Below are 144,179 nucleotides of genomic sequence, written 5' to 3' on the forward strand. Positions count from 1 at the left end.
AATGGAGACATCGCAAAGAAGTTTCTCAGAATGCTTCCGTGTAATTTTTATGTGAAGATATTTCTTTTTACACAATAGGCCTCAAATCGCTCCAAATATTCACTTGCAGATTCTACAAAAAGAGTGTTTCAAAACTGCTCAATCAAAAGAAAGCTTCAAATCTGTGAGTTGAATGCACACATCAAAAAGAAGTTTCTCAGAATACTTCTGTGTAGTTTTTATGTGAAGATATTTGCTTTTCCACAGTAGGCCTCAAAGGGCTCCAAATATCCACTTGCAGATTCTACAAAAACAGTGTTTCAAAACTGCCCAGTCAAAAGAAAGGATCAACTCTGTGAGAAGAATGCATACATCACAAAGAGGTTTCTAGGAATGCTTCTGTGTAGTTTTTTACGAAGATATTTCTTTTTCCACAATAGGCCTCAAAGCGCTCCAAATATCCACTTCCAGAAGATTCAAAAAGAGTGTTTCCAAACTGCTCAATCAAAAGAAAGTTTCAACTCTGTGAGATGAATGCACACATTACAAAGAAGTTTCTCAGAATTCTTCTATCTAGTTTTTATGTGAAGATATTTCCTTTTACAGAGTAGGCCTCAAATCGCTCCAAATTTCCACTTGCAGATTCTACACAAAGAGTGTTTCCAAGCTGCTCAAAAGAAAGATACACCTCTGTGAGATGAATGGACACATCACAAGGAAGTTTCTCAGAATGTTTCTGTGTAGTTTTTATGTGAAGATATTTACTTTTCCACAGCAGGCTCAAAGCGCTCCAAATATCCACTTGCAGATTCCACAAAAAAAGTGTTTCAAAACTGCTCAATCAAAAGAAAGGATCAACTCTGTGAGATGAATGCACACATCCCAAAGAGGTTTCTACGAATTCTTCTGTGTAGTTATTATATGAAGATATTTTCTTTTCCACAATGCACCACAAAGCACTCCAAATATCCACTTCCAGATTCTACAAAAAGAATGTTTCAAAACGACTCAATCATAAGACAGTAACAACCCTGTGAGTTGAATGCACACATCACAAAGAAGTTTCTCAGAATGCTTCTGTGTAGTTTTTATTTGAAGATATTTCCTTTTCAACCATAGGCTGCAAAGGGCTCCAAATATCCACTTGCAGATTCTACAAAAAGAAAGATTTAAAACTGCTCAATCAAAACATAGGTTCATCTCTGTGAGTTGAATGCACATCAGGAAGAAGTTTCACAGAACGCTTCTGTGTAGTTTTAATGTGAAGATATTTCCTTTTCCAAAATAGGCCTCAAAGCCCTGCAAATATCCACTTCCAGATTCTACAGAAAGAGTGTTTCAAAACTGCTCAGTCAAAAGAAAGATTCACCTCTCCGTGTTGAATGCACTCATCATGAAGAAGTTTCTCTGCATGCTTCTGTGTAGTTTTTATTTGAAGATATTTCCTTTTCCACCATAGGTCGCAAAAGTCTCCAAATATCCACCTGTAGATTCTACAAAAAGAGAGATTCTAAACTGCTCAATCAAAAGATACGTTCAACTCTGTGAGTTGAATGCACACGTCACAAAGTAGTTTCTCAGAATGCTTCTCTGTAGTATTTAGGTGAAGATATTTCCTTTTCCACAATAGGCCTCAAAGCGCTCCAATTATCCACTAGCAGACACTACTGAAAGATTGTTTCAATACTGCTCAATTATGAAATAGGTTCATCACCGTGAGATGAATGCACACATCACAAAGAAGTTTCTCAGAATGCTTCTGTGTAGTTTTTATGTGAAGATATTTCCTTTTCCACAATAGCACTCAAATCGCTCCAAATATCCACTTACAGATTCAACAAAAAGTTTTTCAAAACTGATCAATCAAAAGAAAGGTTCAAGTCTGTGAGATGAATGCACACATCACAAAGAAGTTTCTCAGAATGTTTCTGTGTGGTTTTTTGAAGATATTTGCTTTTCCACAGTAGGCTTCAAAGAGCTCCAAATATCCACTTGAAGATTCCACAAAAACAGTTTTTCAAAACTGCACAACCAAAAGAAAGGATTAACTTTGTGAGATGAATTCACACATCACAAAGAAATTTCTCAGAATGCTTCTGTGTAGTTTTCATGTGAAGATATTTCTTTTTACACAATAGGCCTGAAAGAGCTCCGAATATTGACTTGCAGATCCTACAAAAAGAGAGATTCAGAACTGCTTAATCAAAAGATAAGTTCAATTCTGTGAGTTGAATGCACACATCACAAAGAAGATTCTCAGAATGCTTCTGTGTAGTTTTTATGCGAATATATTTCCTTTTCCAAAATATGGCCCAAAACCCTCCAAATATCAACTTCCAGATTGTAAAAAATGAGGTTTTCAAGACTGCTCAGTCAAAAGAAAGATTCAACTCTGTGTGATGACTGCACTCATCACAAAGTAGTTACTCTGCATGCTTCTGTGTAGTTTTTATTTGAGGATATTTCCTTTTACAGCATAGGTCACAAAGGCTCCAAATATGCACTTGTAGATTCTACAAAAGTAGAGATTCAAAACTGCTCAATCAAAAGATAGGTTAAACTCTGTGAGTTGAATGCACACATCACAAAGTGGTTTCTCAAAATGCTCTGTGCAGTTTTTATGTGAAGATATTTCTTTTCCACCATAGGCCTCAAATCCCTCCAAATATCCACTTGCAGATTCTACTAAAAGAATGTTTGCAAACTGCTGAATGAAAAGAAAGGTTCAACTTTGTGAGATGAATGCACACATCACAAAGAAGTTTCTCAGAATGCTTCTCTATAGTTTTTAAGTGAAGATATTTGCTATTCCAAAGTAGGACTCAAAGCGCTCAAAATATACACTTGCATATTCTTCAAAAACAGTGCTCAAAACTGCTCTACCAAAAGAAAGGAACAACCCTGTGTGATGAATGAACACATCACAAAGAAGTTTCTCAGAATGCTTCTGTGTAGTTTTCAGGTGAAGATATTTCCTTTTCTACAATAGGACTCAAAGCACTCCAAATACCCACGAGCAGATGCTACAAAAAGAGTGTTTCAAAACTGGTCTATCATAAGATAGGTTCAACCTTGTGAGATGAATGCACATATCCCAAAGAAGTTTCTCAGAATACTTCTGTGTAGTTTTCATTTGAAGATATTTCCATTTCCACCTTAGGCCGCAAAGGGCCCCAAATATCCACTTGCAGATTCTACAAAAAGAGAGATTCTAAACTGCTCAATCAAAAGATACGTTCAACTCCGTGAGTTGAATGCACACGTCACAAAGTAGTTTCTCAGAATGCTTCTCTGTAGTATTTAGGTGAAGATATTTCCTTTTCCACAATAGGCCTCAAAGCACTCCAAATATCCACTAGCAGATGCTACAAAAAGATTGTTTCAAAACTGCTCAATCAAAAGAAAGGTTAAACCCTGTGTGATGAATGCACTAATCACAGAGAAGTATCTCAGTATGCTTCCATATAGTTTTTATGTGAAGATATTTCCTTTTCCATGATAGGCCTCATATCGCTCCAAATATCAGCTTGCAGATTCTACAAAAGTAGTGTTTCAAAACAGCTCAATCAAAAGAAAGGTTCAGGCGTGTGAGATGAATGCACACATCACAAAAATGTTTCTCAGAATGCTTCTGTGTAGTTTTTATGTGAAAATATTTGCTTTTCCACAGAAGGCCTCGAAGCTCTCCAAATATCCACTTGCAGATCCCACAAACAGTGCTTGAAAACAGCTCAATCAAAAGAAGGGATCAACTCTGTGAGATGAATGCACACATCACAAAGAAGTTTCTCAGAATGATTCTGTGTAGTTTTTCAGTGAAGGCATTTCCTTTTCCACAATAGCTCTCAAAGCATTCCAAATACCCACTTGCAGATCCTAGAAAAAGAGTGTTTCAAAACTTCTCAATCAAAAGAAAGGTTCAACTCTGTGTGATGAATGCACTCATCACAAAGATGCTTCTCTGAATGCTTCTCGGTAATTTTTATTTGAAGATATTTCCTTTTCCACAACAGGGCACAAAGGGCTACAAATATCCAATTGCAGATTCTGCAAAATAGAAATTCAAAATGGCTCAATGAAAAGATATGTTTGACTACTGAGTTAAATGCACACCTCACAAAGAAGTTTCTCAGAATGCTTCTGTGTTGTTTTTATGTGAAGATATTTGCTTTTCCACAGTAGGCCTCAAAGCGCTCCAAATATCCCCTTGTAGATTCTGAAAAAAAAAGAGATTCAAAACTGCTCAATCAAAAGATAGATTCAAATCTGTGAGTTGAATGCATACATAACAAAGAAGTTTCTCTGAATACTTCTGTGTAGTTTTTATGTGAAGACAGTTCCTTTTCCAATGTTGCCCTCAAAGCCCTCCAAATATCCCCTTCCAGTTTCTACAAAAAGAGTGCTTCAAAACTACTCAATCTAAAGAAAGTTTCAACTCTGTGTGGTGAATGCACTCATCACAAATAAGTTTCTCAGTATGCTTCCATGGGATTTTTATGTGAAGATATTTCCGTTTCCACAATGGGCCTCAAATCGCTCCAAATATCCACTTGTACATTCTACAAAAATAGCATATCAAAACTGCTTAATCAAAAGAAAGCTTCGACTGTGTGAGATGAATGCACACATCATGAAGGCGTTTCTCAGAATGCTTCTGTGTGGTTTTTATGTGAAAATATTTGCTTTTCCACAGTAGACCTCGAAGCTCTCCAAATATCCACTTGCAGATCCTACAAAAACAGTGGTTCAAAACAGCTCAACCAAAAGAAGGGATAAACTCCGTGAGATGAATGCACTCATGAAAAAGAAATTTCTCAGAATGTTTCTCTGTAGTGTTTATCTGAAGATATTTGGTTTTCCACGGTAGGCCTCAAAGCGCTCCAAATATCCACTTGCAGAATCTACAAAAATAGTGTTTCAGAACTGCTCAACCATAAGATAGGTTCAACTCTGTGTGATGAATGCACTCATCAAAAAGTTGCTTCTCTGAAAGGTTCTCCGTAGTTTTTATTTGAAGATATTTCCTTTTCCACCACAGGGCGCAAAGGACTCCAAATATCCACTTGAGGATTCACCAAAAAGAGAGATTAAAAACGGCTCAATCAAAAGATAGGTTCAACTCTGTGAGTTGAATGCATACATCACAAAGAAGTTTCTCTGAATGCTTCTGTTTAGTTTTTATTTGAAGATATCTCCTTTTCCACCATAGGGCACAAAGAGCTCCAAATATCCACATGCAGATTCTACAAAAAGAGAGATTCAAAACAGCACAATGAGAAGATAAGTTCAACTCTGTGAGTTGAATGCACACCTGACAAAGAAGTTTCTCAGAATGCTTCTGTGTAGTTTTTATGTGAAGATAATTCCTTTTCCACGTTAGTCCTCAAAGGTTTCCAATTATCCACTTGCAGATTTGACAAAAAGAGGGTTTCAAAACTGCTCAATCAAAAGAAAGGTTCAACTCTGTGAGATGAATGCACAAATCACAAAGAAGTTTCTCAGAATACTTCTGTGTAGTTTTTATCTGAAGATATTTCCTTTTCCACAATAGGCCTCAAAGGGTTCCAAATATTCACTTGCAGATTCTACAAAAAGAGTGTTTCAAACCTGCTCAATCAAAAGAAAGTTTCAAAGCTGTAACATGAATGCACACATCACAAAGAAGTTTCTGAGAATGCTTCTGTGTAGTTTTTATGTGAAGATATTTCCTTTCCCGCAATAGTACTCAAAGGGCTCCAAATATCCACTTGCATTTCTACAAAAAGAGTGTTTCAAAACTGAACAATCAAAAGAAAGGTTCAACTCTGTGAGATGAATGCATACATCACAAAGAAGTTTCTCAGAATGTTTCTGTGGAGTTTTTATGGGAAGATATTTGCTTTTCCATAGTGGGCCTCAAAGGGCTCAAAATATCCACCTGCAGATTCTGCAAAAAGGGAGATTCAAAACTCCTCAATCAACAGATAGGCTGAACTCCATGAGTTGAATGAATACATCAAAAAGAAGTTTCTCTGAATGCTTCTATATAGTTTTTATTTGAAGATATTTCCTTTTCCACCATAAGATGCAAAGGGCTCCAAATATCCACTTGCAGAATCTACAAAAAGAGAGATTCAAAACTGCTCAATGAGAAAATAAGTTCAACATGGTGAGTTGAATGCACACCTCACAAAGAAGTTTCTCAGAATGCTTCTGAGTAGTTTTTATGTGAAGATATTTCCTTTTCAACAATAGGCCTGAAATGACTCCAATTATCCACTTGCAGATACTGCAAAAAGAGTGTTTCAAAACTGCTCAATCAAAAGAAAGTTTCAGCTCTGTGAGATGAATGAACACATCACAAAGAAGTTTCTCAGAATGCTTCTCTGTAGTTTTATCTGAAGATAATTCCTTTTCCACAGTAGGTCTCAAAGGGCTCCATATATCCACTTGCAGATTCTACAAAAAGAGTGTTGTTTCAAACCTGTCCAATCAAAAGAAATGTTCAACCATGTCAGGTGAATGCACATATCACAAAGATGTTTCTGAGAATGTGTCTGTGTAGTTTTTATGTGAAGATATTTCCTTTCCTGAAATAAGCCTCAAAGGTCTCCAAATATCCACTTGCATATTCTACAAAAAGTGTGTTTCAAAACTTTCCAATCAAAAGAAAGGTTCAACTCTGTAAGATGAATGCACACATCACAAAGAAGTTTCTCAGAATGCTTCTGAGCAGTTTTTATGTGAAGATATTTCCTTTTCCACAATAGGCCTCAAATCGCTCCAAATATCCACTTGCAGATTCCACAAAAATAGTGTGTCGGACTTGCTCAATCATAAGATAGGATATTTCCTATTCCACCACAGGCTGCAAAGGACTCCAAATATCTACAAGCACATTCTGCAAAAAAGAGAGACCCAAAATGCTCAATCAAAAGGTAACAACTACATTGTGATTTGAATGCACACATCACAACAAGTTTCTCACAATGTATCTGTGTAGTATTTATGTGAAGATATTTCCTTTTCCACAGTAGGCCTCAAAGAGCTCCAAATATCCACCTGCAGATTCTGCAAAAAGAATAAAAACTGCTCCATCAAAAGAATGGTTCAAATCTGTGTGATGAATGCACACATCACAAAGAAGTTTCTCAGAATGCTTCTGTGTACTTTTTATCTGAAGATATTTCCTTTTCCACAATGGGCCTCAAAGGGCTCAAAATATCCACTTGCAGATTCTACAAAAAGGGTGTTTCAAACCTGTTCAATCAAAAGAAAGATTCAACTATGTGAAATGAATTCACACATCACAAAGAAGTTTCTGAGAATGCTTCTTTGTACTTTTTATGTGAAGATATTTCCATTCCCGCAATAGGCCTCAAAGGGCTGCAAATATCCACTTGCAGATTCTACAAAATGTGTTTCAAAACTGCTCAATCAAAAGAAAGGTTCAACTCTTTGAGATGAATGCACACTTCACAAAGAAGTTTCTCAGAATTCTTCTGTGTAGTTTTTACTTGAAGATATTTCCTTTTCCACAACAGGCCTCAAGGGGCTCCAAATATCCACTTGCAGATTCTACAAAAAGAGTGTTTCAAAACTGCTCAATCAAAAGAAAGGTTCAACTCTTTGAGATGAATGCACACTTCACTAAGAAGTTTCTCAGAATGCTTCTGTGTAGTTTTTATCTGAAGATATTTGCTTTTCAATGGTAGGCCTCAAAGCGCTCTAAATATCCACTTGCAGATTCCACAAAAAGAGTGTTTTGAAACTGCTAAATCATAAGATAGGTTCAACCCTGTGAGATGAATGCACACATCACAAAGAACTTTCTCATAATGTTTCTGTGTAGTTTTTATTTGAAGATATTTCCTTTTCCACCGCAGGCCTCAAATCCCTCCAAATATCCACTTGCAGATTCTAGAAAAAGTGTGTTTAAAAACTGCTCAATCAAAAAAAAAAGATTCAACTCTGTGAGTTGAATGCACATATCCCAAAGAAGTTTCTGAGAATTCTCTGTAGTTTTTTTTGTGAAGGTATTTCCCTTTCCACATTAGGCTTCAAAGGGCTCCAAATATCCAACTGCACATCCTGCCAAAAAAGAGATTCAAAACTGCTGAATCAAAAGATAGGTTCAACTCTGTGAGTTGAATGCCTACATCACCAAGAAGTTTCTCTGAATGCTTCTGTGTAGTTTTTATTTGAAGATATTTCCTTTTCCACCCTTGGGTGAAAAGGGCTCCAATATCCACTTGCAGATTCTACAAAAAGGGAAATTCAAAACTGCTCAATGAGAAAATAATTGAACTCTGTGAGTTGAATGCACACATCCCAGAGTAGTTTCTCAGAATGCTTCTGTGTACTTTTTATCTGAAGGTATTTGCTTTTCTACAGTAGGCCTCAAAGGGCTCCAAATATCCACCTGGAGATTCTGCAAAAAGAGAGATTCAAAACTGCTCAATCAAAGGAAAGCTTCAACTCTTTGAGTTGAATACATACATCAAAAAGGAGTTTCTCTGAATACTTCTGTGTAGTTTTTATTTGAAGATATGTCCTTTTCCACCATAGGGCACAAAGGGCTCCAACGATCCACTTGCAGATTATAAAAAAGGAGGGATTCAAAACTGCTCAGTGAGTAGATAAGTTCAACTCTATGAGTTGAATGCACACCTCACAAAGAAGTTTCTCAGAATGCTTCTGTATAGTTTTTATGTGAAGATATTTCCTTTTCCACAATAGACCTCAATGCTCTCCAAACATCCACTTGCAGATTCTGCAAAAAGAGAGATTCAAAACTGCTCAATCAAAATATAGGTTCAACTCTGTGAGTTGAATGCACACATCACAAAAGAGTTTCTCAGAGTGCTTCTGTGTAGTTTTTATGTGAACGTATTTGATTTTCCACAGAAGTCCTCACAGCGCTCCAAATATCCACTTGCAGATTCCACAAAAAGAGAGATTCTAAACTCCTCAATCAAAAGATAGCTTTAAACCTGTGAGTTGAATGCATTCATCACAAAGAAGTTTCTCTGACTGCTTCTGTGTACTTTTTATTTGAAGATATTTCCTTTTCTACCGGATGGCGCAAGGGGCTCCAAATAACCACTTGCAGATTCTACAAAAATAGAGATTCAAAACTGCTCAATGAGAAGATTACTTCAATTCTGTGAGTTGAATGCACACCTCACCAAGAAGTTTCTCAGAATGCTTCTGTGTAGTTTTTATGTGAAGATATTTCCTTTTCCACAATAGGCCTCAATGCTCTTCAAATATCCACTTGCAGATTCTGCAAAAAGAGAGATTCAACACTGCTCAATCAAAAGATAGGTTCAACTCCGTGAGTCGAATGCACACATCACAAAGATGTTTCTCAGAATGCTTCTGTATTTTTTTATGTAAACATATTTAATTTCCCACAGTATGACTCACAACGCTCCAAATATCCACCAGCAGATTCTACAAAAAGAGAGATTCAAAACTGTTCAATCAAAAGACAGGGTCAACTCTCTGAGTTCAATGCACACATCACGAAGTAGTTTCTGAGGATGCTTCTATGTGGTTTGTGTTTGAAGATATTTCCTTTTCCACCATAGGGCGCAAATTACTCCAAATATCCACTTGCATATTCTGCAAAAAGAGAGATTAAAGTCTGCTCAATCAAAAGATAGTTTTGACTCTGTGAGTTCAATGCACACCTCACAAAGAAGTGTCTCAGAATGCTTCCGTATAGTTTTTATGTGAAGATACTTGCTTTTCCACAAAACACCTCCAAGAGCTCCAACTATCCAACTGCAGATTCTACAAACGGAGTGATTCAAAACTGCTCAATCAAAAGATAGGTGCAACTCTGTGATTTGAAAGCACACATCACAAAGTAGTTACTCAGAATGCTTCTGTGTAGTTTTTATGTGAAGATATTTCCTTTTCCACAATAGGCCTCAAAGCTCTCCAAATATCCTATTGCTAATTCTGCAAAGAGAGAGATTCAAAACTGTTCTATATAAAGATAGGTTGGAGTCTTTGAGTTGAATGCACACCTCACAAAACAGTTTCTCATAATGCTTCTGTGTAGTTTTTATGTGAAGATATTTGCTTTTCCACAGTAGGCCTCAAAGCACTCCAAACATACATTTGCAGATTGTGCAAAAAGAGAGATTCAAAACTGCTCAATCAAAAGAAAGATTCAAATCTCTGAGATGAATGCACACATCACAAAGAAGTTTCTCAGAATTCTTCTGTGTAGTTTTCATGTGATGATATTTCCTTTTCCACAATAGGCCTCAATCGGCTGTAAATATACACTTGCAGGTTCTACAAAAAAAAGAGTGTTCCAAAACTGCTCAGTCCAAAGAAAGATTCAACTCTGTAACATGAATGCACACATCACAAAGAAATTTCTCAGAATGCTTTTGTGTAGTTTTCATCTGAAGATAATTGCTTTTCCATGGTAGGCCTCAAAGTGCACCAAATATCCACTTGCAGATTCTATGAAAACAGTGTTTCAAAACTGTTCAATCATAAGATAGGCTCAACCATTTAAGATGAATACACACATGAGAAAGAAGTTTCACAGAATACTTCTGCATGGTTTGTATTTGAAGATATTTCCTTTTCCACCATAGACCGCAAAGGACTCCAAATATCCACTTGCAGATTCTACAAAAAGAGAGATTCAAAACTACTCAATCAAAAGATAGGTTCAACTCTGAGAGTTGAATGCACGCATCACAAAGAAGTTTCTCACAATATTTCTTTGTAGTTTTTATGTTGAGATATTTCCTTTTCCAAAATACACCTCAAAGACCTCCAAATATACACCTCCAGATTCCACAAAAAGAGTGTTTCAAAACTGCTCAACCAAAAGAAAGGTTCAACTCTGTGAGATGAAGGCACACATCACAAAGAAGTTTCTCAGAATGCTTCTGTGTAGTTTTTATTTGAAGATATTTCCTTTTCCAAAATAGGCCACAAAGGGCTCCAAATATCCACTTGCAGATTCTACAAAAAGAGAGATTCAAAGCAGCTCAATCAAAAGATAGATTCAATTCTGTGGGTTGAATGCACACATCAGAAAGTAGTTTCTCATAATGTTTCTGTGTAGTTTTTATGGGAAGATATTTGATTTCCCATAATAGGCCTCAAAGCCCTCCAAATATCCACTTTCAAATTCTGCAAAAAGAGAGATTCAAAACTGCTGAACCAAAAGAAAGGTTCAACGATGTGATTTGAATGCACACCTCACAAATATGTTTCTCAGAATGATTCTGTGTAGTTTTTATGTGAAGATGTCTCCTTCTCCAAAGTAGGCCTCAAAGCCCTCCAAATATCCACTTCCAGATTCTACGAAAAGAGTGTTTCAAAACTTCTCCATCAAAAGAAAGGTTCAACTCTATGAGATGAATGCACTCATCACAAAGTAGTTTCTCTGAATGCTTCTGTGTAGTTTCTATTTGAAGATATATCCTTTTCCACCACAGGGCACAAAGGGCTTGAAATACCCACTTGCAGATTCTACAAAAAGAGAGATTCTAAACTGCTCAATCAAAAAATAGGTTCAACTCTGTGAGTTGAAAAAACACATCACAAAGATGTTTCTCCTTATGCTTCTGTGTAGTTTTTATGTGAAGATATATTCTTTTCCACAGTAGGCCTCAAAGGGCTCCAATTATCCAATTGCAGATTCTTCAAAAAGCGTGTTTCAAAACTGCTCAATCAAAAGAAAAGTTCAACTCTGTGATATGAATGCACACATCACAAAGAAATTTCTCAGAATGCTTCTGTGTAGTTTTTATGTGAAGATATTTTATTTTCCACAGTAGGCCTCACAGCACTCCAAAAATCCATTTGCAGATTCTACAAAAGAATGACTCAAAACTACTCAATCAAAAAATAGATTCAACTCTGTCAGTTGAATGCACACATCATGAAGAAGTTTCTGAGAATGTTTCTGTGTCGTTTTTATTTGAAGATATTTCCTTTTCCACCATAGTGTGCAAAGGGCTCCAAATATCCACTTGCAGATTCTACAAAGAGAGAAATTCAAACCTTCTCAATCAAAAGATAAGTTCAACTCTGTGAGTTGAATGCACACATCACAAAGAAGCTTCTCAGAAAGCTTCTGAGTAGCTTTTAAGTGAAGATATTTTCTTTTCCAAAATAGGAATATATGGGCTCCTATTATCCACTTCCAGATTCTACAAAAAGAGAGTTTCAAAACTGCTCAATGAAAAGGAAGTTTCAAATCTGCGAATTGAATGTACACATCACAAAGAAGTTTCTCAGAATGCTTCTGTGTAGTTTCTATGTGAAGATATTTCTTTTACACAATAGGCCACAAAGGGCTCAAAATATCCACTTGCAGATTCTACAAAAAGGGTGTTTCTAAACTGCTCAATCAAAATAAAGGTTCAACTCTGTGAGATGAATGCACATATCACAAAGAAGTTTCTGAGAATGCTTCTATGTAGTTTTTATGTGAAGATATTTCTTTTCCACAATAGACCTCAAAGGGCTTCAAATAACCACTTGCAGATTCTACAACAAGTGTGTTTCAAAACTGCTCAATCAAAAGAAAGTTCAACTCTGAGAGATGAATGCACACATCTCAAAAAAATTTCTCAGAATGCTTTTGTGAAGTTTTTATGTGAAGATATTTCCTTATCCACAATAGGCCTCAAAAGGCTCCAAATATCCACTTGCAGATTCTACAAAAAGAGTGTTTCAACACTGCTCAATCAAAAGAAAGGTTCAACTCTGTGAGATGAATGCACATATCACAAAGTATTTTCTCAGAGTGCCTCTGTGTTGTTTTGAAGTGAAGATATTTTCTTTTCCACAGTTGGCCTCAATGGGCTGAAAATATATACCTGCAGATTCTGCAAAAAGAGAGATTGAAAACTGCTTTATCAAAAGATAGCGTCAACTCTGTGAGTTGAATGCATACATCCAAAGAAGTTTCTCTGATTACTTCTGTGTAGTTTTCATTTGAAGATATTTCTTTTTCCACCATAGGGCCAAAGGGCTTCAAATATCCACTTGCAGATTCTACAAAAAGAGGGATTGAAAACTGCTCAATGAGAAGATAAGTTCAACTCTGTGAGTTGAATGCACACCTCACAAAGAAGTTTCTCAGAATGCTTCTGTGTACTTTTTATGTGAAGATATTTTCTTCTCCACAATTGGCCTCAAAGATCTCCAAACCTCCACCTGCATATTCTGCAAAGGGAGAGATTCAAAACTGCTCAATCAAAAGGTAGGTTCACCTCTGTGAGTTGCATGCACAAATCACAAAGAAGTTTCTCAGGATGTTTCTTTGTAGTTTTTATGTGAACATATTTGATTTTCCACATTAGGTCTCAAAGTGCTCCAAATATCCACTTGCAGATTCCACAAAGAGAGATTCAAATCTGCTCAATCAAAAGTTAGGTTCAATTCTGTGAGTTGAATGCACACATTACGATGAAGTTTCTGAGAATGCTTCTGTGTAGTTTTTATATGAAGATATTTCCTTTTCCTCCTTAGGGTGCAAGGGCTCCAAATATCCACTTGCAGATCCTACAAAAAGACAGATTCTAAACTGCTAAATCAAAAGATAGGTTCAACACTGCGAGTACAATGCACACATCACTAAGAAGTTGCTCAGAATGCTTCTGTGTAGATTTTATGTGAAGATATTTGCTTTTCCACGGTAGGCTTCAAAGCGCTCCAAATATCCCCTTGCAGACTCTACAAAAAGAGTGTTTCAAAACTGCTCAATCATAAGATAGGCTCAACCCTGTGAGATGAATGCATACACCACAAAGAAGTTTCTCAGAATGTTTCTGTGAAGTTTTTATTTGAAGATATTTCCTTTACCACCATCGGCCGCAAAGGGCTTCAAATATCCACTTGCAGATTCTGCAAAAAGAGAGATTCAAAACCTCTCAATCAGAAGAAAGGTTCAAACCAGTGAGTTGAATTCACACATTCCAAAGAATTTTCCCAGAATGCTTCTGTGTAGTTTTTAAGTGAAGATATTTGCTTTTCCACAGAAGGCCTTAAAGGGCTCCAAATATCATCTTGCAGATTCTGCAGAAAGAGAGATTCATAACTGCTCCATCAAAAGATAGGTTCAACTCTGTGAATTGAAAGCGTACATCACAAAGAAGTTTCTGTGAATGCTTCTGTGTAGTTTTTATTTGAAGATATTTCCTTTTCCACCATTGGGAGCAAAGGGTTCCAAATATCCACTTGCAGATTCTACAAAAAGTGTGTTTCAAAACTGCTCAATCAAAAGAAAGTGTCAGCTCTGTGAGTTGAATGCACACCTCACAAAGAAGTTTCTCAGAGTGCTTCTGGGTAGTTTTTATGTGAAGATATTTCCTTTTCCAGAATAGGCGTCAAAGGGCTGCATATATTCACTTGAAAATTCTACAAAAAGAGTGCTTCAAAACTGCTCAATCAAAAGAAATGTTCAACTCTGTGAGATAAATGCGCACATCACAAATAAGTTTCTCAGAATGCTTCTGTGCCGTTTTTAACTGTAGGTAACTTCTTTTCCACGGTAGGCCTCAAAGTTATCAAAATATACACTTGCAGATTCTACAAAAAGAGTGTTTCATAACTACTCAATCATAAGATAGCCTCAAACCTTTGAGATGAATGCACACATCACAAAGAAGTTTCTGAGAATGTTTCTCTGTAGTTTTTAGTTGAAGATATTTCCTTTTCTACCATAGGCCACAAAGGGCTCCAAATATCCACTTGCAGATTCTGCAAAAAGATTCAAAACTGCTCAACCAGAAGATAGGTTCAACCCTGTGAATTGACATCACTCATCACAAAGAAGTTTCTCAGAATGCTTCCGTGTAGGTTTTATGTGAAGATATTTTCTTTTCCACAATAGGCCTCAAGGGGCTCCAAATGTCTACTTGCAGATTGTACAAAAAGAATGTTTCCAAACTGCTCAATCAAAAGAAAAATTCAACTCTGTGAGATGAATGCACAAATCACAAAGAAGTTTCTCAGAATGCTTCTGTGTAGTTTTTATCTGAAGTTATTTACTTTTCCACAGTAGGCCTCAAAGCTCTACAAATATCCACATGCAGATTATGCAAAAAGAGAGATTCAGAACTGCTCAATGAAAAGAAAAGTTTAACACTGTGAGATGAAAGCACACATCACAAAGAAATTTCTGAGAATGCTTCTGTGTAGTTTTTATCTAAAGATATTTGCTTTTCCACGGTAGGCCTCAAAGCGCTCCAAATATCCACTTGCAGATAATACAAAAAGAGGGTTTCAAAACTGCTCAATCAAAAGAAAGTTTCAACTCTGTGAGATGAATGCACACATCATGAAGAAATTTCTGAGAATTTTCCTGTGTAGTTTTTATTTAAATATATTTCCTTTTCCTCCATAGGGCATAAAGGCCTCCAAATATCCACTTGCAGATTCTACAAAAAGAGAGATTCTAAACTGCTCAAAAGATAATTTCACCTCTGTGAGTTGAATGCACACGTCACAAAGAAGTTTCTAAGAATGCTTCTGATTACTTTTTATTTGAAGATATTTCCTTTTCCACAATAGGCCTCAAAGGACTCCAATTTTCCACTTGCAGATTCTGCAGAAAGAGTGTTTCAAAACTGCTCAATCAAAAGAAAGGTTCAACCCTATGAGATAAATGTACACATCACAAGAAGTTTCTCAGAATGCTTCTGTGTAGTTTTTATGTGAAGATATTTCCCTTTCCACAATAGGCCTCAAAGGGCTCCAAATACCCACTTGAAGATTCTACAAAAAGAGTGTTTCAAAACTGCTCAATCAAAAGAAAGGTTGAACTCTGTGAGATGAATGCAAACATCACAAACAAGTTTCTCAGAATGTTTCTGTGCCGTTTTTATGTGAACATATTTCATTTTCCACAGTAGGCCTCACAGCGCTCCAAGTATCCACTTGCAGATCTACAAAATAGAGATTCAAAACTGCTCAATCAAAAGACAGTTTCAACTCTGTGAGTTGAATGCACACATCATGAAGAAGTTTCTGAGAATGCTTCTGTGTAGTTTTTATTTGAAGATATTTCCTTTTCCAAGATAGAGTGCAAAGGGCTCCAAATATCCACTTGCAGATTCTACAGAAAGAGTGTTTCAAAACTGTTCAATCAAAAGAAAGGTTCGACTCTGTGAGTTGAATGCACTCATCACAAAGAAGTTTCTCAGAATTCTTCTGTGTAGTTTTTATGTGAAGATATTTCTTTTACACAGTAGGCCTCAAAGGTCTCCAAATATCCACTTACAGATTCTACAATAAGTGTGTTTCAAAACTGCTCAATCAAAAGAAGGTTTCAACTATGTGAGTTGAATGCACACATCACAAAGAAGTTTCTCAGAATGCTTCTCTGTTTTATTTATCTGAAGATATTTGCTATTCCACAGTAGGCCTCAAAGCACTCCAAATATCCACATGCAGATTCTACAAAAAGAGTGTTTCAAAACCGCTGAATCATAAGATAGGCTCAACCCTGTGAGATGAATGCACACATCACAAAGTAGTTTCTCAGAATGTTTCTGTGTAGTTTTTATTTGAAGATATTTCCTTTTCCAACGTAGGCCACAAAGGGCTCCAATCATCCACTTGCAGATTCTGCAAAAAGACAGATTCAAAACTGCTCAATCAAAAGATAGGTTCAACCCTGTGAGTAGAATTCACACATCCCAAAGGATTTTCTCAGAATGCTTCTGTGTAGTCTTTAAGTGAGATATTTGCTTTTACACAGTATGCCTCAAAGGCTTCAAATATAAACCTGCTGATCCTGTAAAAAGAGAGATTCAAAACTGCTCAATCAAAAGATATGTTCAACTCTGTGAGGTGAATGCATACCTCACAAAGAATTTTCTATGAATGCTTCTGTGTAGTTTTTATTTTAGGATATTTGCTTTTCCACCGTGGGGTGCAAAGGGCTCCAAATATCAACTAGCAGATTCTACAAAAAGAGAGATTCAAAACTGCTCAATCAGAAGATATATTCAACTCTGTGAGTTAATGCACACCTCACAAAGAAGTTTGTAAGAATACTTCTGTATAGTTTTTATGTGAAGATATTTTCTTTTCCACAATAGGCCTCAAAGCTCTCCAAATATCCACTTGCAGATTCTGCAAAAGGAGAGATTCAAAATTGCTCAATCAAAAGAAAGGTTCAACTGTGAGATAAATGCACCAATCACAAAGAAGTTTCTCAGAATGTTCCTGTGTAGTTTTTATGTAAACATATTTGATTTTCAACAATAGGACTCACAGCACTCCAAATATCCACTAGCAGATTCTGCAAGAGAGAGATTCAAAACTGCTCAATCCAAAGATAGGTTCAGCTCTGTGAGTTGAATGCACACATCACGAGGTAGTTTCTGAGAATTCTTCTGTGAATTTTTTGTTTGAAGATATTTCCTTTTCCACCTTAGTGTGAAAAGGGTTCCAAATATCCACTTACAAATTCTACAAAAAGAGAGATTTTAAACTATTTAATCAAAGGGTAGGTTCAACTCTGTGAGTTCCATGCACACATCACAAAGAAGTTTCTCAGAATGCTTCTGAGTAGTTTTTATGTGAAGATATTTGCTTTTCTACAATAGGCCTCAAAGGGCTCCAATTATCCACTTGCAGGTTCTACCAAAGAGTGTTTCAAAACTGCTCAATCAAAAGAAAAGTTCAACTCTGTGAGATGAATTCACATATCCCAAAGGATTTTCTCAGAATGCTTCTGTGTAGTCTTTAAGTGAAGATATTTGCTTTCACATTGTAGACCTCAAAAGCTCCAAATATAAACCTGCCGATTCTGCAAAGAGACAAATTCAAACCTGCTCAATCAAAAGAAAGGTTCAACTCTGTGAGAAGAATGCACACACCACAAAGAAGTTTCTCATAATGCTTCTGTGTAGTTTCTATCTGAAGATATTTGCTTTTCCACGGTAGGCCTCAAAATGCTCCAAATATCCACTTGCAGATTCTACAAAAAGAGAGATTCAAAACTGCTCAGTCAAAAATAGTTCAGTGTTGGGAGTTGAATGCACACATCACAAAGAAGTTTCTCAGAATGCTTCTGTGTTGTTTTTATGTGAACATATTTGATTTTCCACAGTAGGCCTCACAGGGCTGCAAATATCCACTTGCAGATTCTACAGAAAGAGAGATTCAAAACTGCTCAATCAAAATATAGGTTCAACTCTGTGAGTTTAATGCACACATCACATAGAACTTTCTCAGAATTCTTCTGTGCGGTTTTTATTTGAAGATACGTCCTTTACCACCATAGGGCCCAAAAGGCTCCAAATAGCCACTTGCAGATTCTACAAAGAGAGAGATTCTAAACTGCATAATCAAAAGATAGGTTCAACTCTGTGAGTTGAATGCACACATCACAAAGAAGTTTCTCAGGGTGCTTCTGAGTAGTTTTTATGTGAAGATATTTCTTTTTCCACAATACGCCATGAAGGGCTCCAATTAACCACTTGCAGATTCTACAAAAGGAGTGTTTCAAAACTGCTCAATAAAATGAAATGTTCAACTCTGTGAGATGAATGCACACATCACAAAGAAGTTTCTCAGAAAGCTTCTGTGTAGTTTTTATGAGAAGATATTTCCTTTTCCTCAATAGGCCTCTAGGGGCTCCAAATATCCCCTGCAGATCCTACAAAAAGAGTGTTTCAAAACTGCTCAATGAAAAGAAAGGTTTAACTCTGTGAGATGAAGGCACACATCAGAGAGAAGTTTCTCAGAATGCTTCTGTGTAGTTTTTATGTGAAGATATTTGCTTTTCCACGTTAGACCTGAAAGCACCCCAATTATCCACTTGCAGATACTGCAAAAAGAGAGATTCAAAACTGCTCAATTAAAAGATAGGTTCAACTCTGTGAGTTCAATGCATGCATCACAAAGAAGTTTCAAATATCCGCTTGCAGATTCTACAAAAAGAAAGATTCAAAACTGCTCAATCAAAAGACAGGTTCAACTCTGTTAGTTGAATGCACACATCACGAAGTAGTATCTGAGAATGCTTCTGTGTAGTTTGTATTTGAAGATATTTCCCTTTTTACCACAGGGCACAAAGGGCTCAAAATATCCACTTTCACATTCTACAAAAAGAGAGATTCTAAACTGGTCCATCAAAAGATAGTTTCATCTCTTTGAATTGAATGTACACATCACAAAGAAGTTTCTCAGAATGTTTCTGAGTAGTTTTTATGTGAAGATATTTCTTTTTCCACAACAGGCCTCAAAGGGCTCCAATTATCCACTTGTAGATTCTACAAAAAGAGTGTTTCAAAACTGCTCAATCAAAAGAAAGGTTCGATTCTGTGAGATGAATGCACACATCACATAGAAGTTACTCAGAATGCTTCCGTGTAGTTTTTATGTGAAGATATTTCCTTTTCCACAATAGGCCTCAAAGGTCTCCAAATATCCAGTTGAAGATTCTACAAAAAGTGTATCAAAACTGCTGAATCAAAAGAAAGGTTCAACTCTCTGAGATGAATGCACACATCACAAAGAAGTTTCTCAGGATCCTTCTGTGTAGTTTTTATTTGAGGATATTTCCTTTTCCACCTTAGGGTGCAAAGGCTTCCGAATATCCACTTGCAGATTCTGCAAAAAGAGAGATTCAAAACTGCTCAATCAAAAGATAGGTTCAGCTCTGTGATTTGAATGCACGTATCCCAAAGTAGTTTCTTAGAATGTTTCTGTATAGTTTTAATGTGAAGATATTTGCTTTTCCACAGTAAGCCTTCAAGGGTCCAAATATCTACCTGTGGATTCTGCAAATGGAGTGATTCAAAACAGCTCAATCAAAGATAGGTTCAGCTCTGTGAGTTGAATGCATACATCACAAAGAAGTTTCTCTGAATGCTTCTGTGTAGTTTTTACGTGAAGATATTTGCTTTTCTACGGTCGGCCTCAAAGTGCTCCAATTTTGCACTTGCAGATTCTACAAAAAGAGTGTTTCTAAACTGCTCAATCATAAGATAGGTTCAACCCTGTGAGATGAATGCACACATCACAACGAAGTTTCTCAGAATATTTGTGTGTAGTATTTATTTGAAGATATTTCCTTTTCCACCATAGGCCCCAAAGGGCTCCAAATATCCAATTGCAGATTCTACAAAAAGAGAGATTCAAACTGCTGGATCAAAAAATAGGTTCAACTCTGTGAGTTGAATACACACATTCCAAAGAAGTTTCTCAGAGTGCTTCTGTGTAGTTTTTATGTGAAGTTATTTGCTTTTCCACAGTAGGCCTCAAAGGGCTCCAAATATCCACCGGCAGATTCTGCAAAAAGAGAGATTCAAAACTGCTCAATCAAAAAAATGTTCAACTCTGTGAGGTGAATGCACACATCACAAAGATGTTTCTCAGAATGCTTCTGTGTAGTTTTTATGTGAAGATATTTCCTTTTCCATAGTAGGCCTTAAAGGGCTGCAAATATCGACTTGCAGATTCTGCAAAAAGAGAGATTCAAAACTGCTCAATCAAAAGATAGGTTCAACTCTGTGATTTGAATGCACGTATCCCAAAGTAGTTTCTTAGAATGTTTCTGTATAGTTTTAATGTGAAGATATTTGCTTTTCCACAGTAAGCCTTCAAGGGTCCAAATATCTACCTGTGGATTCTGCAAATGGAGTGATTCAAAACAGCTCAAAGATAGGTTCAGCTCTGTGAGTTGAATGCATACATCACAAAGAAGTTTCTCTGAATGCTTCTGTGTAGTTTTTATGTGAAGATATTTGCTTTTCTATGGTCGGCCTCAAAGTGCTCCAATTTTGCACTTGCAGATTCTACAAAAAGAGTGTTTCTAAACTGCTCAATCATAAGATAGGTTCAACCCTGTGAGATGAATGCACACATCACAACGAAGTTTCTCAGAATATTTGTGTGTAGTTTTTATTTGAAGATATTTCCTTTTCCACCATAGGCCCCAAAGGGCTCCAAATATCCAATTGCAGATTCTACAAAAAGAGAGATTCAAACTGCTGAATCAAAAAATAGGTTCAACTCTGTGAGTTGAATACACACATCCCAAAGAAGTTTCTCAGAGTGCTTCTGTGTAGTTTTTATGTGAAGTTATTTGCTTTTCCACAGTAGGCCTCAAAGGGCTCCAAATATCCACCGGCAGATTCTGCAAAAAGAGAGATTCAAAACTGCTCAATCAAAAAAATGTTCAACTCTGTGAGATGAATGCACACATCACAAAGATGTTTCTCAGAATGCTTCTGTGTAGTTTTTATGTGAAGATATTTCCTTTTCCATAGTAGCCCTTAAAGGGCTGCAAATATCGACTTGCAGATTCTACAAAAAGAGTGTTTCAAAGCAGCTCAATGAAACGAAAGTTTCACCTCCGTGAAATGAATGCACACATCACAAAATAGTTTTTCAGAATGCTTCTTTGTAGTTTTTATGTGAAGATATTTGCTTTGTCATAATAGCCTCAAAGCGCTCCAAATATCCACTTGCAGATTCCACAAATAGAGTGTTTCAAAACTGCTCAATCAGAAGAACATGTGAACTCTGTGAGATGAAGGCTCACATCACAAAGAAGTTCCTCATAATGCTTCGGTGTAGTTTTTATGTGAAGAAATTTCCTTTTCCACAATAAGCCTCAAATCACTCCAAATATGCACTTACAGATTCTACAAAAACAGTGTTTTAAAACTGCTCAATCAAAAGGAATGTTCAACTCTGTGAGATGAATGCATACATCACAAACAAGGTTCTCCGGATGATGTCTGAATAGGAACAGCTCCAGTCTACAGCTCCCAGCGTGAGCGAGGCAGAAGACGGGTGATTTCTGCATTTCCTTCTGAGGTTCTGTGTTCATCTCACTAGGGCATGCCAGACAGTGGGCCCAGGACAAATCTCTGCATCCTGGAAAGTTTGACCATGTTGACTGTTTGTTTCCTGACCTCTGTGGGGACCCAGAAACTTCCAGGAATTCATGGAAGACCAGCATCGTGTCGGTGCTCTCCTTTCCAGTTTTCAAACAGGCTGTATTGCAGACTCCCCATTTTTGAGGAAACAGGAATCCTTCATCAGAACGTGATGCATGGGACGTTTCTTTTCTCTGTGGTTTCGCTCTCCTTGTCTACTTGAAAATAAACGAGATCCACACACCTGCGTGTGTGAGACTATTATGGCAACTGTGACACCCATGCGCTGGCTAAGAGTTGGCAGCCTGATCCCGGCACAAAGATTCTGACGGAACTCCAGACACACCCCACCACAGTCACTAGCAAACCCACTCCCAAACACACAAACACGGGCGCATGCGTGGAAACACAAGCACACACACAGACACACACAGACACAGACAGCTTGAAGAAGAACAAGGGACAGAGAGATGGAGAGATGGAAACGGAAGGAGAGTGAGAAACAGTGATCGAGAGAAAGACAGAGAAAAACCGGGGGAGATTGGCAGAGAGAGCATGCAAGGTGGAGAGGGAAGCAGAGAAAGGGAGAGGGTGAGGGAGCTAGAGAGGGGGAGCAACAGAGCCTTGGAGAGGGAGGCTCTGTTCTGGTAGACAGGGGCCCCTTTGGCGAGGGTAGGGTCGAGGGTGCCTGGGCCGGGCTGGAACAGGGGGGCAGGGCTGCCCGCACGGGAAAACCAACGGAGCCCTGAGACGTGTTTTTACTTGGATTGGTTGGTTGCTTTGGGTGTGCGTTTCCTAGCGTCATTCCTTTGTTGGCTCCTCCCTGTCCTCTTGGTGCTGTGGGTGCTGAAAGTTGTAGAGTGCTCCTGCCCTGTGGCAGAAGCAGTGGAGCCGAGCCTGCTCACAGGACGCGGCTTGGGTCTGTCTTAGATTTGTCTTTGTGAGGCGATTTTCTAGATCCTCCCCTGCCTCTTTCTCTACATCTTCTTTAAAACCAATAACTCTTAGATCTGTCTTTGTGAGGTTATTTTCTAGATCCTGTAGGCATGATTTGCTGTTTTTATTCTTTTTATTTTGTCTCTTCTATGTATTTCAAAGAGCCTGTCTTCTCTGCTTGATCCATTCTGCTATTACATGGCTCTAATGCATTCTTCAGCATGCCAACTGCATTTTTCAGCTCCAGAATTTCTGCTTAATTCACTGTAACTATTTCAATCTCTTTGTTGAGTTTAGCTGATAAAATTTGGAATTTCTTTACTTTGTTATCTTAAATTTCTTTCAGTTTTTTTTTAATACAGTTATTTTGAATTCTCTGTCTGAAAGGTCACACATCTCTTTTTCTCCAGGATTTGACCCTGGTACCTTATTTATTTCACTTGGTGAGGTCATGTTTTCCTGGATGGTGTTGATGCTAGTAGATGTTCTTCAGTGTCTGGATATTAAAATCTTGGGCATGTAGCACCATACGGGAGGTTTAAAAAATAAAATTTAAAAAGAGTATAGGTGTGTATTTATTGTAGTCTTTACTGTCTGTGCTTATTTGTAGCTGTCTTTCTTGGGAAGGCTTTTCACATATTTGAAAAGACTTGGGTGTTGTGATCTAAGCCATATCTTCTTTATGGGGCACCTTATACCCAATAATGTGGTAATTCTTCCAGACTCAGAGAAGTATCACCTTGACAGCCTTCAACAAGATCCAGGAGAATTTTCTGGATTACTAGCCAGAGACTTTTTCCCTACCCTTATTTTCTCTCAAAGATACAGAGTCTTTCTCTCTATTCTAAGCCACCTAAAGCTGGGAGAAGAAAGACACAAGCACCCCTGGCCACCACCACTATGACTGCCCTGGATCAGACCTGAAGCTAGCACAGCACCGGGTCTTGCTCAAGTTCTGCTGCATGCACTTTCTGACGACTGCCTATGTTCACTCAAGGCCTTTGGTCTCTTCAATTAGCAGGTGGCAAAGCCAGACAGTCCTGTGTTCTTTCCTTTAGGGCAGTGAGATCCCTCAGTCCCTGTCTGGGTCCAGAAGTGCCATTCAGAAGTCAGGGCTTTGGCCTCTTTTTAATAGGGTTTTTTGTTTTTCTCTTGTAAATTTAAGTTCCTTATATTGAATATTAGATCTTTGTCAGATACATAGTATGTAAATATTTTTTCTCCTTCTATATGTTGTCTGTTCACTCTGTTGATAATTTCTTTTGCTGAACGGAAGCTTTTAAGTTTAATTAGATCCCGCTTGTCAATAGTTGCATTTGTTGTTTTTGGTGTCTTTATCATGAAATCTTTGCCTGTTTCTATGTCCAGGATGGTATTGCCTAGGTTGCCTTCCAGGGCTTTTATAATTTTGGGTTTTACATTTAAGTATTTAACCCATCTTGGATTGATTTCTGCACATGGTATAAGGAAGAAGTCCAACTTCAATCTTCTGCCTATGACTAGCCAGTTATTCCAGCATCATTTATTGAATAGGGAATCTTTTCCCCATTGCTTGTTTTTGCCAGCTTTGTCAAAGATTAGATAGTTGTAGGTATGTGGTCTTATTTCTAACTTCTCTATTCTGTTCCATTGGTGTATGTGTCTGTTTTTGTACTAGTACCATGCTGTTTTGGTTACTATAGTGCTATAGTATAGTTTGAAGTCAGGTAATATGATGCCTCAAGCTTTGTTCTTTTTGCTTAGGATTGCCTTGGCTACTTAGATTTTTCTTGGTTCTATATGAATTTCTAAATAGCTTTTTTCTACTTCCATGAATCATGTCATTGATAGTTTAATAGGAATAGCTTTGGGCAGTATGACCATTTAAATTATATTAAATCTTTCTCTCCATTAACATGGAATGATTTTTCATTTGTTTGTGTCTTCTCTGACTTCTTTGAGCAGTGTTTTGTAATTTTCATTGTAGAGAATTTTCACCTCCCTGGTTAGCTGTATTGGTACAGGTTTTATTCTTTTTGTGAAAATTGTGAATAAAATTGCTTCTCTGATTTGGCTCTTAGTTTGACTCTTCTTGGTATATAGGAATGCTAGCAAATTTTGTATATTGATTTTGTGTCCTGAAACTTTGTGGAAGTTGTTTATCAGCTTAAAGAGCTTTTGGGTCACAACTATAGGGTTTAGATAGAGAATTATGTTGTCTGCAAACAGAGATAGTTGGACTTCCCTTTCTATTTAAATACGCTTTATTTCTTTCTCTTGTCAGATTGCTCCAGAAAGGACTTCTAATACTATGTTGAATAGGAGCGGCGAGAGAGGGCATCCTTGTCTTGTGTGGGTTTCAAGAAGAATGCGTCCAGATTTTGCCCATTTAGTATAATGTTGGGTGAGTTTTTCATAGGTGGCCTTTATTAAATTGAGGTATGTTCCTTAGATACTTCATTTATTGAGAATTTTTAACATGAAGCTTTGTTGAATTTTACTGAAAGCCTTTTCTGCATCTGTTGAGACAATCACGTGGTTCTTATCTTTAGTTTTATTTATGTTATGAATCACATTTTATTGATTTGCCCATGATGGACCAACCTCTCATTCCAGGGAAGAAGCTTAGTTCACTATGGTGAATTAGCTTTTTGATGTGTTGCTAAATTCGGTTTGCAAGTATTTTTTTGTAGATTATTGAATGGACTTTCATCAAGGATACTGGCCTGAAGTTTTCTTTTTTTGTTGTGTCACTGCCAGGCTTTGGTATCAGGATGATTCTGGTCTCATAGAACAAGTTGGGGAAGAGTCCCTCCTCCTCTATTTCTTGAAATAGTTTCAGTAGGACTGGTACTGGCTCTTCTTTGTACATCTGTTAAAATTTGTTAATCTATCAGGTCCTGGGCTCTTTGGGGGGGGGGGGGGTTGGTAGGCTATTTATTATGGATTAAATTTTTGGAGCTCATAATTGGTCTGTTCAGAGACTAAATTTCTTCCTGGTTCAGTCTTGAGAGGGTATATGTATGTGTCCAGGAATTTATTCATCTCTTCTGGGGTTCCTAGTTTGTGTGTGTAGAGGTGTTCATAGTAGTTGCTGGTTGTTATTTTTATTTCCCTGGGGTCAGTGGTAACATTCCCTTCATCATTTCTAATTTTGTTTATTTGAATCTTTTCTCTTTTCTTCTTTGTCTAGCTAGTGCCCTATTTTGAACAGTTTTTCTTGTCTCAATTTCTTTCAGTTCAGCTCTGATTGCAGTTATTTCTTGTCTTCTATAAGCTTTGTGGTTGAGTTCTTCTTGCTTCTCTAATTCTTTCAGTTGTGATGTTAGGTTGTTAATTTGAGATCTTTCTAACATTTTGATATGGGTATTACTTCTTATGCCCTGCTCTAACTTTTCTCCTTCTCCTAGAAAACTCAGAACTATGCTTTCTAAAACAATAGAAACTTTCTCACCGAATCAACCTGGTCCCCCTGAGGCAAAGTTAGCAATTTTCCATTACACATGATTCTCTTTCTCTGTAAGAATATCTAATGCAACAATGCAAGTGTTTCTTTCCCTCCTGGTAATGCGGGGAACTCCTTTTGGCTGAGACCAAGACTTAAAACCTTGTTCTCTCAACATTATGAAGATCTATTTAGAAAGCCTCCATTTTTACAGAAAAGATATATAAACACCAATGAAAATAAATATAAAATTATATGACATACAATTATAGTGTGGAAAGACTGAATAAATAAGTGAACTAAGCTCTAAGAAAAAAAAATGATGATATAAAATGATATAGAAGTAAAACCCTTGGCTAATATAGCATAATTAATGTATCAGTAAAGTATGTACATTGTAGAAGTGGCAGGAAAACAGCATAGAGAGTGAGACCTGACCAGAAGTTTTAAGTAAAGTTCTATACCCTTAAACAAGATTAAAGTGGACTCAGGAAAACATGGTCCACATGAGGAGAAGGACACATATTCCAGACGGGCCAAATCTCAGAGCATCTCTACCTTCTCCAGGAGGAAAAGGGAGGCAAAGCAGCAGACAGAAGACAGCACGGCCAGGTCAGCACAGGGCACGCAGGCCAAGCCAGGTGGGTTCCATCGTACAGGTAGTGAGGAGCCACTGCCAGGTGGGCTTTATTCATTAGTTTGTTTTGTTTTCTTTAGTAACTAAGACACATAATCAAAGTTGATCTTTGTAAGTATTGCTGCAGTTGAACATAATAAGATGGATAAAACCAGTGTTTTAAAAATTATGTTGTATAGAGCACTAGCCCCAGAGAGATATTAGTGGAACACAGAGGTGCACACACACACACACACACGCGCACACACACTCACACTGAGCCCAGATTATTCTGGCAAATGCTGGGTTAAGCAAACTGAAAGAACCATCTTTAGTGCTGGACTTCTCAGAACCTGGAATGTGGCTATATGACTCATAAAATAACAAGGTTAAGACAGAAAATGTCATTTTTTCCCCAGAAATGTTGAAACACTTTCTTTCCCTTGGCTTCAGTGTCACCTTCTTTCTCGTGGTTCTCCATCCACCTCTTTGGCTGCTCCTACTTGATTTCCTTTTTGACAATCTGCTGCTGCTCAGCCATTCTCTTTTCATTCCACATGGATTTCTCAAGTGTGTTTATATTCCTGCAGATTAAATTTTCCTCGTTTTTCCTGACAACTCTCCTTGTCTGACCCTCCCACTTCTAAGGCAGGTGTTCCATCTGTGTGCACTTTTGGCATCCTGGGATGCTCCCAGCATGTTCCCTGCCACACTCCATCAGGTTTTCTCTGCAGACTCTGCGAGGGCAGCAGCCTTGTCTCCACCATCCCTTCAATGATCAGCACATAACACAGAAGCTGACTCCATAACATTTAGTTGGCCAACTGAGACTAAATGTATGTTCCTCTAGATCTTAAAAAGTTACAGAAACATAGCACAATAGACAAAAAAATTCTCTTTAGTCAGGAGTTCTCCATATATATACAAGAATTTGAAGTCATTATTAAACAACGTGAAACAGAAACTGTCACAGAATTCCCTCAATTATTTTGCTTTAATCTTCAATTCATCATGTGAGATAATCAAGACCATGTGTTATTGTAAATATTTCTAGCTTACGACATAACAACCTGATTTTATTGTTTGAAATAACCGTAATATAAATCAGTTAATTAAAAATGGCATAAATAATCCTTTCAAATAAAATTCTGCCAAATTTTACATTACTCATATGTTCAAATGAAAATGAGCTCATAGGCTTTTCCAATACCTCAGTCAAAACATTATACTGATTCCAGCTGTGGGAATAGTATCGGAAAGTTATTTTACAGATGGGGAAAATGTACCTATGTGACATTGGCCTTTGCACTACTGTGCCCTTTTGGGTCAGGAAAAAGCTGTTCCCTTAAAATCCTAAAATCTCCTCTGTCAGGTCTAAAGGGTGGATAGGAAACATAGTTTTTAAAAGTTTAGCCACAGATGTTTTATTACTTGCTTAAAGCAGTGACTAGATAAAAGCCACTAGAAGAGTCTCCAATGTTTCTTTAGAAGCGTGTGCCTGAGAACATCTTCCTGAAACACTCCCTTGTCTCTGCCCAAAATCACCTTAGGTAGGAAAGTTAAAACTCAGCAGGCTGAGGAGATCCAAGAGGATCACTGAGCTCTGAGGCTTATGAGAGAAGAGAGAGAGGTCTAAGACTTTTTTTGTAAAAGTTTATAGGTTCCAAGTGCAATTTTGCTGTAAGCACGGATGGCATAGTGGTGAAGTCAGGGCTTTTAGGTATCCATCACCGGAATAATGCACATTGTACCCATTAAGTAATTTCTCACTCTTCACCCCTTCCATCCCCTCACCCTGCTGAGTCTCCTTTATCATTCCACTCTCTACATCAATACCCTCACATCTTTTAGCACCCGCTTATGAGTGATAAAATACGATGTTTACTCTGTGTCTGGCTTGCTTCACTTACAACAATGGCCTCCAGTTCCATCCATGTGTCTACAAAAATTATGATTCTATTGTTTTTTACGCCTGAATACTATTTCATTGTGTATATTTTCTACATTTTCTTTTTCCAATCATTTGTTGATGGACATTTAGGTTGATTTTATATCTGTGCTACTGTTAATAGTGTTGCAACAAACATAAAAGTACAGTTATCTTTCTGATACATTGATTTTTTTCCTTTGCATAAATACTCAGCGGTGGGATTGCTGAATCAGGCAGAGCCAATAGATGATCAGTAATGGTGGCCAATCATCAGCTAGAAACAAAGTACTTAGCAGGGCTTGAAAACACCAAAACTCTAAGACCAATGACCTTCAAAAACTTCAACAGCCCTGAGTGAAAAGTCCAAACACATTTATCTACCATTCAAAGGCCCTTTATTGTCTGTCCTCTGCACATCTCAGTAGTCTCTTTTTACCACACCGTCTATATACTGCATGAGCCATTTATATGAAACTATCTGACACTCCAAGGCATCTTATACTATGTATTCAATCATGTATCCCTAGTAATTATCACAGTCCTGGCATATAGTTTGCTACTAAACTTTTGCAGAATGAAGGAATTATCTTGTATCCAGGTTCCAAGTTTTAAGGTGATTCTTCACTAAAAAAAGTATTACAGCTCACAAATAATCTACTTCCTTTTTTACAAGTGGGATCGATTTTAATCTTATCCCCTGATAACATTACTTTCATTTACTCCCATCTAAATATACTGTCCTAAGAGACCAATAAGAAAGAGAGTTGAAGCTGGAGCTTGAAGAATTGTACATGGTCCTGTGATACCCTACCTTGTTTTAACCTGAGTGACTCTCTCCTAGAGGAGAGAGAGCCGGACAGACTCCATTTTAGTTTCTTCACGTGCAGCCCCCTTTACCTCCCTTCCTTAAGGGCATAACTAGTGTAAACTCACTCAAAGCACGTCCAGGAATGCACTTACTATTAAGATATTGAGGCAAGCTGCACCAGCAGCTCCTGGGGACGTGCTCGGTGAATGGCACCCAAAACCACTGTATTTCTCTCTTTGTGATAGTTTAAGCCCCTGCACCTGGAATGGTTTATTTATTTAATTTTTTGTAACTGCTTTTGTAACCAATTAATTTTTTTAACAGTTTGCTAGATCTAGCTCTGCTTCTGTAAAAATTGCTTCAGCTAAACTCCCCCATCCCCTATTTAGACCACGGTATAAAAACAAAACCAGCCCCTTCCTCGGAGCCAAGAGAATTTTGAGCGTTAGCTGCCTCTCGGTCGCTGGCTAATAAAGGACTCCTTAATTTGTCTCAAAGGGTGGCTTTCCTCTATAACCCTCTTGCTTACAACAGTCCACACTGTGGCCTGAGGTGCATCGCCCACCTGAGCTTCATCTGTTAGTTATGTCAGGGAAGATAAGCAGGGCGAGAGTGGCCTCATCAGAGGACCCCAGATCTCTGGCTTACCCATATGGCAAGTGCACCTCTGTGAACAAAGACTTCAGAGCCAGATGACAAGAACGGCCCAAGCAGTCCACCAGGGAAACCTGGGCCCAGTGTACATCAATGCAGAGCATCAAGCACGGTGTAACAGGTGCACAGTTGCCTATTCCTGTTCAGAGATGACTGCATCCCACACACTATAAAATGAGGAAATGCAGAGAAGCAGATGTAACTGAAGAAGACAGCAGGAGCAACAAGGAGGGACAACCACGACCTAGGAGGGCACGATGCCAGAGATGCCTGGACCCCACGCTGGGCTCAGTGCTTGTTATACTCTTGGGACCCAGTGCTTTCCCTCTCCATCATGTGGCATACTTGGCATTATTTCTTGTTTAAAATATTGTCCTTAGTTTTCACCTTTCCTAGGAGCCACAGGCAGACACTGTGACACTACAGTGTCTGGCACACAATAGGTGCATCACAAACATCTGCCAAGTTCACAAACTCTTGCCTTCTCAAACCTTCTTGTCAAGTCTTCAGTGAAAAGGAATTGCTGATTGAGCAAGAATTAAACTTCTAGAGACTCCTGGATCCACTGAAGTTTGGACAAGGTGAGACTTGTTTACTGTCATATTCGTAGATCATAGCATACTGTATTCAATTAAAAAATGTTCATTGAATAAGTGAGTGAATTGATTCATACGTCATACTTAGCTATATATTTTCTGAATAAAATTGATAAATTTAATAGTTTACTTCTAGTATAATTTTACTTTACTTATTCAACGAACTTGAGAATTCAACTAGGTGCCAGGCACACCGCTGCTGAACAAAAGGAGGTATAAGATACAATTTCTGTCTACAAGAAAGCCACGGTCTAAAGAGTAGAAACATATGAACAAATCATAACAATAAACAGGCTGAATTCAAAATCAGAGGAGTTTGTTTCTATTTTAAACAGCTCTAGTCAGGAAGTGTTAGAAAGTTCTAAACAGGAAATGTTCCAACACACCATCCAAGCATGAAGCAGAAGACACCTATAATTGAGTTTGCTGCCACCAACCCCAACAGCAAGAATTCCAGTCCTGCTGCTGCAAAGTAAGTGTCACTCTGATTTTATTACTGCTGTGTAATGCAGTTTTAGACACTTTGGTTGTCACTTAATGTTCTAAAAAGTTATTAAAGAGAAAATATTATTATGGTGATGAGCCCATCCACTGCAGCCATCTCAACATCATACCAATTATAAGCCCTATCATTTAAAAAGAAAACTGTTAGTTTAACTTATTTATCCAAATATCAGTATTAGATAAACATGTTTGTCATCAGACTTTGGATTTATGGGTTAAATAGCATAAAAATATGAGTAGAGCCTTAAAGTTTACACTTCTCTGGTTTGCTCAATTTTTTTTCAAAGTAGCATATGCCTTTCTAAGAAATTGTTAGTATATTTTTTTAAATGAACATTAAAATATATATTTTCCAAAAACAAAATACAGCTCCCATTGGCAAATGGTGATGTTGAGATACAACAGACAATTTCTCTTGGGAACCATTTAATCAGTGCTCACTTTTGCACTCTTTCCAGAAATGTCAATGCCTTTAAAATGTAGAAATATATTATACAACTAAACTTACACTTATTCAGTATTGTGCAATATTTAGTACTTGTTCTAGCTATCTCTTGCTGAATAGTAAGCCATTCCAAAACTTAAGGAATTATTTATAATTTAATATTGTTTATTGTTATTGTTTAGTGATTATAAATAATGTTATTTCTCATGGTTTTGTGGGTTGATGGGCACTACAAAAGTTCTCTTTTGGAGTCTTTCTTGCAGCTGCAGTTGGTTGGCTGCTGCTGAACTCACCTGAAATCTCAACTAAGCTAAAGAGCCTAGACGGGTCACTCATATGGCTGGCAGTGCATATTGGCTGCTGGGTGTGATGCCTATCTGACCTCTCCATGTTATCTGGAGTGCTCACAACTTGGTAGTTGGTCCCAAGGCACACAGGCAAATACCACAAAGCTTCTTATGACGTAGCCTTGGAGGTCCTAGAATACAACTTCTGCTCCATCCTATTGGTAAAGCAAGTCATTGTGACCAGCACAGATTCAAGAAATGGGAGATTCGACTCTAACTGTCAATGTAAAGAGCAGCATGAGCATGCAGGGAGGAAAGAAATTGAGGGCATCATCTTGAAGACTATCATATCACACCATTATTCCAACTAATGAACATTATGTTTTAGATGGGTAGTAGTACTAGCTACTCATCTCTCCCCCAGAAACCCAACTAAGCATGGACATATTGAAGAGAATGTCAGCACCATTAAAAAAACTCTAGAAAAATCACATGTGATGATTGAGGTTAATTCAGTCTGTCAATTATATCAATATGATTTCCTTCTTGTAACCCTAAATATGGTGAAGCAGAATTGAATTCTACAAAAGTCTTTCATCTGTTTTCCTGTCTAATAATTAACAAACCCAATGAATGTATAAATAACATGAAGTCCGATTTATTTTAGATTTTTACCTCTTAATTTCGAAGCTTATAGAAATCCATAGAACTAATCATCATAATCCACAATGCCTGGACCAGAAGTCCTTGTTCTAAGAGTATCTTGTGGCATGCTAAAAACTTATTACTAACTAGGAAATTTAAAACTTTTTGTTAGTGATTTTAAGAGAGCTGACTAGCTCATCACCACAGTTCACACAGAGTAAGAATGGAGATTACTCTGCAGAGTGGATTGATAGTGATCAGAAAAAAATCACAAAAGAAGAAAGGAGATAGAGAAGGGGAAACATACTGTCAATCCCTACAATTAAAGTGATTTTTCGAATGGTTTGATTTTTTATTTGCAAAGGAAAGGCAGCTTATTGTGATAGAATAAGAATCCCACTTCTATATCTTTTTTTTTTTTTTTTTTTTTTTTTTTTTTTTTTTAAGACAGAGTCTCACTCTGTCGCACAGGCTGGAGTGCAGTGGTGCGATCTTGGTTCACTGCAAGCTCTGCCTCCCGGGTTCACGCCATTCTCCTGCCTCAGCCTCCCGAGTAGCTGGGACTACAGGCGCCCACGACCACGCCTGGCTATTTTTTTGTATTTTTTGTAGAAACAGGGTTTCACCGTGTTAGCCAGGATGGTCTCGATCTCCTGACCTTGTGATCTGCCCACCCCAGCCTCCCAAAGTGCTGGGATTACAGGTCTGAGCCACTGTGCCCGGCTCGTCTTCTTTTAAGAAGTGTCCGCTTATGTCCCTTGTCAATGTTTTAATGGGGTTGTTTTCTTAATGTTCAACATCACTAATCATCAGAGAAATGCAAGTCAATGTGAGATACCATCTCATATTAGTCAGAATAGCTACTATTAAAAAGTAAAAAAATAAATTCTTGTTAGACTTCAGAGAAAATTAAATGCTTATACACAGTTGGCAAGAATGTAAATTAGTTCAGCCACTGTGAAAAGCAGTTTGGAGATTTTTCAAAGAATTTAAAACAGAAGTACCATTCAACCAGCAATTCCATTACTGAGTATATGTCCAAAATAAAATTAAAAATTCTACAAAAAGAAACCCCACATGCACTTGTATATGCATCATATTGCTATTCACAATAGGGAAGGCATGGAATTAACTTATGTGTTAATAAATTGGATAGAAATATGTGCCACATATACACCATAAAATACTATGCACACATTAAAAAGAATACAGTCATGTCCTGTGCAGTAACATGCATACGTCTGGAGGCCATTATCCTAGGGAAATTAATACAGGAACAGAAAACAAAATACCACATGTTCTTGCCTATAAGTAGGATCTAAACTTGGGGTACTCATGAATATAAAGATGACAACAATAGACACTGAGAACTACTAGACAAAGGAGGGAAGGAGGAGGGCAGGGGGTGAGAAACTATGAGTGCTATGCTTACTGCCTAGGTGATGGGATCAAATATATCCCACAATATATGCTCACTACCTTGGTGATGGGATCAATAATATCCCACATTGCTCAGCATCACACAATATATCCATGTAATAAACCTGCAAATATACTCCGTGAATCTAAAAAATTTAAGGCAGAGACAGAATAAGAGGGCAGAATAGAAGCCTACATTCTCATCCACCACACAAAAACACCAAATTTTCACAACTCACTACATTCAAAAAGCACTGTCAAAGGGAACTCAGCACTACCCTGTCACAGTGAAAAGCAGAACAAGACTGTACTCAGCTGACATCTGCCAATGGGGGGAGCACTTGTTTTGGCTTTACAAAGAGGAAAACCTCCCATCCCAGTATTGCGAGCTTCAGTTTTTGCAAGTCTTGCCATCATGAGTTGACGTGCTATTGGACTCTAAGAGAACTTAAGGGGCAGTCTAGGCCACAAGGACTTCAATTATTAGGCAAGTCATATTCCGAGCTGGGCTCAGAGCCAGTGGAACGTGGAGGGTGGGGAGAATGGAGTCTACTGAGACAGCAGCCAGAGAAGCTAAGGGAGTGCTCACAACACCACTCCCCCACTCCCACCTAGCAGCAGCCACACAACACAGAGAAACCTGTGAATGTGGGAGAGGGAGAGCACAGTGACTGGAGGACTTTGCATTAAACTCAGTGCTGCCATGCCAGTAAAGATCTGGCAGAATTCATCACCTGCTGACTAAAGAACCCCTGTACCCAGAATAAAAAACAGTGACAACCAGGTAATACACCCTGGGCATTGGGCTCTGAGAAGCGCCAACTTCAGGTGTGACCCAGTACATTTCCAGCTGTGGGAGCTATGGTGAAAGACTTCTGTTTGAGAAAAGCAGGGGGGAAAGTAAAGGGACCTCTGTGTTGCACCTGATATGCCAGCTCAACCACAGTGGGGTAGAGCACCAAGCAGATTCTTAGATCCCCGAGTCCAGGCCTAAGTTCTTCTTGGTCAGCATTTCTGCGCTTGCCCTGGGCCAAAGTCGAGTCCCAGACATTGCAGAATTTATCACAAGCTAATTAAAGAGTGCTTGGGCTTTAAGTGAGAAAGTGATGATGATTTGGTGGAAACCCCCCATGGGCCAGTAGTGTTGGCAGTCATAGAAGAGGCTCTTCTGCCTGCAGACAGGGGAAGGAAGAGTAGAAAATACTTTGTCTTATTCCCTAAGTGCCAGGTTAGTTACAGTAAAATAGAAGAGCAGATAAATTTTGAAGATTCTATGCTTTAATCTCTGGCTCCCAGGTAGCATCTGTGGACCCACTCATGGCTAGGGGAACTTGCCACCCTATAGGCAGAGAAACAAACCTGGCTGGCTTTGCCACATATTAATCACAGAGTCCTAGGGCTTTGAATAAACATATGGTAGCCAAGTAGTGTTGCAGTGGGTCTTGCGTGAGACCAAGTTCTGTGCCTACTTCAGAGAAAGGAGAACTGGCCTGGCTTCTGCCCCGGCCCAGTGTTTCGCGGCCCAGTGTTCCGCCAACCCGACTGAAGAACGCGGGGAAAAAAGGGATGAGAGCTCCGCCTGGGCTAGTTAGAAATCCTAGGCTGCTGCCAGGAAACCCGCGCATGCGCAGTAGACAGCCCACTTCCGGGTACCTGGACCGGCCCTGGGATCCCCGGGATGCTCAGGAATTCTTTCTTGTCATTCTTGACAGCCCTCCTCTGTGTGGAGTCTATCGCTGGACCTGGAACTCAGGGATCCTAGGCAGGTCAGCTGGAAGGGAAGACACGCCTCTCCATACCAAGCCTGAGGTTCACCGCGAAAGAGAGGCCGCCGCTCTGCCCCCACCCCACCCCAACCCCGCCCTAACCTACTCCTCCAGCAGAGCCCAGTGTTCCTCCTGGCTGAGGAGTGGTTCCAGCAAAGCAGGCTCTTCGACGTCCTTCAGCTCCCCCAGTGGCGCTGGATCTAGGAAATGTTGTGCCTTTTGCTGAAACTCTGGGGTTGACAGAAGCTCATCTAACAGGCTGGAGGTGAGTGCAGATGAGCTCCCCGGCTCCTGGAGCGGTTGGGAGGCGCCTGGATGGCTGGCATCTGTGCTTGACGCGGAGGCCTCCCGGGTCGCGAGCTCCGGAGGTGGAGGTGCCCCGTCTCCGAGTTCCCACGCCGCCCTGGCGACCTGGGGCTCCAGCCCCACCACGGACTCCGGTGGGACGTGGGTGGCGCAAGCACACCTTGCCCCTGTGACTCAGCTTGAGGGGGCCCAAGCTGTCCCACTGAGCACGCGCCCATCAGGCCGTCACGCTGCGGGTTCTGGTTTTCCTGTCATTTGTTGGGGTGCGGAGGCCACCAGGGAGTCTGAGGATGGGAGAGCCCCAGTTCCGGAGGAGCCAGGGCAGGGAACACAAAGCCCCACATGCCCGGGCAGGTTGGGAGAGTCCTGCTTGCGCAGCCTGTCTGGGCTGGAGCAGGGGGATGGCCCTTGCTGCCTGGCTCACGAAAGCCCCCTGTGGGAGAACCCCAGGCGCTCAGGGCATGTGGGGTGTGGGAAGCGCAATTACCCACGCCCTGTTGTGGGTGAACTGGATAGAGGAGGGAGGAGGGTGACACCCACCGGGGGTGCCAATTAGTAACCACAGTGGCCTCAAAGAACTCAAATGAAAGGAAGACTTGCACGTCTCTCACTTGAAGTCCAGAGCTAGAAATGATCAAGCTTAGTGAAGATGTAGAATTTTCATAGCTAGAGAGAAGTCCACGCTTGCCTTCAAAACTTCAAAGGATGGGCTGACTCTCTTTGAGGACCACTGCAGCTGGTGACTTTAAGTTACAGCCAGTGCTCATTGACCACTCTGAAAATCTGAGGGCCCTTAAGAATTATGCAAAATCTATTCTTTCTGTGCTCTGGAAATGGAATATCACTGTCTGGGTGACAGCACATCTGTTAATAGCATGGTTTACTGAATATTTTAATCCCACTATTGAGACCTACTGCAGAAAAAAAAAAACGATTCATTTAAAAAGATTGTTGCTTGGCCAGGCATAGTGGCTCACACCTGTAATCCCTGCACTTTGGGAGGCGGAGGATCACCTGAGGTCAGGAGTTCAAGACCAGCCTGGCCAAAATGATGAAACCCCATCTCTAATAAAAATACAAAAAAATTAGTGGGGCATGGTGGTAATACCTGTAATTTCAGCTACTCAGGAGGCTGAGGCAGAAGAATGACTTGAACCCTGGAGGCAGAGGTTGCAGTGAGCCGAGACCCCACCACTGCACTCCAGCCTGGGCAACAAGAGCGAAACTACGTCAAAAAAAAAAAAAAAAAAAAAAAAAAAAAAAAAAAAAAAAAAAAAAAAAAAAAAAGAAAAAAAAAAAAAGGAAAGAAAAGGAAAAAGGAAAAAAAATTGCTGTTTATTGACAATTCACTTAGCTACCTAGAAGCTTAGATGGAGATGTACTTGGAAATTAATGTTATTTTCATGGCTGCTAATAAAATATTTACCTTCAGCCTGTGGATCAAGGAGTGTTTTTGACTTTCAAGTGTTTTTATTAATTAATAAATGCATTTTGTAAAGGTATAGCTATCATAGATAGTGATTTCTTTGATGAATCTGGATAAACTGAATTGAAAACCTTTTGGAAAGGCTTCACCATTAATCCTTTCATGATATTTGAACCTCCTCCCGTGAATCACAAATGTCCTTAATAGCAATCCTTAAATGCCATTAAGGACATTTGTGATTGATAGGAGGAGGTTGAAATATTAACATTAACAGGAGTTTGGAAGAAGTTGATTCTAGCCCTCATGGATGACTTTGAGGGCTCAGGATGTCAGTGGAGGAAGTCCCTGCAGATGTGGTAGAAATCGCAAGACAACTAGAATTAGAATTAGGGCCTTAAGGTGAGATGAAATTGCGGTAAACTCATGATGAAACTTGAACAAATAGGAAGTTGCTTCTTATGGACGAGCAAAGAAAATATTTTCTTGAGATGGAATCTAATCCAGGTGGAGATGCTATAAACATTGTTGAAATGACAACAAAGGATTTAAAATATTCCATAAACCTAGTTGATAAAGCAGCAGCAGGGTTTGAGAGGTTTTACTCCAATTTTGAAAGAAGTTCTGCTGTTGATAAAATGCTGTCAAACAGCATCACATGCTACAAGGAAATCTTTTGTGAAAGGAACAAACTTCATTGTTTTAAGAAATTGACACAGGCACCCAACCTTCAGCAGCCCCCACACTGATTAGCCTGCAGTCATCAATATAGAGGCAAGACCCTCACCAGCAAAATGATTATGACTTGGTGAGGCTCAGATATTCATTAGCATTTTTTAGCAGTGACGTATTTTAACTTAAGGTACAGTTTTTTAGACATGCTATTAATTACTAATTAATAATTATTAAATACTCATTAGACTACAATATAGTTTAAGCATAACTTTTATAAGCACTGGGAAACAAAATGTTTATGCAACTAACTTGATTGTAACATTTGCCTTATTGTGCTTTATTGCAGTGGTCTGGAACCAAACCCACAATATCTCTGAGGTGTGCTTGTAGGTTTTTGGTTGTAACATTTGCCTTATTGCAGTGGTCTGGAACCAAACCCACACTATCTCTGAGGTGTGCTTGTAGGTTTTTGGTTGTAACATTTGCCTTATTGCAGTTGTCTGGAACAAAACCCACAATATCTCTGAGTATGCTTGTAGGTTTTTGGTTGTTCTTTGTTTGGAGATGGGGTTTCGCTCTGTCGTGCAGGCCAGAGTGCAGTGGCATGATGATAGCTCACTGCAGCCTCAAACTTCTGGGTCAAGTGATTTTTCTACCACAGCCTCCTGAGTGGCTGGGACTACAGGCATGCAGCACTATGCCTGGCTATTTTTTTTAATACTTTTTTTGTAGAGACGGGATCTCACTATGTAGCCCAGCTGGTCTTGAACTCTGGGGCTGAAGCAATCCAGCCACTTCAGCCTCCAAAAGTGCAGCCATTACAGGCTTGAGCCACTGCACTCAGCTTCTCTGCAGTTCTTAAAACAAAAACGGCCAGGTGCGGTATCTGACACCTGTAATCCCAGCACTTTGGGAGGCCAAGCTAGGTGGATCACAAGGTCAGGAGTTCGAGACCATCCTGGCCAAGATGGTGAACCCAGTCTCTACTAAAAATACAAAAATTAGCCAGGTGCAGTGGTGGGCACCTGTAGTCCCAGCTACTCGGGAGGCTGAGGCAGGAGAATCGCTTGAACCTGGGAGGCGGAGGTTGCAGTAAGCCGAGATCGTGCCACTGCACTCCCGCCTTGCGACAGAGCAAGATTCCATCAAAAAAAAAGAACAAACGTAATTTAAAAGATTAAAAGTTAAGATAGATTTTTACAAATGTATATATCTACCATTACAGTATCATACAGAATGGTTTTACTGCCGTGAAGATTCTCTGTGCTCTGTGTATCCATCTCTTCCTTCCCCTTGGTCCATGGCAACCACTGATCTTTCTACTGTTCCCATAGTTTCACCGTTTCCAGAACGTCATATAATTGGAATCGAACAGTACGTAGACTTTTCGGATTGGCTTCTTCTTTTAGCAATATGCATTTAAGTTTCCTCCATGTATCTTTTTGTGGCTTGATAGATCATCTCCAGTTAGCGGTGAATAATATCCCATTGCCATTATACTTTTGTCAAGACTCAGAAAGTACAATGTGAAGAGTAAATAAATATGAATGTGCACTGTAAGCTTTGAGTGATACTGAAGGGTCAAGGTAGGTTCCCGGTTGTCACAGGTGTGCTCCTGTGAGGCAGGAAGCTGTAGTGGGGAGGCTGTGTGTGGGGAAAGGGACATATGAGAAGTCTGTAATCTCTGCTCCGTTTAGCTGTGAACCTGAACTTCTCTAAAAAATAAAATTAGTTAAAATTAACAGCAAAAAATTAGAAAAATTAAAACTTTACAATGTGTCATATAGTTTTCAAATCACAAGACGGAAAAAGACATAATAAAAGAAACTGTAGAAAACAACAAGGATAGGAATAAAAAACATCAGTGATAGAAGGCAGAAGACAGAAACGTGGAGCCAAACACATTAATTTATTTTAATCATTAGTTATACTCATTTATACTAATTTATATTGATTTAACATATTAATTTTGACTAAATGGAATTAAAGGAGGTTTGAGGAATTTGCATGTCACAGTCTAGATGAGAGGACTCAATAATATTAACTCTTTAGTTTGCTGTAAATTATTTAAAAATATGCTCAAATTCCAATAAAAATTCCAAGAAAAATATTTTCGAAGAAGAAAATGTGATTTGAAATCCACATATTGAACACACACATGAGAGCCAATTTTATAAAATTTACTATAAGATATTTAAGATTGTTAATACTATTCAAAATTAAACAAATTTAAAATGGCACAAAAATAAACACATTAATGAAAGAGAATCAAAAACACAGAAATTGAGTGTAATTTTATCTAGTAACAGGGTAATATTCTAAACCCACAAAACAGAGCGATTTTTCCATTTATGATGTTAAAATATTGGGTAATGATTTCAGAATATAAAATGATAGAATTGAATCCTGGTCCCACACCTTACATAAAAGTTAATTCCAGTATTAAATGTAAAAAAAAAAAAAAAAAAAAAAAAAAAAGAGAGAAAAGAAAATTAGATGTACCTGTGTTTTATGACCTTGAGAATGAATGAATGTCTTCTAAAATCAAAATTACAAACATAAACTATATAAAAAGGAATAAACCTAACGTACCTAAAACGTAAATTCTTACACATTTCAATACCAAGTAAATAGCACAAAACAAACTGGGGACATTTTTACAACAATTATATTAGATGAAAGTTAAAATCCTTATGACATATACAATGTACAAAACACACGCCGGCACCAGTCTCTCAGTTCCCTTAGTATTTACTGATCATTATCGGGCATTTCTCAGAGAGGGGGATGTGGCAGGACAATAGGGTAATAGTGGAGAGAAGGTCAGCAGGAAAACATATGAACAAATGTCTCTGCATCATAAACAAGGTAAAGAAAAAAGTGCTGTGCTTTTGATGTTCATATACATAAACCTCTCAATGCCTTAAAGAGCAGTATTGTTGCCAGCATGTCTCACCTCCAGCCCTAAGGCATTTTTCTCCTATCCCAGTAGATGGAATATACAACTGGGCTTTACACCGAGACATTCCATTGCCCAGGGACTAGCAGGAGACAGATGCCTTCCTCTTATCTCAACTGCAAAGAGGCCTTCCCCTTTTACTAATCCTCCCCAGCACAGACCCTTTATCAGTGTCAGGCTGGGGGATGGTCAGATCCTTCCCTTCCCATAAGGCCATATTTCAGACTATCACATGGGGAGAAACCTTGGACAATACCTGGCTTTCCTAAGCAGAGGTCCCTGTGGCCTTCCACGGTGTTTTGTGTCCCTGGGTACTTGAGAGTAGGGAGTGGTGATGACTCTTAACAAGCATGCTGCCTTCAAGCATTTGTTTAACAACACACATCCTGCACAGCCCCTAATCCATTTAACTTTGACTTGACACAGCACATGTCTCAGAGAGCACAGGGTTGGGGGTACGGTTACAGATTAACAGCCTCTCAAGCCAGAAGAATTTTTCTTAGTACAGAACAAAATGGAGTCTCTTATGTCTACTTCTTTCTACATAGACACAGTAACAGTCTGATCTCTTTCTTTTCCCCACACACAGGCATACACACCCCACACACAGACACCGCACACACTACACACACACCCCAGACACCACACCCCCTGCACACACACCATGTGCACACACACAACCCAGACACCATACACACTGCACATACCTCATGAGCACATGCGCACACATCACACAGACACCACACACTGCAAACACACCATGTGCACACACACCACACACACAATGCACACACACCATGTGCACGCACACACCCCACACTGCACACACACACCATGTGCACATGCACACACCCCAGACACCACACACCGCACACACACCATGTGCACACACACCACACACAGACACCACACACTGCACACACATCCCACCACACTGCACATGCCACACCATGTGTACATGCACACACCACACACACACCACACACACCGTGTACACAAGCACACATGCACCACACATACACCACACAGACACCACGCACACTGCACACAGCACACCATGCATACACGCACACACACCCCCACACACCACACATACTGCACACACCATGTACACATGCACACACACCCCAGACATCACACACTGCACACACACCATGTATACATGCACACACACCCCCACACATCACACACACCACACACCACGTGCACATGTACACACATCACAGACACCACACATTGCACACACACCATGTGCACACACACACACCCCACCACACCCACATACGCTGCACACAGACCAGGTGCACACACACACACCCCTGATACACCACACACACACCATGTGCACACACACACCCCAGACACCACACACACTGCACACACACCATGTGCACACGCACACACATCCCCACACCACACACTGCACAATGTGCACGCATGCATACCCCCCACACTGCACACACTACACCACACACACGAATCTACTACACACACAACATACACACACAGCAACACACACAACCCATACTCCCCACACACATCAAACACACGCCCCACACATACTCCCCACACACTGCACACGTATATATAGCACCACACACAGAGCACACATATCACATACACACACCACACGTACTGTGCACACACACACACCACACATTCTACACTCATCACACATCAAACACTACACACAGTACACACACACCCAGCACCATACACAAACACATCACATAAACCACAAATTGCACACACATATATCACACGCACCACACCACACGTAGTACACACACACCACACCCACATACATCACAAACACAACACATATACACACCATGCACCACCCACAAACTACACACAGTATACACACATAACACCCACAATACACACTACACATACATCTACATACCCCATGAACCTACTACACACACAGACCACATACACACACCATACATACACATCACACACGTACACCTGCGCACACCTCACAGCATACATACAATCCTCACTTTTAGAAATTAATTTGGCTTTTAAGGGGCCTGGATAGTAAAGTATTTTATTGGCATTTGAATGAACCAAGAAAATGCATATAAATACATATGCGTAACTATAAGGGCAAAAATAGTACTTTCGAAATCACAACATTAGATTAAACCATATAATTTTTTATTGTTTTTAAAAAATCGAGTCTTTCTCATCTTACGATAAATTATTTACCAGAGTAAATAAGCTTCTTACTGAGGTCAAAAGACTTTCTGGAAAAACTTCTCCTTGATGAAATTGCACTTAAAACATCACTTCCTTCGTGAAGTATTTAAGATGGTGTTGGTCCTTTTCCTGTTATGTGGAATCGTCAGTTCAAATTTTAAAAGTGACTTTGAGATGTTTTTCATCTATTATCTAAAAATGTTGAAGGCGTTTTCAATTCTGCCTTCAACAGAGATCAACATACCTCTGATTATGATGTAAAACTGAACACGTTACTCTGACAGGCTTTCTTTTCTCCAGTGCAGCTACCATCATTATTAATAAGGATTGAATGCTTTTACTCCATGCACAATCTGTATTCCCTGCTTTATAAAGAATAGAAATCTAATTCTCACTATGAAGGCAGATAAAAGTAATCCTTTCAACCTATAGATGAATCATTTACCAAAACACTCAGACTTTAAATAGCATTTATCAAATATGTCTATATTTCTACGCAGATTCATAGAAAGAACATGTAGTTTAAATCATTGCACATTTTATGCTTTTAATGAGTTGTGATGGTCATTAGTATTTTTATCACATTTCCCCAAAGGTAGGCTAATTACTGTTATTATTTTCAGCTAGAAATATAAAATGAATTTTCTATTTTTGAAGACTTTGAAACATAATCCTTGGAATATAATATCTGTGTATAATATCTGTGGAAAGCATGAAAGTAACATTCAAACAGTATGCATTTTTTCCAGAATGAAAATTTCCTCTACAATAACATTCATCATTTTTTCCTGATGGGCACATAAAAGTCAACATTTCTAACATTGCTGGACGTTATTTACATTAAACTTGCCTCAGATTCAGGTGTTGCAGAAAGTGGACAAGAGGCAACAAGGTACACAATACACACACACACACACACAAAACTTGTATTATTATACTTACCTAAGTGTTTAAAGAGGTGGATAAATATATTAGATTGCTCCAGAACAAGGATTTTTATGGGGCCTATTGGAAAGTATGACTGTAGTTTGAGTGAGATGCCTGTAAGAGATTCAATTTTGCCACTAATAGAGTATCCAATTTTAAAAATACTGACAGAAGGGTCATGAGATAGACATTTTCACCTAGATCTATTGGAAATATGCTACTAGATTCTGTAGTGAAAAGACTGGTGCGGTAATTGTAAAACACATCTGATATCTAAACCTTTGTTTTTTACCTGAAATCCTTATGGGGGTGATTGTGTATGTCAATTTGAATCTTCCCATCAACAAGATAAATAAATACATAAATAAACAGCCAGTCTGCCTGTATAAATTAGTTCACCTTTTCTATATTTTAAGGGCAGTGCTTCTCCTCCTTTGACAGCCACAAGATTCACCCGGGGATCCCTTAAAATGCAAAACCATAGACCACACTTTGACTAGCTTGGATAAGGGGCCAGAGCATTGAAATGAGTGTGTAGGTGACTGTGCTAAGATTCTCCTGCTCATTTGGGCACTGGCTCACCATATAAACAAAGCTTAGGACCTCTAGTCCTTGCTGGAAAAGAAATACACATACATAGGATGTGACTGTGCATATGGAATATCTGTTGTGTTCTGGACATTGTGCTAGACAACAGAGATAAGAAGTCAAATAATCCCTTGTCTCTATATGAAAAGAGCTTCCTACACACTGGCTTCTGAGGTCTTTGAAACTAGATTCACTTTCAGATTTGATTATTATATTTATGATTTGATATTTTCATTGAACCCCATGATATGATAAAGTTTTCTGGAACCTGCTAGAATAATTGACTTTCCTCTCAGCATTATGAAGCCACTGGGGCACATAAGTAGTTCATTTATGTTTCTATTTAACCAGACAGGAACAACTTGAGCTACTTTTCTAGACACTTTTGTTTAGAGCTGTTTTTGTTTGTTATTTTTGTTTGTTTTTGAGATGGGTCTCACTCTGTCACCTAGGCTGAAATGCAGTGGTGTGATCAGAGCTCACTGCAGCCTCTACCTTCTGGGCTCAAGCAGTCCTCTCACCTCAGCCTCATGAAAAGCTGGGACCCACAGGCTCATACCACCATACCCTCCTAATTAAAAATATTTTTTTTTTGTAGAGACGGTTTTTCCATGTTTCTTAGACTTGTCTCCAACACTTGAACTTAAGCAATCTGCTTGCCTCAGCCTCCTAAAGTGTAGAGCTGTGTTTTCAGTCTTTTTTTGAGCTGTTTTACAATCCAGTTTTGAATTGGTAAGTTTGGATTCATTCTGACATTTACAGATTTTACATCCTACTTCACAAGATGGTCATAGCCTTAATCCATTACAGCCGCTGCCTCATCCATCTCTGCTCATAGCCTAAAATAATAGAAGCCAGAGGGAAGAAATGGAAGCCAATGTGAGATCAGAACACACATTTTATAAGAGTGTAAGAAATTTAAATATAGAAAAGTATATCATGAAGTTTGTAAAAGATATGCATGGCTAAAATTTATTCTTAATCAATATATTCTATAAATTGGGAGAAAATATTAAACACATGAAAAATAAGGAACTTGGGCTGGGTGCGGTGGCTCATGCCTGTAATCCCAGCACTTTGGGAGGCCGAGGCTTGTGGATCACAAGGTCAGGAGATCAAGACCATCATGGATAACATGGTGAAACCCTGTCTCTACTAAAAATACAAAAAAATTAGCCAGGGTTGGTGGTGGGTGCCTGTAGTCCCAGCTACTTGGAAGGCTGAGGTGGGAGAATGGCATGAACCCGGGAGGCAGAGCTTGCAGGGAACCAAGATCGCGCCACTGCACTCCAGCCTGGGGACAGAGCGAGACTCCGTCGCAAAAAAATAAGAAAGAAAAGTAAGGAACTTTCATCATTCATATATAACTAATATGACAAGAATGTGGTTTATGTTTTTATCTTTGCAAGATTTAGGAACATTTAGTGGAAGGAGGAATAATTTATAATCATGGGGAGCCTGTATGATACTGAAGGGAGGCTTCTGACAAGGGGGAAATGGCATCAAGAGGTATGCTATGGTCATAGCTATGTGGGAGCGCAGCTAGCTATGATCTCCCCCATCAAACCCACTGGGCAGTGTTCAGTTACCAACATTGAGATAGAGCTCACCTACCCAGGACAGAAGAGAAAATATACACTGCAGTCAGAAGCCACTGTGTAGGAAGCTCCTTTCAGAAAGAGGCAAGGGATATTTGACTTTTTATCTCTAGTGTCTAGTACAATGTCGAGAACACAACAGACATTCCATATGCACAGTCATATCCTATGTATCTGTATTTCTTTTCCAGCAGGGACTGGAGGTCCTAAGCTTCGTTAATATGGTGAGCCAGTGCCCACATGAACAGTAGGATCTTAGCATTGTCACCTGGACATCCATTTAAATGGTCTTGTCTTAGCTAGTCAAAGTGTGGTCTATGAGTTTGCATTTTAATAAGATTCCAGGGTGAATCTTGTGCATGTTACAGGGAAGCACTGTCCTACATCATATGTGACAGGTTCTCATAGTCATCATCATCACGGGAATCTTGTGCATGTTACAGGGAAGCACAGTCCTACATCACATGTGACAGGCTCTCATAGTCACCATCATCACAGGAATCTTGTGCATGTTACAGGGAAGCACTGTCCTACATCGTATCAGACAGGCTCTCATAGTCACAATCCTGTCGGGAATCTTGTGCGTGTTACACAGGAAGCACTGTCCTACATCATATGTGACAGGCCATCATAGTCACCATCATCACGGGAATCTTGTGCATATTAAAGGGAAGCACTGTCCTACATAGCATCTGACAGGTTCTCAAAGTCACCATCATCACGGGAATCCTGTGCATGTTACAGGGAAGCATTGTCCTACATCATATGTGGCAGGCTCTCATAGTCACCATCATCATGGGAATCTTGTGCATGTTACAAGGAAGCACTGTCCTACATCATATGTGACAGGCTCACATAGTAACCATCATCACGGGAATCTTGTACATGTTACAGGAAAGCACTGTCCCACATCATATGTGACAGGCTGTCATAGTCACCATCATCACGGGAATCTTGCACACGTTACAGGGAAGCACTGTCCTACATAGTATCTGACAGGCTCTCATAGTCACCATCATCACGAGAATCTTGCACACGTTACAGGGAAGCACTGTCCTACATAGTATCTGACAGGCTCTCATAGTCACCATCATCACGGGAATCTTGTGCATGTTACAGGGAAGCACTGTTCTACATAGTATCTGACAGACTCTCATAGTCAACATCATCACGGGAATCTTGGGCATGTTACAGGGAAGCACTGTCCTACATCATATGTGACAGGCTCTCATAGTCACCATCATCACGGGAATCTTGCACACGTTACAGGGAAGCACTGTCCTACATCATAAGTGACAGGCTGTCATAGTCACCAACATCACGGGAATCTTGCACACGTTACAGGGAAGCACTGTCGTACATCATATGTGACAGGCTCAAATAGTCACCATCATCACGGGAATCTTGTGCATGTTACAGGGAAACACTGTCCTACATCATATGTGACAGGCTCAAATAGTCACCATCATCACGGGAATCTTGTGCATATTAAAGGGAAGCACTGTCCTACATCGTATGTGACAGGCTGTCATAGTCACCATCATCACGGGAATCTTGTGCATGTTACAGGGAAGCACTGTTCTACATAGTATCTGACAGGGTCTCATAGTCACCATCATCACGGGAATCTTGCACACATTACAGGGAAGCACTGTCCCACATCATGTGACAGGCTCTCATAGTCACCATCACCAGGGGAAGCTGCATTTAGAGCATTTAACTATATGGGCTCTGAAATCAGATGACTTAGGTTTAGACTTACTTCTACTTCTTACTAAGCAGAGAACTCTGGGGTGAAAACTTTACGAGACCCAGTTTTATCATGTCCAAATTGGAGCCATGGTGAAATTATAGCATTTTGCATAGAATATTGTTTTAAGTTAAAAATGAAATAGTACATAGTAAACTTCTGCCATACACTGACTGCACAATAAATAGTAGTTAATAGTAACTCATTTAATCCTAAGGTCTATAAATTTGTGCACAATAATTTTTTGTGACTACCCAAATTTTCATAATTAGTCTAGATTTAAAATCAAGGAATGTTCTTACGTGTAGTTGGCAATCAATATGACATGCCAAAATTATATGTAAGTATTTTATTGATGGTGGGGATATAATAAATTTACCATCAAAAAAGAGACGATAATCTATGTTTGCAGACTCCAGAAAGCTGTCTCTCACATAAGAATTTGCAATTTCTGGGGGAAAAGAAAAAGTTGATTGTGTAAATAAACATTACCATGGAGTCTTCTCTATGGCAACATCAAAAATGAAAGCTGATTCTCATCTTCCTAACAATCTGCAAAGATGAGAGAAACACAACCTACTGAGCATCAAGTTAAAGAAGGAGAGAATTTGAGTGGCACAAGAGGAAATCATGTCACCGCTAGCGAAATCAATATGACCAGTGCTCCTCTGCCCTCCTCCGAGGCTAAGGATGGGTTAAATATCAGTGGCTGACCTCAGGTAATGGAATGAGCAAAAAAGCTATAAAAATGCATGCATTACATAATTAAGAGGGTGGGAAGGGATCTTTTTAAAAAGGCAATTCCTACTTGGGTTCCTTCCTGTTCACCCCATTGGCGAAGAAGCTAGTCTTGTCCTAGAATTCTAGGAATGGCTGCAGACAAAACAAACACTGAGCAGACGAAATTCCCAGTAATTTACTCGTCACACATACTCAGCCAGGGGGACGGCACTGCATTTATGCAGGTCTACCCAGGCTTGCACTCTGGAACAGAGGGTGTGGGAGGCAGGCTTGGTAGAAATCAGAGGGTGGGGTAACCCCTGGTCCCTTCAGGGATGTGCTTGACTAATTCAGAGTTTTGCAGTCTGGTTGGGGCATGAAAGCCATTAGGCTGAGAACATGGTGGGGTGCTGCATGAAATTTTAGGTGTCACAATACAATTGACCCCTGATGCTTTAATATCAGACATTTATTTTCATGATGACTAATATTTTGATAGGCTGAGAGAAAGCTGCTGAGACATTGTAATAAGTGCTTAGGGACATGAGAAATTAGGAAGGCCACAGTTATTAGTAATGTAATGTGGAAACCGATGCAAATCTACTGCCCCCATTTATTTAGCAGGAGGCAGGAAAAGTGATCTGGGGTCTCTGGCAGCACAAGCCTGTTCGTAAATATTTGGGTGACGTCATGCATTCCCCATGCATTGGTTTAGAGATCTGGGCTCTCTGGCAGCACAAGCGTGTTCATAAATATTTGGGTGATGTCATGCATCCCCCATGCATTGGTTTTCATGTCTCCAGTGAGTTGTTGGGCAAGTCTGATATTACTGATCCACACGCAGCAGGCAGCTTCCTATACGGAGCTACCTCCACCCCTTGGACAGTCCAGGACTGAATGGTTGTCAAAAATGTGAACTCCTTGATGTCCAGTAAAGGCAACTGAGGGAACTGTGTAGCACTGGTGTAAAAAGTGCACTTTCCTAAGAAGCATGATCTTAAGAGTAATCAAAGCCTGTGGCAACAGTGGAACCCAGCAGGGCATCCACTCGCTGCTTTGTAACTTAAATAGGAATTCTTTGAGGAGCTCAGTCTATCTCTCAACTAAAGCAGCTGCCTGCAGGCTATAGGGACAGTAGAAGCCCTACTGGACACTTTCACAAGCCTAGCACTGTGTTTTCTGATGAAATGTTGCCTTGGTCACCATCAGTAGTGTCTGGAACTCTCTGCAGGGGATAAGGAGTGTCCCTGTGAGATCCGTACTGTGTCCTTGGTTAAAAAAAAGGCATCTGTTACCTTGACTGTATTCTGAGTATCCATGAGGCAAGAAGTTTCTTTAATTCAATGGGGAGGGAAGGTGGAGAATTCTTGGCAATTGCCAAAAATTTGTAAAAATGTACAAATGGGGCTAATTGTTGGCCCAGCATCAGTGCTGAGATGACCACCTCAAGTTTGGCCAGTTGTGCTGACGCTTTGGTGTCATCCTTTATCAGGGACATCCTAGCTAAGCGAGGGAAGGCAGCAGCATCCCACTGAGCTCCATCACGTCAGATGATGGCATCCATTCAGAAGGTGGATGAACTTCACTGCTGGTCACTCAGTCGATCCCAAGGGGCCTCGGAGACGTCTGACTTCCAGCAACACAGACTGAGGATGAAGGAGGCCAGTGTTTCCTGCAGATGAGAATGGCAGGGGGTCCAGGTTTGACTCCATCCTGACGCAAGGAGGTCTCTGCAGCTGTGCCAAGGCTGTGGGGTGCTGCTTCCCAAGGCCTGATGGCCAGATGGGCATGAAGGCTCGTGGACATGGATGCAGAGCCCTCTGTTTCCAGAGGGTCCAGCATGTGGTCGGCAATCACTGCCCTGATGCTGTACAGAACAGGGTCAAAAGGGGCAGGTTTGTTTTTTACATCAGAAGCCCATGGACTACTTATGGCCACCATATGCAACCCAGATACTTCAGGAGGCATAGGAAGAGGTTGCTAAAGCATCCACAGTGTGTTCTCTGAGGGAATTCATAGGAGCACCTGTTAATTTAAATTCGGAGAGATTCCAGACTTGTTGGAGGAGGCTTCATTCAAGGTGGGTCAGTTTGCCAATGACAGCATCAGTGAGATTAAGTAAGATTTGTAAATAAGAAATATATTGTCACCTGAACCCCAAGTAAAGAATTAAAGGGCTGGGCACAGTGGCTCACACCTGTGATCCCAGAACTTTGGGAGGCTGAGGCAAGAGGATCGCTTCACCACAGGAGTTTGAGACCAGCCTGGGTAACATAGTGAGACCTTTTCTCTACAAAAATATAAACAAAATTAGCTGAGTGTCATGGCACACACCTGAAGTCCTAGCTACTTGGAAGGCTGAGATGGGAGAATTGCTTGATCTCAGGAGGTCGAGGCTGCAGTGAGCTGAAACCGTACCACTTCATACCAGCCTGGGTGACAGAGCAAGACTGTGCCTCCAAAAAACAAAACACAAATTAAAGAATATTAGGCTTGTATTAACATTTTGGACGCTGAGAGGATGAATAACTATTTTTTGAAAGTCTCAGGAATAGGGCAGCCCCATATTTACCAAGGAATTTTCAGGAATTGAAGCAAAGTGGCAGGGCCTTGCACTATTGTGTTGGGAAAGGTCCATTCCCTTTGTGTAAGCCTCCTTGTATCTGTGTGTCCTTAGTTTGTAAAATGAATTTTCTCTGAGAATGATGTCATCAGTATAATGTCACACCTGTGCTCCTGTAGAAAGGTGGTTGCAGTGAGATCTTGTCTGTGAAGATTGCATGCAATGACAAGGCTGCCAAGGCACTCCGTGGGTCGCCTGGTCCCTTCAGAGATGAAGGCAGGCTATGACTGAGACTCTGTTAAAATAGGCACAAAAATAACATGGTAGCCAAATCTGTAACAACAAAATGTTTTATCAGTTGCATGAATATATATAGGTTTATTGTAAGGAATTGGCTCATGTGGTTATGGAGGCTAAGAAGTCCCAGGACCTGCAGTCAGCAAGCTGGAGAACCAGGACTGCCAATGTTGGAGTTCCAGTACAAGCCTAACGTCCGAGAATCAGGAAAGCTGATGGCATAAGTTACAGTCCACGTCTGACTTCAAAGGCGAGAGAAGATCTACATCTCAGCTCTGAAATCATCAAAGAGAGTGAATTCTCTCTTCCTCCACCCTTGTGTTTTATTTGGGATTTAATGGATTGGATGAGGCCCACTCACACTGGGGAGGGTAACTACTTTACTAAGTCTACATATTCAAATGTTCGTCTCATCAAGGAACACCCTCACAGACACATCCAGAGTGTTTAACCAAATATCTAGGCAACCCAACTTGGCAAATAAAATTAACCATCATAAGGTGAAAGAGGTACACGATCTGAAGAGAAACCAGGGATGCAGGATGGTTAAATATCTGCAAGTCAATAAATGTGATACACCGTATAAGCAGAATTAAAAACAAAAATCACATGATCCTCTCAATACATGCAGAAAAAGGATTTGACAAAATCCATCACCCCTTTATGCCTAAAACCCTCAGCAAAATTGACGTAGAAAAAACATTTGACAAAATCCAGAATCCCTTTATGATTAAAACCCTCAGCAAAATCAACATCGAAGGGACATACCTTAAGGTAATAAAAGCCATATATGACAAACACACAGCCAACATTATGTGGAATGGGGAAAGGTTGAAAGCATTCCCCCTGAGAACTGCAACAAGACAATGATGCCAACTTTCACCACTTCTATTCAACATAGTACTAGAAGTCCTCGCCAGAGCAATCAGATAAGAGAAATAAAGGGCATCCAAATAGGTAAAGAGGAAGTCGAACTGTCACTCTTTGCTGATGACATGATCGTATACCTAGAAAACCCTAAAGACTCATCCCAAAAGCTACTAGAACTGGTAAATGATTTCAGCAAAGTTTCAGGATAAAAAATTAATGTACACAAGTCAGTGGCTCTGCTATACAGTAATAGTGAACAAGCTGAGAATTAAAAAACTCACCCCCTTTTATAATAGCTGCAATAAAACCCTTAGGAATATTATAATTCCTATAATTATAATAGTATATTCCTATAATTGTCAATTGCAGGCAATCTTTGCAGACAAAATCTTAATTATATCCAGAATACTTAACCAAAGAGACAAAAGACCTCTACAAGGAAAACTACAAAACACTGCTGATAAAAAACATAGATACAAACAAATGGAAACAAATCCCATGCTCACGGATGGGTAACATCAATATTGTGAAAATACCATACTGCCAAAAGCAATCTACAAACTCAATGCAATCCCCATTAAAGTACCAACATCAGTCTTCACAGAACTACAAAAATTCACACAGAACTAAAAAAGACATAGAAGGGACATACCTTAAGGTAGTAAAAGCCTAGAACCAATAAAGAGTCTGTATAGCCAAAGCAAGACTAAGCAAAAATAACAAATCTAGAAGCCGACTTCAAACTACACTAGAAGGCCATAGTCACCAAAACAGCATGGTACTGGTATAAAAATAGCCATAAAGATCAATGGAACATAATAGAGAACACAGAAATAAAGCCAAATACTTACAGTCATCTAATCTTCAACAAAACAAACAAAAACATAAAGCAGAGAAAGAACACCCTATTCAACAAATGGTGCTGAGATAAATGGCAAGCCACACATAGAAGAGTGAAAGTGGATGCTCATTTCTCACCCTATTCGAAAATCAACTCAAGATGGATCAAGGACTTAAATCTAATACCTGAAACCATAAAAATTCTAGAAGACGACATTGGAAAAAACCTTCTAGACATTGGCTTAGGGAAAGACTTCATGACCAATAATCCAAAAAGCAAATGCAACTAAAACAAAGATAAATAGATGAGACTTAATTAAACTAAAAGGCTTCTGCTCAGTAAGAGAAATAATCAGCAGAGTAAACAGATAACCTACAGAGTGGGAGAAAATCTTGGCAATCTGTACTTCTGATTAAAGGACTAATACCCAGAATCTGCAGGAACTGAAACAAACCAGCAAGAAAAACATCCCATCAAAAAGTGGGCTATGGACATGAACAGACAATTCTCAAAAGAAGATAAGCAACTGACCAACAAACACATGAAAAAATGCTCAGCATAACTAATTATCAGGGAAATGCAAATCAAAACCACAATACAATATGACATCCCTTCACTCCTGCAAGAATGGTCATAATCAAAAAATCAAAAACTAATAGATGTTGACATGGATGTGGTAAAAAGGGAACACTTTTACACTTTTTGTTGGGAATGTAAACTAGTACAACAGCTATGGAAAACAGTGAGGAGATTTCCAAAGAAGTAAAAGCAGATCTATCATTTGATCCAGTAATTCCACTCCTGGGTATCTACTCAGAGGAAAATAAGTCATTATATGAAAAAGATACTTGCACACACATGTTTATAGCAGCACAATATGCAATTAGAAGAATTTGAAACCAGCCTAAATGCCCATCAATCAGTAAGTGGATAAAGAAAATGTGGTATAAATATTTACCACATGAAATACTACTCAGCCATAAGATGGAATGAAATAATGCATTCACTGAAACCTGGATGAAACTGGACATCATTATTCTAAGTGAAGCAACTTAGGAATGCAAAACCAAACATTGTATGTTCTCATTCATAAGTGAGAGCTAAGCTATGAGGATGCAAAGGCATAAGAATGATACAATGGTCTTCGGGGACTCAGGGAAAGGCTGGGAGTGGTGGGGTGGGTGCGGTGAGGGATAAAACACTACACAATGGGTACAGTGTACACTGCTTGGGTGATGCGTGCACCACAAATCTCAGAAATCGCCACTAACAACTTATTCCTGTAACCAAAAACCACCTGTTTCCCAAAAACCTATTGAAATAAAAAGAAAACCAACATATTCCCCAAAAACCTATTGAAATAAAAAAAAATTAACCATAATATTAGGCATTGGGTATGAGGGCCTGAATGGATGGGAGCACTGCAGTCACATTACAGTAATCCACTGTGAAACACTATTTATTATTTGCAGGTTTAAGAACAGGCCAAATTCTACTGCTAAACGTTGAAGCAATGAGGATTATCACCCCTTCACTAATTACTTAGGTATTATATAATAAGTTTTATTTATTTGAAGTCATGTTGTAATTTATGTTGGATCATATTTGATAATTTATCAAGATGGGGAGGCTAGGCACGATGGCTCACACCTGTAATCCCAGAACTTTGGGAGGCCGAGGCAGGAGGATTGCTTGAGGCCAGAAGTTAGAGACCAGCCTAGGCAACATAGCAAGACTCCACTTCTATAATTTTTTTTAACTGGCTGTGCTGGTGCATGCCTGTAATCCCAGCTACTTGGAAGGCTAAAATGGGAGGATTGCTTGAGCCCAGGAGTTCAAGGCAGCAGTGAGCTATGATTGTGCCACCACACTTCATTCAGCCTGGGTAATGGAGCAAGACCCAATCTCTAAAAAAAATGAAAAATTAAAAATAAATCAAATAAAAAAAAACAGGAGAGGGAGTTCTGTAAGGTTACATTTGGTGAAGTCAATGTGTAAGCTCAAATGATTTAATATCAATTTGTTACTCATTAGGTCAGAGCATCCAGGTCCCCTATGGACAAAGGCTTCTATGACTACGGGAAATTTAGTCAAGGTAACAAATGTGAGGCATAACTATGTGTCCTCTATTCTAGATGCAGTTACTCTGCTAGGATTAGGGGATGCAATGTTTAAATTTAGTGAAATCTCAGGTATAACAAAGTTTGAGCTCCGGTATTGATTAAGTTTGTGAAGGTATGCCTATTGGTAGATTTCAGCAGATGTTAAAATTGATTCGAATATATGCTGGAGAGTTACAAATACCAATCAGCACCCTTTTACCTTTGGACTGTATAAGTTATTTTAGAAAATAGTACATTTCCAATTAGGTCAGATGATAGACTTCCGTTTTAATTTAAATTTTGTTTTTCTGCATATCCAAGTTCCTTCCCTTCCTTCCTTCCTTCCCTCCTTCCTTCCTTCCATCTTTTCTTCCTTCCTTCCCTCTTTCCTTCCTTCATTCCTACCCTCTTTTCTTCCTTCCTTCCCTCTTTCCTTCCTTCATTCCTTCCCTCTTTCCTTCCTTTTCTTCCTTCCCTCCTTTCTTCCCTCTCTCCTTCCTCCCTTCCCTCCCTCCCTCCCTTCTTCCTTTCCTCTCTCCTTCCTTCTTTCCTTCCTTCCTTCCTGCCCTCCTTCCTTCATTCCTTCCTTCCCTCTCCTTCCTTCCTTCCTTCCATCCCTACCTCCCTCCTTCCCTTCCTTCCTTCCCTCTCTCCTTCCTTCCCTCCTTTCTTCCCTCTCTCCTTCCTTCCCTCCTTCCTTCCTTCCCTCTCTCTCATTTTTTTGCCACTGGATATGGGGAAGGTTGTTCTCTTTCCCACTCATATTTATAATTTCTTTCTTTGAAGCAGCCCCAAATCAGTATCTTCAGAGTTAAGGTCCTCCTTGTGAGCAGATTGTGTGGCTTAAGAACCCTAGACTTAAGTCAGGTTTGGATTTCTCCCTTCTCTCTGCCTCAGGGGTACCACAGGTGTCTTTTCCTATAACCCTGGGAATCAGATCTTTGTTGTGGCAGAATCATAAGTCACAGAGCGATGCAGCACAAGCAGCCCACAATTCAGGGGTCAGTGGATTGAAATCACCTTCTGCTACGGCTCCATCTGGTTCTTCCAGGACTTCCCTCCCCACTTTTTTTTTTCCTTTTGGGGTGTTGAAACTTTAGTGGTATATACATTGCCTCATAATTAGTAAAAACTCCCCTTATCCCACATCATGGATTAAAGAGAACATTGCCAGGAGCCCTTCACTCTTCTAGAAGGACTTTATTTGATAGGTAATTTTTCCATGGTTTAGAATAAAAGAGGTAATAACTAGAAATATCTCCCACATAATAGGCTTTACAGCAAATTCTATTTTAAAGGCTGTTGTTCACGTCTTTAACTGTGGCTGCCCTTAATGTTTTTGTCATCCACAGACAATTGTCTCGTTTTGGTCCTCTTTAAATAATGGTTTTATAATCAGCTATAAAATTTAACAGACGCCCTTAAATGCAGGATTCTGATTAATAACCCTGGAGATTGTGACATTAGAATAGAGGGAAAACTTTCAAATAGAAGAGTGAATGATGTTTGGGCTACTTTGGACTGTATTTTTATAAATGTTATTAATATGTGTTCCAAAATTATTGGAAACTTCTATAGAAATGTAATCTCCAGTGTCGGAGATGGGGCCTGCTGGGAGGTGGCTGGTCCATGGGAGCAGTTTCCAGTGGTTCCCAGTGTTGGAGACAGGGCCTGCTGGAAGGTGGCTGGTCCACGGGAGCAGCCTCCAGTGGTTCCCACTTTCGGAGATGGGGCCTGCTGCTAAGTGGCTGGTCCATGGGAGCAGTTTCTAATGGATAAGCATAATTCCCCTAGCGCTGCTCTTGTGATAGAGTTCTCATGAGATCTTGTTGTTCAAAGTGTGTAGGACCTTCCCCCTCTCTCTCTTCCTCCTGCTCTTGCTTTCCCTTCCACCATGATTATGAAGTCTCCTGAGGCCTCCGCAGAAGCTGAGCAGATGTCAGCATCATGCTTGCTGTACAGGCTGTGGAACTGTGAGCCAATTTTCAGTACTCTTGTTTTCTTTTTATTTTTTAAAATTTTATTTTAAGTTCCAGGATACATGTGCAGGACATGCAGGTTTGTTACGTAGGTAAACGGGCACTATGATGATTTGCTGTACCTATCAACCCACAGCCTAGGTGCCTAGGTATTAAGCCCCACATGCGTTAGCTATTTATCCTGATGCTCTTCTTCCCCATCCCCAATGACAGGCCCCAGTGTGTGTTGTTCCCCTCCCTGTGTCCAGGTGTTCTCATTATTCAGCTCCCACTTATGAGTGAGAACATGTGGTGTTTGGTCTTCTGTTCCTGTATTAGTTTGCTGAAGATGATGGTTTCCAGATTCATTCATGTCCCTGCAAAAGACATGATCTCATTCCTTTTTATGGCTGCATAGTACTCTATGGTGTGTATGTACCACATTTTCTTTATCCAGTCTATCACTGATGGGCATTTGGATTGATTCCTTGTTTTTGCTAATGGGAATAGTGCTGTTATAAACATATGCGTGCATGCATCTTTATAATAAAATGATTTATAGTCCTTTGGATATATACCCAGTAATGGGATTTCTGGGTCAAATGGTATTTCTGGTTCTAGATCTTTGCAGAATTGCCAAACTGTCTTCCACAATGATTGAAGAAATTAACATTCCTACCAACAGTGCGAAAGTGTTTATTTCTCCACAGCCTTGCCAGCATCTGTTGTTTCTTGACTTTTTTTTTTTTATTACACTTTAAGTTTTAGGGTACATGTGCACAATGTGCAGGTTTGTTACATATGTATACATGTGCCATGCTGGTGTCCTGCACCCATTAACTCGTCATTTAGCATTAGGTATATCACCTAATGCAATCCCTCCCCACTCACCCCACCCTACAACAGTCCCCAGTGTGTGATGTTCCCCTTCCTGTGTCCATGTGTTCTCATTGTTCAATTCCCACCTCTGAGTGAGAACATGCGGTGTTTGGTTTTTTGTCCTTGCGATTGTTTGCTGAGAATGATGGTTTCCAGTTTCATCCATGTCCCTACAAAGGACATGAACTCTTCATTTTTTTCTCCTGCATAGTATTCCATGGTGTATATGTGCCACATTTTCTTAATCCAGTCTATCATTGTTGGACATTTGGGTTGGTTCCAAGTCTTTGCTATTGTGAATAGTGCTGCAATAAACATACGTGTGCATGTGTCTTTATAGCAGCATGATTTATAGTCCTTTGGGTATATACCCAGTAATGGGATGGCTGCGTCAAATGGTATTTCTAGTTCTAAATCCCTGACGAATCGCCACACTGATTTCCACAATGGTTGAACTAGTTTACAGTCCCACCAATAGTGTAAAAATTCTATTTCTCCACATCCTCTCCAGCACCTGTTGTTTCCTGACTTTTTAATGATCGCCATTTTAAACGATGTGAGATGATATCTCATTGTGGTTTTGATTTGCATTTCTCTGATGGCCAGTGATGGTGAGCATTTTTTCATGTGTTTTTTGGCTGCATAAATGTCTTCTTTTGAGAAGTGTCTGTTCATATCCTTTGCCTACTTTTTGATGGGGTTGTTTATCTTTTTTTTTTTTGTCAATTTGTTTGAGTTCATTGTAGATTCTGGATATTAGCCCTTTGTCAGATGAGTAGGTTGAGAAAATTCTATCCCATTCTGCAGGTTGCCTGTTCACTCTCATGGTAGTTTCTTTTGCTGTGCAGAAGCTCTTTAGTTTAATTAGATCCCATTTGTCAATTTTGGCTTTTGTTGCCATTGCTTTTGGTGTTTTCGACATGAAGTCCTTGCCCATGCCTATGTCCTGAATGGTATTGCCTAGGTTTTCTTCTAGGGTTTTTATGGTTTTAGGTCTAACATGTAAGTTTTTAATCCATCTTGAATTAATTTTTGTATAAGGTGTAAGGAAGGGATCCAGTTTCAGCTTTCTACATATGGCTAGCCAGTTTTCCCAGCACCATTTATTAAATAGGGAATCCTTTCCCCATTGCTTGTTTTTCTCAGGTTTGTCAAAGATCAGATAGTTGTAGGTAAGTGGCGTTATTTCTGAGGGCTCTGCTCTGTTCCATTGATCTATATCTCTGTTTTGGTACCAGTACCATGCTGTTTTGGTTACTGTAGCCTTGTAGTATAGTTTGAAGTCAGGTAGTGTGATGCCTCCAGCTTTGTTCTTTTGGCTTAGGATTGACTTGGCGATGCGGGCTCTTTTTTGGTTCCATATGAACTTTAAAGTAGTTTTTTCCAATTCTGTGAAGAAAGTCATTGGTAGCTTGATGGGGATGGCATTGAATCTGTAAATTACCTTGGGCAGTATGGCCATTTTCACGATATTGATTCTTCTTACCCATGAGCATGGAATGCTCTTCCATTTGTTTGTATCCTCTTTTATTTCCTTGAGCAGTGGTTTGTAGTTCTCCTTGAAGAGGTCCTTCACATCCCTTGTAAGTTGGATTCCTAGGTATTTTATTCTCTTGGAAGCAATTGTGAATGGGAGTTCCCTCATGATTTGGCTCTCTGTTTGTCTGTTGTTGGTGTATAGGAATGCTTGTGATTTTTGTACATTGATTTTGTATCCTGAGACTTTGCTGAAGTTGCTTATCAGCTTAAGGAGATTTTGGGCTGAGACGATGGGGTTTTCTAGATAAACAATCATGTCGTCTGCAAACAGGGACAATTTGACTTCCTCTTTTTCCTAATTGAATACCCTTTATTTCCTTCTCCTGCCTGATTGCCCTGGCCAGAAATTCCAACACTATGTTGAATAGGAGTTGTGAGAGAGGGCATCCCTGTCTTGTGCCAGTTTTCAAAGGGAATGCTTCCAGTTTTAGTCCATTCAGCATGATATTGGCTGTGGGTTTGTCATAGATAGCTCTTATTATTATGAGGCGTGTCCCATCAATACCTTATTGAGAGTTTTTAGCATGAAGTTTTGTTGAATTTTGCCAAAGGCCTTTTCTGCATCTATTGAGATAATCATGTGGTTTTTGTCTTTGGTTCTGTTTATATGCTGGATTACATTTATTGATTTGCATATGTTGAACCAGCCTTGCATCTCAGGGATGAAGCCCACTTGATCATGGTGGATAAGCTTTTTGATGTCCTGCTGGATTCGGTTTGCCAGTATTTTATTGAGGATTTTTGCATCAATGTTCATCAAGGATATTGGTCTAAAATTGTCTTTTTTGGTTGTGTCTCTGCCAGGCTTTGGAATCAGGATGATGCTGGCCTCATAAAATGAGTTAGGGAGGATTCTCTCTTTTTCTATTGATTGGAATAGTTTCAGAAGAAATGGTACCATCTCCTCCTTGTACCTGTGGTAGAATTCGGCTGTGAATCCATCTGATCTTGAACTTTTTTTGGATGGTAAGCTATTGATTACTGCCACAATTTCAGAGCCGGTTACTGGTCTATTCAGAGATTCAACTTCTTTCTGGTTTAGTCTTGGGAGGATGTATGTGTCAAGGAATTTATCCGTTTCTTCTAGATTTTCTAGTTTATTTGCATAGAGGTGTTTGTAGTATTCCCTGACGGTAGCTTGTATTTCTGTGGGATCGGTGATGATATCCCCTTTATCATTTTTTATTGCGCCTATTTGATTCTTTTCTCTTTTCTTCTTTATTAGTCTTGCCAGTGGTCTATCGATTTTGTTGATCTTTCCAAAAAACCAGCTCCTGGATTCCTTAATTTTTTGAAGGGTTTTTTATGTCTGTATTTCCTTCAGTTCTTCCCTGATTTTCGTTATTTCTTGCCTTCTGCTAGCTTTTGAATGTGTTTGCTCTTGCTTTTCTAGTTCTTCTAATTGTGATGTTAGGGTGTCAGTTTTGGATCTTTCTTGCTTTCTCTTGTGGGCCTTCAGTGCTATAAGTTTCCCTCTACACACTGCTTTGAATGTGTCCCAGAGATTCTGTTATGTTGTGTATTTATTTGTTTAAGGCGGAGTCTTGCTCTGTCGCTCAGGCTGGAGTACAGTGGATCGATCTCAGTTCACTGCAACCTCCACTTCCCAGGTTCAAGCGATTCTCCTGCCTCAGCCTCCTGATTGGCTGGGATTACAGGCGCCTGCCACCACACCCAGCTAATTTTTGTATTTTTAGTAGAGATGAGGTTTCACCATGTTGGCCAGGCTTGTCTCATACTCCTGACCTCAAGTGATCCACCCGCCTCAGCATCCCAAAGTGCTGGGATTACAGGTGTGAGCCACCGTGCCCGGCCTCTTTCTTGTATTTGATGATGAAAATCTGTTATTGACAGTAAGAGCATGGGGGCTTACGTTAACAACAAGGTGTGAGAAAAGCAGCAGTGAAATTTTGGTTCTCAAAACATTTGATGTCTTTTTCCTTTTTTTGAACATGGGTAATGCTAAAAAAGGCCAGCCATTTTGAAACTTGATTTTATTGTCATGTTCTCATTTTGAAATTCATCTTATTGTTTGTACGAATTGGCAGCCGTATGTGGGAAATTTCAGTTTTGCATATTTTCAGATTATTTTCATTTTTACATCAGAGATTTTGAACAGATGCTATACAAAAGTATTCATTTATTTATTCAACAAAATTTAGTGCTGGTTATGTTGCAAGCACTTAGTGAACTTCATGCTGTACATGCCTCAGATACTTTTGTGAATGTAATGGCAACATCAAAAACTTTGCCCTTATGCACCTTATAAACCTTTAATTGCAAGGCATGTTGATAAGTGAGCATCTGCTATAACATACTTTCATTGTCATTTAATTAACCATTATTTGGGTATACCTTATATTAAAGCTGATTATTAAAAACTGGAAAATATTTAACACATCTTCATCTTGCCTTTTTCCTTAACATATGTAGATCAAGGGAGTCACTGAGAGTCAATTTTAGGGATAGTTATAAAAATCTTAACTTTGCAACTATAACTTTGTCCTCAATGTAATAACTGGAAAAAATAATTTACGTTTCAAAGGCTTTAATCTTTGTATTTTTTTTGAAAAGGAGCCTTCACCGAGATTCTTTAAAAATTCTTGCTCTGTCCTACAGTAGAAACCGATAGACTCATGGATATGGTCCTCTAATGGATCGGTACCACCTCAGCTCTCTGATTGTCGCCCTCCTGTGGTGAAAATTAAAGCTTATTTTCATTTCATGTCTAGGACGTAGTATGTTCTTGTTTGGAAAAAATGATGTTTCTTGAGAAATAAGTGCCTTCAGTATCACTGTGTGTCACTTAATAAATATGACCAATATCTACTTCTACCAATTGCTGCAATTTGATCCTTAAACAGCCATCTTTAAATTATACTTTTTCTTTGGTTAAAGAAAAGTAATTATAATAGACATTAATTATTTTTACATAATTTTCTTATGTGGACACCCATTCTTAGGACTAAAACTTTCAGATGTTTATATTACAAGTACAATTATTGTTTATTATTATTAATGTCAGTAGGCAAATGTAATCAACTCTCTTCCTTTTACTTCCTTTTTTGAATCAAAATATTACACTTATACAAGCAAGAGCAACAGCACCATATCTGGATCACTGCAGTGCCTAGAAGATACAACAGCACAATTTACAAATCCAAATTTCCAGGAAGTCTCTGCACATACCTCTAGTACAAAAGATGCTTCAGAGACTAGAGGGTCAGAGGGCAAAGAGAGGAAATATTCAACTCCCAGTTCAGGTCAAAAGGGAAGAAAGCCTGGTGTTGAAAGAAATCCAAGAATGACTGTGTCTGCAACTCACTCCTTTCTGTAAAGTATTCATGGTGTTTTACTTAAAATATTTGCTCCTATGATGGTCAATAATATTAATAGTTATGCTTTGTAAAAGAATTTATTCTTTACTTATAATTAATGGATCATTCTAAGTTATTATATGTTTAGTTGGTATAGTCAGATGATGTGAAAGATTTGTTGCCTGTTAAATGTTTCTGGGATCTTTGCTTTATTTTTATATTATGATCTGTGCTTCCAAAGTTGAGCTGTAATTTTACTGTTTATACAAATGTAGAATAAACCTTAAGTTCGGGGAGAAAAATAAAAGCTAGAGTTTTCCTTTCAGCTACAGAACAGTCATTTATTTCTATAAATGTTCTTTATGTAGCTTTCCTATTTCCACATTTAAAAAGATAAATACGGGGATCTACACAGGTCTCAGTAAATAATAATTCTTGATTAATAATGCATTTATTATAAAGCTTGAAGTTTAAAATAGAATTTTGCTCAGCTCATATCTTTTATGGTCAGGCTGCTATAATTATGTAATACCCAGTTAAATTTCAATTTCAGATAAACAAGGAATAATATTTTAGTATACGCATGTCCCAAATATTGCATGGGATATACTTACACTGAAAAAAGTATTTGTTTATCTGAAATTTCAAATTAACTGGGCATGCTATATTTTCTGTGGCAATCTGCTTTATAGTGAACAGAGTAAGTCAGCTGAATTTTAGAATACTTAACCCTAACCTGGTGTTCCAGGTCTTTCCTTTTTGTAATTATTATTATTATTTGGAGTCAGGGTCATGCTCCATCACTCAGGCTGGAGTGCAGTGGCACAATCACAGTGCTCTGCAGCCTTGAGCTTCTGGGCTGAAGTGATTCTGGCACCTCTGCCTTTGCCTCCCAAGTATCTAGTACCACAGGTACGTGGGCCCAGCTAATTTTTTTTTTTTTCTCTTAGAGACAGGGTCTCAGGCTGGTCTGGAAATCCTGGGCTCAAGCAATCCTCCCACCTCTGCCTTCACTTCCCAAATAGCTGAGACCACAGGCACAAGCCACCACCATACCCAGCTTATTTTTTTTTTATCAGTTTGGTGCAAGAGTAATTGTGGGTTTTGCTATTGAAAGTAATGGCAAAACCCATAATTACTTTTTGCACCGCCCTAATAATTTTTTGTGGAGACAGGGTCTTGCCCTGTTGTCTAGGCTGGTTTCCAACTCCTGGGCTTGAGTGACCCTCCTGCCTTGGCCTCTAAAAGTTCTGGGATTACAGATGGGAGCCACTGCACCAAGTTACTTTGTATAATTTTTAACATAAACATAAATATTTTGAGAAATAGAAATGTTAAAACCATTAGAGGAAAATATATTGTAAAGTATACAATAGAAAAAAATCAAACAAAATACAACAAATACAACAAAAAAAATCAAAATTTTCAGAGGAACAAAACAAAATCTAGTTTTACAATCTTCAGAATTCAATCCCATTATATCAAACATATAAAGAAACACATTCAAAGAAAAAGGCAATCAAAAGAGACTGACCTCGAGATGACCCAGATGTTGGAATTAGTGTGGATTTTTAAAGTAGTTATTGTAATTCTTACTAAAATCAAAACCCCAAAAACCCTTAAAATAAATGGATAGGAAATCACAGCAGAGAAGAAGAAACTACAATAATAACAAAGGCTCAAGTGGAAATTCTAGAAGTGAGAAAGTTTTCAAAATTAAAAAATAACAATCAGTTGTGTTCAGGAGCAGCTTGGAGGTGGTAAAGAGTCAATGAACCTTAAAATACAACTGAAATGATTCAATCTGAAAAATGTGAGCAGTCATAGGTTGGGGTGAGGGAGCTTTTCCTTTGGTTAGTGCTTTTAGGTAGTCTTGGTTTTGATAAGATTACTAGACTGATCCATCAGGGGCATGCTAAGCCTGAGTTTATCTTGGTTTCAGTAGTGCTTTAAGCAAAACTCATGATATTCTTGTGTACAAGATGGAAGAAGAGTGGACCAGATGACAATATTTAGATGCAGTCATTCTTAACCTTTGTTGCTCTCCCAGTGGTCTAGCTGGGGTTTGTATAAAGTGGAATGGGAGGAATGGGGAAGGAGCCCCCACCTACCCTCTCCCCTTGTCCACTTGTCCTGGGAACAGGCAAGTTATTTTAAATCTGTATCTTCTGTTGTCAAGATCTGTAATCAGTTCTGCTCGCTGGACTGGGGACAGGAACCAAGGGAACATGAGGGTGAAAGGGTTGACATGGAGTCCAGGAACACACTGTGCCTACATGCAGAATGTTTGTGCCACGAAAGCCAGTCAGCAGGCAGATGGTCTCAGATAGCAAGCTAGTGTTGGGAAGCAAGATTCAGTCTCTTGAAGGCGGTGTTCCTCGTTCTGTGGTTTGTATCACTTGCTTCAGAATGACCTAGAGTACTTGTTAAAATGCAAATTTTGAGCCCAATCCTAGACCTCCTAAGCCTGCATCTCTACGGATGGGTCTCAGTAGTCGATATTGGAAACGTGCAGGTCCCTAGGAGATGCTTATGCATATAGATTTGAACTGTTGTGTTTAAGGGTTAGGGAGCTGGCAAAAGCAATAAATAGGCCAAGCCCTTGGGTGGGAAGGCTCCATAACCTTGGCACTGTTAGCATTCTGGGCGGAACAGGATTCTGCCACGTGCTTCGCAGCAACCCTAGCCTCTACTCTCTAACCCCGTATTCCAGTTGGGAAAACCAAAAATGTCTCCTGGGAGGCAAAATAGTCACCAGTTGGGAACTGGAACCACTGCTTTGTGGGATCAGTGTGGTTACTTTGTTCCCAATCCAAGGATCAGAACACACGATGAGAGAAAGTCCAGCTATTGGAACTGGAGTGCCAAGTTGGAGCTAGACCTACAACAAAAGCTCCAAAAGCTCCTTTAAAGGGCTGATCCCATGCCTCAGCTACCTAGCTTGTACAGATGCCATGTGACTTCAGATTTGGTGACAGAAGGAATTTAAAGGCTAGAACTAGATAGGGTCTTTCAAGTTAGGCCAGCACACAACGTGGACTTTTGATATCATCCAGATGCTTGAACCAATCTCAGTCGTGAGGCAGAATTTCCCGTGGCATCTGATACACAGCCTGGATTTGGAGCACTCACTGGGATTAGATGCCACGGAAATATTGTGTTTAGGAACTCTGAAAGAGAGAGGCTTCAACAAAGCAGACCTAAGCAACATATAGCGTCTGAACTTCTTTATCAGCTTGCATTCCAGCCCACGAGGACAAAAGCATCACATACATATCCACTGTGGCAAACCTGTCCTCATTAGGGAGTTTTCCCAGAACTACTCTCCCCTCTGTTCTGAGACTATTTGCTCCTTTGTAATGTTTCTACTTTCTGTCTCACTCCCTAATAGATGATTTGTCCTCTCTGCCCGGGCCCCTAGTTCTGATATTTGGATTGTCTGCAATCTGGATACTACTTAGGAGGTAGAATCAAAGCCTTGTTGATGGGATTGGGAGTTTCTAACTTCCTATTAAAGGCACTGATTAAGCATCTATTGTATAAAGTAAGTAACATTATGATCCAGTAAGAAAGATTCCACAAGTAGCGCAGGAAGAATTGGTTTCTACTACATTTCATGCTTCAGGACAGGAAATCCAGAAAAAAATCCTGTGGTATGTTAAGTGTGTACTGTAAGTTTAATTTCCATGTGAAAAACTTTAGTTAGCTAAAAAGTACATCCATGAAAAATCCTGATTAAACTTGTTTAATCCTGGTTAAACTAATTACTAGCTAAATAATAATTTCACAACAACTCAAGAACTCTGTAAAATCATTTCCTCTGAATATCTTATTCAGAAAAAAAACACAAAAAGATAAGGCAGAACCAAAAATCCCAGTCATTTGCAGTATCTGTCAGCTTTCAATTTGGTTCTCTTGTTTAAACAAAGAAAAATAATAAAATTAATCTAAGTAAAACATGCCATATATATTCAACTGCTACTAAATATAAAAAGCTTTAAAACTGTGTGTTCAATTTTGGTTACTGTATTACCACAACACTTATATTAAAATATGTATACTTTCAAATTTGGTTTCTATAAAAAATGGATTCTAATCTTATTAAAGTTATTTCCTAATATTCGATAAATGTTGCCTAAGGGCTTTTTCAATCCAAATAGCAATTTTAATTATTCTGGAATTTAAGGGTGTTTTAAATTTCCATTTAATAGGGTGAGAATGCTGTATTATTATGAGTGATAAAAGTTACAGGACATAGAGGTTATTCCGTTTTAGAGTCCACATCCTGATTATATTTTATATCCTCTTCTTGATTTCTTACAACTAGATACATACTCATTTGCTCAGCTGGAAAAAATTCTTAACATTTACTAACTTTAGGTATGAACTCTACCAGCTAGTTAATAGGAAATATGTAATTAAACATTGCCTTTATCAAGTAATGTAAGAAAAGCATAAGAGCAACTTTGCAACATAGGACTTGAATGAGCGGCTGGTGATTATCAAAATCTGGCACTTAATTGATTTATACTTGTACACTCACAGCTAAACGTCTCTACCTGTTTTTCTATGTTGTAAATATAGGACATTACTTATCTACATAGGAAGAGTAATAAATATTAATAATGTGCTATGATAAACATCCTGCACTCTTTCAAACCTTACAATAAAACTGCTTCAATTTCACTTGTTTAGCTTTTATACTTAGTTTTTTAGTTGATCTATGCTTATTTTAAGGAACCTGAACTACTCTAACAGAATCCACAGAATTTTTATATTAGTCAAACTGCTTCTTTCTAACTCTGGTTCTAATAGTTATAAAAGGATAATGATAAATTTATGAAGTAGATGCAGTCAAACCTGAATTTCTTAGAATATATACTTAGAATCGGTTATAATTTTTAGATATTCTTTCTTGACAGTCTTTTCCCAAACTCATGATGTCCTCTCTAGGTAATATTGCCACACTCATAAATTAGGAATAAGGACAAAAATGTGAAAACTACAGTAATTTAAGAGAATATAGGTTTTCTACATGCCATTTCTATTGGCTACTGAAAATAGTGAAAATAAGTAAATAAATAGCTACCTGTCCAGAAGCGTCTCATGCAAAAATCCATCTTTCTGAGCCTTTTTAAGAATTTTGAGGAGCCAAGATGGCCGAATAGGAGCAGCTCCGGTCTACAGCTCCCAGCGTGAGCGACGCAGAAGAGGGGTGATTTCTGCATTTCCATCTGAGGTACCGGGTTCATCTCACTAGGGAGTGCCAGACAGTGGGTGCAGGCCAGTGGGTGCGCGCACCGTGAGCGAGCCGAAGCAGGGCGAGGCATTGCCTCACCTGGGAAGCGCAAGGGGTCAGGGAGTTCCCTTTCTGAGTCAAAGAAAGGGGTGACGGACGCACCTGGAAAATCGGGTCACTCCCACCCGAATATTGCGCTTTTCAGACCGGCTTAAAAAACGGCGCACCACGAGAATATATCCCACACCTGGCTCGGAGGGGCCTATGCCCACGGAATCTCGCTGATTGCTAGCACAGCAGTCTGAGATCAAACTGCAAGGCGGCAGCGAGGCTGGGGGAGGGGCGCCCGCCATTGCCCAGGCTTGATTAGGTAAACAAAGCAGCTGGGAAGCTCGAACTGGGTAGAGCCCACCACAGCTCAAGGAGGCCTGCCTGCCTCTGTAGGCTCCACCTCTGGGGGCAGGGCACAGACAAACAAAAAGACAGCAGTAACCTCTGCAAACTTAAATGTCCCTGTCTGACAGCTTTGAAGAGAGCAGTGGTTCTCCCAGCACACAGCTGGAGATCTGAGAACGGGCAGACTGCCTCCTCAAGTGGGTCACTGACCCCTGACCCCCGAGCAGCCTAACTGGGAGGCACCCCCCAGCAGGGGCACACTGACACCTCACACGGCAGGGTATTCCAACAGACCTGCAGCTGAGGGTCCTGTCTGTTAGAAAGAAAACTAACAAACAGAAAGGACATCCACACCGAAAACCCATCTGTACATCACCATCATCAAAGACCAAAAGTAGATAAAACCACAAAGATGGGGAAAAAACAGAACAGAAAAACTGGAAACTCTAAAACGCAGAGCACCTCTCCTCCTCCAAAGGAATGCAGTTCCTCACCAGCAACGGAACAAAGCTGGATGGAGAATGATTTTGACGAGCTGAGAGAAGAAGGCTTCAGACGATCAAATTACTCTGAGCTACGGGAGGATATTCAAACCAAAGGCAAAGAAGTTGAAAACTATGAAAAAAATTTAGACGAATGTATAACTAGAATAACCAATACAGAGAAGTGCTTAAAGGAGCTGATGGAGCTGAAAACCAAGGCTCGAGAACTACGTGAAGAATGCAGAAGCCTCAGGAGCCGATGCGATCAACTGAAAGAAAGGGTATCAGCAATGGAAGATGAAATGAATGAAATGAAGCGAGAAGGGAAGTTTAGAGAAAAAAGAATAAAAAGAAACGAACAAAGCCTCCAAGAAATATGGGACTATGTGAAAAGACCAAATCTACGTCTGATTGGTGTACCTGAAAGTGATGCGGAGAATGGAACAAAGTTGGAAAACACTCTGCAGGATATTATCCAGGAGAACTTCCCCAATCTAGCAAGGCAGGCCAACGTTCAGATTCAGGAAATACAGAGAACGCCACAAAAATACTCCTCGAGAAGAGCAACTCCAAGACACATAATTGTCAGATTCACCAAAGTTGAAATGAAGGAAAAAATGTTAAGGGCAGCCAGAGAGAAAGGTCGGGTTACCCTCAAAGGGAAGCCCATCAGACTAACAGCGGATCTCTCGGCAGAAACCCTACAAGCCAGAAGAGAGTGGGGGCCAATATTCAACATTCTTAAAGAAAAGAATTTCAACCCAGAATTTCATATCCAGCCAAACTAAGCTTCATAAGTGAAGGAGAAATGAAATACTTTACAGACAAGCAAATGCTGACCGATTTTGTCACCACCAGGCCTGCCCTAAAAGAGCTCCTGAAGGAAGCACTAAACATGGAAAGGAATAACCGGTACCAGCCGCTGCTAAATCATGCCAAAATGTAAAGACCATCAAGACTAGGAAGAAACTGCATCAACTAACGAGCAAAATCACCAGCTAACATCATAATGACAGGATCAAATTCACACATAACAATATTAACTTTAAATGTAAATGGACTAAATGCTCCAATTAAAAGACACAGACTGGCAAGTTGGATAAAGTGTCAAGACCCATCAGTGTGCTGTATTCAGGAAACCCATCTCACGTGCAGAGACACACATAGGCTCAAAATAAAAGGATGGAGGAAGATCTACCAAGCAAATGGAAAACAAAAAAAGGCAGGGGTTGCAATCCTAGTCTCTGATAAAAAAGACTTTAAACCAACAAAGATCAAAAGAGACAAAGAAGGCCATTACATAATGGTAAAGGGATCAATTCAACAAGAGGAGCTAACTATCCTAAATATATATGCACCCAATACAGGAGCACCCAGATTCATAAAGCAAGTCCTGAGTGACCTACAAAGAGACTTAGACTCCCACACATTAATAATGGGAGACTTTAACACCCCACTGTCAACATTAGACAGATCAATGAGACAGAAAGTCAACAAGGATACCCAGGAATTGAACTCAGCTCTGCACCAAGTGGACCTAATAGATATCTACAGAACTCTCCACCCCAAATCAACAGAATATACATTTTTTTTCAGCACCACACCACACCTATTCCAAAATTGACCACATACATGGAAGTAAAGCTCTCCTCAGCAAATGTAAAAGAACAGAAATTATAACAAACTATCTCTCAGACCACAGTGCAATCAAACTAGAACTCAGGATTAAGAATCTCACTCAAAGCCGCTCAACTACATGGAAACTGAACAACCTGCTCCTGAATGACTACTGGGTACATAACGAAATGAAGGCAGAAATAAAGGTGTTCTTTGAAACCAACGAGAACAAAGACACAACATACCAGAATCTCTGGGACGCATTCAAAGCAGTGTGTAAAGGGAAATTTATAGCACTAAATGCCCACAAGAGAAAGCAGGAAAGATCCAAAATTGACACCCTAACATCACAATTAAAAGAACTAGAAAAGCAAGAGCAAACATATTCAAAAGCTAGCAGAAGGCAAGAAATAACTAAAATCCGAGCAGAACTGAAGGAAATAGAGACACAAAAAACCCTTCAAAAAATCAATGAATCCAGGAGCTGGTTTTTTGAAAGGATCAACAAAATTGATAGACCACTAGCAAGACTAATAAAGAAAAAAAGAGAGAAGAATCAAATAGACGCAATAAAAAATGATAAAGGGGATATCACCACCGAACCCACAGAAATACAAACTACCATCAGAGAATACTACAAACACCTCTACACAAATAAACTAGAAAATCTAGAAGAAATGGATACATTCCTCGACACATACACTCTCCCAAGACTAAACCAGGAAGAAGTTGAATCTCTGAATAGACCAATAACAGGAGCTGAAATTGTGGCAATAATCAATAGTTTACCGACGAAAAAGAGTCCAGGACCAGATGGATTCACAGCCGAATTCTACCAGAGGTACAAGGAGGAACTGGTGCCATTCCTTCTGAAACTATTCCAATCAATAGAAAAAGAGGGAATCCTCCCTAACTCATTTTATGAGGCCAGCATCATTCTGATACCAAAGCCTGGCAGAGACACAACCAAAAAAGACAATTTTAGACCAATATCCTTGATGAACATTGATGCAAAAATCCTCAATAAAATACTGGCAAACCGAATCCAGCAGCACATCAAAAAGCTTATCCACCATGATCAAGTGGGCTTCATCCCTGGGATGCAAGGCTTGTTCAATATACGCAAATCAATAAATGTAATCCAGCATATAAACAGAGCCAAAGACAAAAACCACATGATTATCTCAATAGATGCAGAAAAAGCCTTTGACAAAATTCAACAACCCTTCATGCTAAAAACTCTCAATAAATTAGGTATTGATGGGACGTATTTCAAAATAATAAGAGCTATCTATGACAGACCCACAGCCAATATCATACAGAATGGGCAAAAACTGGAAGCATTCCCTTTGAAAACTGGCACAAGACAGGGATGCCCTCCCTCACCGCTCCTATTCAACATAGTGTTGGAAGTTCTGGCCAGGGCAATCAGGCAGGAGAAGGAAATAAAGGGTATTCAATTAGGAAAAGAGGAAGTCAAATTGTCCCTGTTTGCAGATGACATGATTGTTTATCTAGAAAACCCCATCGTCTCAGCCCAAAATCTCCTTAAGCTGATAAGCAACTTCAGCAAAGTCTCAGGATACAAAATCAATGTACAAAAATCACAAGCATTCCTATACACCAAAAACAGACAAACAGAGAGCCAAATCATGAGGGAACTCCCATTCACAATTGCTTCCAAGAGAATAAAATACCTAGGAATCCAACTTACAAGGGATGTGAAGGACCTCTTCAAGGAGAACTACAAACCACTGCTCAAGGAAATAAAAGAGGATATAAACAAATGGAAGAACATTCCATGCTCATGGGTAGGAAGAATCAATATCGTGAAAATGGCCATACTGCCCAAGGTAATTTACAGATTCAATGCCATCCCCATCAAGCTACCAATGACTTTCTTCACAGAATTGGAAAAAACTACTTTAAAGTTCATATGGAACCAAAAAAGAGCCCGCATCGCCAAGTCAATCCTAAGCCAAAAGAACAAAGCTGGAGGCATCACACTACCTGACTTCAAACTATACTACAAGGCTACAGTAACCAAAACAGCATGGTACTGGTACGAAAACAGAGATATAGATCAATGGAACAGAGCAGAGCCCTCAGAAATAACGCCACTTACCTACAACTATCTGATCTTTGACAAACCTGAGAAAAACAAGCAATGGGGAAAGGATTCCCTATTTAATAAATGGTGCTGGGAAAACTGGCTAGCCATATGTAGAAAGCTGAAACTGGATCCCTTCCTTACACCTTATACAAAAATCAATTCAAGATGGATTAAAGATTTAAACGTTAGACCTAAAACCATAAAAACCCTAGAAGAAAACCTAGGCATTACCATTCAGGACATAGGCATGGGCAAGGACTTCATGTCCAAAACACCAAAAGCAATGGCAACAAAAGCCAAAATTGACAAATGGGATCTAATTAAACTAAGGAGCTTCTGCACAGCAAAAGAAACTACCATCAGAGTGAACAGGCAACCTACAACATGGGAGAAAATTTTCACAACCTACTCATCTGACAAAGGGCTAATATCCAGCATCTACAATGAACTCAAACAAATTTACAAGAAAAAAACAAACAACCCCATCAAAAAGTGGGCGAAGGACATGAACAGACACTTCTCAAAAGAAGACATTTATGCAGCCAAAAAACACATGAAAAAATGCTCACCATCACTGGCCATCAGAGAAATGCAAATCAAAACCACTATGAGATATCATCTCACACCAGTTAGAATGGCAATCATTAAAAAGTCAGGAAACAACAGGTGCTGGAGAGGATATGGAGAAATAGGAACACTTTTACACTGTTGGTGGGACTGTAAACTAGTTCAACCATTGTGGAAGTCAGTGTGGCGATTCCTCAGGGATCTAGAACTAGAAACACCATTTGACCCAGCCATCCCATTACTGGGTATATACCCAAATGACTATAAATCATGCTGCTATAAAGACACATGCACACGTATGTTTATTGCGGCATTATTCACAATAGCAAAGACTTGGAACCAACCCAAATGTCCAACAATGATAGACTGGATTAAGAAAATGTGGCACATATACACCATGGAATACTATGCAGCCATAAAAAATGATGAGTTCATGTCCTTTGTAGGGACATGGATGAAACTGGAAACCATCATTCTCAGTAAACTATCGCCAGAACAAAAAACCAAACACCGCATATTCTCACTCATAGGTGGGAATTGAACAATGAGATCACATGGACACAGGAAGGGGAATATCACACTCTGGGGACTGTGGTGGGGAGGGGGGAGGGGGAGGGACAGCATTGGGAGATATACCTAATGCTAGATGACGAGTTAGTGGGTGCAGCGCACCAGCATGGCACATGTATACATATGTAACTAACCTGCACAGTGTGCACATGTACCCTAAAACTTAAAGTATAATAATAAAAAAAAAAAAGACTAAAAAAAAAAAAAAAAGAATTTTACTGTCTTCTTTACTTATTTTAAGTTTGTGGTCTTGGAAGCTCTGAAATTTCTTTCTGCAAAGAAAATGTCTACATTGAAAAATACCTCAAACTCTGATGTACATATTTTCTATTAAATTTGTAAATACTGTTAATTTCCTTTTCACTTATTAAAAAGGTCTAATTGTAGGCCAGGCACAGTGGCTCATGCCAGCAATCCCAGCACATTGGGAGGCCAAGGCAGGCAGATCACTCGAGGTCAGGGGTTCGAGAGCAGCCTGGCCAACATGGTGAAACCCCATCTCTACTAAAAATACAAAAATTAGCTGAGTGCAGTGGTGCGCGCCTGTAGTCCCAGCTACTCAGGAGGCTGAGGCAGGAGAATCACATGAGCCTGGGAGGCGGAGGTTGCGATGAGCCGAGATCACGGCACTGCACTCCAGTCTGGGGGACAGAGCGAGACTGTCTTGGGGGAGAAAAAAAAAATCTAATTGTATTTTTTTTAATAAGCTGGAGCTTTTGAACAAAAAAGATGACCTTCATAACCTCTCAAGAGGAGGGCCACTCATCGACTGGGTAGCAGAAGACACCACTTCTATTAAGGCATGCTGGCTGGGGTCCCCTGTGTCCTGGCCATAGCACAGCCTTTGACTGGCATCATGCCCATTCTATGAATGAATAGAGAGATTGACTAACCCGAGTGACTAGCTTTGGGAGCTGGTAGGATGATTAGGAAAACTGAACCCTCAAGAAGTGAAAAGCATTTAGCTCAGTGCTCTGTCCTAGAGGCTACATTGTGTTGCCTCTTTTGTCCATCAGTTTTCATTTTTTCAGACAGGGTCTTGCTCTGTCACCCAGGCTGGAATGCAGTGGTGATCAGAGCTCACTGTAGCCTTGAACTCCTGGGCTCAAACAATCCTCCTGTCTCAGCCTCCCGAGTAGCTGGGCCTACAAGCATGCACCACCATCCCCAGCTAATTAGGTAATTTATTTTGAAAGCACTTTGAGAAGCACTTCACTGTCAAATCTGTAGGTCTAGAAGGAAAAGCATACATACACATAATTGATTTCACATTGTTTTACATTTCCTTTGTCTTCTTCTGGAATGTCATCTTTTTTCTTGGTTTCTCTTTCAGCACAGGGTCTAATCTAGATATTGGAAAAGAGAATCCAATGGGTTATATATTTATCTTCCATCTTCCCCACTTTACACATCACCTAAGAACATTCGAGATGATTTCTTATGCAGAAGAAAAAATTAACTGAGCAACTATATTCAGAAAAAGACAGGTTCTGGCTATGTGTTTTTACTTCATATATATAATCTATATGAGTAAGTGCTATCACATGCTTTCTCCACAGCCCTTGTGTCAGAAACACTACAGACAAAATTATTTCAGAAACATTTTACACATCAGATCCTGTTAGGCAATAAAGAAATCATTAATTTAATTTTGTCCTCCAAGTGAATACACCAGCATCAAATTATCCCTAGTAGACAAGTGTTCATTTGATCAGATTGAAAGCTTAATAGCTATTTTATATTGCACAGACTATTACCAAAGTATTAAAACTTTTAACATTACACAACTTGATTTTAATTAATTGGAACCCACCTCTTTTACTAGCTTCTTATATCCTCCTAAGTTTGGATAGATGTTTACTATCACATGTCATCAGTTAATTAATCTGCATTCAACAATTAGGATTGCCCACAGAACAGGCAATTGGCAATGGTAAGGACTCATGTCTCCTAAGGGACCTCTGTGGCCAGAGTCCAATTCCAGGGCTGCTTAGAAAGTGATGACAAATAACGTGTTTGTGCCAATGACATCTCTGTGACAGTTTTGATTAGAGGGGTCCCAGACCTGAAAACATTCCCTGCTAGGGCCTGTAGCACAATGCTACCTTTAGTAAGAGGGGTCTGTGTTCTGGTAGACAAGGCAAGGTCATAAAGGTGAAGGGCTGACAGAGATTAGGAGAGCCTGCAATTAAATGGTACAAAAAGAGTCCTAAATAATCACTGTTCAGAGCTTCCAAGTACTTGACTAACCAAAGAGACACAGAAAACTTTGTATTTCATCTGAAAATTGCTTTAAATAGTGAAAAATGCAATCTTTGTGTAAGTATCTTTGTATCTTTGTATAAGTGCAAAGCACTACACATATATTTGCAATTGTTGCCTTCAGTAACACTTTTGTGATGATATCCAGATGAAAAATAATTTAAACATGATACAATAAAATATAAATAAATAAAATTAAATGTAAGTCACAAACCCATCTGCATTTCCTCAATGACCTGCTTCCTGAGAAGCAATGTGCTATGAAATACTGAGAGTGGCCTCTGGAGTCAGCTGGGCCTGGGTACACATCCTGTCTTACCAGACCTTGAAATCACTGTGATTTCCATGAACTGACTGACAAAAACCACGAGGACGTCAGGAGGGTCAGAGGCTGCCTTCCTGTCTGTAAGGCTGAGCTCACATCCACCTCACAGGAGCATTATGGAAATTCAAGACTACAACGCATGTGCCGGATGCATGCAACAAAAAAATATAACATTTCACTTCTCTAACTGTAAGAAAATACCTACATTTTAGATTGAAATTGTTTGAGCTTTAGATTTGAAATTATCTGAAATCAAGACTATTCTAAAAAGAAAATCAAACATATGACTGGAAATCTAACATGAATCATGTACAGAGAATTGATAGATGCTTTTAAATTACACTGGTAGTAGATAAAAATGTAACATAAATTTTTATGCTCTAATTAAAAGAACGAAGGGCATTTTAGAAAAGGCATTTGCCCCCTCTCTTAGAGCCTTCCACTCTGGCCCCCACAATGCCTTACAGAGCAAATCTGGGTCACACTGGATGCAACCTGTGATTCCCAACAGAGACAAACAAAGTAAGGTTCTGGATGCTCAGTACTGGGATGGAATGCCAAGACACAGAAAAGCCATGTGTCAAGAAGAGGGGAGTTATTCTTTAGACACATCCTGGTATATATTTATCATTAAAGATCAGTGCCTTTGCTCAGTACTGCGATGGAATGCCAAGACACAGAAAAACCATGTGTCAAGAAGGGGGGAGTTATTCTTTAGACACATCCTGGTATATGTATATCATTAAAGATCAGTGGCTTTTGTGAGTCTAAAAAATTAATCCTTAAATGTTTTCATCAAGTTCCAGTTAACTACCTTAATTTTCTAGGTTATATTAACAGTATTATTTGGAATTTCACCTTGATATGAAGATGTCTGTGTAACTTTTACAATGATGTAAAACAAAGAGTAGGATTAGGGAGGGCACAGGCCACTGGTGCAATGGATAACACATCTGACTATGGATGAGGGAATTTAGCCTGGAATAAGGAACTTTTATTTCCAGGTTAGTGATGCACACAAATTTTAAAAATAAAATAAAAATCATGTTTTACGTGATTCATGTTTCTCCTAATGCAAAGAAGACAGGTACTATTAATAAAAATATTTTTAAAATGTAAGGGCTAAGGCCCCAGAAGTTCTGCTATGATTTTTTATGTTTCATAGAGTGATTATCATCACAGAAGCTCAAGCATTATGTAAATACAAACACGTATACCCCGACCTGGTAATTCTGCTCCTGGAAATTTATCTTCAGGTCCACCCGCACATCTACAAATTGATGCATATTCAATGTTATGTACTGCAGCACTGTTTATAAGAGCAAAAGACTGGAAACAGCCTAAATTTCCATCTACAAAAGACTAAATAAATTAAGGTACATCCCTAAAATGGAATATTACGTGGCTGTTAATAAAGAGAGAGAGAGAAAGAGAGGAAAAGCAAGACAAAGAGAAACCTTTCTACATTCAAACTAATAGTAGAAAACTCTCCAAGATACAATTTTAAGGAAAAAAAAATCAAAGTCGAGAAGACTATAGAGGAGGTTGCCTTTAGTGTAAAACAGTTGAAAATTATAAATATATTCATATGTTTATAAAGAAACTTTAGGAGGCTATAAAAAAACAAAACAAAGGGAAAGAGGAACAGGAGCTGGGACACAGGTGCGTAAGATGCATGGCAGGCATATATCTTCATCTTTATATGCTTTTATTTAAAAATGTTGGACCACATGTACATGTTATCTATTTAAAAAATCAGATTTTAAAATACAAGCAAGAAAACAGGAAAATGAAAGCTTAAAAAGAGCATGTGGAACTACCAGAAAAAGATACTAATCCATGGAGATAATGGCAAGGTAGCTCCTAGATGCACTGATTTCTCTACCACATTGTATAAACAAGCCATCAACTATGGGATTTATAATTAAAAATGAGTCTATTTGAAACATCACATTATAAAAGCTATTAACTAAATCTTTAAAGTGACAGTAAATGATGACTTAACATTTTAAAGAGATAGTCACATCGCATGTGTGAATGCAGTCATCTGTATAAAATGTCATCGTTATCTTGATCATTTATTCTTCTCCTGCTGTTTTACCTTTTGCTTCTATGTCCCCTGTTTCATTACATCTAATAAAGCAGCTATTTGCGGCCAACAAAGCCATTTTACCCTAAGTGAAACAAAATAACAATATAGCCATGAGGATACTTCTTGTAGAAGAAACATTAAGTGTTTAGACTGAATTAATTTTTCCTCCCTGATTTAAAAATCACAGAAAAGAACTTAGAGAAAAACCTGAAAAATATAATACAAGAACATATAGAAAAGGAAACCAAAATCAACTTTCATTTTACTATTCAAAGATTACCACAATAAACATTTGTAATGTATCTTCCTAGTAGGACTAAATTCTAATTAGATGAGGTAGGATTGCTTCCTTTATAAAAGATCTACTGAAGATAAAACTGATTTAGTTCTGTTTGGAAAATTAACTTTAAAGAAAAGAACATAATTATGAATGCATACTTTATTCAAATATTAACATTTTAAGTAAAATTTATTTTCTTCACAATTAGAAAACATGAAAATGTATATACAATGCCTTCAGTGTTTGGAATTTAAGAATCAATGTCTGAGGGACTTTGTGTGTGAAAATAAATATTCATATACATTTTTAATTGTTTAATATTAGATGTATTACATTGGTTTCTATTAAACAAAACTTTAAAAACTGATTGTCTTGTGTAGCTAAATCTGGGTTATAAATTTGGTTAGCTTAACTCCCGTAACAAATATAACATTTATTTATAACTTGTATTTGGTCGATTCTTTTGGAAAACTTGGAATACCATAATATTTAGACAAAATATTTATAAATACAATGATTACAAAATATGTTAACCTTATAACACATCCAGTTAAAAACGTGCTGATAACATGGATTTAATTTCTTAGTCAAGTCACAAGGGCTGGGTGGTCTCTCATCTGGATAGCTACTGGTGAGCTCTGGAACATGGTGGTGTGGTCCAAGGCGATTTAAACCTGTGCCACAGATTATTCAGCTGAGTCCTTTTTGCAATACAGTTTTAAGACCCTCTTTCATTTAAATTTAAATTTTTGAAACTTAGTGTCCTTCCTAAAAATAAAATGAAATGAACTTTCCTAAAGTGTTGTATTATTAGTACTATCTAAGTCATCATCCTGGCCTTATGAAATATTGGCATTTTCTACTGGTGTAACTTTTATTAGAAGCATCTCATCATAATAAGTAGGATCATCTCAAAGGGGTTGCAACACATTAGCAGGTAATGAAATCAATGTAGTGTTTCCTGAAGGGTATTGGGTGGGTGGGGGCAAAAAGGAATACACACAGACACACAGAGGAAGGGGTAAAAGAGAATAAGAAATATCAAGGTGCATAACACATGGATAAGTAACTATTGTTAAGTACAACTCTTTCTTCAGTTATACATATGTGTGTGCTGGGCTGCAATGTAAAAATGCATTTGTCAATGGATTGGGTCAAAATAGTTTTCAAGTCACCGACTTAAGATTTTATCCTAGGGGATGAGGAAATTAGTCTAAGTGATTACCTCTTTCTGGTGGGATGTTTGTTTAATCTGTCATCTTAGAAAACACTGCTGAGTACCTATTTTCAGTTCATTATTGTATACTACCAAAGCTGCTACTCAAAGGCTGAGATTATCTTCTATTTGCTTGTTCTGCGTGGTGCCCAATGGTCCATACTGTTTTTGATATAGTTATCTACTTTTTAAAGACAGTTTAGCACTCATATATTTTTGTTCAATCTTTACTTCTCACACAAACAGAAAAAGGAAATTATGTATTCTGTATCAACAAAGATTTAACAAAACATCCATATACTACAACTGTTTACTTACTAAAATTAAGAATTAGTATATTATCTTTTTTCTTCTTATATTAAAACTATCTTTTCATACACTATTTTAAGCTTATGAACTGAAAGTCTTTTAGAGATAATTTACTTCAATGAACTATTATTTTTTATATTTTATACGCAAATTGTCACAACTTGGTCTTAGCTAGCTCCACTGTTCACTTACAGTCTGTAATGTTTCTGAAATCATCCATGTTTTCTGCTACAAAGAAGATACTTAGGAACTATTCTGTTTTCCTACTCTGTGACCTAAAATTGACTGGTTCTTCAGTGGAAATGAGATCCATACCTAGGCACTAAGGGTATAGAGAAATAATTGTGGGCAAAAGTACTAATGCTATTTTTGTTGCACTACATTTTGAAATCTCTTTAAGGCTCTATGTTCTTAGTGGTTTATTCCAATTTAATGTATTATACTATTGCATCCTACTTTTTCTTTTTAAATATATTATGATTGACTGTTACAGACTTTGTGTTAAACTGACAGGAAGTTTTTATAAACAAAAACAGCACTTACATTTTGAAAGACTGGTTCCCATTGTTCTCTTGGTCCAGTTGCATCTGAATGCCCAACAACAAGTTCATCTGAATTTATACCAATATATTTTCCATAGCCAGATTTCAGGGTGATTCTGTACATTAATAAGATAGATGAAAGTTAAAAACTGAGAGAAAATTAATTATAGGACATCAAAACAGGACATGCGTATGTGTGTGGGTGTGTACATATCTAAAGTTTCAGACTGGACATATTCCAAGAGTTCAAATGATGCATGTGGCTGAGTGGTGACTCATTCCTGTAATCTCTGTGCTTTGGAAAGGCAATGGGAGAATTGCTTGAGGCAAGAAGTTCAAGATCAGCCTGGACAACATAGTGAGACCCCATCTTTACAAAAAATTTAAAAAGTTAGCTGGGCATGGTGGTGTGCACATGTAATACTGGCTACTTAAGAGGCTGATGCAGGAGGAGTGCTTGAGCCCAGAAATTTGAGGTTATATTGAGCTATGATCACACAACTGCCCTCCAGCCTGGGTGACAGATTGAGACCCTGTGTCTTCAAAAAAAAAAAAAAAAAAAAACTATATGTGACTAGTTGTTGCCATATTGGATGGTACAGTTTTAAATTTAGTTTTATATTTTGCTTTTTTAATAAAAACATTGTACCTTGTATATTACATAACAAATATTTTCAAAATTCATCATTCTTCAATTATACCTCTTTAGTTATAAACGTCAATAATAAATTACTAAAACTTTATGTCATCAAACTGTTTTCCAGAAAATGCTGCTTCCATTTACATTCTTACCTCAAATTAGCAGAGTATGGTTTGTATCATGGATTTTTTTTTAAACATTATGACTCTAAAAAAATACTTGAAAACCTAATATGGAAAAAAACAGTATCCTAATTTGCATTTTAGTAGTTAACTAGAATAACAATTGTTTTTCTTTTCCTTTCCTTTTTAGTTTTTCGATTATCTAATAATGTCCCTTGTCCATTTTTCTATTCATATTTGACTTCACAATTTTTCTACTGGAGTCTTCAGTGCTATGAATTCAATACAAGATACGTATGAAGATTAAGAACTCACTGCCTATTAAGATTGTTGCAAATATTTTCTCATTTGTCAGTTAATTTTCTTTATAATCCTTTTTTGTTTATAATTGTAAAGCAGTTTAAAACTATTGAATCTTTCTTCCTCTGCTTTTACTCTTTCACCCTACTTATCAGACTTTCAAAGGAAGTATAGAAATAATCATCTTAATGTGATTTTTTAAAATTATGATTTCTTTTACCTTACGAAGAATCTCCTCGGATGCCAGAATTGACTTTTACTCCTTTATACGTTAATGATTATATAACAGAAATCATTACCATGTTGATGTAACCAATTACTAAAATATGTAAATTCACTTTCAGTATCTTTTACCCAAAGAATCATTCTATACTTCTGCACAAGGTGAGAATAAAAAAGGTTACTTTATAAAATGACTGTAAAAATAGTGAGTAAAAATATTCTTTTGGTCGTTATGATGCTGTAACATTCTCTGCTGGTTTTAACAATATTCCTTTTTTTTAGTCTTCCTGTTTGTCTTTAGACTTCCAAACAGTGAGTTTAAATATCATAGCAACAGTGAACCACGTTTTGTACAAATTTATTTATTTATTTATTTATTTATTTATTTTATTTATTTATTTTTTTTTTTGAGACGGAGTCTCGCTCTGTCGCCCAGGCTGGAGTGCAGTGGCGCGATCTCGGCTCACTGCAAGCTCCGCCTCCCGGGTTCACGCCATTCTCCTGCCTCAGCCTCCCGAGTAGCTGGGACTACAGGCGCCCGCTACCACGCCCAGCTAATTTTTTGTATTTTTAGTAGAGACGGGGTTTCACCGTGTTAGCCAGGATGGTCTCGATCTCCTGACCTCGTGATCCGCCCGCCTCGGCCTCCCAAAGTGCTGGGATTACAGGCTTGAGCCACCGCGCCCGGCCTGATTTATTTTTTAATTTATCTTATTTGGTGTGTGAAATTATTAATCTTCATTTTTTAACTTACATATCTTTTTTCCAGCCTAGCATTATATATTGATAAGAAATCCACTAAAAGTAGATCACAAAATCTACTTTTCAAAAAAGCTATTTCGTTTTATATATCAAAATTACCATGGACTTAAGATAGATACTAAAATTTTTAATGAATACAATTAAATTTTTAAAATAACTGGTTACTAATTATATTACAATATAAGTTCACCTGGAATCAGATAATTTGACAGCCATAAACTGCTCTGGAGGACTAGGGCCCTCATCAACTATTGGAGAAAAAACATTTGAAAATAAATTTGACATTTGCTATAAATATAAAGATATTATTTTGCTTTAAAAAATGTGGCTATTTTCTTCTACAATTAAATGTAAGACTATTCAGATATACTGATGTCACTGTAATACTGTATCTTTGGAATCAAGATCTATTTTACCTTCTTGTAACTACAGTGTTAATTTTATACACTGAGTAAGACAGGGTGATATAATGCTTATTTAATAACTTTTGAGATAGCTTCTCTTTATGTTTTAAAATACAGTCATAAATAAGCACTTATTTAAAAAAGCTAAATGCTTTCATTTATTCAATGGATGGCCTTGCTGATGAAATGATACTGCTTTTTATCTTCTAATTACTTCGTATCTCATTAGTGCTTCCTCTAATGGGCTAAAGAAAATGAAGAAACTTCAAATTGTTAAATGCACCCAGGTTAGTTTTGGTAATAGGTCTGAATAAAAAAGAAATTCAAATATGTTTGAATCAAATAGGTTTTCTTTTTTCTTTCCACTTACTATTTTAATTATTCATATTGTTTTGATTTCCAAAGATACTCTTCTGGAACCATACGGAATGTTTTCAAATGCTTATATTAGAAAGAGGGACTTGACAATCGCTGGTAAATATTAAAGAATTAAAAAAAATGGAAGAGTCAAATGCAATGGTTCCATTCCTTTGGAAAATATTTGAGACTAGTTAGAGTTTGGCCTAAGTGAATGAATGTCCTAAAATCTACACTTGTGGCAGGATCTTCCCTTCCAGACACAAAACTTCTTTGTGTGGAGCTCCCAGGGTAAAAAGACCATTGTCGATTGCATGTATATAGGTTCCCTCATCCATTTCAATGGCTATGGTTCCTGAAATTTCACCAAAGTTTGTTACTGTTCACCAGATTCCTAAAAAATAAAAATGATATTTCAATTTTATATTTTAGTTTTGACACAGAGTTCTTTGTTATTATAACTTAGTTTTAAAAACCTTTTATTTTGCAGTCATAAGAAATACTATGAAGATCTCACATATCCTTTACTCGCTTTGTCTCAATGATAACATACTGCATAAGTATCATACATTGTTAGAATCAGGAAACTGACATTGATATAATCCATGAAGCTTATTCAGATTTCACCAGTTTTACATGTACTTGTTTGCATGTATGTGCACAGATTCCTGCAACTACCAGCACAGTCAGGATTAGGTTTTTAAAATACACAATAGCAACATACAGTCAGGCATGGGGGTGCATGCCTGTAATCCCAGCTACTCGGGGAGGTGTGAAAGAGGATCACTTGAGCCCAGGAGTTCAAGGTTATAGAGAGCTATGATAATGCCACTGTGCTCTAGCCTGAGTGACAGAGTAAGGTCCTATCTCAAAAAAAGACCAAAACAAAACAAAAGGCAACATGTGAAGGTACAAAGTGATATATGGAGAACAGTCTCTCTCATGATAGACCCCAGCCATCTATTCATGCCTGCTTTCCAGAGGCAATGCCTATCATAATGTTTCTTAAAAATGCGTCTACAGGAAGACTTTCTAGCATAGTATTTTCTTTTTTTTTTTTTTGAGATGGAGTCTCGCTCTGTCGCCCAGGCTGGAGTGCAGTGACGCAATCTTGGCTCACTGCAACCTCCACCTCCTGGGTTCAAACAATTCTCTGCCTAGCTTCCCGAGTAGCTGGGGTTACAAGAGCCTGCCACCATGCCCGAATAATTTTTTTTGTATTTTTAGTAGAGACGGGGTTTCACCACATTTGCCAGGCTGGTCTTGAACTCCTGACCTCGTGATCCACCCGCCTCTGCCTCCGAAAGTGCTGGGATTACAGGTGTGAGCCACCACACCCAGCCAGTAATCTTAACTATGATTTTAGATTGAAAGCAAAATGAGCAGAATCTATGTCTATGTATACTAATGTCCAATTTGCCAATAGAAATGTTAGAGTCTAGCAACCATTATTTTAGCAGTTGTTATAAAAGTTTATATCTTAATGTTAAAAAAATCCTCAAAACTCCTCCTAAATTGTACTTTAACTAGAGTAGAAATGAGTCAATCATTAACTGGATATGACATATTAAGGAATTCTTGTTAATTTTACAAGGTCTGATAATGACATAGTATAATGTATAAAAGTAAAGAACAAAACAGGTGATGAGAGAAAGACATACCACGTTAAGAAATGTACATTTATGTACTTATGGGTAAAATGATGTAATATCTGTGATTTTACTTAAAATTTTCTAGGAAAAACGTGTGTGGGGGTATGTATGTAAACGAAACGAGATTGGCAAAATATTGATATTTAATGGTGGGGCCTGGGCACATGGGGGACTCATTATATTCTTCTATGTATGGATTAGTTTGGATATTTCCACAATAAAAAGGTTTTAAAGATTCAGTTAATTCCACTGCACAAAATTTTCTATTCAACTAAAAATTTCATGCTTTTCATAATCAATTTTAAAATACATAAAATTTTAGCTAAAATGAAGTTGGATCCTTATCTAACACCAAATACAAAAAGTAACTTAAAATAGACAAAAGACCTAAATGTAAGAGCTAAAGATAGAAAACTTTTAGAAGAAAATGGGAAAAGCTTCACGACAATGAATTTGGCAATGATTCCTTATATAGAACATCAAAGGCACTGGCAACAAAAGAAAACGTAGACAAACTGGACTTCATCAGAATTAAAAACTTTTGTGCATCAAGAACCACTGTCAACAGAGTAAAAGGCAACCCAGAGAATGGAGAAAATATTTGTAAACTACATACATTATAAGGAATTAATATCCACACTATATAGAGAACTCCAGAAAGACAAATACCACATTTCAAAACTGGGCAAAGGATATATACGGACATTGCTCCAATGATGATATACAAATATACAAAATAAGCTCAACATCACTAGTCACTAGGGAAACATAAATAAAAAACATAATGCAATACCACTTCACACCCATTAGAATGCTATTATCAAAACAAACAAAAAACAGAAACCAAGAAAACCAGAAAAACAAATGTTGGGCAGGATGTGGGAAATTGAAACCCTGTGCAATGCTGGTTGGAAGGTAAAATGGTGCATGTATTCAAATGCCACTGAAGTGTACACGTAAAAATAGAAAAACTGGCAAATTCAATATTCTGTATATTTTACCTCCACACACACACAAAACCAATGGAGAAAAAGAAAATTAATCAAAATTAAAATTTCAGCTAAAGACGATTAGAAAGAAATAAAACTAATGACAATTTAGATGACTGAGTTATAGCTGCAATTGTTTTCAGTAAAATAAATAATGCTTTATTCAGAATCATTATGAACAGTGTTATGATTAGCAAGTCTTTCCTATAAATATAAGTTAATAATTTTAAATTAGTTTTATTTTGTATGTTCTATGCCACGTTCACCAAGTACACTTAATATTAAATAAAATCATTTAAATATAATATCTCATTAATGTTTTGCAAATGAAGAAGAAATTTCTGGCAGACAAGCTCCTCAAAATTTTCACCCTCTGTCCAAGTAGGGAAATGATACTACAACATTACTTATAATATTGTCAACTGAAAAAGAAATTACTTTGAGCAGATGCCAGTATTTTTTCTCAATGGGATTTCAAAGAATAAGAAAGCTAAACACAGTATCATCAAGAATTAAATGTGAGCATTCTGCCTACTTTCTGCAAGTGGCCTACATTCAACCTTTGGAGGTATGCTTATATGTTTAACGACTAAAGTAACATAACATGATACTTAACGATGCCACTAGGGGGTTTTAGCTGTGAAAAAGCAGTGGATCCTAAGAACAGTGGGCACTGAAGTTGCCTGTCTCTATGTCAGGTGACAGCTCCAGCTGTGTATATGCTGCAGACACACAAGCTGAATTTAAGAGAATCTGCTCTAAAACATTACTTGCTATTTAGACATATGCTTAAAGTTATTTCCTTTTAAACCTTAGGCAGATGGTGAAATGTTCCCGCTGGGTTGTCTCACAATGCATAACAAAGCTTTTCACATATTTTCACATAGATGAGAATGTTTAAATATGTCTGGCATGCTTGTAATCCAGCACTTTGAGAGGTGGAAGAAGGAGAATCACTTAAGCCCAGGAATTCAAAATCAGCCTAGGCAACAAAAGGAGACCCCCATCTCTACAAAAAAATTAAGAAATTAGCTGGGTATGGTGGTACAAGGCTGTGGTCCCAGCTACTCGGGAGTCCAAGGTGAGAGGACTGCTTGAGCCTACGAGGTCGAGGGTGCACTGAGCCATGATCATGTCACTGCACTCCAGCCTGAGCAACAAAGCAACAGCCTGTCTCAAAAAAAAAAAAAAAAAAAAAAACTGGCCCGATGCACCAGTGTCATGGCTGATAAGATACTATCAGGGCACCCTCATTCTAGCATCAAGCCTGTGTGACAGCTCACCTCACATTCTGACAAACCCAGTGCTTCTGTGCTAAGGACCCCCTTAAATCTCTGCCTTCATTATGTGCTTGGCACAAAGGAATGATATATCTTAGATTTGGAAATTGAATTTTCTTTCCCAATCTTACTGAAGTCTAAGTACCTTTCACAGACCTTCTATTAACCCATAGCTGACTTAGCTTTAGTTCCTGGGTAAATCAAATCTGTGTTTTGCAAACTACGATGTTGTAAGTTCAATTGCTTCTGAATCTAGCAGAGCTCAGTGAAAATCCTTGCTTACAGACATGCTCATTTTTATTAATGTCACACATGGTACTCTCCATGTGAAAGACAGAATTTCTTTCATCCTATTTACCAATCCCTTCAGATCCTTGTGAGGAACCAACAGAACAGCTTTAAAAAATTAAAAGGTTTTTTTCTTTCCCTTCACAAATAGGCACATGCTTACTTATACGGCAAGTTGAGAAAATCCACAATACAAAAGAAGGTGGAAGGACAAAGAGAAAAAGACGCAGAAGGACTTACTCTTCCAGCCAAGATGGACTTGCCCTCCCACGATGACCAACGAGAAAACTGAAACTGGATAGAATATTTGAGAAAACTGTTTTCGGGGATTGGAACACAGGCAGAACAGGACTGTGATATTTGAGAACAAGAAAACACAGGAGGCAAATCTCACACACAATTCTGTTTTCTGCCCAATGGCAGTTTCTTGACCACGCAGAGAGGTGGAGACCTCCAAAAATGAGGCAATGTCACTGTCACTAAGCTGAGAGTCTTGCAGTGCTAACATGTTTGGAGTTTATAGAATAAGGTACTGGAGAAGAGGGAACTACATACAGGTGAGGTCTCAAAAGAGTATGCAAAAGTTCTCGGCAGGTCTGGGGCCAAGGGCTGGGGGGAGTGCATAGAGCAGGCAGGCTCCACAAGGCCTCGGCAGAGTGGCTGGCACTTCTGAGGGCTGATTGGAGATGCCAGAGATCACACAAATTTGGGACATAGCAGAGTGGAGAGAACTCACAAAGTATACCTAGAACATGTGGCTGAGGCCCATGAGGATGAATCTTTCCTAGAGTAAGAGTCACTGTAAGTCTACAGGCAAAAACCTAATAAATAAGCACAAACTAACAAAGGCCCAGGCTTGACAGGAGCAAAAGGGTGGTCAAATAATTTAACTAGGCATCAAGATATTTAACAGAAATAAAGGTTAAAATGTTATGAAAATGAAAGACTGAATTTATAAGGAAGACTTAACAATCCTAAATGTGTACACATGACAGCTTCAAAATACTTTAAGCAAAAACTGCTCAAGTAGACAGATCTAGAATTACAGCTGGAGATTTTAACATAACTCTCAATACATTGTAGGATGAGTAAAAAATCAGTAAGGACACAGAAGATGTGCATAGTCACAAGCTCCACCAGTTTATCTAATTGACCTCTGAAGAACACTGAACCACCGGGCGCCACTGCTCACACCCTTAATCCCAGCACTTTGGGAGGCCGAGACGGGCGGATTGCCTGAGGTCAGGAGTTTGAGACCAGCTTGGCCAACGTGGTGAAACCCAGCCTCTATTAAAAATATTTTAAAAATTAGCCAGGCGTGGTGGCAGGTGCCTGTATTTCCAGCTCCTCTGGAGGCTGAGGCAGGAGAATCACTTGAACCTGGGAGGCGGAAGCTGCACTGAGTCGAGATCGTGCCACTGCACTCCAGCCTGCTGGGCAACAGAGCGTGACTTCATCTCCAAAAAAAAAAAAAAAAAAAACCAAAACAAAAAAGCCTTGAACCAACATCTGCAGAATACACATTCTTTTGAAGTGTACATGGAAATTCACTAAGAAAGTATGTTCTCCAACTATACTATAAATGAATTAGAAATCAGCAACAATAACATACCTATAATATCTCTATGTAGTAGAAATTAGAAACAATACACTTTTAAATAACTCAAGTGTCCATGGAAAGAAAAATCACAAGGAAAACTAGATGATATTTTGAATGGAATGAAAATGAAAGCAAAATGTGTTGACTATAACTAAAACTAACGTGGAATGAAGATATCTAACTGCTTTCTTAAGAAGCAATAAAACAAGAGCAAAGTAAACTGAAAAGTTAAAGGGAGGAAAAAAAAGACTGAAAATAAATGAAATAAAAAATAAAAAAAGACAAAATAAGTAATACTGAAACAGGCTTGTCCAACCTGAGGGCTGCATGTGGCCCAGGCCAGCTTTGAATGCAGCCCAATACTAATTCATAAACTTTCTTGAAACATTATGAGATTTTTTTTCCTTTTTTTTTGGCTCATCAGCTTATCATTAGTGTATTCTATGTGTGGCCCAAGACAATTCTTCTCCTTCCATTGTGACCCAGGGAAGCTAAAAGATTGAATACTCCTGTATTAAAAGATCATTAATGATCTAAAATAAGTGATCTTATAAAGAATTGATAAACCTCCAGCTAGACTGACTGATCCAGGAAAAAATAGAAAAAACACAAATTACCAATATGAAGAGACTGCAATACAGATTAGATTCTAAGACATTAAAAGGATATTAAAGGAATATTCTGAACAATTTTATGCCAATAAATCCAACAACTTGGATGAAATGAAATTTTCCTAAAAGACACAAATTACCAAAACTGACAACAGAAAAATCTGAAAATATCTCTTAAAAAAATCTTAATTCTCCCACAAAAAACTAAAACCAAAACAAATAAAACCCTCTAGGTTCAGATGACTTCGCTGGTAAATCCTGTCAAACATGTAAAGAAGAAATCATACCGATCTTACACAGCTATTTCCAAAAACAGGGAAGCAGACAGTACTTCCCATCTAATTTTATGACACCAAATATCACCTTGACACCAAAATCAAATAAAAACATTACAAGAAAAGGATACAAAAGTCCAATAACTCCCATCAACACCAATATAGAAATCTTAAAAACAAACAAACAAACAAACACCTAGAAATCAACTCTAGCAATATCCCTAAGGACAACGCACCACAACCAAGTGGGGTTTATCTGAGGGATGTAAAATTAGTTTAAAAGTTGAAAATGAAACCAATGTAATTCATTGGTAGAATGAAGAAAGTTGTATAATCATCTCAACAGATACAGAAAGAGGCATTTGACAGCATTAAACATCGTTATGATAAAAACTCCCAAGAAACAAAGTTTAAAAGGAATGTCCTCATTTTGATAAAGGTTTTCTCTGCAGATCCTACAGATATCATACCATACGGTGGACTACTGAAAGCTTTCTGCCTAAGCTTGGGAACAATGCAATTATGCCCATTCTCGTGACTTCTGTTCAACACTATGGAAGTCCTGGACAGTATAATAAACCAATAAAAAGCAAGACAAGACATAAGGATTAGAAAGTAAGAAGTAAAAGGATAGTCACAGGAAACGTAATTGCAAATTTCTTAGTTTTCTATATAAACAAACCACTAGAAGTAATAAGTGAAACAGACTTATCAGACTACAAAGTCACTATACAAAAATCAATTGTATATCTACATACTGACAGCAAACAACTGGAAAATCAAATTCAAAAGTTCTACTGACAGTAGTGTAAAATTATAAAATACTTAAGAATAAATTTTTAAACAGGCATGCAAGACGGCTACATTGAAAATTATGAAATATTGAGGCTGAATATTAAGATGTTGATTCTCCCTCAAATAATCTGGACTCAATATAATTCTCCGAGAAAATCCAACAGGCTTCACTGTAGAAATTAATAAACTAATAGTTAGTAAGTACAAAGTTGGAGGACACACATTATCTGATCTCAACACTTCATGAAATTATAGCAATCAAGATAAATATACCAATAGAAAAAAAGACCATCGATAGAACAGAGTCCAGAAATAGACCAATACATAGAAATTTAATTGATTTTTTATGAAGATACGAAAATGGATTAATGCAAAAAGGAAACACCAGTGGTGCTGGCACAAATGGCTATCAAGATGTTAAAAAAAAAAAAAAGTAAATCTTGAAACCAAACTCACACCATGTGAAAAATTAATTTGAGATTAATGACAGATTTCATGTAAAAACTTAAACTATGAGACCTCTAAAAGACAATGTAGAATATTTTCCTGACTTTGGGGTAAGCAAAGATTTCTTAGATCAAAGAGATAAGGCAGTAACCATAAAATAAAAAAATAAACTAAGCTTTATAAAAATTAAAAGCTTCTGACCATCCTGGCTAACATGGTGAAACCCTGACACTACTAAAAACACAAAAAATTAGCTGGGCGTGGTGGCGGGTGCCTGTAGTCCCAGTTACTTGGAGGGCTGAGGCAGGAGAATGGCATGAACCTGGGAGGTGGAGCTTGCAGTGAACCGAGATCGTGCCACTGCTCTCCAGCCTGGGCGACAGAGAGAGACTCCATCTCAGGAAAAAAAAAAAAAAAAAAAAAAGCTGTCCATCCAAAAACCACCATTAAGAAACTGAAAAGGTAAAACTCAGACTGGGAGAACAGACTGATAACTTCATCGACTCTTGGCAACGATGTAACTGGAGAACTAATTCATTGTTGGTGGGAGGGTAAAATGGCACAACCACTTTAGAAAACTTTTGGCAGTTTCTTATATAGTTAAACATTCACCTATCCTTTGACACAGCAATTCCACATCTACATATCTACCCTAGATATTTACGCTAATTTTAGAATTATTGATTTGCCATTTCAAAAGTAATGATTATTCCAGAATATTAGCTTTATACCATTCCATATTTTATATATTTTTTAAGCTACCATAAATTATGAAGATTCAAAATGCAATTTGCCAAGTTTTAAAAGAGAAAAAAAGTACGGAAACAACTAAGTGGAAAACAGTCTGGTTAAGTGTGTTTGGGTCAGTTTATTTCTAGTATCATTTACAGGCTACCCTGATATTGTATTTAAAATTTTCATTCATTTCAGAGTTCACAAAATGATGATTTTTCCTGTGAAGATACTTCGTTTACGAGACAACTGACTTCTACAACTAAAATGTATACATGTTCAAAGAAAATAACTTGTAAAATATATTTGGTTGAATAACATTTACATTAAGCCTTTAAAATTATGTATCAGAATCTCTGGCTATTAAGCAGTCTAATGGTGCCTACTAAGTCAGAGAGTTGTAATTCTTCTCTCCTGTGCTCTGTTCTGATAATGAAGTAAAGGGATCAGTAGCATCTACTGTGCTAAAGAATAAATGGAATTTACAACTGTAGATAATATTTAAGCACTTTAAGACAAATATGAATACATCATAAATCTCTAACTAGGAAAATATTTTCAATGAGATCTCAAGAAATGTTAACTTTTTTCAGAATAAACCACTGAAAACTGACTCACCAACATATCAAACTGGGTTTCTTCATCTTCTTCTCTTCTTATCTTTCCTCTTTTTCTTCTTACTACAGGACACTATTTATACAGATGAGTTTAGGTATATTGATTTGTGTGATAAATAAATATCGTAAGATTGAAACTTGGAAGTCTTTTAAGCTGTTTCATTTATAAATTATTGATTTAGGAAGACTTACATTGCTATGCCCTCTTAAATACAGTACTGAGAAGTTGCTTCAGGCTTTGTACATATTATGTTAAAGTTCAAAGCAGATTGTAGAGCCGCACTGCCAGATTTTAAATCCTGATTCTGTCACTTCTTAGCTCTGTGATTTTTGGAAAAGGTACTGAATCTCTCTGGGAGTCAGTTTCCCCACTTAAAAAATTAGGATAATAACTTAACTCTTAAGGCTATTGTGAGGATTAAGAGGTAATATGTATCTTCACGCATTGCTGGTGGAAATGTAAAGTGGTGCAGCATCTACAGGAAACAGTTTGGGGTTCCTCAAAAAGTTAAAGAGTTACCATATGACCCAGCAATTTTACTCCTAAGTATGTATACCCAAGGGAAATGAAAACATACACCCACAAAAATACTTACATAAGAATATTCACACTAGCATTAGTCACAATAGTCAAAAAGGGGAAACAACCTAAATGTTCATCAACTGATGAATGGATGAACAAAATGTTACATCCATACAATGGAATACTACACAGCCATAAAAAGGAACAAGTGCTACAACAATGATGGACCTCAAGAATGTTATAAGTGAAAGAAGCCAGATACAAAAGGTCACACGTTGCATGATTTCTTAGGAAATATTCAGAATAGGCAATTTCACATAGATAGCAGACTAGTGGTTGCCAAGGACTAGGAGAGAGGGAGGATGGGTTGTGACTGCTTTAATGGGTAGGAAGAGATTTCCTTCTGAGATGATGAAAATGCTGAGCAACTAGACAGTGGTGAACCTCTTGAATATGTACTAAAAACCACTGACTGTACAAAAGGGTGAATTTTATAATTATGAATTACATCGCTATAAAAAAATAAAAACCCAAGAGCGATTTGAAAAAAGTTAATGTGCAAAGTGCCTACAACAATTTCTTGGCGCATTGAAAGTGCTATATAAACATTAATTATGATTATTAGGATAATCTTAAGACACTCTTCTCTGCATTTTCATCATAAAGTTTTCAGAAGATAACTCACCACTCCTCACAGGAAATTCACAGAGTAAAAATCTCACATTCATTCAGGATATACCTGCCATTTATTCCGGCATCTTCATGAGGCCAGACTCCTCGAGAGGGTTCTCAAGGGCAGTGGCTTCAGCTCACTCCTTGATACTTTCTTTCCATCTCGCCTAACAATATCAAAACCTCTGTTTATCACGGAGACCAGGAGGAAATGCTCAATATTTGTATGTACAGTCAACCTCAGGCAAATCTGCCAGTTAAAAAAGAAGCGGGGATATGAATGCACAGGTATTTTTCTCCTGAAGAGCTAATAAATTACCACTACGACCTCCTCCTCACATTTGGCTCAATTTATTTACTGCATATACGTTCTCTAATTTAATCCTCACAGTCTTCTAAAGGTATAAAAAATGGTCTGAAAGTATAAATGTGTAAACGGAGGTTTAAAGATACTTGATCTCTTAATGAGTAAATGGAAGTTCAGACATATTAACCAATTTGCCACAAATTACAAAATTAGTAAATAACAGAGTGCAGGTTCCAGCCCATATCCCTATCAAAGCCTATATACACCTCAACCACTGTGTGATTCATCCTGGTTTCACTCTACATACTAGCTTAGAAAAAAATAATCAATACTTTTTCCAGGAAGAGACAATGGAGAAAAGAATAATCCCTAGTAAAGGAAGTTATTATCATGAACTACAAGATCAGACTAACGCAGACCCACCAGGCAGAGGCTGGGAGAGATGCCTCAGCGGACCCAAACTCATGGGTACGGGGCTACGGGTCACCCGCCCATCTATCCTGTTTCCAGTGTCGTCCGCGCGGGAGGCTGCCCCTCTCTGCACAGGCGCCACGAACCGCGGTCCGGCCTCCGTCCAGCCCAGACAGGGTCAGGGCGAAACCTGGGAGGCCACGAAGCCGGCTCTCCGCACCACGGCTTCCACCGGATTCGCGGGCGTGGAGTGCATCCGAAAAGAACTGAGGAGGCTCCCGCCGGAGCTGCAGGACCCAGCTCTTCGCCTTGGTTCCCTTGAGCACAAGCTTGGTAGACTTCACAAAAGAGTACTCGGCCATGGCTCCAGGAGACTTCTACGTGGAGAGGCTGAAGCCAGCTCAGGATGAGTATGTGCCCTGGAGCGGCACCAGGGCGGGGAGGAAAAGAAGTGGAGGCAAAGTAAACACTCCCTGACAGTGTCCGTCTATCCAGAACCCGCCTTCGTCTTCACCCAAACGCTGAAAGGCTGAGATTTCCACTTCCGGGTTTCTGCCAAGGAGCTACAGCGGCCGCAGAGGGCCGAAAGGTGTCCGCACGCATCTGCTCCCTGGCTCCCTCTCAAGGAGCCCCTGAGGATTTGTGCATCCCAGAGGTGGGGAAAGCCCGCCCGAGGCACTGGTGCTGACAGTGGCGGGACTGCCGGGCTCGCTGTGGAACCGCCTCCCGCTAGAGCTGCGGGCTGGCGACGGTCCCCGCGGGGTCGGGAAGCTTCTCAGGCTGCCCTTGCCAGCCTGTTGCGGCGAGTCTGAAAGCGCGGGCCACTCGTGCGCGGGTCACTCGGGTCTGTGCCTCGCGCGACTGTGTGTGCAGGAAACAAGCAGGAAATACCCTAAAATAGAATGAAGCGCCATGTTTAGGGCCGCGGACGTCGCGAGTGCTGTGGGAATGTGGGCTAAGGTGGAGAGTTATGGTGGCGCTTGTTACAGGCTCAGGGGTCAGGAAGAAGCCTAATCGTGGAGGCGGCATCTGAGGAGGGTCTTGAACGCTGGGCAGGCTTTTGCCCGACAGAGATGGAGGAAGCTAGTCCTGTCTGCTGGAGGAAACAGGGCAGAGGCGAGAAGTGAGACGTGCAGCGCTGGTGTGAGGAGCCGCGAGCAGGCCAGGCCTGTAAAGCAGAGTGATGGGAACCAGGATAGAGAAGGCAAATCGGGGTCCTGTGGTCGCTGAAGAATTTGAATGAAATCAGTAAACAGGTGACAGGGATCCATCGCAAGAGCATGGGATGAAACGAGGAGTAGTCCACGGTGATTCCTCTGCAGCGGTGGGTATTAATAATCGCGTATGTGACACCAAAACGGTGGGTATTATTGATAGCGTATGTGACACCAAAACCACCCCACTCAAGTTGTGGCTCTTTCCCTAAAGTAGAAAACAGAAACCAGTTGGGTTCCAAGCATCCACGAAGATCTTACTAAATTCATGATCCCTGGTGGCACCATGGAGTCAGGATTGGTTCATCTCAAACCTGACTCAGAAACAAAACCATCTCAATGTGCAGAGATGAGCGTCCTTACCTGCTATCATATTTTCTGGTGTTTTCACAGTGCTGCGCTTCCTAATCCCCATTCCACCGCAATCCACATGCCATGATGCCCAGAGGCATTAACAAAGGAGACACACAGGGGCTCCTCACGTTGGCTTTCCATGGTTTTGATGAAAAACTCAGTTTCCTCATCTCATACAATGTGGTTAGTAATAGTATCATTTAGGGTTGAAGAATTAAATGGTACGAATTATATAGGGTGCTTATTATAACCTACATGGAAAATGCCTAGGATATGTTAGCTATGCTCATCACCAACATCGTTATATGGTGGTAATAATCAGATAGTTAGGAAGCGCGAAGCGAAGAAAATGGATACATCCTCTTGGGAATGAACGTAGAGAGATCAGAAGGTCAAGAACAAAGCCGTACAACATGTCTGCAGTAAACGGATAGAGAAAAGAAAGGCTATAAAAGAAGGAATGAAACAAAGTTAGAGTAAAATTATAAAATCAAAGCTAAGGACAATTTCCAGAAAGAGTAATATCATTTAATATCATAGAAGTTTAGGAGCACAAGATGGAAAAATGGCCTGTGGGTAACCGACATAGAGGTAGTCTTTAGGGAAGCTCCATTTCCGATAGAGAAGTAGACAGAAAGTCAGCTTGAAGCAGGGACTAGGTGAAGAAGCTGTTGGCTGGTCTCATGGGGAAATAAATAAGGGATCGCATATGCCATATTTCTGGGTTTCTTTCTTTCTTGCCCAGCCTCTATATATGCCTAGAGTTTGGCGAAAACTTACAAAAAATAAAAATGAAACCAATTTAGTTTGTAGACTCAAATACAATGCTTTGTGTTAGAATCAAGATAAATTAATGCCTCTTCCTTCTATTGTCACCATCAGTTTTGAAATTAAACATCAGCTTTTCTTCTTCATTAAAATCATTTTCAACTCCTTCCAGGTGTTGGTGGTTTGGGGGAGTTACATAAGCAGTCAGGTCTTGATGAGTAGAGGAGGAGGGAACAAACACTTTCAACAAAGGGAGAATTCTGAAATTCTGCTCATATTTTTCTCCAGTAACTTTCCTATGTTTGTGAGGATATTCAGTCATAAGGATCCTAGTGAAATTTTTTTCAAGCTTGACTAATCCTAATCACTGTGGACGTTTGTTTAAAATGTGTATTCCCAGGCCTCTCACCTGCTGATTCTGATACAGGAGATCACGGATGGGACTCAGAATACATGTGTTTGAGAAGTACCACAAGTGGTTCTTATGGTCAGGCAAATTTGGGAATCTAACCAGGAATTTATGTTTTTATGACTGGCAGCTAGAAAAGATTCCTAGAGTCTTTGCTTTTTGAAAATGAAATATTTCTTTTTTAAAAGGAAAATTGTATGACTAGATACAACATTTATACATGTGGCACATGTACTATACTGTGTGCTTTTGTCATATTTACAGTTAAAGATGTGTAAGAACACTCTGAGAAAAATTATATATTAAATGCAAAGAGGGGTAAGTCAGGGTGGGGGAGAAATGGGAATGGTGTGCATATTGTTGCTAAAAGGTAGAAAAGCCAGAATGATAGCCATCTAAGGTTGCAAATAGCACATTGTAAGTTGAGGGAGCTTCACAATCATGTCTGAAACCTTCTTTGATATACTGAGTTGTAAACAGTGGCTTTGGACAAGATTTGAGGGAGAAACCAATCATGCTTTAAAGTGTTCATTTAAAAGGCTTTAATTAAAGGAAAGTCTTTGTATTTACTTGAGCTAATTTAACTTCAGGACTTTAACAAATTACTAGCCCTTAACCTCTTAAAAATTGTCTTTCATTTCAAATGAAAGTTTAATATGGCCTTTATGTTGGATTGGTATACTTGTGCGAAGACTTAACAGCAAGGTACTGTACATTTCTAAATGTTTACTTCTTAATTTTGCTGGAAGAAATATACTACTCAATTGATTATTTTTAAAGCAAAGTAAAACAATTTATTTTGACAAGCGACACTGTATTTTCCCAGTTTTCAGGTGGCAGAGATTAGGCTTAACATCACTAATCATGAGAGAAATGCAAATCAAAACCAAAACGAGATAGTATCCTATACCAGTCAGAATAGCTACTATTAAAAAATCGAAAAACAACAGATCTTGGGAGGCTGTGGAGAAAAGGGAATATTTACACATTATTGGTGCGAACGTAAATTAGTTCAGCCACTGTTTAAAGCAGTTTGGAAATTTCTCAAAGAATTGAAAATAGAATTACCTTTCAAGCCAACAATTCCATTACTGGTATATGACCCAAAGAAAGTCAGTTATTCTACCAAAAAGACATATGCACTTGCATGTTCATCGCAGCACTATTCACAATAGCAAAGACATGGAGTCAGCCTAGGTGCCCATCAACAGTGGATTGGATCAATAAAATGTGGTACATCCACACAGTATTATTAGGCCATTCTTGCATTGCTATGAAGAAATACCTGAGACAGGGTAACTTATAAGGAAAAGAGATTTAATTGGCTCATAGCCCTGTAGGCTGTACAGGAAGCATGGTGACGGCATCTGATGGCACCTGTGGAGTCTCCAGGGAGCTTTTACTCATGATGGAAGGTGAAGAGGGAGTAGGCTCATCACATGGCCAGAGCAGGAGCAAGAGAGAATGGGAGTGGGAGTAAGTACCACACACCCTTACACAACCAGATCTTGAAAGAATTCGCTATCAAAAGGATGGTATCAGGTCATGAGAGATCCACCCCCATGACCCAAACACCTCCTACCAGGCCCCACCTCCAACCCTGAGGATTACATTTCACCATGAGATTTATAGGGGCCACCTTCCAAACCATTTCACACACCATGGAATACTATGCAGCCACAAAAATAAAAAAAAAATCATGTCCTTTGAAGCAACATGGATGCAGCGGAAGGCCATTATCCTAAGTAAATTAATGCAGGAATACAAAACGAAATACCACATGATCTCACTTATAAGTGGGAGCTAAACACTGGGTACTTATGGACATAAAGATGGACAGAATAAACACCAGGACTACTAGAGGGGAGAAGGAGGAAGGCAAGGTTTGACAAACTAACTATTGGGTACTATGCTCATGTATTAATCTGTTCTCACACTGCTATATAGAACTACCTGAGACTGGGTAATTTATAAAGAAAAGAGGTTTAACTGACTCACAATTCCACAGGCTGTACAGGAAGCATGGCTGGGAGGCTTCAGGAAACTTACAATCATGGCAGAAGGTGAAGGGGGAAGCAAGGCGTGTTCTACCATGGCAGCAGGAGAGCAAGTGAGCCAGGGGGGATGTGCCATATGTTTAAAGCATCAGATCTCATGAGAACTCACTTACCATGTAAGAACTGAAAGGGGGAAGTCTGCTCTCATGAGCTAATCACCTCTCACCATGTCATTCCCCCTACATTGGGAATTATAATTCAACATGAGATTTGGGTGGGGACACAGAGTCAAACCATACCAAATCAGCATCTGGATGACGGGATCATTCATACCCCGAAACTCAGCATTATGAGATATACCCATGTAACAAACTGGCACATGTACCCCTGAATGTAAAATACAAGTTAAAATTATTTTCAAAATGAATTAGTGAATGAATAAATAACTATGATTAAATGAAATTAAAATTTTGAATTAAAAAAATTTGAGAGTGATTTCAGCTTGACAGTTATGTAAGTTATGTAAATGGAAACAGTGAGTTCTGTAGGGTTTGGATCAACTGCACTATCTGTACTAAGTTGATGTCCAGTTGTTTGGATGAAAAGAAAAGAGGAGAAACATATAGATCTAACAGGAATAAAATGGACAAGTTTCTATGATAGCAAAAAGAAGAAGGGAGGAAATAGGACTGAGGTTATAGTGATTGATAGATATTAATAGATGACTAAGTCAAAAGCCACTGGTTGCAGAAAATATTGATTAATTTTTATTCCAGTCAGACAACAAAATCTTATAACCTGCCTCTAGAGAAAACCCTTTTAGCCCTGTAATTATCTTTATTCCAAGCACCATTCCATTCATTAAGTAGTGTATAGGGTGATTAATAAGTGAATTATTCACAGAATTAGGACAGAATTTTTGAGTATTTCAGGATATTAATACTATAGTCAATGAACTAAAATTTTGACTAGAGATGTGATCACCATGAATGCCATGTTGGTATCTTGTTAGATTTGGCAACCTAAAGTTGACAAATTTATTAATAAAATAACCGTTCCTTGATGATTAATTTACATTTAGTAAACATACCCTTTCTTCTTCCTTCCCTTTCTTATTCATTCATTCATTCATTCCAACAGAGCAGTGACTTTCATTCTAAGATTCCCAGAATCCTAAGAATTCTTGAATGTCATCATAGGGAGCCAGGTGTGAGGATTCCCAAACGTCGTATTTAATACTGGAAAAATCTCGAAAAGTTATATATTTACACCAGAAAAAGCTATACAGGTTTTAAGTTGTATATATATAGTTGAATACTTTCTATTTCTATCCAGAACTAAGTCATTAGAGTTAATAATGTTGATTATTTCATACTGACCTAGTAGGTAGCCTTTATGTATCATTGATTACTTATCAGTAAAATAAGAACCCCCCCAAAATTACAAAATAAATATATTTTGTGGGGTTTTCTTAAGGCTTTTGAAACATAAAATCAGAGGAGAGGATTAAAAGTAATCCTTGATTGTTAAAAAGGCAGGGAACTACTAACTTAGAAAATTGTATGAAAACAGTAAGATATATACATGGCCCTCAGACCAGCTGCCTGTTTTAATAAAGTTTTATTGGAGCACATCCATGGATCTATGGTGCTTTCCTGCTACAATGGTAGAGTTGAATGTTTGCTATAGAGACCGTATGGTTCGCAAAGCCTAAAATATTTATCATCTGGTCCTTTACAGCAAAAGTGACCAGTTTTAGAACATTCACTTTACAAATTAGGATACAGTGGATGCTGCCTTAACTGACCTCCACTTAAGTGATTTGCAATCAGCACTTTCTGGTACCCCTGTACAACTTATTGACTGATGTCCACTGTAAACTGAAAGCCTTTGAGCTACTTTTAATGCCTGTACATTTCTCCTTCCATTACAGAAATTGTATAGTTTCTAAGAGGAAGCTGTGTTGATTCCTAAATATGTTTACACCATTTGTTCTTGTTCTTGTAGCTATGCGATTTAATTAAATACTATGTTGAGAGGCTGAGATGGGCGGATCACTAGGTCAGGAGATCGAGACCATCCTGGCTAACTCGGTGAAACCCCGTCTCCACTGAAAATACAAAAAAATTAGCTGTGCATGGTGGCGGGTGCCTGTACACCCAGCTACTGGGGAGGCTGAGGCGGGAGAATGGCATGAACCTGGGAGGTGGAGCTTGCAGTGCGCAGAGATCGCACCACTGCATTCCAGCCTTGGTGACAGAGTGAGATTCTGTCTGAAAATGAATACATCAATAAATAAATAAATAAATAAATAAATAAATAAATAAATAAATATTATGTAAACTGAGAAAATGAGTATAACAAGGGTAGTATTGTTTCTTTGAGAAATAAACTAAATGTGTTGGAAAAATGAGAAACTCAAACAGTTGCTCTCAGCTTAACTCTTGGCAAGACCACTAGAAATAAATGGGAAAAATTGTGTAATCTAGGATTTCAGATTGCTTTACCCCAGTTGTCTTCACAGAAAGTGAACAAGAAATCCATGACAACGTATCATTGGCATAGTTTCCACAAGAAACTCCACTCTGAATCCGTGCAAGGCTTTGATCTTGTCATCAAAATTCTGGCAAATTTATTTACACATGTCTTTTAAATTAAAGTTTTAAGGACTTACATCTAATACTTCTTATGATTCCTCCATCTAACTTAAATTCGTGATTAATCTGTTTATTACTTGTCCCAATCTGATTGAATAAGGGGGTTTCTACCGTTTTTGCTAACCAAAAGTTTAATTTGACGAAGATGGAATTATAAATATAATAATTCTAGCTTAAAGAATTAGAATGGTAAAGGTTAATACAATTTAGTATGCCTAAAAATCACTTGAAAAGCTTACTAACAATGTAAATTCTTGTGCCTTAGGCCTGAGATTTTGATTCAATAGGTCTAGCATGGGACATAGGAATCTGGATTTTTAGGAATGATAAAGGAAAATTGCTTAAAATAGGGTAAATTATGACTTATAAATATAAAATGAACACTTGTCTAAGATTTTTAACTCATTTATTTAATGAGGGAGCCAGTAAGATGTTATACTAAGTTTTATGGAAAATTAAGAGCCACACATATCTAGGCACTAAGGAACACTGAAATAAATTTGCTTGATAGGTTCAAAACTGATTTCTTGATGGAAGGTGGAAAAAGGAAAATTAATTATACTTCCACCAAAATCAATCATTTGCCTGTCTATAGACAAGAATATTTGCATTACTATCAGTAACCTACAACTAACAGAATTGCAAATAACAAGGAAAACAAAAGGCACAGAGACCCCATAGAAACAGATAACCCAGGTTATTCTAGACAAGGATGAGATTTCCATTAAAGACACTCAGTGGTAATTTCGTTGGTCCATCTTAAAATCTTTCCATTTTCTCCTGAAACAAATTGCTCAAGCAATTCAAATACAATGAATGTGGTCAGTGGGTCACACCTGGAGAAATCATTTTCTAACCTGCAATCAAGACTGTTGAATTACTCCCTTCACTGGAAAGAATAAAATATTACCACATAAATTCGTGTTATGATAATGGCCCACTATGAATGCTTTGGTGTTCTTAATTTTCTTAAGATTTATTAATATTTCTGAAGTAATTACTAAATTCCAAGCAATATATTTTCTAATTTAATCTTTCATTGACTTTTACTTTCACTTCAATTGAGCTACTCACTTTCATGGCTATAAACTTAACTTCAATAACTTAAAAATTGATTTCTAATGTTATAAACTTTAATGTTCCACTCTGTGACATGCTCTTTCAGACTCTCTCTTCCTTACTGCCAACTCACCTTCTCTTCTATCTCTTCCAGTGCCTCAGTATCTTGACTCTTCCATTTTCTTTTTTCTTTTCTTTTATTAAGTGGATACATGATAATTTCACATGTTGATGGGGTACAATGTGGTATTTTGATACATGACACATTGTTAAAACCTCCCCTCCCTATCTTTCCCAGTCTGGTAACCACTCTTCTACTCTCTATTAGATCAGTGTTTTTAGATTTCACATATGAATGAGATCATGTGATATTTGTCTTACCGTGGTTAGCTTATTTCACTTACCACAATGTCGTCTATGCTCATTCATGTTGTCACAAGTGACACGATTTTACCCTTTATTATGGCCAAATGTGCATATGATATAGTTTGGATATTTGTCCTGACCCATATCTCATGTTATATTGCAATCCCCACTGTTAGAGATTGGGCCTGGTAGGGGGTGTTTGGGTCATGAAGGTGGATCCCTCATGGCTTCATTCTATCCTCATGATAGTGAACGAGTTCCCAAGCTTCCTGACTAGTCAAGCAGATGTTGGCATTATGCTCCCTGTACAGCCCATGGAACCAGGAGCCAATTATGTCTCTTTTCTTATAAATTATCCAATCTCAGGTATTTCTTTATAGCAATGCAGGAATGACCAAATACAGCATATATGCCACATTTTCTTTCTCCATTCATTCATTGATGGACACTTAGGTTGATTCTAGGCTATTGTGAATAGTGCTGTAATTAACATGAGAGTCCAGAAATCTCTTTGACATACTGATTTAATATTCTTTGAATATATACCCAGAAGTGGGATTGTTGGATTTTGTGATAAGTCTATTTTTAATGTTTTTGGAAGTTATATTGTTTTCCATAACAATTGCTCTAATTTACATTTCCACCAACAGTGTATGAAAATTCCCCTTTCTTCACATCCTTGCCAGCATTTGTTATTTTTTGACTTTTTCATAAAAAGCATTCTAAGCAGGATGAGATGATATCTCACTGTGGATTTGACTTGCATTTCTCAGATTATTAGTGATGGTGAGCATTTTTTCATATACCTGTTGGTATTTTTTTTGTCTTATGTGGAGAAATGTCTATTCAGCTGTCTTGACCATTTTCTAATCCAATTATTTGTATTTTTGCTATTGAGCTGTTTGAGTTTTCTATAAATTTGGGATATTAACCCCTTATGAAGTGAATAGTTTGCAGATATTTTCTCCCATTTTGTAGGTTGTGTCTTCACTCTTGTGATTGTTTCCTATGCAGTGCAGAAGTTTTTATTTGGTGTAATCCCATTTGTTTATTTTTGCTTTTGTTGTGCATGTCTTTCGATGTCTTTTCTAAAAAGTCCTTGCCCAGACCAATGACATATAACATTTCACCTAAGTTTTCTTCTACTAGTTTCATAGTTTGGGGTTTTACATTTAAATATTTAATTTATTTTGAGTTGATTTTTGTATATGATGAGAGATAGGGGTCTACTTTCATTCTTTTGTATGTGGATATGCACTTTCCCAGTACCATTTGTTGAAAAGACTGTCTTTTCCCAATTGAATGTTTGTATGTTTGTCAAAAATAACTTGCATGTAAATACGTGGTTTTATGCCTGGGCTCTCTATTTTTGTTCCACTGGTCTACGTGCCTGTTTTTATGCCAATACCATGCTGTTTTAGTTAAGATAGCTTTGTAATATATTTTGAAATTAGATAGTGTAATACCTCTAGCATTGCTCTTTTTGCTTAAGATTTATTTGGCTATTTGGGGTGTTTTGTAGTTTCACATGAATTTTAAGATTTTTTTAACATCTGTGAAGAATGAAATTGGAAATTTGATAGAGATTATATTGGATTTATAGATTGATTTTCATAGTATGGTCATTTCAACAATATTAATTCTTCTAGTCCATGAACATGGGATATCTTTCTATTTATTTTAATTTTTTAATTGTTTTCATCAATGTTTAATAACTTTCATCTTTCCGTGGCTTAATTTACTTGTAGGTATTTTGTTTTTTTAATAGCTATTTTAAATGGGGTTACTTTCTTGATTCCTTTTTCAGATAGTCTGCTATTGGTGTATAGAAATGTTACTGATTTTTTATGTTGCTTTTGTATCCTGAAACCTTATTGTATTCATTTACTATTTCTGATTCTCAGTGGCGTATTTAGGGTTTTTTACATATATGATCATGTCATCTGCAAAGAGGGACAATTTGACTTTTTTTTTTTACAATATGGATGCCTTTTATTTCTTTCTCTTACCTAATTGTTCTGACTAGTACTTCCAGTACTATGTTGAAAAAAGTGATTAAAGTGAGCATCCTTGTCTTGTTCCAGATCCTAGAGGCAAAGCTTTCAAGTTTTCACCATTCAGTATAATGTTGTCTGTGGGTTATCACATATGGTCTTTATTTTATTATGTTCTTTTATAACGAATTTGTTAAAAGGTTTGATCATAAAAGGATGTCTAATTTTGTCAAATGCTTTTTCTGCATCTATTGAAACGATTATATGTTTTTTATCCTTCATTGTTTAATGTGATGTATCAGATTTTATTGATTTACATGTATTAGACTATCCTTACCTCCCCGGGTAAATACCATTTGATTATGGTGGATAATCTTTTTTAATGTGCTTTTGAAATATCATTGCTAGAACTGCTGGTTTTGAATGTTTGCATCTATGTTTATCAATGATATTGGCCTGGAGTTTTCTTTTATTTGCTTTTCTTGTCTCATTTTGGAATCAGGAAATGCTGTCTTCATAGAATGGGTTTGGAAGAGTTCCCTCCTTTTCATTTTTTTGAAATAGTTTGTAAATAATTTGTATAATTTTTAAAAATATTTTGTAGAATTTGTCAGCGAAAACCGCCAAGTCATGAGCTTTTCTTTCTTCCTCTATTTTTTTTAGAGACAGGATCTCACTCTATCACTGAGGCTGGCATACAGTGGTGCAGTCATAGCTGACTGCAGCCTTAAACTCCTGGTCTTAAGTGATCCTCCTGCCTCAGCCTCCTGAGTACAAATACACACCACTATACCCGGATAATTTTTGTTTTTATTTTTAGAGATGGAGTCTCGTTGTGTTGCCCAGGCTAATCTTGAACTCCTGCCCTCTAGTGATTCTCCTGCCTTGGGCTCCTAAACTGTGAGATTACAGGTGTGAGCTACTGTGTGAAGTCTTTTGGATTTTCCTTGACTGAGAGTCTAAATTGCTCCTTCGATCTCATTATTTGTCATTGGTGTGTTCACATTTTCTATTTCTTCTTTCTTCAATTTTGACAGGTTATATGTGTACAGAGCATATGTATTTCTTCTAAGTTTTTCAATTTATTAGTGTATGATTGTTTGTAGTACTTACTCATGATTCCTTATATTTCTCTAGAGTCTATCATAGTATATCCTTTTTCATATCTGATTATATGTGAATTTTCTCTTTTTTCTTAGTCTGACAAAACATTTGTCAATTTTATGTTTTCAAAAAAGATTCCTTCATTTAATTAGTCATTTGTATTTTTTGTCTTCATTTCATATATTTGTGCTCTGATCTTTATATTCTTTTGCTAATTTGGGTCTTAGTTTGTTCTTGATTTTATAGTTCCTTGAAATACATTGTTAGATGGTTTATTCATTATCTTTCTTCTTTATTGATGTAGAAATGTATTGCTATAAACTTCCCTCTAAGGACTGTTTTGCTGTATTTCATAAGTTTTCATATGTTCTGATTTCATTTTTATTTGTCTTTAGACATTTTTAAAATTAAATATTATTCATTGACCCATTGGTTGTTTAAGGATATCTTGTTTAATTTGTATATATTTGCACAATTTCTGAAGTTCCTGCTGTTGTTTATTTCTAGCTTTATTCCATATGGTTAAAAAACACGTGATATGATTTGATTTTTTGATTAGCTAAGACTTGTTTTGTGGTCTAACATATCTATCATGGACAATATTCCATGTGCAGGTGAAAACACAGTGAATTATGCAATTGTTGGATGAAATGTTATGTAAATAACTGTTAAATTCTTTTGATCTAGAGTGAAGTTTAAATGTTTCTTTGTTGAGATTCTCTCTCAATGATCTGTTCATTGCTGAAAATCGGATGTCGAGGTTTCTTACTAATGTTGTACAGTTTTTTGTCTCTCCTTTTAGATCTATTAATGTTTGCTTTATATATTTAGGTTCTGCAATGTTGAGTGCATTATATATTTACAATTATTGTATTATCTTGTTGTACTGAGCTCTTTATTATTACATAATGGCCTTGTTTGTCTGTGTTTACAGTTTTTTTACTTAAAGTCTATTTTATTTGATATAAATATAACTACTTCAGCATTCTTTGGTTTCCATTATCATAAAATATATTTTTTCATCTGATCACTTTCAATTTATGTGTGTTTTTACAGGTGATGGGAGTCTCTTGTAGAAAGAATATAGTTAGGTCTTGTTTTTAATCCATTTACCCATTTTCTGTCTTCTTACTGGATAGTTTAATCTATTTCCATTCAAGGTAATTATTGATAGATAAGGACTTGTACTGCCATATACTGTTTTCTTGTTGTCTTTTAGAATTTTTGTACCTTTTTGTCCCTTTGTTGTCTTCCTTTGTAGTTAAGTGATTTTCTCTGTGTGTTTTTGTTTCTTGTTCTTTTATTTTTAGTGTATGTAATAAAAATGTTTGCCTTTTGGTTACTATGAAGCACGTGAATAATATTTTATAGTTTCAGTAGGTAATTGAATGGATAACAACTTAATTTTGATAATAAGAAATGGGGAAAAGCAAACACTCTGCTCTTTAACTCAATCACTCCTCCACATTTTGCATTTTCGATGTCTTAATTTACATCTTTTATATCACTTATCCCTTAACAACTTATTGTAGTTGTTTTTTTTTTTTTTTGTATTTTAACCTTCTTACTAAAAACATGTAAGTGGATTGCATTCAATTATTACTATATTAGAGCATGCTGAATTTGTCTGAATATTTATTTTTACCTGTGGATTTATACCTTCCAATTTTTTGTATTACATATTAGTGACCTTTTCTTTCAGTTTGAAGACTGTTCTTTAACATTTCTTTTAAGGCAGGTATGGTTACAATGAATTCCTTCATCTTTGTTTGTCTTAGAATATTTTAACTGCTCCTTCATTTCTAAATGAGAGCTGTGCTGGATACTGTATTCATGGTTGACAATTTTTTTCTTCAGCACTTGATTCTATTATCCTACTCTCTCCTGGCCCATATTGTTTCTGCTGAGAAGTCTGCTGCCAGGAACATTGGAATTCTCTTATGTGTTATATGCTTCCTTTTTCTTAATGCTTTCAGGACCTACTCTTTCTTTTTGACGTTTGAAAGTTTAATTATAATGTGTCTTGTGGTTGTCTTATTCAGATTAAATCAGATTAGTGAGCTTTGACCATCCTAAACATCTTAATCCTTCTCCAAGTTTAAAAAGTTGTCTGTTATTTCTCTGAATAAACTTCTAACTCTTTTTCATTCTTAGTTCCACTTTAACACTGTAGATTTGTTTTTTTGATGGTGTCCCATGGATCTCATAAGTTTTCTTTGTTTCTTCTCATTTTTTTCTCTTTTCTACTCTGACAGTGTATTTTCAAAGAACCTGTCTTTGAGCTCACTGTTTTTTTTCTTCTACTTGATCAGTTCTGCTCTTGATGCCCTCTAGTGCATTTTTCAGTTTGTTTACTGAACTTTCTACCTCCAGGATTTCCGTTTGATTTTTTTCCCATTATTTTAAATTCTTTGTTGAATTTCTCATAAATTTCCATATTGTTTCTCCGTACTTTGTTGAAGTTCACAGATTTTTTTTTAAAAAAACAGCTATTTGAATTTTTTTGTTAGCCACATCATTCATTTGCATGTCTTTAGGTTCAGTTACTGACATCTTGTTTTCTCCATTTGGTGAGGCAGTTTTTCCTAGGCTATTCTTATTTTTTTAGATGTGCATCTCTGTCTACACATTGATGAATTAAATATTTATTTCAATCTTCTCAGTCTGGGTTTGTTTTTGACTGTTTCTCAGTGGGCTTGTTTAGAAATTCTGTCTGGATTTCCATTATATTCCATTTTAAATTAGGAGGTGCCCAAAGCAAAGGTTAGACATATGTCTTGCAATGGAGCTTCACCACTGATGCAATGTAACTGGATGTGCCCATGGGTGATCCACAGAAAAGCTGCTGTCTGTAGGGGGAGAACAAGTCAGGTCATCAAATCTGGACAGTCTGTGTGTCATGTTTCCCACAGCGTGGTGCCCATAAACAACCTGTCTGGTATAATATTTCCTCTGGTAGGAATGGCTAGCCACTGCTAAGTTTCATATAGTAAGTATTGGAAACCCAATCCCTTCTCTATGTCCTTAGCATGCCTCTGGTGGTTCAGCTCTGTTGACACTCATGGTGCTGCTTGTGGGCTGATGCAGGAGTGAGTCTACTGTGAAGGCACTCAGTATGGTGGAAAAAATATTCAACTTCTGCTCACTTTATTCAGTGTAAGAACTGTGAGTTCAGGAGGACTTTCTGCATATAATACCATTATGGCCTGAGGGAGGAGTATCACAGTCACAGAGTACTGTTTCCCTTACTGTCCAAGCATAGTTTTACTCTTCTTTGCAGTCCAAAGGGGCTTCATTGACTCACTCATGTATTCAGGGTTCATTAGCTCTTGTAAAAGTAATTTCATATGTGGATAGTTGTTCATATAGATGTGTCTGTAGGGGTATGATTACTGGAGAGATCTGCTCCACTACCTTGCTCTGTCCAAATCCTTCCCCTTTCCAACAAGAGTTTGCCACCTTCTAGTTTTATTTTTTCTTAACCAAACTAAGTTTAGCCTTTTAATCCTTCACTCTCCTCCACTTCAAATGCCATTGCTTCTTTGTATGCTTATTGTATTTTCCATGCTATATGACTTTCAGCTGGTTATTTACAGTATGTAAGTTTTAATATCCTGTAAAAGGGGGATAATAATGGCATCCATTTGATAGGGATGTTAAAGATACTAAATGACACTGTCCATGTTAAATAACTTTTTGAGATATATCGAGATGTTTCTGTACTTCCTTGTTCTGCCCTTCTTGTTGAACCAGAGGAATCTATTGCCATGAAAAGCAATAAAACTGTCATAGTAGAAATTAAAAGTGAGTAGGAACTTATTTAAAAATCATCATTCTCCTTTTCAATGCAAAAATAAGAACTAGAAAATTTTAATAAGGCAATAGTCCAAAGAAATAACTTATGGAAGATAATATGGGTTTTTTAATCTTAAAGGGTTCTTTCATATATTCAAGCTTTGAGATTGGCTGCCTTGAATCCTACTAAAATTTCAATGTAAGTTTTAGAGCGGGAGGAAAGAGTCAAAGAAAAAATTGCACTGGAAAAAGTTAAATAAGTAAGGAAGATATTATTAAAGCTATTGCAATACTGGAGAGAGTCCAGACCTAGTCTGAACTCAGCTCCCCTGATACAAAGGGCCGTGGAGTTTTTGAAAGTGAGGGTAAGGGGGCGATCATAGGCCACCTGTCTTTGCTAACTGTCTTTTTTCAAAGGAAAAATAAACTTTCTTTTATCTTTATGATATAAGGTAATTTTTACAACTTGGAGCAAGATTAGGCTCTTACTCTCTCATGGAGACTGGGAAATAAGGTATTATCTTTCTGGAGGATTATGTTTGAAAGAGATGGCTCCCAGATCCTTGAAAAAGGAAATTTTCTGCTTACAAGTTGCACATGCCACTTCTACCTGCATTTCACTGGCCAAACAGGTCACATGTCTAAATCTGACCCTTCCTTCAGTAGGACAGAAATGTATAATCTTCTAGGAGATAGGGCCACTACAGCAGGAAGACCAGATAATGGGAGAATGGTAATATAATCTACCACAATGACCACAGTGAAAACATTAGTAATCCTCAGGGTTAAACCAAGTCTTCTTGGACACTTAGGTTGATTCTAGGCTATTGTCAATAGTGGAATAACAAAAAATAAAGAGAGTAGCCCATTTATTTTTTTGCAGAGAAGCTAGACAATTCACAGTAACTTATGGCCTAGACAATTTTATTTCTTGATCAACACAACTCTTTATAGATGCCTGTGGTCCAAAAATGCAGATTCCTAATCATCCCCAAAAAGAAGGGATCCTCTGCAAGGCAACCTGGGAGGGAGTTTAGGATTGTTCTGAGGCAGTGAAAGCCATTGAGATTCACATGTAAGAGGGTATAGAAAGGGAATCCATATGTTTTGATCCCTCTATGTGCTGGATATAACTTGGTCTTCACTACATTGCACCACCTTTGGTGTTAGAGAGAACTGGATTTGAATCCCAGTTCCTTCACTCATTATGATTTGATGGTGAATGTGTTTTTAACTCGTCTGAACCTCAGTTTGCTCATCTACAAATGATGGGATTGTTATGACACTTGCATAAGGTAAGTGTTTAAAAATCTGGGAATAATCCTGTAATTTAAAAGACGGGGTTGTGATGAGGCTTCAATAAGGTAAGTGTGTAAAAATCTGGACACAGTGTTACTAATTTTGTAGGTTTTCAATATATAGAGAAGGAGGATTATTTTTCTCTCATTTAATATTTAGAACAAGTTTATAAAATTGGTATTATTCATATTTTTGAGATAATCAAAGGATCAGTAAGTTTAAATAAATCACCATAGTAACAAAGCAGTTCACAATATATTGACTGGATAATTGCTAGTGAAAAGTAGCAATGATGATCACATTGAAAATCTTTTGTTAGGTGGTGGTTTTCTCTTGCATAAGCCTCTTCATTTGTTGAAACCATAGATTCTAAGTTTGCTCTATCAAAGTGATCATTAGAAAAATATAATGTACTTAGTGTATAAATTTTAGAAAATTTCCTTTTCGATTCTGTTAATTTGATTGAATATGTGCATTTTTAATTATGAATGTAAATATGAATACGTATGACATATGAAATATGACTTGACATCACAGAGTAACCTTAGATCGTGGCAACGTTTTATTCTGAAAGCACCTGCAGAAATGTATCTTCTTTCTAGTTTCCAAAAAACTCAGAGGTCATGGGGGAAGAGGGGACTTTGGTTGTCAGACAATGCATGAGGTACATTAGGATACAGTAATTTCATCATAATTCATATTCATAATTCACAGTGAGGAAACCTGAAAGTTGCTACCACTTACCAATAAATGAAAGGCGGGGCGGTGTCGCTGGGGGTCGCGGCTTTGTGAGCCAGTGCCTGGACTCCCACGTCACAAATGGAAGGGCAGCGTGTGGAAGGAAATCAAGGCCTGATTGGTTCTTCCTAAGCAGGACACATCAGGTTGTCAGGGCAACCGGCCTTCAGTTGGTGGCCTTCAGTGGGTGCCTTAAGTTGGTGGCATTTGGTTGCCTTTCCTGGGGATAGGGGACAGGTGCTCAGCTCTGCAGACGTGGGGGTAAGCGAAGGCCCAAGCTGCCTCGAGAAGAGCAGAGGTGCCCCATGGGGACCACGATGACCAGTCGCATGTGCACCAAAGTCAGCCCTGCAGCACATTGGTGACCAGAAGACGCCCAAAGGTAGGGAGGCGACAGATACCACTTGGCCTCAGGAGCTCCTCTGGCCGTTGCTGAACCAAGGTTCCCCCAGAGACATCCACCGCCTGGGGATCCTCCCTTCTTCACCTAGTTCCTTTCCTAGTCCCAGGCCCCAAGCCTGAGGACCGGCTCTGCCTGGGGACTCCATCCCTTCGTCTTTCCCTGTTGCATCCAGTCAGTTTATTTTCCCCTCCCTACCCATATGCCCAGTTCTGGGCACTCTTCTTCTTCCTAGAGGCTGGCCAAAAACTAAGTTTTCAAAGTACAAAATGGATGCTACAGATTTCGTTGCTGTAGAGGAAATGTCTGACAGCTCTTGTATTTAAACTTAAGTAGCTACACCGGGACTCACAGTTTCATAACTTGAGTTCTAGACCAGAGCTCTCTACCCTAAAGCAACAGCAAGGGGTTAGAGGTACTCTTCTTGATTCTAATAATAAAAAATGATTTTTTTTGTACGGACAAGGTCTCATTGTGTTGCCCAAGCTTGTCTCAAACCCCTGGCCTCAAGTGATTCACCCACCTTGGCCTCCCACACTGCTGGGATGACAGGAAGAGCCGCCACACTTGGTCATTGGAGGTGCTCTTGCTTTGTGTGTTTCAGCTGGTCTTCAGGCGCAGCTGACTGTAAGATGCTCCTGCAGTATAGTTCTATGTCTTTCTGCATAGATTCAGTGGATCCTGTGATTTTTTTTACATGGAATAGCCCCTTTATTTTTTGCAGAGAAGCTAGACAATTCACAGCAACATATGGCCTAGTAAATTTTATTTCTTAATCAACACAACTCTTTATAGATGCTTGTGGTCCAAAAATGCAGATTCCTAATCATCCCCACGAATAAGGGGGCCATTGCAAGGCAACCTGGGAGGGAGTTTAGTATTGCTCTGAGGCAGCGAAAGCTATTGAAATTCCCACATAAGGGGGCAGAAAAGGGAATCCACATGTTTTGATCCCTCCATGTTCTGGGTGTAACTTGGTCCTCGTTAAATTGCACCATTTTTGGCATCAGAGAGAACCGGATTTGAATCCCAGTTCCATCCCTCATTATGATTTGATGGTGAACGTGTTTTTAACTCGTCTGAGGCTCAGTTTGCTGATCTATAAAAGATGGGATTGTTACGAGGCTTCCATAACGTACATGTGTAAAAATCATGGCAAAATGCTTGTAATTTAAAAGACAGGGTTGTCAGGAGACTTCTATCAGGTAAGTATGTAAAAACCTGGACACAATGCCTATAATTTTGTAAGTATTCAATATATGGAGAAGGAGGATTATTTTTCTTTCATTTAATTTTTAGAGCAACTTTATAAAATTGGTGATACTCATATATTTGAGATAATCAAACCAAGGATCAGAAAGACTAAATAAATCAACATAGTCACAAAGCAGTTCACAATACATATACTGGATAATTTCTAGTTAAAAGTAGCAATGATGATCACATTGAAAATCTTGTATTATCTGGTGGTTTTCTCTTACATAAGCTTCTTGGAATTTAGTAAGATAAGTTGCAGCTCAAAAAGCAGATCCGTAGAATATTTTGTTCCAGAGATTGTAGTGGGAGCCCAAGTATTGCATGAGTTTTGTTGGGAACAAGGTGTAGGCTGAGAATCTAAGCAAGCTTCAGGTGGTGGTTTTCAGTTGGTGGGCAGTGGCAGAAAGAGGAGGAGCTCCGTCTGTGCTCTCTCTTCCCCCAGTCACAGCCCCCAGGCTTGTTGCATCCAGTCCCTTCTTAGTTAAACCAGACAGGTTGACAGGTTTATTTAGCATTTAGCAGACAAGTCAGCTCAGGGTAGGCGGGTGAGGTGGGGTGTGGGCTGCTAGTACAGTGCTGCCCTTTGACCCAGGTCTGCCCGTGCCCATGGGGCTATTCCATATATTATATATTATATATATACATAATATTTTTATATTTATGTATATAAGCCTGTTGGTTTGTTAAAACCATGGATTCAAAGATGCTCTATCAATGTGATCATTAGAAAAATGTGATGTACTTAGTGTGTAAATTTTAGAACATTTCTTCTGTTAGTCTTGTTAATACTCAATTCTTTTCTAAAACACCTAGCGCAAATCTCCATAGGTTTTAATCGAATTATATTATAATTTGGATTTTCTGGTCTACCTATCTTGCAAATAATAAAGTTCTTAAAATTAATTTTCTATTGCTGCCATAACAAATTACCACAATTTTGTGGCTTAAATCAAAGACTTACGACCCTATAGTTCTGTAGGGCAAACCTCTGACAGTGGTTTTACTGGGCTTAAGTCAAGGTGTTGTCAGGGCTGTATTGCTTTCTGGAGGCTCTAGAGAGAATCCATTTCCTTTTCCAACTTTTAGATGCTGTCCCTATTCCTTGGATCACGGGACAATCCCTCCATCTTCAAAGCCAGTAACGTGGGATGTCTGTGACCATTTTTCTGTAGTCATATCACCTTCTGACTGTAGCTAGGAAAGATTCTCTGATTTTATAGACACATGCAATTAGATTGGCCCCCAAGATAATCAAGGATAATCCCCCTAACTCAAGGGTTAATCACATCTCCAAAGTCCCTTTTGCCCCATGTAAAGTAATATGGTCACAGATTCCAGGGACTGGAACATCTTTATGGGGTCATTATTTTGACTGTCACAAAGGCAAAGTCTTGGACTTATGCATATCTAGATTTTCTTGGCTTAATTTCAAAGCCTAGAGCACATTAGACTCTAAATAAATGTGAATGAGTGATAAATATTATATTTACAGATTGCTGCCACATTACAATTCTGTCCTCCCACTGGTGGTGGAATCCTATGTACTTTTTCCCATCTCCATTTTGCATTCAGACTGAACATGGCTATGTTATTCCTTTCACCTGGGTGATTTGAAACCATCTCTCTGTTTCTATTTGTAGAGATCTTATCTATCAAGCCCTTCTCAAATGCCACTTCAAAAAACTTTTTCTAATCTCCAATTGTCTTAGTCAATTTATGCTCTTATAACAAAATAACACAGACTAGGCAATTTATGAAAACCAGACGTTTATCTGTCACAGTTCTGGAGAATAGGAAGTCCAAGATCAAGGCGTTGGCAGGTCTGATGTCTGGTAAGGGCTGTTCTCTCCGTTCAAGATGGTGTCTTGATGCTGCATCTTCCAGAGACAAGGAACACTGTTTCCTCACATGGTGGAAGGCGGGAGAGCAAGAGGGATGAAATCCCTCCATGGAGCTCTTTCATGAGGGCTCCTAAACCCATTCCTGAGGTAGGAGTCCTGATGGCCTCATCACTTCCTGTAGGCTCCACCTCAACACTATCACATTGTCAATGCTGAATCTCGGAGGAGGCACAGTGAAACCACAGCACCAATCAAGTATGATCTTTCTCTCCTTAAAAACCCCCTCATATGTTTAGACCTCCCATGCACTTTTATACGTTTTGTCTCATGGTTTCTTCCTGTACAAATAAGGTGCTATAAATGGATAGCTATAGTTTTGGGTTTCATTTCAACAAAACCCCCTTCCTAGTTTTTTGAACCCCAAGCGAAATATGAGGACAGGCCCCACCTTCCATTACAAAAGCTGAAAGGGAGTGCATGATCCTTTTTCCAGTTTCTTGGCCACTCACGTGTGGGCACATATCTAGGCCCAGCCAACTGATGGCTCTTTATTAGAACTTGGAACCCGGTGAAATGGTGCAAAAGACCTGAAAGAATCAGAGATGATTCTGAGAAATTGAGCAAAGATGCAGTTCCAGGAATGTGGCAGCAAGTGCCTAGGTTCAGCAGAGCCCAGCTACATGGTGACAAGTGTCAAATGACAACATCCTAGTGGTGGCATCCCAAGATCTGCTTCCATCGAATGAACTTGGCTGTGCTGAGTTTCCCTCAGTTCTTACCTTGCTTCTCCAGGATCTTCAATGATTTTGTGAACTATTCAATATCCTTTCATTGAATTCCTGTTTTGCTTAAGTTGTCTAGAATTTGTTATTTTCAGTGAAAAATATAAACCAATTATGCCCTCACATTAAAACAAACTCCACTTAGGCATCTCCTCTGATCTCACTGGAGAAAACTGTGGACGTTATTTGTAATTTGACTCAGAATCATAGGATTAGTTTGGTACTAGTAACAATGGAGATAAGTAACTAACTTTTTGTGAAACTTCTTCCTGGGGTGAAACAAAATCTATTGTGGAAACTCTTTCCAATTATCTCTGGAAATTTATTAAGTGACCTAGTATATAATGATAATTTACCATGATATTTGATAAAATTGTTTTGTGTGTTCAGAATAATTTCTTTTTTCTTTACCTTTGAAAATAATGCATTGATAGTTAATTTTCTCCTAAATTGTCTGTTTTTATTTCCATAAAAGGTATTTATTGAATGTCTCCTTACTTTTAATATAACTAGGCATTGTGTGATCAAAGTAAAATAAATATATTCTTGTTTCTGGAATTACTAAAGCTTTGAAAATGGACTTATCGACCTCAAACCAATGGGACTTATTCCTATGTGGCCTGCTCCTCTGTTAGGGTTCCCAGGGTAAGTGGTGATTCCTTTTCTGGCTTTTTAAGGATTTTAGAAATGCAGTTTCTGCTGTGGGCCACTAGGCGGAGTACTTCAGAGCAGGGTTTGTGGGAGTACAAAGCTAACTTCTGCTGCTTTTGCTTGATGCTTCTGCAGCTTCCTTGACTACTGTGGATGATAAGTAATCATTTTCTTCCTCTTCTTTATTTTTCCCCCTCACTCTTTGGAGTGAACGTGAAACATTTAGGAATTTGTTGATCAACATATACCCTGTTTATGAAAATCCAGCTAAGATAATATGGTAGGAATCCTTTGGTTATAAAGAATAGAATTCAAACTCAAACTGTTCTAAGCCAAAAAAAAATATTAATTTGTGGACTCGTATAATGGAAAAATCCAGGGTATAGCTTCAGAATGGCTGAACGTAGGGACTCAGGGCTTGGCTCTTCTCCTCTTCCTTGCTTTTTTCTTCCCCATTGATTTTACTCTCAGACAAGTTTTCCCTTTGTGCTGCAATGTGGCCATCATCACTCCTCCAGTTTACATTTCCTTAGTTCCACAGCCCCAGAATAAAGCAAAAACAGAAACACTTCTAATAGTTTCAATAAGAGACTAGAGATTGACTTTGGGTGTGAGGCTTGGATTTCATGTCCATCTCTAGTTTCATCTGTGCCAGGATTAGAAGTCTATTCATTGGCCAGGCCTGTGTCACGAGCTCATACAGGGTTTCCACTGTCCACACAGTGCCTTTGCAAGTATTAGAAAATGGCTCCCCTTTCTCCAGTTAGATGCAGCCCTGTATCGGTGCATGTGGCTTGGAGAAGAGCATGTAGGCTGGATTTCAGCCCCCCTTTATCCCTTAGCTGGGTTTCTTCCTTGAGTGAACAACATACTTGTTAGTAGCTGTCCTGTGCTTATTCCTGAAACTGGGGGTGAAAGCCCCCAAGCCAAAACAGAAGGACAGAAGGTGGCTTCATCTAGGGTATCAGATAATGTCTAATAACAAAAGGAGGGGACAGTGGGTGCTGTGTGAGCAAAAGGAGCAAAAAATAATCCTAACCTGTCTAGACTTCATCTCAGAAGCCATATACAACCTTCTTCAATGGAAATATTTAACACTTCAGGAGTGCCAAGAAGGCTATAAGGAGCATATCTCTTAAGAACATAAGTTAGGACATTCTAGAATGTATGCTTTATGGATTTACCTTGTAAATATATAACATTGACTAATACACAAAGAAAATATACTGTAGAGTAACATAGATGACAGAAGTTGAAATACATGACATTCTACCGCAGTCTATCATTATTTTCTAACTTATCACAATACTCAGAGGATCTTTTTTTCATATTGATAAATTTCTAACCAGAGCTCTATTTACTCATGTCTTGAACAACAGAGTATTTGCATATATGTCTGAAGAGGGAAGAGAAAGAAAATGATTCCAAAAAAGCTGATAACATTAATATAGCTTTCTATAGAAGATGTAAATTTGCAACCACAAATTCAAAACTTATAGGAGATGTACAAAATGTGAAGAAAAATAAATGAAACCAAACCACTACAAGAAATAACCAAACTAAGAAGACAGCAAGAGAGGAAAAAAAAAGAACTGCAAAACATATGAAAAACAATTAACAAAATGCAAGTTACTCCTTACCTATCAACAATGACTTTAAATGTGAAAGGATTAAACTATCTAATTAAAAGACATACAGTGGCACAATGCATAAAAGATACTCATCAGTACATATTTATAAGGGAGTCACTTTAGATATAAAGATACATAGAGGCTCAAAGTGAATGGATGGGAAAAGATACTCTACGCAAATGGTAACCAAAAAAGAGCAAGGGTATCTATACTTAGATCAGAAAAAATAGACTTGAAATCAAAAACTGTCATTAGAGACTAAGAAGGTCATTATGTAATGATAAAAGTTCACTTCAATGGGAAGACTGTAAATATATATCCACTCAACATTAGAACACCTAAATATATGAAGTTAATATCAGCAAAGCTAAGGGGAGAAATCAGTAACACTAAAATAATAGTAGCCAACTTCAGTACCCCAAATTCAATAATGGATAGAATATCTAGGCAGGAATAAAAAAAGAGGAAACAGCTGACTTGAACAACACAGTAGATTAAACACTGACATATACAGAACTTTCCATCCAACAGCAGCAGAATATACATTCTTCTCAAGTGCACACAGAATATTCTCTGAGATAGATCAAATCTTAGGTCACAAGGCATCCTACAAGTTTAAGAAGTTTAATATAATGCCAAGTATCTTCTCAGACCACAATGGAATAAAATTAGAAGTCAATAACGAAGAAAACAGAAACATTTACAAAAATGCAGAAACTAAACAACACACTCTTGAACAACCATTGGGTAAAAGAAGAAATCAAAACGGAATTTTAAAAATATCTTGAGACAAACAAAAATGAACATACAACTCAACAAAACTACAGGATGCAGCAAAAGAAGTGCTGAGGGGGAAATGTTACAGTGATAAATACCTACATTAAAAAATAAGAAAGATCTCACTCGAACAACCTAACTTCACACATAAACAATTAGGAAAAGAAAAACTAACTACACCCAAAGTTAGCCTAATGAAGTAAATAATAAAGATTAGAATATAAATAAAATAACTATAAAATAAAAAACCAATAGAAAAATCAACAAAGCTAGAGTTGAATTTTTGGAAGTACAAACAAAATAACAAACCCTTAGCTACACTAAGAAAGAAAGAGAAACTCAAGTAAATATAATCAGAAATGAAAATGGAGACATTATAACAGATGTACAGGAATACAAATGATTATAAAGGACAATTAAGCAGTTATATGCCAATAAATTGGATAACCTAGAAAAATGGATAAATTCTTAGAAAGATGCAATCTACCAAGGTGGAACAAAAAAGAAATAGAGCAGACCAAAAGCGAGCAAAGAGATTTAACCAGTAATCAAAAATTTCCCAACAAAGAAAAGCCCAGGTGCAGATGCTTTCATGGGCAACTTCTACCAAATATTCAAAGAAGAACTAACACCAAAATTTCTAAAACTTTTCAGAAAAAATAGAAGAGAGAATACTCTTAAACTCATTTCATGAGGCCGATGTTACCATGACTTAAAAGCTAGACGAAGACAACACAAGGAAAAATAATTACAGACCAGTATCCTTAATGAATATAGATGCAAATATTCTCAATAAAATACAAACTAGCAAACTGAATTCAAAAGCATATTGAAAAGGTCATACACCATGACCAATTGGAATTTATCTATGGGATACAAGGATGTTTCAATGTGTAAAAATTAATAATGTGGTATACCCCATTAACAGAATGAAAGACAAAAATAACATTCCAATAGATGCAGAAAACACATTTGACAAAATTCAATATACTTTCATGATAAAACTCAGCAAAATAAGTATACAAGAAACTTACTTCAACACTATAAAGGTTGTATATGAAAAACCTATATCTAATATTATAATCAATGGGGAAAAACTGAAAGCTTTTTATTTAATATCTGGAACAAGAAAAGGATGTCTATTCTCATCACTCCTATTCAACATAGTACTGGAAGTCCTAGCCAGAGCAATCAGGCAAGAGAAATAAAAGGCATCAAAATTGAAAGGAAAGATGTAGTTACCTCTGTTAACAGAAGACATGATTATTATGCATTGAAGACTCTAAAGACTCCACAGAAAATGGTTAGAAATAATACAGTCAGTCTTTCATATCTGCTGGGGATTTGTTTCAGGAACCCCTCAGATAACAAAATCTGTGATCAACTCCCTCACATAAAATCGTGTACAGTTGGCCCTATGTATCCATGGGTCAACATCTTTGGATTCAAACCACCACAGATGGAAAATATGTACAAGTTAGGTTCATGGTTGATTGAGTTCATGGTTGCAGAACCCATTGATATAAAGGACTGACTATATAATAAATTTACTAAAGTTGTAGGATACACAATTGACATACAAAAATCACTGCTATTTCTAAACACTAACAATGAATTGTCTGAAAGGGAAATTTAAAAATCAGTATCAAATAAACTACTTTGGAACTAACTAACCAAAGAAGTGAAAGACTTAAACACTACAAATTATAAAAGATTGATGACAGAAATTTAAACCAAAGTAAATTGAAAGACAACCCATGGATTGAAAGAGTTAGTACTGTATTATTAAAGTGTCCATATTACTCAAAGCAATCTACACATTTAATGTAATCCATATCAAAATCCCAATGGTATCTCTCACAGAAATAGAAAAAAAATCCCAAAATTCATATAGAATCACAAAAATCCCTGAGTGGCTGAAGCTATTTTGAGCAAGAACAAAGCTACAGGTATCACAGTTCCTGACTTCAAATTAAATTACAAAGCTGTAGAAAGAAAAACACTGTGGTATTGGCATAAAAACAAACACATGAACCAGTGAAACAAAATAGAGAACCTAGGCATAACCCACACATTTGCAGCAGTTGATCACCCTGGAAGGTGACAAGGAGACACTATAGGGAGAGGATATGCTCTTGACCAAATGGTGTTAGGAAAGCTGGATGTCTACATGTAAAAGAATGAAATCGGATCCCTAGCTCATGACTTATGTAAAAATTATCTCAAAATGGATTAAACGTTTAAATGTAATCACTGAAACAAAACTCCTGGAAGAAGACAGGAGAAAACATTCTTGACATTGGTCTTGGCAATAATTTGTTTAGATATGATGCCAAAAGCACAGGCAACAAAGGCAAAATAGATAAATGAAATACATCGAACTAAAATGCTTCTGCACAGCAAAGGAAACAACTAATGAAATGATAAGGCAACCTATGAAATGGGGAAAATGTTTGTAAACCATATCTCTTATAAGGAGTTCAAAAAATAAGAAGGACACATACACATCAATTCCAAAATCATAAATAAACTAATTTTATTTTAAGGCAAAGAACCTATATAAATACATCTCAAAAGAAGAAATTCAAATGGCTAACAGGTATAAGAAAATGTGCTCAACATCTCTAAACTTCAGAGTAATGCAAATCAAAACCACAATGAGATATCATGTCACACCTGTTAAAATGGCTATTATCAAAAAGAGAAAAGATAAGTGTTGGTAAGAATGTGGAGAAAAGGAAACCATTATACACTATTGATGGGAATGCAAATTAGTAAAACACAGAAAACAGTATTGAGGTTCCTCCAAAAAAAATTGAAAATAGCACTGGCCTGGTGTGATGGCTCACACCTGTAATCCCAGGATTTGGGGAAGCCAAGGCAGGAGGCCAGGAGATCCAGACCAGCCTGGGAAACATAGCAAGACCCCATCTCAGAAAAAAAATTAAAATTAGCCAGACATGGTGTTGTACACCTGTAGTCCCAGCTACTCAGGAGGCTGAGGTAGGAGGATCGCTTGAGCCCAGGAGTTCAAGGCTGCAGTGAGCTATGATCTGGCCACTGGACTTTACCCTGGATAGCAGAGTGAGACCCGGTTTCAAAAATGAAAAAAAGAACTACCACATAATCCAACAATTTCACTTCTGGATATATGTCCAGTGAAATTGACATAAGAGTCTTAGAGAGGTGTCTGTCATCCTCTGTTCATTGCGGCATGACACACAATGACCAAAATAGGAAAATAACCTAAAGGTCCTTTGGCAGAGGAACAGATGAATGGGTAAAGAAAATGTGACGTGTATACATAAAATGAAATATTATACAACCTTAAAAAAGAAGGAAATCCTTCTATTTGTGAAAACATTGATGGAGCTGGAAGATATTGCGCCAAGCAAAAATGCAAGACACAGAGACAAATACTTCATGATCTCACTTACATGTGGAATCTACAACAGTCAAATTCATGAAAACAGAGAATAGGACAGTGGTTGCCAGGGGCTCGGGAGGGGAAATGGGGTGATGTTAATTAAATTGTGCAATGTTCAACTTATAATAATTTCTGGAGATATAATGTACAACGTGGAACAACACTGTATCATATTCTTGTGTTCTGCTAAAGGACTAGATCATAAATTAATTACTGTCAACACGCACACAATGGTAAATATGTAGAGATAATATGCTAATTTGCTTGATTGTGGTGATCGTTTCAAAAATTATAGAAATATCAAAACATTAAGTTACCTTAAATTTACACAATTTGTATATGTCAAGTTATCATGATAAAGCTGTGAAGAAAGATTTAGTAAATCATGTCTAAAACCTGGGAACTTTCTCATGACAGGGAGGGCTGGAGTAGGAAAACGGAATTTTGCAACAAGGATAGGGTGAGGGACATGGGGAAATTATTGATCAAGTATTTAAGAAATGACCCGGGTGGAAGCTACAACAAAGGGTATGAGATTTAGCGCATCAGTCCTCAAATTTTTGGTTTCAGGAACACTTTACATTTATAAAAGTTATTGAGGACCCCAAAGAGCTTTTATTTATTTGGATTATGTCTATCTATATTTATCATAGTAAACATTAAAACTGAGAAATTAAAAAATATAAACTTATATGTTTACATAAATCACATTTTTATTTAAAATTATCATTTTTAAGCAGTAAAGTTTGTGAGAACAGTGACATTGTTTCATATTTTTAGGTATGTCTTTAATGTCTGGTTTAATAGAAGAAAACTTGTTCTCCTTTCTACTTCTACATTTAATTTCTTTTGACATCACATGTCAGGTAGCCTCTGGGAAACTCCAATTATACTTGAGAGACCAGGAAAGTGGAAAAGTAAACAAAACCTGTGTATTTTTATGAAAAGACTTTTGACCTTGCAGAGCCCCTGGAAGGGACTCAGTTACTTCTCAGGGTTCTCTGGCTCATGTGTTCACAGAGTAGAGGGTAAGTCCGCAAGAGAAAGCAGTGATTGGGTGTGGGAGGTCTTACTGAGAGGTGGTAGAGAAGAGGTTGGATGTGGAGAAAGTATGGTCCTTGTTTTCATTTATTTTCCCTTTCCTTTGGCCTCTTGTTGCTGGGATTTCCTCTTTAGATGATCGTATCATAAATTAGAAATAGCATTAATGAACATTCTTGATACTGCCTAATGAAAGTTTTTGTTTTGTCTTTCTGAGTCTTGATACATTTCAAGAAGTCTTCTATCTCATTTATTGTTCCCACCCAAATTTGGAATTTAGGAAGAGTCGATATAGCTATATTTAGATCATTTATCTCTCTGAAGACATTTTGGGATCATTTATAAATCTCTATAAACAATGCTCTGATGTCTCTTTATTTTGTTTAGAGACTGGGTATTGCCGTGTTGTCTGGAGTGGAGTGGCTAGTTCATAGCTCACAATACACAATACAATCAAACTCCTGGGCTCAATGTTATCCTTCCACTCAGCCTCCACAGTAGCTAGGTCTGCAGGTGTGTGCCAGCACGCCTAGCTTTTGATTACTATTATTATTTTTGTAGAAATGAGGGTTTCATTATGCTGCCCAGGCTGGTCTTCCAACTCCTGGCCTCAAGCAATCCTCCTGCCTTCCGCCATCTGAGGAGCTGAGATTACATGTGTAAGCCACCATGCTGGTCCTGATGTCATTTAAATACAAACATGATACTATATTCCTTGTAGAAAGTGCCACATAAATATTTTTTTTTTTTGAAATAGGGTCTTGCTGTGTCACCCAGGCTGGAATGCAGTGGTATGATCACAGTCACTGCAGCCTTGACCTCCTGGGCTTAAGCGATCCTCCCACCTCAGCCTTCCAAGTAGCTGGGACCTGAGGTATGAGCCACCAAGCCTAGCAAATTTTTCAATTTTTGGTAAAGATCGGCGTGTCACTGTGTTGCCCAGGCTGGTCTTGAACTCTTGGGCTCAAGTTACCCTCCGCCCAAGTCTCCCAAGGTGCTGGGATTACAGGCCTGAACCACTGCACCGGGTCCTAAAAATTCATTCACTTTCTTTGTTTGTCCACAAGGTGCTGCTGTTTCCTTTCTAATAACATGAGACAGCTCACTCAAGAATATCAAGAACATGACATTCTCTAAAAAAAGTCACAGTAGTTCCTTTTCCATAACTATTAAGTTTTCAAGGTGTTATCAGGTTTATTTCATAGAAAGAATGTGTAAAATTTTTCATGTAGAAACATAATCTTTTAGCAATGAGTTAGTTAAAAAATTTGGTATTGTCAGAATGAAGATTTCCTTTTCCCTATAATTTTATTTATTATAATTATATTTTTAATGATATCATTGTATGAATTGCTTTATAAAAACTCATTACATTATATACCCAATGTCTGTGAAATCGTCTGCTTTGAAGCAGAGTGAAATAATCAATCAGCATACTGGGTCTAACACAGTTCCTTCAATTTTAAGAAAGCTATTTACACTCTGATTTGCAAGTTGGACTTTACAAAAATTAAAGCATTTATAAAATATACTAACCATGATTGTTCTAAAAAGTAATGTTTTTTTTATGGTAAGGAAATAGTTGAAGCTCTGTGTTGGAAAGTGCAGAAAACAAATCAGCATTCTTTATAAATAGATTTTGCTGCTGGTTTAGAAATTACCTAATGTGCTTTATAGATGATGGAAAATGAAATCAGCTGCAGTTAGCAGTGTGCATACATCGTATTTGCTGTGTCACTTTCAGAAAGTTATGGAATATTGGCAGGTCAGTTTTCTCAAAACGATAAGTTCTAAGAAGAGGCTAAATGAAAAAGAATTTTAAAAGCAAACCTAGTTGTTTAATATAAACATGGACGAGTTATGGGGAAATCCTGGACTGGGAGCTAGCAGATCTCTGTTCTGACTTTTACTAAGTCATTGGCTGCTACAGCAGGCCAAGCAGACATAACTGCCAAGGCTGCCTGGGAGTTGGGTTGATTGGCAATTGGCACAGGGAGAGAGGACAACTGCCAGAGTAATGGCCAAATATTCAGGGTTTCATGTTCAGTGAAGCAGGACGTGCATTTGTATCCCAAGGGCAAAACTGACGCTAGAATCTGGGCCTCCTGGTTGAATCTGAGTCCACAGACTGATGAGTAGGATGAAGTAGTCTCAGAAATTCAAGCCAGCCAGAACCCATGAGGTGTGCTCGCAGACATTGGCTGGCGAGCTGCATTAAGATGTTTCATTCCATTGAGCAAACATTCCTTGGTTGGTTAGGTTAGCATCCCACAAGAACAGAGACAAATTCTTCAGAATTTGTCCATGAAGCTATAGTCCCAGAGCTTATATTTCAAGGGAGGAAACAGCATCTCAGGATGGTAGGTGATTACAGCTAAACCGAATTCTGAAAATAAAAGGAACCCTATGTCTTTGTCTGCTCAGGCTGCTGCTACAAACAACTGTAGACTGAGTGGCTTAAACAGCATATACTTGTTTCTCACAGTTGTGGGAATTCAAAGATTAAAATCTGGGCCAGCAGAGCCAGTGTCTGGTGAAGGCCCTCTTACTGGTTTGCAGGTGTTCTTGTTGTACCTTCACATGGCTGAGAGAAGAGGGCTCTAGTCTCCTACTCTTCTTATTAGGATGCTAACCCCATTGTGGGAACTCCATCCTCATCAAAACCAAATTACTTCCCAAAGGTCCTCCTTCTAATGCCATTCTATTGTTAGAGTTTCAACTTGTGCATTTGTTGAAGGAAACATGCAGTGCACAGCATCTAATCTAATCAAATCAGTTGTCCCTTGAATAAAATTCTAGCTCCTATAACAAGACTTAAAATTATGACTTGGTTTTTGCCAAAACTGTCTATCTGGATTTGCTAGAAATCAAACATACTTGAATATTTCCTCTAAAGATTTTCTCATTCCTACCCTATTGTGTATATTTACAGAATTCTTAAATAATTACATATACAAGGCTTCTATTAGCTCTGACGAGAGCGTCTATTAACTTTGACTATTGCAAGCAGCTTTATAGCACTGTAGGTAAAAGCATGTGCTTTGAAATCATACAATAAGTTTATTAAATGCTAAGGACTTTATATTCACTGTTTAATTTTATCATCTTAATAACCTTCATTATTACCTCCATTAAACCCTATTTGTTGGCTACTTACATTATTCTGATTTTGCAAATCTAAATTTGAGAGGCTTTCCCAATGTCACATAAGTTAATAAGTGGCATATCTGGGGTTTGAATTAAAGTCTACCGGATTCCAAGATCTATTTACCATTGTTCTACAATGTGTACTTTTTAGGTCCCTGAGAATGCTAACAACCTTTCTTTTGAAATCTGCCTTCTTTCTGGATAGCAGCTTTATTAATATATGATTAGGGCACCATATTTCAAGCAACAAATTCTTTGAAATCTTTCATTTCCATAGTGAGATAAGGATCAGTTATGTGGCATTGTCAGCCAGAAAACATCACTTAGAGACTATCTTGTACAATAAGTAGAAGACATAGCTTGCGGCCTGCGGAGGACAGAAAGCTCACAGCTTCTGTCCATACCCCTTTCACTTCCTCCTCAAGGAGATGGACCTCTGTGGTTGGTCAAGCTTAAGGATCTTTTATGGGCCACAGCTAATGGTGAAATCTTCCTAACTCTAGGTGAAGATTAATGGGCAAGTTGGAGAGTTAAGGTAGCTTGTGGCTGCTCCTTTTAGAAGAAAGTCTGATCATTGCTCTCTTATTTGTCGAACCCCTCTGTTCCCCCAAATGCTTGGTAAGACATGCCTGAAGACCAATCCTGAGTCAGTAGACTTGATATCTACTCTCTTCTACCAATCACACAACTACAGACAAATAAGAAAAATAAAACAAAGCTCAGACACACTCCCCTGGCACGGAGGCCACTCTCCGGCTGGCTGCTTTTCTCTACCCTGGCGCCTCCTGGGCATTTGGCTCTTTCTTAGATCAAAGAGAGACATGGGTTTGGGATTAAAGAGAAGTAGGTGAAAGGGGTCTCTGGCCTGTTTTGGCATTACACCAAGTAAATAACAGAGTTCTGGCTTAAGCTCAGCTCTGTAGAGCTTTCTCTGTGTTTGGGGAAAATCTCCGATAGTAATGAAGTGATATTTTACTGTGCTTCGTTTTCTGTACATATATCTCTTTCTTAGGTATGTTGTGAGGAGATTCGTTCCCTGGACAAATACCATCTTAATCACCTTCATTACCAACTTTATTTTATTTGCAGTGTTAAAATTTAAATAGACATTCAGGAAACAAGTCTGGTGAGAGAATTATGTTATGAGGTTAATCTTTCAGCATCTGCCTTAGGGACATTGATTATTTCCCCCCTTGTTTTTCACCAAGCTCCAGGCTTGCAAAAGAATTGTGATGTGGTCTGAGGCAAACTTACTGATTGGCTAGTGGTAAGTTAAACCATAACCTGTAGGACCTCTGGGAACCACTACTTGTCATCGGCCAGAAATCCACTGTTTGGAGGTGTGCGCTGGGAAGGCTATTCATACTTATTGATACATGTTTTGTTCTTGAAACTATGTTAAGTACTGGACACATGCAACAATTTGGAATATCGTTACATTCAACCCTCACAATAGTCTGATGTTTATGTTATTAGTCCCGTATTAGAGATGAGTAAACAAGATTAGAGGAAGGGAAGCACACAGCTGGAACCACATAGGCGGCACTGGGATTGGAAGTAGTTCCGTCTCACCCTGGACCACCATTTCCATGCTGTGACTCCACTAGAGGATCCTTTCTTTGGTTATTCTAAGTTATTAGTCATCAATAATTTATCTCCAAACTGTAGGTTTCACAGGAGGAGATGCCACTTGAAGCTTCATGGCTTAAAATGGAGATGGAATGTGGAACATGGTGGGAAGCACCGGGAGGGGTTTATTGATAAATTTCAAGTACTTTGTGGGGCTCTGAAAGACTGTCTCCAAATTCTTTGTCCTACTACCTCTTTCATATTAGTTCAAATGTCATATGGGTATATCTTTTGGGTAAAATTAAGGAAAATCTCCGTGAAAAGTAAAAACAAAAAAACCCCAAAAGAATAGAAAGAGATACTATGAAAAATCCACTCAGATTTCTCAGAGTTTTATTAACTCAAAGAAGCCTTGGTCCAGTTGGAAGAAGATAGAATTGATTTTGACAACCTCTAGCAAACCCTTTAGCATTCAATGCACTCTAGACCATGAGTATAAAGAAGTTCACTTAATAGGTTCACCAAATTAGTTAGTTTGTGTAGTTCAAAGGGAAACAGACACACAGGACTGTGAGGTTTTGACAGGGGTGAAAGACAAGTCTGGGTCCAGTGAGCCCAGGCAGGCCATGAAGGGGCAGGGCAGGAGAAGGACGGTGCTGGGAGGCTAGGGAACTGGCCACTTCTGTGCTGGCTGAAGATCACAAAAATCAACACAGCTTTCTCCAAATGCTGCCCGTGCCTGATGGAATTAAACAGAGCTCTGAGAAAGACAGCACCGGGGCCGAGGATGTGGAGGATGTGTCCTGAGTTGCCTACAGTCATCAATATCTTGGCCAGTGGCTATGCATTCAGGGGCAATTTGGCTAGCTTTCTTGATCTACACCAGAAAACTCGCTTTTGAATTGGTTTGGAAAGCTCCAAAAAGGACGTGCTTCATGCTGTTGGTATTGCTGTCAAAAAGAAAAGATTCTGCTTTTCATCAGCTGTTGATTTTTGCTCTCTGTATTTCTCTAGCATGTGTTGCTGGTGGCCCTGGTTATGCTAAGGAGTAGATAGTGTAGCTGCAGCAGCAGAACAGAAAAGACTCTCCTGGATTCTCAGTTCCAGGCTGGCCTGGGAACAGGCTTAGGGATGTTTCAATGCTTGAATGCAGGTGAGCTGGAGATCTGTGGCAATTCTTTTGACATGAGGCTGGACATTCTTTATAGCTTCCCCAGACACAGGAATTGGCAGAGCTTGAAAAAGAATTACTGGCAGGAGGTTCATTTTCTTTATTGCTACCTCCCCAGCCATAAAACTAAAAGCTTTTTACCTAAATCACGTTAGCCATCTCGTGGGAGTAGATCATTTCCTTCAGAGTCTTTCCCAATTGGAGTCTAGTCCTCGGATGGTTTGAACAGTCCGTTTGAATTTGAAGAGCTTTCTAATTGACGCTTCTCATCCCCTCTCCAACCAGTCTTATTTGGTGTCGTCTGCCTTTCCCCTTCCTCCCTACCAAACCTCAGAGTCTTGAAACAAAAATCTTTGTATCGTAAACTTCATCATGCTAATTTCATCACTTCAAACGAAATTTCCCTTGTTTGAGTTTCCTCCAACTGTGTGACTTAGGGCTGTTGATCTCTTTCAAATACACAGGAAAACGGAAACCTCTTTTGCTGTCTAGTGATTTTATAATAAAACATTTTCAGATGCTAATCACATGCTTTGAGCTTGGTTAATGAATGAAATTCTAAGGATATTCTTATTTGAAAGGTTTAAAAATATAATAACTGTCATTATATCTAATTCTGTCTACATTTCTGGTGTGAAATGAGAAGTCAGGAGCCCTGCCATCTACACAGTACATGGTTCTACCAGCTATTTCTGTGTTACTTCAAGCAGATCACTTCTTTTTTGCCTTTTCTTTCTTTTTATGTAAAATGTGGATAACTATCTGTCTCACTGAATTCACAGAGTGACTGTATTATGTACAATAAAATTTATTGAAAAGCGTAAATCTCTATAATTAGGTAGAATATTACCTGTAATTTATAAGCTTTTTAAATCCTGGGGCAGTGGAGGAAGTATTCCTCTTCCTGTAAAAGGACATCCTTCTAATAATCTCCCTTCTTTTCCTGACTTTTCAGGGATTCTGTTCATTGCTTTTCCATTTGTCATCTGCATCTTCAATCTCTCTCCTTCTTGATGAATTCTGTCAGCATTTAAATATAAATTTTTCATTTAAAATATCTTCTATTTTGGAGGAACCTTAACTTTGACTCTGTGTGTCTTTCTAGCTATCAAGTCATCTCCTCCTTTCTTGGCAAATTTTTCTCAAGTATTTTCCATACTTACTATCTCCTTTTGCTCATTTTCCTTTCACTCTTTATTCAGGTCAGTTTGGCTTTCACTTTTATCAAGCCTATGAAACTGCGTGTGCTAAGGTCACCATATAAGAGTGCTAGGGGCTTCCATCACAAGCTGCCACAGATTGAGTGGTTTATCTTCTCAAGCTCTGAAGACTGGAAATCCAGGATGGAATGTCAGCAGGTTTGCCTTCTTCTGAGAACTGCTGCCTTGCAGATGCCTCCCTTCTTGCTGTGTCCTCAGGCTGTGTTGCCTGTGTCTCAATCTCTTTTTAGATGGACACCTGCCATATTGGTTTAGGTCCACCCATATGGCTTCATTTGACCTAACTTACCTCTTTGAATGCCTTCTCTAAATCAGTCCCTCTGAGGCAGTGGGGATCAGCCCTTCAACATAGGAATCTGGGGGGACACAATTCAGCACCCCCAGAATTGGTGATTCCTAAACATCATGAACACTATTCCTCTCTCTTTCTTTCTTTCTTTCTTTCTTTCTTTCTTTCTTTCTTTCTTTCTTTCTTTCTTCTCTTTCTCTCTCTCTCTCTTTCTTTCTTTCCTCTTTCTTTCTTCCTTCCTTCCCTTTCCTAACCTTCCCTTGCTCTCCCTTCCTTCTTTCCTTCCCTTCCCTTTCCTTTCCTTTCCCTTCCCTTCCTTTCCTCACTCTCCTCTCATTCTTTTCTTTCCTTTCCTCACCCTTCTTTCCTTCCTTCCTTCCTTCCTTCCTTCCTTCCTTCCTTCCTTCTCTCTCTTTCTCCTTTCCTTCCTTCTATTTATTTACTTATGTTTATATAAAATTTATGGGATACATGTGCAATTTTGTTCCATGCATAGTGTCAGTTCAAAGCTATTAGGGTATCCATCACCAAAGTAACATGTATTGTACATATTATGTAATATATAAGTCCAATGGGGTCTCAGGAACATTCGGTAGAGTAGACCCCTGACCTCTTCCTCTAGCTTGAACTATTTTCTTACCAGCTTCTCCCTCTTTGCCCAAACTTTAAATGTTGAAGTTCCTAAATCCTGGGTCCTCTTCTGTTCTTATTCCATACTAAGCTTGTCCAACCAATGGCCTGTGGGCCACGTGTGGCCCAGGACAGCTTTGAATGCAGCCAAACACAAATTTGTAAACATTCTTCAAGCATTATAAGATATTTTATGATTTTTTTTAGCTCATCATCTATTGTTAATGTTAGTATATTTTATGTGTGGCCCAAGACAATTCTTCTTATTCGAATGCAGCCAGGGAAGCCAAAAGATTGGACACCCCTGCCTACACAGACTCTAGACAAGGTTTTATTAATTCCTATGGCTTTAGATACCATTGATATGCATATGGCTCCTACAGACCTCTCCTCCCAAGCTCCAAAACATTATGTGCACCTGCCATCTTGAAATCTCCACTGGGATTTTCACAGGCATTCCTAAAATCAGAATTCAAAACTCTTGAGTTCTGCCCCCACATCTATGCCACTTCCTCAATCATTTCCCTTTTGTTAGTTTATTTCTTCTTCAGCCTTACCATTCTTTATAAAAATAGTCTCCATTTACCCATTTGCTTCTTCCAGAAAGCATCATCATCCTTGATGCTTTCTTCTTCCTGCAACCCCCCTACCATCACAACTTGCAACCAAGTACTGTTATTTCACTTTCAAAATATGTACTAAAATTATCCGCTTCTGTCATCCGCATCTTTCAGCTGATCTGCAAACATATACTTCTCTTTCCAACTTTTTGCCTCTCCAATACCTTCTCTATGGCACACCCAGAGAGGTTCTTCAAAAATTTCAATTAGATCATGTCTCTCCTTCGTTTAAAAATCTTTAATGATTTTCTACACACGAAATAATTCTGCTAGACTGCAAGCTCTAAAGATGCAAAGACTAGGTTTGCCTTATTTGTTTCTGTTTACGCAGAGCCTAGCCTTGCATTTAGTAGGAAGTTAACACATTGACCTAGATCTTGTCCACCTTCTCAGCCTCTCCTCTCATGGAAGCACTCATAGACCTCAGTCCAGTTACTCTTTTCTCAGATCCCTGAGCTGGCGTGGTCCAGGGCTGCCTGGGCCGTGAAGCATTCACTCCTGCTTTGTTGGCTGGTATCTGCTTATATTCTTGCTACTGTAACTGATGTCCAAGGCAGTCACATAGGCATCTCTGGGAGCTTGCTAGAGCTCAGGCACCATCCTAGATCCAATGAATCAGAATCTGCATGTTGACAAGCTGCCCAGGTGGTTCATATGCACATTCAAGTTTACGGTGCTTTGCTCTGGATCCCAGCCTGAGTGTTAGTTCTTTAAAGAGACCTTTCCCAACTGGCCAAATCATATTAGGTCATGTGATGGATTCACCCACAAGGTCTGTGATACAGAAGGGAAAAGGAGTTGAGGCCTATTGATCAGAAGCTGCTCACTTTACGGTTTTACCTAAGGGTGTTCCTATCAAAAGTTCTGGATTTTGTAGAGAAGGATACAAAGTAGTGAATAGTTTGATTTGAGAAAATTGAAAATTGCCAGTTTTCTTTGCTTTAACCAATATGTTTGCTCTCCCTCTGAAAATCCCTGGTTACAAGTCCTTAGTTTTAGTTTGCCACATTATGACACGATGGGAATAATGCACAGCAGTGATCCTCAGTTGGTTTGGGTTTTCAATACACAGTTGATCCATGGTTGTGGCATGCATTGTAGAATGTCCAGCTAGAACACCTATTCTTTCAATTACTTTCATTATTTTCAATGGCAAAACCACAATTACTTTTGCACTAACCTGATAGCTTTGCTACAAGTCAGTTGTTCAGTTTTTTGTTGCTGTTTGTTTTTATTTTTGCAAACACTTTAGATACTACATAGTGGATGGATTAGTTTGTGGTTCCTGGGATCTTCTGTGTATTCTGTTGAAGCTCAATAATCACATTACTGTGGACCTCCAAAATTTTACAAAAGACTGCATAGTGAGTATTCAGCCGATAAACTAAACCACAGCTTATTACTGTGAGATGAAAGAAAGCACACCAATGAAAAGTAAACACTGTTTAAACCTATCTCAATGAATTTCTAAAGTGTCATACATTTATTATATTCTCTACTTGTAAGATATTTTGTTGTGTGTATTGCCAAGTATTTCAGGATTTTATGGGTATAATGTATTCTATTAATTTAACTGGAAAACTTGTAGTTATTCAACAAGCAAACTAAAAGTATTGGCAGAGATGTAATTTTAAAGCACAATTCCACTCATTCCTTCAGTATTACAGCTGCTCCTTGTTTTGTTTAGTAATAGAACTGATGAGTAGTTAATTTGAGAGGAAAGTTGGTGCAGGTGTAGTGTTATTTAGATGTCATGGAGGACACATGTGACATCTGCAGCTAGCTATATGGTAAAAGCAAAACAGAAGTTAAAATCAGCCCTGTGTCAAATCTGCATAGTTTTAGGCTTCAGAGAGTTTCTCTGTATGTTGAGGCAGGAAGTTTAGTAGAATTCCAAGGGAATAAGAGAGGAACCAACATTTGTAGATTTTGCCTTCTATGGGGGAACTCATTCAATCATCAGGAGAACTCTTCAATAGGTTTTATTTGCTCCGGTTTACCTAGATGAAAAATTGAGACCCAGAATCCATGCTTTTCTTTCCTGGTTACACATTAGAATCAACCAATGTGATATTAAACACACACACTCACACATACACACACACACACACACACTGCGCAATGATTAGGATGGCTGCTATCAAAAAAGAAAAAACAAAAAAATCAGGGGCCATGCATGCTTGTTCACACCTGTAATCCCAGCCCTTTGGGATCACCTGAGGTCGGGAGTTTGACAGCATCCTGGCCAACATGGTGAAACCTCATCTGTACCAAAAAAAAAATAAATAAATAAACAAAACAAAAAACAACACACACACACAATTAGTCGGGCATGGTGGCACACATGTGTAATCTCAGATAATTGAGAGGCTGAGGCACGAGAATCTCTTGAACCTGGGAGGTGGAGGTTGCAGTGAGCCAAGATCACGCCACTGAACTCCAGCCTGGAGAAAGAAGGAGACTCGGCCTCAAAACAAAACAAAAACACCCAGAAAATAACAAGTGCTGACAAGGATGTGGAAAAATTGTAACTCTTGTGCATTGAGGGTGGGTATGAAAAATAGTACATCGGCTGTGGAAAACATACGGTTCCTCAAGAATTTAGACATAGAATTACCATATGATTCAGTAATCCCACTCACATCTATAAATCTCTATATCTGTATCTTTATCTACCTATATCTATCTTCAAAAGAATGGAAAGCAGTTACTCCAACAGATACTTGTGCACCTGTGTTCTCTCCCCACCCCACCCCACCCCTTTTTTTTTTTTTTTTTTTTTTTTTAATAAATAGGGTCTCATTCTGTTTCCCAGCCTGGAGTGCAGGGGCTGTTTATAGGCAAGATCCCCCTGCTGGGGAGCTGTCCACAGGCACGACCGCCTGCTGCGGGGCCATCCACAGGCACAACCTCCCTGCTGCGGGGCTGTCCACAGGCATGAACCCCTGCTGAGGGGCTGTCCACAGGCATGACGCCCTGCTGCGGGGCTGTTTACAGGCACGATCCGCATGCTGTGGGGCTGTCCACGGGCACGATCTCCCTGCTGCGGGGCTGTCCATGGGCAGGATCTCCCTGCTGTGGGGCTGTCCACGGGAAGGATCTCCCTGCTGCGTCGCTGTCCACAGGCATGACCCCCTGCTGGTCAAACTGGGAGTTGTTCCCTGCTTTGTCTCCAACCCAGGCCGGTTCGCCCCTCCTTAGGCAACCTGGTAGTCCCTTATCCCAGGAGGTCACTATACTAATGTCTAATTTCGTGCAGACATCTGATCAACACAGCACACTGCAGCCCAGGACTCCTGAGCTCAAGCAATCTTCCTGCCTCAGATGACTTAGTAGCAGGAACTACAGGCACATGCCACCACACCTGCCTGCTACACCTGTGTTCATTGCAGCATCACAGCAGCCTTATTTACAGGAATGACAAGGTGGAAACAACCTAAAAAGTCTATTGAGGGATAGATGGATAAACAAAATGTGGTATAGACATAAAATGGAATATTAGTGATCTTTAAAAAGGGAGGGAATTCTGATACTTGCTACCACATAGATAAAACTTAAAAACATTATGCTAAGTGAGACGTCAAACACAGACTACGTGATTCCATCTATATGAAGAACCTGGAACAGGCAAATTAATAGAGACACAAAGTAGAATAGAGGTTTTCAGGACTGGCAGGAGGTGGAAATGGGCGGGGTTAGTGTCTAATGGGCACAGAGTTCCTGTCTGGGATGATAGAATGTTTCAGAAATGGATAGCGGTGATGATTGCACAGCATTGTGAATGTAGCTAATGGCATTGAATTCTTTACCAGAAAACAAAAGCAAAAACAGAAACACATTGCTTAAGCTTTCCAGTCGGACAGGTGACGTGCTTGGTGTGAGCTGGGGTCTGAGACCAGGCTGCCCTCGCCAGAGCGGCTTCAAGACCCTTCTTGGTTGCACTTAGGCCTGATTGCTCTGGAGAGCCCCATACATGAAAGCCAGCTCTGGTTCTATCTCTTCTCACTCCAGTCCTCCCTACACCCACCATCCCCCAGCTGGGCATTATGAGAAAAGCAAGCTGACTATGAGTTTTCTGATTATTTATATGACCAAATAATCTCAGGGACTGTTACTAACTAACCCATGGGATTCCCACTACCTTCATGAGTTTCAGACCAGGTGAAGGGTCCCTAAAATCCTGCCACCTAGTCAGGAACTCAGTTGTCAATAATTTCTTTATTTGTGATACAAGCAGGGGTGGGGAAAGAGAAATGAACAGACTTGAAAGCTTCTCCGAGGCCCTAGAGAAGACCTCTGGGCTCCGAACACCAGATGCCAGGAGAAAGGAGGGTGGTTGATGACTCCCCACTCTTTCTCCAGCCCCTGCTCCTCTGTTTCTCCCCTTCACCCACTGCAGCTTCCTCAGGTCCTGGGTCCCGTGCCATCATCTCTTCGAATGACCTCCTTTCTATCCCTGTTAATAAAGGAGCATCAGCTAAGTGAACGTGGTGATTTGCATTCACTTACATTGATTCAGAAATTGTGTTTAATTCCACACAAGAAAAAGAACGTGGATCTTTTTCACTGGGGAAAAAAAAAGTCGCTATGTATCATCTTAATCATGTTTTCCTGGGATGTAATCTATACATGACGCTTATTTAAGCCTTCATTGCATCTGTGCCCGTGGTTTGCTTTCCTCTCATGTGAAATAGTGTTGGACCACACGAGTTTGGGCCACAGCCCAGGAAAACACAATCCTAAACATCGTAATCCCAAATGTTGAAGTCCCAAAAGATCTAAATCAGTACAGTCTAAAATCCTGAAAATTACAATCCTAAAAAAACAAAATTCTGAACATACAATTCTGGAAAAAAATTATTAACACATTCTTTAAAAAGCATTTATTGGGCAGCGCATAGTGGCTCATGCCTTTAATCCCAGCACTTTTGGAGGCTGAGGCGGGTGGATCACAAATTCAAGAGATGGAGACCATCCTGGCTAACACGGTGAAACCCCATCTTTACTAAAAATACAAAAAATTAGCCAGGCATCGTGACGGGTGCCTGTAGTCCCAGCTACTCGGGAGGCTGAGGCAGGAGAATCGCTTGAACCCAGGAGGTGGAGGTTACAGTGAGCCGCGATCGCACCACTGCACTCCAGCCTGGGCGACAGAGTGAGACTCTGTCTAAAAACAACAAAAAAAAGCATTTATTTATATTTTTAAGATGAAATTTATTTGAGAAACATATAAAAACACAACGGAACGCTTCCTAGGCCACTTTACACAATCAATAGGCAATAATAACATACGTATATTTGCAAGCATAAAACTCAGGTATGCTAACGATAGTCTCACGGGTATAATGGTAATGAGCAGATGAGTTGTATTTGTAAAGAAATGGGTCAAAAAGCAAAATGTATAAAAGCATGGTTGGTAACCGGGTGGACTCAGCTTTATAACTTAGGTCATCTGGAATATTGTGACAGACAACCTAAGTCTTTTGACCAGATTCATCAAAAGTTGGGATGGGTCACCATCTAATATGCAGTCAAAGAGCTGAGATCCTGAGGAATTTTCTCTTGCCCAAATGCAAATGTGCAAAAAGGATATCTTCTCACTTATTGAGGAAACTTTAATGTTTTTATGTACATGTACAATGCTTACACACAAAGTCAGTGTTGTGATAATGCACTCTTGTGGAGTTAAATTTGCAAAAAAAAAAAAAAACGCATAAAACAAATTAGAACTCTCTAAAAGTCTTTGCAAAATTTATACTTCCAGTATTGGAAATGATACTAAGATGAAATACACAGCATAGCAACTTGTAAAAAATAATGCTGACAGTTTAAAATAGTGGAAAAAATGGAAAAAGAAACAACTAAAAAGAAAATTGACACATAAAAAGTATATTACATGGATAGATTATGGGCAATTGCAGAGTTCATCATAGCTGGCTGACTTTCATGATCATTAGCTATATTTTGAAGTCATGCATCACGATGAATAGTTGCCTTTTTTGTTTTTAGGATTTGACTCTCCTCATAAAATACATTCACATTCATTTTCTATGTGGCACTGCTCTTTTTGAAATTCTTCTATAATTTGATACACACTGACATGAGCATTTCCTATTATATTTTCCAATCTTCTATGCCATTCTTGTCTATTGTTTTGAGTATGTGGTAATCCATTTTGCAAGCCCTCATATACAGGCCACTCATTTGGCAGAAACAATACTCTTGATTGAACAGCAACACCGTTGCCTAAATGACTTCTTATCCTACCTTGCACATCATTATTTTCAAACCAGTATGTAATATTTCTGTCTTCTTCAGGCAATTGTGGTTTTAATTTATCAAAAGCTCCTGGAATTTTATCAGGTGGAAGGAATGCCAATACAGACAAATTACACATTTTTAAACTAAAATTTTCATCATTGCCAGATGGCCTGGTCAATCCACTCACCTGAATTTTCTGGCAAATAAGCTGGGCTGAATGGAAGATATAAACTTTACTGGTAACAACTTGCATTTCACTTTTAGAAGCCTTGATCACACCTAATTAAAAACTTGTCATTATAATTTGGGGATCCAATTGAAATCTATTTTCTTCTGCAAAGCCCTCCAAATCTTCAAATAAGCTTTTAAACAGTACTTCACTTTTTCCAGTTATTAAACCATAAACATGCAGATTAAATTACAGAATTTTGTAATCCAATTGGGACATAAACTGTATAAAGTTGATTTAAAAAACCCACTAGGGACAGTTTTGAAAGTGCCGTTCATCAGCCAAAGTGAAACAGGCACCAGTTTTGTTATGTTAAATTTAGTGGTAAATAAACATGTTTATCTTTTTTGACAGTCAAATCCCTAATCAAGAGTAGTTCATGATTTAATATGTCTTGTAGCACTGGAGGAAGCTCTGTGCCAGGAGGTGTCTGGCTCAGAAGGCCACTGAATTTTTTGAAGTATTTTTATTATCTCACAAAAGGCATTTTGTGAAGGCAAGCATGGTGCTACCTGTAGAGGTGTTTGGTACATGATTACATAATTTGGCAGACAAGATTTTGTGCATTTTTTACTTTCATTTTAACTTCTTCTGTGATATTCAGGACATTCAAAACAGTGACAGCAGATCTTCCCCACCTAGTCCGCTCAGACCCACACACTGATCTCTTCTGAGAAATCCATCAGACATACCCAAAATAATGCTTTCCCAGCTTTCCAGGGATTCCTTAATCCAGTCAAGTTGACATCTGAAATTAAGCCTGCAAGTTCTCCCCTTGCAGATTTGACACCCATATGGACCTCCTTAAACCATACATAATTTCCAAATAAAAAGAAAACAAAGCAACAGTTGTACCTAACATGATGCAACTAACTTGGTACAACTCTCCTGAGATTGTGATTTTCTGGATTTTAGATGTTAAGAATTTAGACTTTAGGACTGGGCATGGTGGCTCATGCCTGTATTCCCAGCACTTTGGGAGGCCAAGTCAGGAGGATCACTTGAGCCCAGGAGTTTGAAATCAGCCGGGGCAATAAATTGAGACCCCATGATATGGTTTGGCTGTGTCTCCAACCAAATCTCATCTTGAATTGTAGTTCCCATAATCCTCACATATCATGATGGGGACCCAGTGGGAGGTAATTGAATCATGGAGGCAGTTACCCCCATGCTGTTCTCATGATAGTGAGTGAGTTCTCACGAGATCTGATGGTTTTATAAGGAGCTTTTCCCCCTTTTCTTGTGCTTCTCCTTCCTGCCACCTCATGAAGAAGGTGACTTGCTTCCCCTTTGCATTCTACCATGCTTGTAAGTTTCCTGAGGCCACCCCAGCTATGATGAACTGTGAGTCAATTAAACCTCTTTACTTTATAAATTACCCAAGCTTGGTTATGTCTTTATTAGCAGCATGAGAATGGACTGATACAGTAAATGTGTACTGAGGTAGTGGGGTGTTGCTATAAGGATACCTAAAAATGTGGAAGTGAATTTGGAACTGGGTAACAGGCAGAATTTGAACAGTTTGCAGGGTTCAGAAGAAGAGAGAAAAATGTGAGGAAGTTTGGAACTTCCTAGAGACTTGCAGAATGGTTTTGAGGAAAATGCTGATAATGACATGGACAATGAAGCCCAGGCTGAGGTGGTCTCATATGGAGAGGAAGAACTTGTTGGGAACTGGAGTAAAGATGACTCTTGATATGCAAAGAGACTGATGGCATTTTGCCCCTGCCCTAGAAATCTGTGGAACTTTAAACTTGAGAGACATGGTTTAGGGTATCTGGCAGAATAAATTCCTAAGTAACAAAGTGTTCAAGAGGAAGCAAAGCATAAAAGTTTTAAAAATTTTGCAGCTTGATGATGAGATAGAAAAGGAAAACCCATTTTCTGGAGAGAAATTCAAGCCAGCTGCAGAAATTTGCATGAGTAACGAGGAGCTAAATATGAATCACCAAGACAATGGGAAAATGTCTTCAGGGCATGTCAGAGACCTTCACGGCAACTCAAACCATCACAGGCCAGGAGGGCTACGAGGAAAAAAATGGTTTAATGGACCCGGTGCAGGGACTTGCTGCTCTGTGCAGTCTCAGGACTTGGCGCCCTGTGTCCCAATCATGGCTAGAGGGCCAATGTACACCTCAGGCCATGGCTTTAGAGGGTACAAGGCCCAAGCCTTGGCTGCTTACATGAGGCGTTGGGCCTGTGGGTGCACAGAAGTCAAGAATTGAGGTTTGGGTATCTACACCTAAATTTCAGAGGATGCATGGAAACGCCTGGGTGTTCAGGCACAAATTTGTGATGGGGACGGAGCCCTCATGGGGAACCTGTGCTAGGGCAGTGAGTGCAGAAGGGAAATGCGGGGTCAGAGCCCCCACACAGTCCCCACTGGGGCACTGCCTAGTGGAGCTGAGAGAAGAGGGCCACCATCCTCCAGACTCCAGAATGGTAGATACACTGACAGCTTACACTGTATTGCCTGGAAAAGCCACAGACACTCAGCACCATCCTGTGAAAGCAGCCAGGAGGAGGGCTGTACCCTGCAAAGCAACAGGGGTGGAGCTGCCCAAGGCCATGAGAGCCCACCTCTTGCTTCGGCGTGACCTGGATGTGAGACATGAAGTCAAAGGAAATCATTTCAGAGCTTCGAGATTTGACTGACCCCTATATCCTCATTGTATCTATGAAGTAACTAACTTAATTTTGACTTTACAGGCTCATAGGCAGAAGGGCCTTGCCTCGTCTAAGATAAGACTTTGGACTTGGACATTTGGGTTAATGCTGGAATGAGCTGAGGCTTTGGGGGACTGTTAGAAAGGCATGATCATGTTTTAAAATGTAAGGACATGAAATTTGGAAGGGGCTGAGGGCAGAATGATATGGTTTCGCTGTGTCCCCACCCAAATCTCACCTTGAAATGTAGTTTCCATAATCCCTACATATTATGGGAGGAACCCAGTTGGAGGTAATTGAATCATGGGGGTGGTTACCCCCGTGCTGTTCTCATGACAGTGAGTGATACCTGAAGGTTTTATAAGGGGCTTTTCCCCTTTTGCTCAGCACCTCCTGGTGTCTTCCTTCTTGTTTGCATTCACCATGATTGTAAGTTTTCTGAAGCCTTCCCAGCCATGCTGAACTGTGAGTCAATCAAACCTCTTTCTTTTATAAATTACCCAGGCTCGTGTATGTTTTTATTGGGAGCATGAAAATGAACCCATTCACTATGTCTCTATTAAAAAATAGAGAATTTAGACCTTAGGAATTTTAATCTTTCAGGATTTCAACATTCAGTGTTATGGTGTTTGTGACTGGGTCTTCTGGGATTATGATCCTTACCTGGACTAAACAGCCTCGCAGCTCTCTTCAAACTATGATCCTATTCTCCCACTGCCTCCTGAGTTCGGCCTCTTCAACTTGGCTAAGTCTGCCTTTCCTTTCCTATCTGTTTGCTTTCTTCCCTCTGAATAATCCATAGTAAAATTTGACTTTTTTTTTCCATTCCAACAACTCCATCTTCTATCACATATCTCCTTTCATGAAGTTGGCCCATGATAATGTTTCTGTTGACAAGAGTATAATATAGACAAGATTGTATATAGTTAAAGTACGTATTTTATTTATTTGGTGGCAGCATTCTGATAAGAAATTAAAACTATTTCTTTTAAAATCATAATTTAATCACCAGGCAGAGCAAGTAAAGAGAAATAAGTTCCAGAATCTCACATCTGTCAAAAGTAAATGCTGATTTTTATTGAGGACTTCCTTATTTCTGCCACCAGTTGACTCTCATACAACTTGTTCACAATAGAATCTAATGTGGAATTGGCAAATGTGGTGTCATACATGCAGCGCTCTACTGGAGCTGATAATTAAGTACCCAGAAATTTTATGAAGTGTTTGTCAAACCATCAGTAGAAATATTTACACAATGGAAATCAGCAAATGCTACTAATCTGGGCTTCCCCCCACCCAACCCATAGGTTTGCTAGCATACAACTTTTATTCATCTTGTAAACGTTCAGAATTTCTATAAATAATCATAGACTCTCCTATACTGAGTGTCTCAGAATAACT

General features: G+C 38.5%; 1 protein-coding gene across 7 annotated transcripts; it reads right to left on the reverse strand.

Annotated features, from left to right (window-relative positions):
* Positions 1 to 49,214: 49,214 nt before the first annotated feature.
* On the reverse strand, positions 49,215 to 95,954 carry LOC134809208 (protein FRG1B-like). 7 transcript variants are annotated; one of them, XM_063803286.1, is made up of 9 exons: positions 95,427 to 95,945; positions 94,764 to 94,946; positions 93,503 to 93,574; positions 83,645 to 83,702; positions 81,410 to 81,524; positions 75,637 to 75,728; positions 51,605 to 51,890; positions 51,367 to 51,488; positions 49,481 to 50,704 (listed from the first exon to the last, which is right to left on the reverse strand). In XM_063803286.1, the coding sequence occupies exons 4-7, from the start codon at positions 83,668 to 83,670 to the stop codon at positions 51,860 to 51,862; spliced, it is 264 nt and encodes an 87-aa protein (XP_063659356.1). In that variant the 5' UTR covers positions 83,671 to 83,702; positions 93,503 to 93,574; positions 94,764 to 94,946; positions 95,427 to 95,945; the 3' UTR covers positions 49,481 to 50,704; positions 51,367 to 51,488; positions 51,605 to 51,859. The 7 variants fall into 7 exon arrangements, 4 of the variants coding, with proteins under 4 accessions (XP_063659354.1, XP_063659356.1, XP_063659353.1 ...); XR_010154364.1 differs by lacking the exons at positions 51,605 to 51,890; positions 83,645 to 83,702; positions 93,503 to 93,574 and having other exon boundaries at positions 49,215 to 50,704; positions 51,367 to 51,482; XR_010154363.1 differs by lacking the exons at positions 83,645 to 83,702; positions 93,503 to 93,574; positions 94,764 to 94,946 and having other exon boundaries at positions 95,427 to 95,954.
* Between the last annotated feature and the right edge of the window lie 48,225 nt (positions 95,955 to 144,179).

This window comes from Pan troglodytes, chromosome 21 (assembly GCF_028858775.2).
Source record: "Pan troglodytes isolate AG18354 chromosome 21, NHGRI_mPanTro3-v2.0_pri, whole genome shotgun sequence".
Taxonomy (NCBI): Eukaryota; Metazoa; Chordata; class Mammalia; order Primates; family Hominidae; genus Pan; species Pan troglodytes.

What these genes read in the sequence shown, in the direction of transcription:
- LOC134809208 (XM_063803283.1), bottom strand. Translation starts at nt 83,739, where the DNA reads ATGTCAAATTTATTTTCAAATGTTTTTTCTCCAATAGTTGATGAGGGC. An exon ending in GTCAAATTATCTGATTCCAG is followed by an intron (nt 81,525 to 83,644) that starts GTGAACTTATAT and finishes ATTAATGTACAG; the next exon opens with AATCACCCTGAAATCTGGCT. An exon ending in GGGAACCAGTCTTTCAAAAT is followed by an intron (nt 75,729 to 81,409) that starts GTAAGTGCTGTT and finishes TCCAATATCTAG; the next exon opens with ATTAGACCCTGTGCTGAAAG.